Genomic DNA, 143511 nt, shown 5'->3' with positions numbered 1-143511 from the left:
TCTTGTAAACACATGCCTTATACTTGTTCTTCTTTCATTTTATGTGCCATTTTATTTATTGAGTTATTTACAAACTATGTACTTATGCACTATTTCCTCTACCATATTTGTCCCCAATATATTTAACATTTTTAATTTCTTTATCCAGTATGGTTCTTTTATAACTAAGCTATTAAATAATGATACAATCAGTAAATAACAAGGGAAGTTATATTGAAAAATACATAACAGGGGAATTTATAGAGATTGAATTAAATACAAAGAAAATCACAATATCCATGTTGATATCCATGGATATAATGACAATAATATATTTGTTGGGTTGAATTTTAGATTTTAGCAGTTTCAGTCCTTCATAGCATCATCAATTCAGAAAGCCACTGCATTCTTATGAGACCACAGTTTAAGGCAATGATGATGCTGTTCAGGGTTCCCACACTTGGCGTAAAGTTAAGTAACAAAGTAAATCAGTTTCATAGCACCCGTCAGACCTGCAAGCTTAAAATGCTTCACAGAGGAGGAAGAGCAATAAAAACCTGTTTCCTCCACACACACATGCTTGCACACAAACACAGCTGTGACCTGTTATGAAGATAAGCTCTGACAACGTCATTGCTGCTCAGCACCTCATTACAGTGTTTGCCAACTCCCGAGAGAAGCTCCAAACAGAGATGTGTGTGCATCTGCGTGCATTTATGCATGTTTGTGTGTTGACTGGGGCCCACAGCAGCAGAAGCCACAGGGAGCTAAGAAACCATGCACTATTTATCACCGTGACAACAGACAGGAAAGGGCCATGGCTCCTAACAGAGCACCGGGTCTGCGATTCCTGTGAGAGTGTGTGTGATAAAGAGAGAAACGCTGAATCATGTGACCTCCTGCGGTGCTGCCCTGTCAGAAAACAGTAACACTAGATTCATCTGTGCATGTGTCAGGATATTTTCAGTGCATGCCTGTGTGTATGGCTGGACACGCTGCACTAGTTGCACTAATTGACACCTCAGGTCACCCTAATGATCTTAATGTGGCTCTGCAGGTGAGAATGGGATACAGAATCAATGATCATCTCCTACCCCACGAGCTCCCTAACAGCATCCCTGCTAGGACTATCAGGGCCGAACTTGTAGATTACATAACAAAGGGCATCAGGTAACTTACGTAAGCATCATAACAGCTATATACAACAGCAAAGCTGCATGGTGTTCATTTTAATTTGCTAAAATTTTGTCATTTTGTCTAAAGTTAAAAGTGATGCTGGCAAATGTCTGAGCCTACTTCTGCAGGAGGTTTCTTCCTGTTAAAGAGGAGTTCTTCCTTCCCACTGCCGCCAGGTGTTTGCTCAAATGAAACACATTTATCTGTGGCTGCAGTTACTTTGCAGGGCTAAATTTTATTTATAAATTTAAAATGTGAAAATGAAATAGCCACTCAGAATAAGTTCACCATGTTACACAGGACATTCATTATTTAAACTAACAGACAGTTTGGCCACATGCAACATTTAAATCCATCAACATGTTATGCCAGGAAACATTAAAGCATTACTGCACGCAGACTAGCCATGTACAGCCATTAAGTCTGCAGTCGCTCATTTATAATCGTTAAAGAGTGTAAAAGTGTTTTGATGATGATTCAGTCTGTGCTCTGCAGACAAAAGGGGCAGTGAGTCATACAATTCTTCATATCTTCTAATGCTTTCAAGGATTTTACAATATTTCTGTGTCTAAAAAAACAATTAAACACAATACTTTTTGACAACCATTACTTAAAGATAGTGAATGGGACCTAAAATAAACTATTAAATAAGCTTGCAGTATGAAGTTTGTGGAGGGCGCTTCTCTTCTTCACCAGCAGGGGGCAACAATAACAAATGCTTTTAACAGCAGTTCAACAATCCGCAAAGCGGAAGTCACCTCTTGTTTGTCTTCCGGTCTTTCTACGCAGCATGGCGAATTTGGAGCATGGTGAGGACAATCCAAAACATGTGAGAATGTCCGGTGAAACTCCCGACGTGTCCGTCCCGGACCAGGCGGCCCAAGAGACCCCAGCACCGGTAAACACTGCTGCCGCTCTGCCGTTATCGATCCCGTCGTTCGCCGCTGCCTCCGAGCTGTTGTCAGCGCCTTACTCGTGTCTGGTCGTGAACACCCACCGGAGACACATCGCCCTGCCGCCCGTGTATCTAAACAAGAAGAAGACGGGGATTAAGGAGGAGCTGGAGGCCGAGCTGCTCAAGTTCTCTCAAAGGTGCTTCTTTTTTTCCCCCCGCCGACGTTTTTATCCAGTCAATGAAGCATTTTGAGCCGGACAGTGCACTTTCCCACGAACACAAACACGCACACGAGCTGTGATGTCCTCTAGCCGCTGAGTTTTCGTGTTGCTGTCTCCTGTGTTGTGAAAGAACCTAGTAGCTACTCATGAAACATCCTGTTAGGTCCTTTATCGGACACACACCTGCTGACGAGGTGGTGCTTTTAGGGGTTAAGAAGGTGGTGTTGGGAGGCTGTCACTGAAATGCAGACTTTTAGCTTTAATTCAGGGCATTGATTGTCCGGAAAATACAGCCAATGTGTTTTTAAATCCTTTACAGTCAATGAGTGCCTAAAGTCTAAAAGTCATGAACGTCACATCACCAACTGCTGTTTCTTCCTTTGAGAAGCTCTACCAGGTCTCTACTGCAGCCACCAGTTGCTGCTTATTTGTGGGCAATAACTGCATTCAGTTGTTTGTTCAGTAACTGAAAACTTGCTGTATTTAGTAGAGCTCAGGTGACTGACTTGGCCATTGACGATTATCTCTGCTCTTTGCCTCGGGAAACCCTTGGGTTTGTGTGCTTCGGGCCATTGTCCATTTGCACTGTGAAATCAGTTTTGCAGCATTTGTCTGAATCTGAGCAGAGACGATCGCCAGGTCGTCCTGCTGTCACATCATCTATAAACACCAGTGATCCGGCTCCACTGGCAGCCATGCATGCTCATGCTTTAACACTTCCTCCACCGGGATGACGGATGATTTTGCTCTCTCTTATAGCTTTACTTTGGTTTTTCAGCCTGATGAAGATCATCTTTGTATGCACTGATATCTCTATGGGCCACATAATGATAGTTCCAGTGAACAGCTACAAAATACAAGTTTAAAATTCTTTATCTGCTTAATTTATTGTTTAACACAGAGAGAGCAGGCCTCTCCTGGCTAAAAACAAACACCTGTTACTGTCCTGTTACTTGTGAGCCTCTGAAACTTGGATTAAACAGTTAATGTAATTATTTTGTTAAACCCCTTGAGTTAAAGTTTATAATCTGAACTTGAATCACATCTTAATTGTTTGTTTTAGAATCCACTGTGGTGCTCTGCGGAGGTAAAAGTACCAACAACGTGTGATTGTCTGCAAAATGTATTTTATGCATGAATCACTGCGTGCGGCCTTTTTAAATCCTTTCATACACCAGTCAGCTTTTAAAAGCATTAAAACCAGTAATGGTAACGCAAAAAGGTTTGGTCTTCTCCTTTAAGTAAAGCATTGTCAGTTTAAATAAACTGTTAATGGACGAGATGACCCTGTTACTGTTGTCTCTTTCAGTCTGAACGGAGTCCCCTTGGCCTACGACAACATCAGGATAGTGAGACACCTCGGAGACATTTACGACGACAGCGGCTACGTCCACGTGGACGTGGAAGCCAGCTTTATTGTTTTTCAGCCACAAAAAGGACAAAAACTACGGGTGAGATTTACATTCACATTATTTAGTAGAAGCAGAGAAGCTGACGGGACCTTACCTGACATAGTGTCTGTTAAGAGAGACCTGCACTTTTCAGTGTTTACTATTGTTATAATATACAAGTGACATATTAAAACCTGGGGCTTTGAGGCGTACCTGTACTTTGTGGGAGTGATAAATTGCCTCTGATAAAATACAATAACTAACAGCGTGTATCACGTATTCGTCTGTTTGTAGGGTAAGGTAAATAAACTGGGAATAAGCCACGTGGGCTGCTTGGTGCACGGCTGCTTCAACGCCAGCATTCCCAGACCGAATCTGGTTACTGTGGAAACATGGAGAGACGCGGGGCCGAGGATCGGATCGGAGGTGGAGTTTGATGTGACGGCGCTCGACGCCGACACTGCTGGGGTGCTGCTGATCAGAGGACGACTGGACAAGACCAGGCAAGTGTGCAGTATCAGTGATGATGATTTTAGTAGCTTCGGGGCAAAGCTAAAGGCCTCAGTATGCTCGCCGCTTTGTGGCTGCCGGTAGCATCATCACACCAGTAGTCACTGCAGTTTTTTCCTGAACAATAGGCGAGCAACTCAGACCTTCACATCAGCGCTGGTATGGCGCTGGCCTATATTGATTGTTTTTGTCTTTGTGTGCCTCAGGGTGCAGGAGCTGCTGGCCATGTGTGAGGGCACAGAAACCAGTGTGCCTGCAGGCGAGGAGGACCCAGAACCCACCCAGGATGCTTCTGAAGAAACCCCGAAGAAGAAAAAGAAAAAGAAGAAAGTCAAAGAAGAGGAGATAGAAGAAGAGATACCAACCATATCTGCATGCCAGCTGGACAACGGTGTAACACCAGAGCCGAATGGGATGAGGGATGAGGTAAACGGCAATGAAGCCGCAGAGAACAAAAAGAAGAAGAAAAAGAAGAAGGAAAAACGTATAAAAGAAGAGGAGGAGGAGATGGATGTCTCTCAGGTGGCGGTCCACGGGAGCGACTCCAACGGTTACATTAGTGACAAGCCAAGCAAGAAAAGGAAACGTGAATCAGGAAACGATGTGACATCATCTTTTAGTGAAGATCCCGACCCGGTGAAACCAAAGAAAAAGAGAAAAGTCAAAATAGAGCAGCATGCCTAAAAAATGGTATCTTTACAAATTAAGTGAAACATTTGGAATAATCAAGGACATACTGAGTGTGTTAGTGACAGCGACGGCCCTGGAGGAATATCCTGACGTGCCTTAATCATTATAGAGCCTGGCTGTCATCCCAAAGTTGGCTCCTCGCCTCATAAACATAATGTCGGACATGCAAGAGAACATGGAAATGAGAGATCAGGAGTGGGCTTGACAGATTTTCCTCACTTGTAGTTCCAGCCTTCGCCACATGGTGGAGCCAAACTGCTTCTTACAATCAGTCTGGCAGACAAAAATCCAGAGGCAAAAACTCACCAGCAGAGACAGTTTGATCATCTTTTGCTTTGCTGCTGTTTATATGTTTTCTCCTGTTCAGCATTTAAGAAACAAAAGCCAAACGACTAATGCTGCCCAGCTGACTTCTAGACTTTGGCTCATGCTTCCATACAGGTCTTTAACAAATTGTTCTGATTGTGACTGCAAAGCAAGGAGAACATGTTTTACTTAAATCCACAGTATTCAGTGAAAGGCCTGGAAATGAATCAGGCACAGTGACAGTGAAGCCATGGAATATTACTTTCGTGTCGCTCACTTCCTTTTGTCTTTAAATGGATTTTCTTTGACCGAGAGCAGAAATTAGCTGACAATAAAAAAATATATTATTCTCACCCTTTTAAAGAGTTCTTTATTTTGATATTTTGTCATGATGTCTACTTTTCAGTGATGATTTGACACACCTGTGCTTTGTAAACACACTCCTGAACAGCGCTTCGATTTCAGAGAGACAGAAATTCCTGTATTTTTGCAGTGTGCCGTGAAAAGGTTTGCAGCAAGCTCTTTTGCTTTGACCGATGGGAGTCGAGTGATAAAAAGCTGAGAGATAAGACTAAAGATCTAAGTGTTTTCTTTACTCTCTCTCTCGCTCTCTCTCTCTCACACACACACACACAGAGTGAGGGAGAGAAATCCTCCTGCTTTTCAGTGGGGAGTCTAATTAGCTGCTAGGTGCTAAGAGTTGGAGAGCTTATCGGAAGCTGCCTAAGAGGAGAGATAAGGGGATGCGATTAACTTGGCTCATTTTCATCAGTCACACCTGATCTTACTTTTCTGTCATCTGCATGAGCTGCACCATCTGTGTGTGCATCTTTTTTGGGTGGACAGATCGGAGAACACTGCAGAGAGCCATTCAAATAGGTCTTAAAAAAAAGGGCTGCTTGTATCCAAAGCATCCAGTCTGACAAGAAACAACAGCAAAACTTCATCGTGAACTTTTTTTAAACTGTTTATCAATCATAGACTAACAGGAAAAAAAACATTAATAAGAAAAACTTGCGAAATATTTCCATTCCATTTTTCTTTTAAATCTTCAGCTGTCTGTACACAGTGTTGCTTAATTTTATTGAGGCTTGCAGAGATGTTTTTAAGCACAGCTCTCTCACAGCATTTCAGTCAGGTTCGGGTTGGAGCTTTAGTTGGAGGAGGAGAATCAAGGGTTTGCAATGACCGGGTCCTTTCGTTGTAGATTCACTGCTGTGCTTGGGAACATTGTCCTGTTGCATGAATCAGACCGGCTCAAGTTTTAGCTGTCGGACAGATGGTCTCGCATTTGACTCTAGAATGTCCTGTCTCTGCAAAACAAGCCCAAATCAACACGTCTCCACCTCCGTGCTTGACAGCTGCTACTGTATTCGGCTTTTGGTTCACCAAATGTGGCGCTGTGCATTATGGCCAAACAGCTCCAAATGGAGATATCTCAAAATCTCAAACGTTTTGTTGTAGGCTCTGGACTTTTACTTTTACTTTGATTCTTTTCTTTTTCAGCCATTGCTGTACTTTTAATCATCGTCCTGTTGCTTTACTAGTCAGACAGATGGTCTCAAGTTTGCTTCTTGAATACTTTGGTCCACAGAGGAGTTCATGGTCGACTGAGTGACTGCCAGGTTTATTTGGTCTTGTCTGACCAAAAGGACTGCTCCACTATTCCTGTAGTTTGTTCAGATCCAACTTTATAAACCCAAACCATGATGTCATGTTCTTCTTATAGAGAAGTTTCTTCTGGCAAGCCTTCCAAACAAACTGTGCTGTCATAAACTTTAAATTTTAATTTGCAAACTGAGATTTGTAGAGTCTGAGATGTAGCTCTACCTTTTGGTTTTTTGTAATTTTTCTGAGCATTGCATGGTCTGATGCTGGGATGAATTTGCTGGGATTAGCAATTGTCTTCAATGTTTTCCACTTGCTAGTGATCAGTAAACTAGGTGCACTTGATTAGCTGCACTCGCTGCTTCTTACCTTCTTAATTCCTATGCTAGCAGTAAGGACAGACCTACTTGTTGACAGAACTGCACAAAGTCACGTGAAAACTTTCTGTCTCACAAGACTGTACCTCACTAATGGTTAACAAGAAAAAAGAAAAACAAACATTTCAGCATAAAAATGTCAGTTACCAACATAAACCATCATCTCCTCAACAGACACAATAAAAACATTAACTCAAACTGTTTGAGGTGTATATGTTGGCTTCCTAAACTGGCACTCAGTCATTAAAACTGTGAGAAACCCTGCAGGTTAAGATAGCATGTCTAAAAGTTACAGATAAAGACATTATATCATCTTTGTTTAACCTGTGCAAGAACCAAAGTCTAGGAGAAAAGGAAAAAAAAACTGGCATTTTACAGAGAATTATGAGTATCAGACTATTTCTTGGCTGGGATCAGCTACTTCCTGGAGTCTCTGCTGGTTCCCTAGCATTTAATGTAAGCCCAGAAATAGTTCACATTTTTAAATACTTAATCGCGGCATTAACCCTTTACATCCAAACCTCAGCGAAAGGGTAAAGGGGGATATTTCACAACATTTCAAGCTGTTCCTTGAACGAATTGTCAGAATTCCTATTTTTTATGACTTGGCTTGAAAAGAAAATCTTTGATAAAGACATTTTTTACAACTTATCAAGTGTGAGTAAGTAGATAGCGTTGACCCAAAATAACCCGAGTGTTTCGTATATTGAAACACGGGCACACAAAATGCACACATATAAATGCTCACATTACACATATTTCATTCCTCTGCAGAAAAAAAAAAAACAACTACTCCATTTAAGTTTTCACCATCTTGCGTTCTTGTAATCACACAGTCATTACAGCGTTCCCAGAATGCCGTGGATGACCTCAAATTGCACAACTGTGAAAATACGCAAAACACTTGTAATCTTAAAGACATTTAGAAACAATTATGTGAGAAGTTCAAGTAATTGTTCGCTGCAATCCGTCCCCCCGTGACCTCCTTCGTGCGTCTTCACTTTCATTCGCCCAGTTCCAACCCCAGCCCGGGTGCACTTCTTTTGCACCTGTACCCTCCCCTCCCTCCATCTTCGCTCATTCCTCTTGTCATTCCTCCTATCACTCCCTAAAGCTGACTGCCCCCCTTTCCTGCTTTACCTCTCCTTCTTGGCCTCCTCCTCCTTCTCCTACTTGTCTCCCTGATTTATACGAGGCAGTGTGCAGTTCACACACATTCCACTTCTGACACCCCTCAGCCCACCACCACCACCACCTCCCCCTCCTGCAACTGGACTCTCATATCTGTGCACAGTCATTTATCTTTGTGATCCTCGGATGGGAAGAAGAAGAGGGAGGGTGGGAGAGATGAGACAATAGGAGGAGTGTTGTTTTTGCTGAGGAGGCCAGACTGTCTTTTCATATACTTCATAGACTTCTGTCAGCCTTGATAGGAGTACTATCTGAGTATGTGTGTGTGCTTGTGTGTAAGTGTTAATGAGTGTGTAGGCTGGCTGCCGGCCTCTATCTCCTGTGTCAAAGTTTCCAGGCCTGGCGGCTCCTCACCTACATGAAAGGCCCAGTAGAGTCTTTATGGAGAACAAACGGCGCTCTGACGCAATTCTCCAGGTTCGGGACATATGCACACACGCGTGCATGCATGCACACACACACACAACCTGTGCCATACATTCACTGGCTCGCTAGCTAATTCAGTCATGCAGACACACCACATCCACAACCCACAATCCACAAATCCCCATCCTTACACACCTCTGTTGGCCAAGTCTAATTAGTTATGTGGTCGGCACTCTGCTCTATCCCAGAGCCCCAAATGGCAGCAGGTCATAAAACCTTAAGTGTTCCACCAGTCAGAGCCGTGCAACTGTGGTCATATATCCTCCCAACACGACTCAGGCAGGGCCGACTTGTATCAAAGCCCATCTCTCACAGGCCTACTGACATCCATGAAATCTCTTTATGGCATTTTCAAAGGCATTTCTGGGAGATTTTTTGTGGCACTTCTGCTTTGCGTCTCTGCTTTTCGTGCTCGCTCAGGTAGGCGAATAGCCCGCGCTCGCGCCACAGTCGCACCGGATCAAGTGTTCAGATCTTCCTCGAGGGATCTGCACACAAACATATTCAAGCATACGCGCACACACTACTAACACCCAAAGTAAACATCACATATGGTTGGTGACCAGTTTCACTGCCATGCTTAGTTTGTTTTCTTTGGCGCAATCCTGTCCTTAGTAACCTTCACAACTACAGATGTCTACAACTACATTTTGCTCAAGGGAGTGGTTTTGTGTGAGAAGCTGTCTAAAATGAAAATAAAAAAAAAAACAATGTATTTTATTTTACAATAAAACAGAAAACAAAATATTTAAACTGAGAAAATGTGCCAATTTAATAAAAAAAAAAAAAGCTAATTTGATGGCAGCAACATGAGGGGGTAACAAGAGGCTGAAAAAGTACTAAAAAAGGAACAGCTGGAGGAAATCGTATTATGTTTATTGGCACCTGATCAGTAACAAGATTAAGTATAAAAAGAGCATCTTAGAGAGGCAATTATAGAATAATGTTACCCTGGTGTCTCATTGTGTACCATTCATAATATCATACCAAGGTTATGAGAATCTGGAGAAATCTCTGTGCTCAAGGGACAAGCCCAAAAATCAGTATTGGAAGCCTTTGATTTTTGGGTCCTCACACTGCACTGTGTTAAAAATGAAAAACACTGCGCGGGCTCAGAAACACTTCCAAAAATGACTGTCATGGAAAAAATGGACACCACATCCTCTGGATTAAAGAAAACAGGGACCATCCCGCTTCTTATCAGGGCTAACTTTCGTAACTTTTGGTAACTAACTTTGACTAACTTTGGTCTTTCTGATGGTATTGGGGTTCATTACTGCCTTTGGATTTGGCAGCTTGCACATCTGGAAAGGAACCATCAATGCTCAAAGGTTTTAGAGAAACATATAGTCACATACAGATGCTGTCTTTTTCAGTCAAGGCCTTGCAAACATTTAGAGCATCATTAAATAAAAATAGGATAAAGAAGACTCAGGACTGCTGAGCGTTAGCTGATTTTCTTGCTTCAGTGTTTAATGAAGGATGTTCAGTTTTAGAATTCACAGAAAGTATAAAAATGTGTAAGCTTGTTTCTTTTAACCCAAAAAGAACGCAATGACTTGCAAATGATTTGAAGCCATATTTAACTGAAAATGGTTGAGACGCATCACATGTTGCAACCTATATGAACTGAATTTTATGCAACACCTTCCAAAAAGGGTTGGAAAGGGCAAGAAAAGATTTTATTTGAGTGTCTTAGAGCCTGCACAGGGCTCAGTATAATCAGGAGGTAATGGGAGGCTCATAGGCGTCTAGACAGTGTCCAGAGCAGACAGACTATAACTCCTACACCCAAAACAGTGAGGAAAAAAAAGCAGGGAAAGGACAACGGGTACATACTGGGAGTTACAGTTAAGATTAAAATGAAGTATGCTGCTATTATGGTGATCTGCAGATACAAAGATAATTAAAAGAAAGAGGCTATAACATATGAGCAGATGAGAATTACAAAACAAGCTGAATTTTAAAATAAATCTTTATCACTCCTTATACCTTTTGTATATAGATTTAAAGAAAAGCAAACATGGAGAGGAGTTATAAGGGGAGGGGTAAGGAGAGGAACACACACAGCATATCATCAGACATTCAGCCCAACCTCCCGAAACCACAGAAAAATAAATAAGCCAAGAGGGGGAAAAAAATTTAGGACTGGAAAAAATGATCTCATGTTTAGTCACGTAGCTTTTCAGGACAATACCCAGGACGCAACTAAATGTTTTATTATTGTATTTTAATGACGACCTTGTCAAACTGCAGATGAGACTGAAGGCACTGCTGGGCAACACTGAGATGGGAGTAAGATGAAAAGAAAGTGAAACCTGGGTGGCCTGTACTGCTGGTGATGCGTGCATTTAGAGCCGGATTCTGGAAAAGCACTTACAGGAAAAGTATGTCCCCTGATCAGTGAGCCATCTTCTGACTCTAATGTGCAAACAAATTTTGATTACAGAAAACTAAAAAATACTGCAGAAAGATAATATAGCTATTAAATCATTGCCACTATGATTATGGTGCGAAAAGAGCAAGGATCAACGCATGCGACAGGTGCAACAGCAACTACCGAACATCTCTTTAATAACAGGATGAAGTCGTGTACATACAGGCTGGAGAGGAGTTTTTCTTTTTTCCCCAAAAACAACAACATAATTATTTGTCTTCTTTCACTTTTATTTTAAGTCTGCATCATGGTGCAAGCACATTTTCAGAAGATGATGTATATTCCCAAGAACTGAGGTAAAACTGGAAATTACCAGCCTTTCCAGTGTGTGTTCTCTCAACTTCCAAGAAATCCCAGGCACTCATATTATTCATACTGAGTAAAAGCATTTCCATCTTTTGAATTTTGCCCAGAGCAGCAAAGTGGTGCATCAGGACCATTCTGTTCAGAGTTTGAATGTTCTCCCTGTGTCTGCCTGGGCTCTCTCTGAGTCCCTCGGCTCCTTCCTGCAGTCCAAAGACAGGCGTGTTAGCTTAATGGGTGATTGTAAACCGGCTCTAGGTGTGAATTTAGTGTGAATGGTTGTCTGTCTTTCTGTGTTAGCACTGTGATAGACTGTCCAGGGCGTATCCTGGAAGAGGCTCCAATCCCTGCCACCCAGATGGATGGATGGATGGATGGATGGATGGATGGATGGATGGATGGATGGACAGATGGAGGGATGGATGATGGATGGATGGACGGACGGACGGACGGACGGATAGACGGATGGATGGATGGATGAATGGATGGACGGATGGATGGATGGACAGACGGACAGATGGATGATGGATGGATGGACAGATGGATGGATGGATAGACGGATGGATGGACGGATGGACGGACGGACGGACGGACGGACGGACGGACGGACGGACGGACGGACGGACGGATGGATGGATGGATGGATGGATGAATGGATGGACGGACGGACGGACGGACGGACGGATGGATGGATGGATGGATGAATGGATGGATGAATGGATGGATGGATGGATGGACGGACGGACGGACGGACGGACGGATGGACGGACGGAAGGATGAATGGATGGATGGATGGATGAATGGACTGACGGACGGACGGACGGACGGACGGACGGATGGATGGATGGATGGATTGATGGATGGATTGATGGATGGATGGAAGGACGGACAGACGGACGGACGGACGGATGGCCGGATGGATGGCGGGACGGACGGACGGACGGACGGACGGACGGACGGGTGGACGGATGGACGGACGGATGGATGGATGGATGGATGGATGGATGGATGGATGGATGGATGGATGGATGGACGGACGGACGGATGGATGGATGGATGGATGGATGGATGGATGGATTGATGGATGGATGGAAGGACGGACAGACGGACGGACGGACGGATGGCCGGATGGATGGCGGGACGGACGGACGGACGGACGGGTGGACGGATGGACGGATGGACGGACGGATGGATGGATGGATGGATGGATGGATGGATGGATGGATGGATGGACGGACGGACGGATGGATGGATGGATGATATATACTTGCACAAACACATCTTTTAGTGAACTGTCATCATTTGTGATAGACTAGTGACACTGAAAACTTTCCATGCTTTCTTTTATATGCATACATATACTCTTGTAGCAGATGTTCCTTTGAAACACAGACAACATTTCCACTAATGAGGTCAGTGCATGTGCAAATAATCCCCGCGAGTCAAAAGCTCCGGCTAAGTTTCAGACAGTTTTTGTTATTTTTGTACCCACGTGATGGCTTAGAGAGGGGATATCCTTAATATGGTCATTTCAGACACACAGCTTTGCCTGTGAGAACAGCAGTCCCACCAACTCACTGTTCAAACCTTCTGTTTGCTAGGAGCAGCAAATCCACGTGAAGCTGTGCTTCTCAAACGTCTCATCTAATCACTAATAGAAACACTTCAGATAGGATGCAGATGACCAGGAAAACAAATATGGAGTAAAAAACAGTTTAGTGAATATAATATTTTTGAATGGAAAACAAAGAAAAACAAATCTGCAGATATTTTTGTGTTGAGCAAAAGTGCACTTAGAGATAAGCAAAAGGTGGCCTGAACCCCTGCTCCTCCAGTCCACGTGCTGGAAGACCGAACCCCAAATTGGATACATCTCTGTGTGAAAGTTATGTAATGCATCAACAACACAGGAAAAGTAGAGCAGTATCAGAGAAGAGCTATCTGACACTGCATAAAAACACTGAAAAGACTGATGCTGTGTTCCTTGCTAAATGTTAAGGTAGAGTCCTGTGGAAAAAGAAATCACAGGACTGGTCTGCAAACCTCAATGGTGTGAAGTAATGTTGTAAAAAAGAGTGGGCAACAATTCCTTTACAACAATGTGAGAGACTGATAGTCCTACAAAAAATGATTACTTCAAGTTATTGCTTGACATTTTTTCTGCATGATTGTATCTGATGAAACTGGCTGGAAGCCCAGAAGTGCTAACAGAGGTGTAGCTCATGCAGGTCTGCCTATTATCAATAGTTCCCCTGGGAGATTAAAAATGTTATTTATTTGTGTGAGAGTTACTGGCATTTCTCTTTGGTGCTGTGCATATTTTCAAGCTTGTTCGTCCTACAAAAAAAATCCTAATCTGTGAAACACTCAGAAGTTTTTCTACTAACCTGTTCCTGTTCCACATAAATAAAAGAGGAGAAAACAATGTCTCGAGCTACATACAAACAAACCCAGACAAGGGCAAACCCAGAGTGCCGAAGCACATACTCGTTCTGCTACTATCTACGTTGTCATCATCATCATCATCATCAAAGAATAACATCTGTTGCCTAGGAAACTCAGACATCTGAGCACACGGGCTGAAGGTTGAGAATATGACTCTTAAAACAAATGAAACACGGCACCCTAAAAATACACAGTAAAGAGTGGGTGAGAGTAAACACAGACATTACTCAGACAGAACGGGTGTGGGGAGGGCTGGGGAGGGCGAGGGGGGGAGGGGAAAGGTGCTGACATGGGTGAGGGTGGATAGAGGAGTCACGTGGTGAGTGAGCTTGGATTAAAAGAAGGAGGGTTTTTCAGAACAGAGTAACTGAAGGCATGCAGCGGTTTGGCGAATGGAAGGTGTAGATCTGGAGGAGGAGGGGGAGGTATGGGAGGGTGGGGTTAAGAAGATATATTATGTGGTATCAGGGTTTGTCCACGGCATGAGCCCTATCTTTCACATGGCCACCCAGCTGTCTAAACAGCCCGTGACTGGTTGCTGGCTAAAGGGTCCGGCCAATGGGAGGGGGGAGATGTAGCAGAAGGTGGAGCGAGTGAACAGTTGAGTCAGCTTCAGGATGTGCAGAGAGCCAGAGTGACACAATGAAGACTAGGCACACAGGTCAGGAGTTAAACTCATCTTCCTCACTCCCTCCCTTTCACTTTGACTCTCCTCCCTCTCAGATTTTCAAATTTGAAAATTTGCTTTATTAGTATGTTATGAAATGTTTGGCAGAAACACGATTTGCAGGGTGGGTGAAATTATTCTTTCACACACATGAGTGTAATCCGCACACAAACTGAATAACAACTTTGTGCCTCTGTAAGTAAGAAACGGTGAGTGTCTCAGCATGGATGTGTATTAAATCACCGTTGTGAAAACAAGCAATGAAACAGTTCAGCACAAAAAAACCTGAGAAAGAGACACGGAGAGAGACAGAAAGAAACAGAGCGAGAGAGAGAGAGGTGTCTAGTTTCAGATTTACAGTGGTGGTGGTGGGCGAGATTTGGCCATGCTCTTACAGCACACAGAGGACACAGCCAGAGGAGGAGGAGGACAGATTTACATGGTGAGGACAGCTATGGCTGCTCTGGAGCGGCCATAGCTCCAGAGCAGCTCCAGAGCAGCTTAAAAACTAATATATGGAAGCCATCACCGTGTAAAAATACAACCAAGAAATGTCACCCTCAGAAGTGTGACTTGATGAAATGTGTGATTTCTTAACTGACATGAAACAAAGTATGTTCCTTTCAGGGTTCCCTCTTACATTTACTGCAGTATTATGTTGATTTGCGGACCCCTAATCCGTTAGGATTAAGTGTCGAGATGCTCTTTCTGTGGGGGCCGAGCGACTGTTCATTTACTCAGCACAAACTCCGCATTGATTTCACAAATACTTCAAAATGCGTTAATGAAATTCACGGCACAGTTATACAATCGCTGAAAAACCACCTTCTTCGACTGAGCATCCAGACTTTGTGGAAAGGATTTGGTTTAACACTCAGTTTGTATCTACTAAAACGCCGACTATTTACTTCCATAAACATTTAGTCACACCACAAACTATCATTAATTTCACCCTGTGTAACCAGTAATAACAGAGCAGAGCAGGAAATGAACCATTATGAGTGTCTGTGTGAAGGTCTGTCCTGTCTCACACAAAGTTGGGATAAACCCTTGTAGGTGTGTGTGTGTGTGTGTGTGTGTGTGTGTGTGTGTGTGTGTGTGTGTGTGTGTGTGTGTGTGTGTGTGTGTGTGTGTGTGTGTGTGTGTGTGTGTGTGTGTGTGTGCCTCTTTTGGGGTTTTACTCCTTATTTAAGACCAATATTTACAAAGTAGCCCCAGGGTGAGATTACCTCATATTCTCCCGCCCAGCTGTGCTTTCTCAGCGTTTCCACCACAACCAGAGGAATGTCCCATCATGTTTATCTGCGTGCCAGGAAAACACAGAAAGAGAGGAAGAAGAGGCAGCAGAGGGAGATGGAGAAGTATGCTTAGGTTGGAGTGTGTATACATGACAGACACTTGTACATTCACACTCTTGGGTATGGAATAATCACACAAGAATGCATAAAAAACTTTAAATAAAAAAAAACTTGTGAGCATGCTCTTGATGTCAGTGTTAACTCAACCAGGAGGACATTCAACATCCTACTGGAGGATTAGCTGTGTTAATCACACTCTTGGTGTTCTACTTTCATGAGAAAAGTCTAAATGCCCACTATGGATTCAAGGTGGGTAAGGTTAAAGTGAACTTAAAATCTATGACAAATATTTATTTTTTATATTCTGCTAGTAAGATGGGAAATATGTGTAGCAATTTTTTTATAAACATTTTATAAATTTTATAAACAAAATTGGAGTTGCTACAATTCTAACAAGCTTAGAAGTCCATATTTGATACGAACACCTTTATTCTTCAACACAGTCTGAACTCTCTTAGGAAAGCGTCCCTTTAAGTAGTCTTCAGGAATAGTTTTCCAGGCTCCTTGAAGGACCTTCAAAGCTCTTCTTTGGATGTTTGATGCCTTTTTTTATGTTCTCTGTCAAGATGATCGCACACCATCAGTAATGTTGAGGTCTGAGCTGTGGGGAGCCTAATCCATGACTAATAGTGTTCCAGTGGGTGTTTTTATTTCCAGGTATGCTTTTACTGTCAGTGTGTCAGTGTGTTTAGGATCATTGTCATGATGAAAAATGAAACTATAGCTAGTCAGATGCTTTTGATATGGTATTGCATGGTGGATCAAACCTGATCTCTAAGTGCAACCCCAAACCATGACAGAGCCTCCACTGTGGTTTACAGATGGCTGTAGACACTCCCGTTTGTACCTCTCTCACGACCTCCTCCTGACTTACTGACAAGGATTTGTATAAATAATTTCAAGTTTGTAATCATCACTCCATGAGACCTGTTGTCACTGATTGATAACGTGTCTAATGAGGCTTCAGCAAACAATACTTTCTTAACTGTATGAATTTCAGAAACTGTTCATCTGCTGCTGAAGAAGTTTTAAGCCTGCCACATCTTCTTGTGTTCTTCTTTTGCTCTTTGGGAATCAACTTGTTGCTCAAAAAATACAAATTGTGTTATCTTTGGCATTTCTATGTAGATTCAACTAACGAAATTGGAACAAAGTATGTGTTTTTGCAAGAGACTGCTAGTGACAAAGGATACAATTTAAAATTGGCTCTCTGCTATGTTGTCTGTTATGTACAGACACAACACGGATTCTTCCTTGAGTTAGATGCCTTTTATGCTTCAGTGACTCTTAAATCAGTGTTAAATAGTTAAAACAATAAAACACGCAAACAAACATTCATCAGAAAAAGTGGACAGAAGAGAAAATTAGTGGGAATAAAATAGTGAATGTCCAAAGAAAAACTTTGAAAGTCCACTTTAAGAAATCAGAAGAAAGTCTGGCTTCTTGGAAGAAAAATATAAAAAAAAGAGGGGCAGCTTGAGGTCTTTCAGACATAATCAGTGCTCAGCGATACTCCTGAGATGCAATTCTGGGATCCAGAATAAAACCAAACTTTCCAAGATGGAAAAAGAAAAGAAAACTAATTAAAGATTAGCTCATTTTCAGATGATTCATAAAACATCTTATGAATGTTAGGCACACTCATATGCTTGTCAGCATATGAGTGTGCTGCAAAAACACCGGCAAAGCTGAATTCAGCAACTTTCAGACCAGCGCATTCACTTCCCGACACCACAATAATTCCTGTTGCTAAATATGCACATGCAGGTGACCCTTTCTGCTGGCAATTCATTTATGAGGTAAAAGGTAAAACAGCAAATGGACTGTACTTATATAGCACTTTTCTACTCAGCTGGATCTGAATTTATGCTCTTGGTCTTTGTGGCTGGTTAAGGTAATATCACATTAAGCTGGAAAATTTTAAATGATCAAGAAAAATAAAATAAGGGATTGATGCGCCGTTCAAGTGAACGCTCAGATAATGTCAGTGAAAAACACTCTAAACTCACAGAAGTAGGAGTAGAGTAAAATAATGATTTTACTCTTGGAATTTGGGTTATTGCTGTGAATTTATTTAGGTTAGCTGAATACAGTCTGACAAAAATCATTATTTTTAGATCATAAACACAGCAAGGAGCCTCTGGCTTTAAAGCCTCCATCCTTTTGTCCACCCTTATACCTCCATATCTCCAGGGTTTCTCCTATAACCCTGAGATATTCAAGATATGCTAAGGTAACGTGAATGAGTAAGTATAAAACTGATCTGCAACTTTTAAAATGCCAAAAATGCTGTGATTAAATCAAAGTCATAATGTTATCAATACAGGCATAAAAGGTGTCTGTATAAGTTACAAACCACAAGTGTGCAGTAACCTGATGAGTTTATTGGAATTACCTTGCCTTAAAGTGCATTATTTTCTGAGAGTGCAGTGTTTTAGGCTGAGCAGTGGCTCTCTTGTTGGTCCCTGCAGTGTGGACACTGTCCTGCCATGGGAACGGACAGTTATTTGCTTTAATTTGCAACAGAAAAGCTTGTGGTGTGTAGTGACTGTTAGAGAATGTTCTGTTTGGCCTTCTCCTGGCTGGTTTAAGTGATAAAAGTGTCATTATTTAGCCTCTGAGGCAGAGGAGAGAGTGCAAACAAGACTGCATGACCCTCTGTTAAGAGCCCTCGTTCTTCAGATGCTCATTAAAGGCCTCCAGGAGGACAGTGCATCAACTGGCAGGGCCGTCGAGCTTGCCTTTTTTTTAAAAAATAAAAGTCTTTCTCATCCCAGTCACCGGTCGACTGACGGCAAAAATGGGCTCAATTAAGAGCAAGAGGGACATGAAAGATGTCGCGCTGTGAGGTGGTATAGGCGACTTATTAAAACAGCAGGAAGAAGCTCTTGGACTTGGGCCCAATAGGATCTAACCCCGTAGCGCACTGACCGGATTTGGAGAAAGTTGGATTTATCTGATTGGGCGCTTTGGATTCTGTGTCTGGTGAACGACTTTAGTCCGTCTGAGCGCTCTGATTGGAGTCAGTTTCTTAACAGAAAAACAAAAGAGAGACTTTCTCTCAAACTGCAGCGCATTGAAGATGGAAATGCAGGGCCGATTTATTGACTCCACGGTGATGAACATTAATGTTATGGAGTATCCCCACAAATATGCTTTAGCACCAAAGCAGCAGGTGGATGCTGCTCCATCCTGTCCAATCAGCCAAAGGCAGTTAAACGAACCTTCCTGGAGCCGGGAAGCGGAGGACGGTGTGCGCACTGCTCAGGTGGCGATGTGCTCGCCGAGATACTACAGCCGCGGGGCCCGGGGGAACACGAAGGCCAAGCGGAGGAGGATCATCACGGTGGTCCAGCGGCAGGCGGCCAATGTGCGGGAGAGAAAGCGAATGTTCAGTCTGAATGAGGCGTTTGACGAACTAAGGAGAAAAGTTCCTACATTCGCATACGAGAAGAGGCTGTCCCGTATCGAGACGCTGCGTCTGGCCATCGTCTACATCTCCTTCATGATGGACCTGCTGGAGAACACCTGAGACACAACAGCTCAGCTTTATCTATGGCAGACTGAACTAGACTGAAGGCGCCACTCAACCCACCAATGACACGGACATAAATGAGCAGCTGACTTTCCGTGTATGGACCAACAAGAGGGATTCTATTAAGAAATGTCAGATTTTTTGTGGCTGTAAAAACACATACATCGTTGGAGAAAGCTCACTAGGTCAGTGAGAACCGAGATTTCATTAGTTGCATGTGAATCGATGTTGCTTGAAAATAAAAGTACCGCTATGGTCATGTTTGTGTTCTTTGCCTGGACTGCCACGACAAAGAAAGCAAAGTGAAATTTAATTTTGACTAACCTTACTAAAATTAATAAGACCATAATGTCTGCTTAAATGGACAGTTTACAGCCAGTGTTGGATCAAAACATATTTACACTGTCGCATTTAATAAATCCGTTAAGAGGAGATACACATGAATGTCAGCATCTTATGGTTGTTGTTATACAGCTCTGAAGTGGTGTGGTTTTCAGCACCGTGGAGAGCTACAGAGGCACGCGCCTCACCTGGCCACTTGAAGGGTGTGGCAAAAAAAAAAAAAGCAACTCGAGGTTTTCCTCACTCAGAAAGCGAGAGCACATGAATCATGATTGTTTTCTCCTTGATGGCCAAATATCCTCAAAAGAGTTTAAAAGTGGATCTAAATCACAAATCAAGGGCTCACGGCATGAAGCTGCAGATTATCTTTGTCACTAAGGTGTAAATTGAGTTATTCACGGAGGTGAGATGACGGTAAACTGAGTGACAAAAACACCACCCACACCAGATGCCCTCTTTCAGTCCTGGATTGATGGTAGAGGCAAAGCTGTTTAGCGCTGGGGGACCGTGTCTCCACAAGAGAGCGGGGCTGGGCCCTCTGTGGTCCTCTTGTGTCATCTTTCCTCATCAGAAGTGAGGCTTCTCGGTGGGCCATTCACACCACAGACTACCTCCAAGAAGTTTCCAGGTCTAGTTTCAACCACATGAAGACGTATTTTTAGTTTTTGGACTAGGATATTAGATCACAGCAGAGCAGGCCACGGAGCTGGGTGGTCATGTGTAGGTGTTTCGACTCTGTGTGAGCCAGTGAAGTGCTTTTTTCCTCTCTCCTCGGTCCATCTTTATCACGTCCGGTATTTGCGTTGTGCTCCAGCCGAACACCGCCTTTCAGCGTCCCTGCTGTGAGCACGGATCCGCCCTGAGAGCTCCCTGTGACGGGCCGTCTTTTAAACCTGAGCCGCGGTGCCGAGATCCCTGCGGGAGTCAAACCCTTTAAGTGCATACCTCAACCGCGAGGCCGTTGACGGCAAAATAAACACACAGGTCTACTAGAGCAGCGACCTCCTGCTGTGACAGCCTCATGTGTTTTTCAGTGGGCCTGATCGCTGCTCCCTTGTCAAACGCCTGCACAGAAACACTTTAATGTTTAAAACTAGAGGAAGAGTTCTGTTCTGTGTCATTGGCTTTGAATTGTTTTCAGCAAGAGGGGGAAAGCATGAAATTTCCACACACGATGACACAGCGGTAAAACTGCTGGGCGATTTCCATTTGTAAGTTTTATTGTCAGTGACGCAAACAGTGGATAGTCTGTGCAGCAAATTTGGAAAAACAACAAAACCTGCTATTCACACTTTAAAAAATCGAGCCTGAAACTAAATAATAAATAACACAAGAAAACAACAACAACAGGTCTTTATTTAACACTGAGCAAAAAAAAAGAGCCTGGACATTTAATGAGGTCTGCTCTAATTCAATGTAAAAAATAAAAAATAAAAAGTAAATTAAAAAAAAAAAAATAATAATTATTATTATTCTTATAACTCCGCATCTGTAATAAATGCGGTGTGTGTGTGTGGGGGGGGTGGGGGGTGGCATTGTGCTTTTGGGGAAGAAATAATTTGGGGTGGAGCAGAGACAAATAATTTATCTCTATGACAGGTCTTACAGTGCTTGCACAATGATCCAATAGCAAACACTGCCCCCACTACATCCTTCCAGTCTCGAATAAAAAACACTCCATCTCTTAATTCCTAATATTATAGCAAGAACTCTCTTTTTCTGCGGTATTATGTTACAGCCCTCCCCACCCAATCACAGCAAGCCCCAAAATCCTCCTGCCTGCTCCCCGTTATAAGAACTCGGGTCGTCCCAGTCTGGCAGACACCTCTCCCATTCTGTGGCGCACGAGATTTACCGTAATACCAGCTCACACACGCTCCTGTTACCTCTCGTGTTTGTTGATGTTGTGACCGCTTCAGTGGATTTGAGTCAGGGATTCGTGACTCTCTGACAGGACACAGAAAACCTTTCTGAAAAGACAATGCGGGAAGACGACTCCTCCCCAATGGATAGCGCTGGTAACAGTGAGGAGGAGACCGACCGACAGCTGCCGCGGAGAGGCGCGAGGAAGAGGCGGACGGCGCGGAGGAGCACGGACGAAGAGGAGGAAGCGGACGTGGAGAGCCCCGGTCCGGTGAAAAAGAAATGCAGGAAGAGCGGAGACGGAGGAGGAGGCAGCACCGGGAGCGGCGGCAGCGAGGCCAGCAGTAGCCCAGCGCGCTCATTTGACGACCTGCAGACGCAGCGCGTGATGGCCAACATCCGCGAGCGCCAAAGGACGCAGTCCCTCAACGAGGCATTCACGTCGTTACGTACGATCATTCCCACCCTGCCGTCGGACAAACTCAGCAAGATCCAGACCCTGAAGCTGGCAGCGCGGTACATCGACTTCCTTTGCCAAGTTCTACAAAGCGACGAGCTGGACGCGCGAGGGACCAGCTGCAACTACGTGGCGCACGAGCGCCTGAGCTATGCGTTCTCAGTCTGGAGGATGGGGGGCGCGTGGTCCTTGTCGACTACGTCCCACTAGAAGGGCTGCTCTTGGTGGCACAGTACGGTAGGTTGAGCTCCTTTCACTTTTCATCCAGCAGGAACTCGAGCCGTGCCAAAATGTTCCGGTTATGCGCATTTTACGCACAGGCCCAAGATAAACAAACTAATGTATAATCCTCCAGTAGGTCGCTGTAGTTTTTCTGTCTCACTCTTTTAAACTTCCTCTAATATTAATTAGGCTTGATTAATTTCATTATGAAAGAGATGTCAACTACAACTTTATGCGCCAACAGACCAGAGTTATCGCTGTAAACATGGCATTCTCATATCATATTATAGCTACAAAGAAATAGACATAGCATTTCTTCCACGAAATCCAAGCTTCATGTTTATTTTCTTCACCTAAGCCCACAACCAGGTTTTGTCATTTACATACATGGCCAACACGCACCAACATCTTGTTTTCACTTGTTTTAACCAGAGTATTTCTTTCACAGATTACTCAGACTGAGGAACCAGTGGATCAGACAGACTAAAATAGGCCAAACACACCTGGGCCCCAGTCTCGGCTGCTGTGCTTCAGGCCTCAGAGGAAAGCAGCTTTTTTCATATTTCCCTTTGCACGGACTGAAATGTTTGCAAGGGAGCACTTAGGACAGACAGGACGGATATGAAGAAAGAAAGACCACTGCGACTATGAATGTTGTAAAGAAAAAAAACTGACAAACGGCTCCGTTTTGAAACACGAGAGAAAGATGACAGACCATTCCACATTCCCTGTGACACCGCATCACAGAAAATGAAGTATTTTGTATTTATTTTTCTACACAGGTCGGAAACTTCTTCCTCCCCCTATTTCAAATAACGGTTATTTATTTTTGCAGTATCACAGAATTCCAAATGGACCTAGAGTCTTTGCATTTTGAGTGTTGTAAATATTTGGTAATATCTTAAATAAAATTATGAAAGTATTGTACATTCTTCTGGTCTGGATATTCCTTGAAGGTCTAACTAGAGGCTGCGTCAAATAAATTTCATGCCCATCAGCTGAATTTAGAAGCCTCTGTTTTTACACAGAAGAATAAATGTCACTTTTTTAAAGAAATGTTTTTTATTTATTTATTTTTTTGTTAGGGGAAACATATTCAATTTTCATGGTCTTTGTACTTTGAGTCTTTGTAGAGAGCTTATTTTCTTGCTTGATGTTGAATCCCCATGTAACCAAACTACAGTGGAGCGGGGCAAAAGAAAACATCTCATTCCAGTGGCTTATTTCGTAGTGATTTCTTGAGCTTGGGGATCTGGGAAAGCCATAATTAGCCAATGGTCTGTTTGAACAAGGTGAATCTGGAGCTGTGGGGGGCATGCATGATATTCCCAGATGTCCACTGAGCTGCAGGTCAGCATGGGAGTCTCCTGCAGGTGCTGCAGCAGTTATACCCAGAGAGGCTTGACAGATTGATGGGGTGGAGAGAAGTGAAAATGCAAACAGAATAGGCTGGATGGAATTTACAAATACCAACAAGTTATAGTCCACATAAAACACATTGGATTATCAGAGTATTTCTTCTTAACAACAAAACAGCTGATAAAATTGGCCCAAACTGTAAACGGGATTAATTAATAAAACTCCATGTAGCTGTTAAATAACAAAAGCCAAAAAACAAACAAACAAATTGCAAATTATGTGAAAAGGAATAATCGTGGGTTTTTTAAATTATTTTTATTATATTTTTTGGATGGTTTACCACAAGTTTGGACAGAAATAATCTTTCCACCTAAATGCTGAATGTGATATGTCCAAATACCAAATCAGCATCTGGGCTGTTACACACCATTAAAGTCAAGAAGGGAAGGACTAGATTATATTAAGACAAGAAGACTACATGGGAAGTATCTCATTGGCTGATGCTATATCTACCAAATATAAGTCCTGACTGAATGCTTCAAGGCTACAATTTCCCATAAAATAAAGTAGGATTAGGCTATTTTATGAGTGCAACAGGAATATCACTTTGAGATGAAACACACCGATGTCATTCATGACTCACTTAAGGGAGTTCTCTATCTCTCTGTAGGGTTGTTAAGAGATGATGATGGGAGCATCGCTGTGTTTTTGTATCACGGGTTGCGTGCGGAAGGTAAAGCCATCTGCGCTGACCCAAAGCCCTCGCCAGCCACCGGGGGGAATCGATTCCCACCCTTAGATCACCGTGGACGTGTTATCTTAAACTTGAGGCTGTTGCTCTGACACAGAGGAATGTCACCTCTGAGGCTTCAAAACACACACGTGCACACAAACACATATAGGTTAATACACACACACAGGGAGATTTCTCACGCCTACCAAACAGGGAAATACATTTCACACAGAGAAGGAGAGAGAGGGAGAAACTAATCGGGAGGGGGGGGGGGGCTCCTGAACCTCAGCTCCTGCTCGACTTTGATGTTTGAAAGTAATGGGATGACCGCTTGTTATCAGTGTGAAGGCATCTGGCTCTCTAGTTTTAAGTGTGCTATGATTTATAGGCTCTTTGAATACTGACACACACACGCACTCGCTCTCTCTCTCTCTCATTAATCACCGTTTATATCTCCTCGCTTTGAGCTTGCAGTCCTTAAACTGATCTAAAAGCCAAAGGTGCAGGCCTGTGTGTATTTTAGTAACGCCAGGAGCTGTAAATCTTTCCAAACATGGATTTCTCACTGCTATACATGGAAAGCAAGACCAGGTAGTTTAACAGTGGTTTACTTGTCTCCTTTACTTCTTTTAGTGTTGTGTCTCCTTCACTTCCCATCTCTCTGTGAAGTTCCCCATTATGGGGTAACAAGCCCTGGTTTACATTAACCCTCAACACCACAAAAAGACAAGGTGGAGGGGGAGGAAGTTGGGTGAGACAGACGGAGGGGGGGCGACTCAATTTCTAAGTCTGGTTTCCATTAGAGCTAATTATCTGTGTTTCATCGCAACCTGAGGCAGTTAGCATGTGTGTGTGTGTGTGTGTGTGTGTAGGTGTATATATGTATTTGTGTGTATGCTGGAGTTTCTTTTTTACTTGTGCTCTGTTGCGTTTTCGTCATATATCTCAAATTAAGATCTGCATAGCATTCTCTGACTCTCTGAAGTGAAATTAAACAAATGGTGCTCTGCGTATCACTCCAACCCTCCATGTCTGCTGGTCAGTGATGTAATATATCAGTAAACTGGACAAAAATAGAGTCCATACACTTCTTTGGTTTTTGCTATATAAGAGTAGTAATGAGCATTTTTAGATTTATTATTGCTTTAGAGTTGCCCTCCTCCTCTGTGCCAGACTTTGTTGTAATCTTTAAAGTGGTCTTGAGCAGTAGGTCTTCAGGCTTTCTGAAGGTCTTTCAAAGTTTGTCTGTGGACATTGGCTGCTTTTTCACTCATTTTTAGTCCAGTTCCTGCATCTTACCATTTTCAGAGTAATGTTTATTTGTTTGTTAAGCCACTTAACACTGACTGATGAATCATTCAGACATGAAAAAAGCACCTAACTCAAGGGATGAGCCAGCGTTTTGTCTTCACACAACACACAGCTTAGCAAAGAAGCCTCATCAGAAATGGAGGACGTCCGCACAGAGGAACGACAGTGAGTGTCAGTCATCTGCAAAAAATGGCGGAGGCTGTGGCATGGTTTGTGGCTGCAATTCAGCTAGTGGTTTTGGAGATTTTGCCAAACTGATAGAATTATGATCACAGAAAAGTATTGACAGATTTCCACCATGCAAAATCATTTGGAAAGTGTTTGATTGGCTGGAAATTTTTCTGTTTGTGAATGATCCCAAACACAGATGCTAATGCAATAAAAGCATATAAAGCGTATAGATGTATTGGTATTCCCAGATCCTGGACCTCTACATTTTTAGAGCAGTGTGAGATCATCTTGACAAAGAACAGAACTAAAGGCAGAAACATCAAAAGAGAGAGCCTAGAGAAGTATTCCTGAAGACTATGACAAGAAACGACAAGAAAGGCTTCCTAAGAGAAGTCAGACTGTGTTGAAAAATAAAGGTGGTCATACCGATTATTGCCTTTCAAACTGTTTTTGCCTTATAAACTGTGTAGCTTCTATTCATGTTTTCACATATTTTAATAAACTGTTGCGTCTATTTTCCATTTTCATGGTAAAATATAAAGAAATAAAGGGTGGATCAAGAGTTTTGCACAATACTGTGCATCTTGTCGAGGAGCGCAGTCTGAAATTTACCAAAGAATAATAAAACCTTCTTAATATTTTAAACTTCCCATGTGTTTGTTATTAAAACAATGTATTCATCTAAGTCAAATAAGAATGCATTAAGTCAAAAATGGTACTCAGTTTTCTTCTGTTTATTTATTTATTTTGCAAAAGAATTTAAGTTTCCTTGTCATGACGTGACAATGTCTCTGAAGTCAGAAAAGAGAAAAATAACCAAATCCTATCTGGCAGGAGGACGAGATGATGTTGAGGTATATAATAAAATGGTTTGTTGTTTTAATGGTACAGGAACAGAGAGTGGCAGGAAGTCCGGGTAGAAACCGTTAATAGAATGAGCTCTAATTTGCACACGTTCCCTGAGGTCGGTGCCAACTGCACCCATCAGTGCTGACCTGTGACCTCTCAAACTGACCCTGTCCCCAGAATGCTGTGACCCCCAAGCTGGACCACGGGCCACCAATTCACCTCCACAAAATGCCCCACTCAGTTCTCTAATACTTGTCAAATGCAGCACAGAGTATGAGAACAGCAAGAAAGATGGAGTCTGGATTACAGTGGGAGGTGAAAAATGAACACGCTGATAAAGCAGTGAGAAAAAGCAAAAGAAGAAGAAAACTCAAGAGGGAAAAAAAAGTATACGCATCCTCTCAGCTCTCTTGCCTAAGGCTGTTTATCTTTCAGACTGAGTTAAACATAAGCCTCTTATAACTCTCCACATACCAGTATAAACATAGGCTCTTTATCAAAGGGCAGCACGACTCATTCAAACATATAGGCTCTTTGTCCTAACTTAATTTACTGCACCCTATACAAAGATCCTTTATTGGATTTAAGCTTTCCAAATGTTTAATGGGGAACTTTGGTGGTGGTGGCGGGGGGTGTCTGTTGATGAAGGTTAAAGGGGCTTCATATGTTTACGTTAGAAAACCACAGTGGTTTCTTATCATGCACAGATCTGTGGACTATCAGTACTGAAAAGGCCCAGTTCAAGCACAACACGTTGTGTGTTATTTCCACAGAGAGAGGGAATTGTCTGACACCACATAGGGCCATTCACACAGATGGGATTGTGGCTTTCTGCAGGGGAAATGCATGTTTCCTGGCTGCGTTAATAGCAGAGATGATAGTTTCAACTCTGTTCACAGTAACCAAGGCTTTTCTGATGCGCAACAGAGTGTTGCATCATCCCGTCTTATATAAAGTTTTCGAGCTTTTCCTCGTTGCAGGCAATAAGCAGAGCGCAGCCGTGGTTTACTAGCGTTCTGGGGGCCCTGTCATGAGTCAGTATGTGCGTGCACACATGCAGAAGGGCAGAGTGAGGGATGGCTTGGCAGTAAGATCGACTCCTGCTTCGGGTGTTGGTTTAAGGAGAGCTGTGCTGGGAGAGAAATAAGATTTTAAAATCTGCACGGCGTTCCCACTGGTGTTCACTGTGGGGTGGTCTCTCTTGGTTTCTTTCCCCACTTTTCAATATTTCTATCTCCTCGGTCCCTCTCTCATTACTTTGAGGTGGTCTGTTTCTGTCTTTCCAGCTCTCTCCAGTTCCCTCTTTCCTAGCCCAAATCCCCTCCACCCACCCCACTCCTCCCTCCTCTTGGTCATATTTGCTCCTTTGCTTACTCCTTTTATCATCAAATCATCTCTCTCTCTCTCTCTCTCTCTCTCTCTCTCTGTGCTCTCATTTCCTCGTCTTTCTCAAACTCCTTCCTTTTCTCCTGATTTTGTTTACTGGCATGCACAAAGACAAAAACATCCATCAGGCCTCTATATTTGCTGGCTAAAAATTTGCGTGTGTGTGAGTGTGTGCGCACAAAGCTGGAGAATGTAGGTGAAAGGAATAAAACCACAGCGAGATAAAGAGAACGATTCAGGGACTGCATGAAAACAAAGTCTTGCTGATGCAATGATTATTGTGGGCCAGCATTTTTTAGCCAATTGTGCTCTGAATCTGTGTGTGTGTGCTTTACTCTGTTCAGTATTAGTTTAGTATTGTAATTTTGCTCTTCTGACTGTTGTTTTTCTGTCTCTGCCTCTTCTCCCCCCCCCCCCCCCCTTCTGTGATTTTATAAGCCTGGAGGTTGGTGTCATATGACCTATTTGCATGTTTTTTCAAGTCCAGTAAAACTGGCCTGAATGCCCCATAATTCTGTTCCCCCGGCTGCCTGGTAAAGGTAAGTGCCAACTTTCAAACCCTCCCCACCCACCCACACTCTTTCTCCACACACACACACACACGCTTAGACACACATGGGTAAACTCTAGACATGGCATACCAACAGGAAAAGTGTAAAGTAACACCGCCTCTTAAAAAGGGGTGGCAAAAGGTCCTGAGACTAAAAGTAGAGTAAAATGCGAAGACAGACATATTAGAGAAACCGTGTGTGTGTGTTTGTATGTGCGTGTGTTTCGAACAAACTCATCTCAAGAAATGATGGCATAGTAAAAATCCAGGCAGTGGGATTACAACAGGCGAGAGTAGTAAAGTTTTGTGTGTGTGTGTGTGTGTGTGTGTGTGTGTGTGTGTGTGTGTGTGTGTGTGTGTGTGTGTGTGTGTGTGTGTGTGTGTGTGTGTGTGTGTGTGTGTGTGTGAGTTATAAATAGTTGGATCATCTGGAGTACATTAGAGGTACAGTGTTTAAGTGAACAGGTCCGCTACCTGCAGCCACAGAAACCTCAGAGGAGACGCTGCCAAGCCCTAAGCTGGACACACACGTGCACACAGCAAAGCATAAAGAGAAGAAGAGAGAAAAAGAAGGAAATTAATGAAGAGAGGCAAATTAATTTAACAAAATTAAAGGGATAAAGCAAAGAACTGATCAAAATAAAAAGGTGGGACATCTGAGAGGGAGAGTCTTACGCAATAACAGACCGTGACTGTTGTTAAATCTCGGCTCTGTAGCTTTAAGGTAAACACGGGTTATTAGGAAAGGCACCGCTGGGATATCAACTCTCCTATTAAAAGGTGGGCTGGTGTGAATGTACAGAGGGAGGAAAAACATCATGTCTGAACAAGGTTGTTTAGCTTAGAAGTGGCTAACACTTCCCAAGGCCACACACATGTAATCAGCACCTGCATGGACTAAGGTATACATCCTCATTTTTATCCCATACTTAATAAAATTGCAGGTAAAGAAGCTTAAATACTGATATAATATAGATCCACACTGTTAAAACTTTTTAATTTTTCATATGGTCTATATTTGGTATATGAAATGTAAATGTTTCCATTTGCACTTTATAACCTCTTTTTAAAAATAAATAAATAAATGCTGTCTCTCCAAAGCGTTTTTGGAAAGGGGGTGTAACTTCTCAGTTTATCCCCATTGCACTCCATTATAAATCTACAATAAAGTTTTTTTTGATCTTTAAGAAAATCCTCAACTTGCTGCATATTGTTCCCAACTGTTTCCATAACCCCTGCAAAAAGCTCAGGAAGCAGACCCTCCCCCCATAGCACATTTACACACTGAAACCTGAGCCACAGGAAGTGGTCCTGCACAGCATCATGTCAGGGCGTACAAATTATTCACCATTTAAAAAATGCACTTTTTCTCATCTCCTGTATTTTCCCTACCCTGCACCCAATACTCCTGCCTTGTCTCCTTCTCTCCGTTTACTGGATTTAATTTCTGGTCCTCTAGAGAGTCACAGTCAGGGAGACAAACAAGCTTTGCTACCTGTGATATCTCAAAATGAGCTGTGCTCTGACTCAAAACGAACCGCCGTTGCTGCTGTTGCTGTGGGTGTACAGGCCCCCAAAATTCCGGGAAATATTCTGCTCTGGTGTTCCCTGAAGACTTGTGGTATTCCTGCCCACAACGCTTTTGTGGAATTTCCTAAATGGATATAAAGGAGGTTTATTTGAACTCTTCTGAACAGTGAAACATTCACAGATCTACCTTATCGCCACAGACGTATTATTTTACTGTATAAACCAAACTGCAAAAAGGGTGAGGGGGAGACTAAAAAGAACTTTTTTGTACTGGTAGGATGAAAATAGAGTTGAAAAGACAATAAAACCACCCGGCTGAACACAAAGTGTGGGCGAATGACATTGTAAAAAATAAGCTCCTTTTAGTGACCTCACCGCTTTTCTTAGCACGTCCAGTCAAAACAGGATGAAAAATACCTTTTTTTCTTTCTTCCTTTTAAAAAAAATATTATTAAAATTAGATACAGAGAGTTTTTACACAAGCCTGATTTTGACTATAAACTGATGTGGGATGAAAATGGTAAAACTGAAACTAGCAAAAATGCTTGGTGGTTTAAATGCTGGTTTAAACTCTCCTGTTATTAAAAGGTGCTAACTACATTTTTGTGGTAAAAAAAAAGGGACCTTTTATTCTTATTTTCAGATGCATATAATCCTTGGACTCTGCTGCAGTCTGATTCACTCTTTACGTTAAACCTTATTTATCTGTCCCTCGGAGCCACTACTCACTGTTTGAAAAAAAGGTAACTTTCATGTGATATGCTGCCTTTTTGCAAACAGGAGGTTTGAATAGCAGGTGAGTGGGACTTGTACCCACATAGCAAAATCGGTATGGCCCCGATTTGGCCCACACAATGTGCTTACACATGGCCCACATACCACAAAGAATGACGGCCCTTTGGTGGCCCAGATCTGGTTTGCCAGAGGTGGCCCACACATGGGCCATCACAAGGTCAGTTGCAGACACACTGGTGGTCCTGTGCTGGCCCATGTGTGGATTACATCTGGCAAATCTGGGCCACCAAAGGGCTATCATCGTTTGCAGTATGTGGGCCATGCGTAAGTTGTGTGCAGCCACGGGCCAGTTGCAGACACACTGCTGGCCCTGTGCTGGGCCAGATGTCAGTCTGATGTGTACTTTAATCAAGTCATGTAATAAAAACATGTGCTGGAACATAATAGCAATAACATCATGAAACTCTGTTCAGACAGTGAATGGGACTGATTCTTTTATAGCATTTTTCTACCCTCCTGGATTATTTAAAGTGCTCTATACAATATGCCATATTCACCCAATCTCTCTAAACTGAGTGCTTCCTAACTACATTCATACTCTTGACATGCAGACAGGAGGAACCAGGGATTGAACCACTAACCTTCCGATTAATAGGGGACCTGCGCTACTGCCTGAGCTACAGCCACCCAGCGGTAAACATGAGTAAACCCTCACTAGGTTTGGATAAAGTGTACACTCACAAACCTGCTTTTGAAACATTGGCTACCATAGCAGTATAGTATTGCAATATGACATTTGGATCTTCTAACTAAAATAGGAAAATAGGAACATAAATAGTGCCATCCAGACCTGGCCCACATCTGGTTGACATACACTCTGCCATGACACCAGTCAGTCAGAAGTGCCAGCTTGATGCCAGATCTGGGCCAGACCTGTTTTCTATTAGCCTGGGCCACATAAACCAAACCACAATTGAGCCAGATGTGGCATACCATTACATAGACAGTGCTGTCTATGCCAGGCCTGGCCCATATCTGGATGACACACATCTTATCATGCCAGAAGTCAGCCAACAGTGCCAGCTTGATACCAGATCGGGGCTATACCTGCTTGCTATATGGGTAATTGCGTTTTAACATATCTGCAAAGTGCCTGTTACTAGACATCTTTAAAAAAATGCTCAATACATGTTAGCAAGAGTAATTTTTAAATGTGACCTCCTCCCAACCTGTAATGCCTTTTGGTGAGTATGTGGCATTCTCAAGACCTCTGTGCAGCTCTGTGATGTAATTTTGGAGCCTGCTCTCTGCGCTGAGGTGGCATGTGGCTTGTTATTCTGTCTTTGTGCAATATCAAACCAAATGTTATTCAGTGAGAAGTATATTTCCCACGAGGACAGTGAACTAGCCAGCTTATGTTGTGTATGCCTGCCATGGCTACTACTGGACCACGGGAATGTGCACACAGCATTAAAATGAATGCGTTGTTGGCCATTAGGAAGTCTCCACTCACCTCATCCTGCCAAGACTATGACAGTGTGGATTATTATGCTGAGGTTAGGGGGGAGGAGGTCGTGTTAAGTGAAGTTTAGAAGAGCACTGACCAAGCACACTTTTCCCTCAGGCATGTGGTCAAGGGACAATTGAGGGCATACACACGTACGCAAGTGTGCGCGCACACACAAACAGCTTCCTCATGCACACATTCATACCCACAATCTGATTCTGAAATAAACATCTTGCCCCATAATACCCCTGGGCTAGTTGGCCCATTGGCCCATCCTGGTGACCCTTGTTACCATGGTGATTAAATATTGGGAGCCCTCATCTGCAAACATTTAGCCAGTGTCACCCCTAATCTTCCTCATGTCACCCTGCCACTATAACCTACAGGAGATAGCAACACACTACCAAACCAACCAAAACATGCAACCAAAGATCAGCATTGTGCCGCAAAGTTCATCTTCCCCCATCACTATAGACAAGTGCAAAACATTTAAGAACAATATATGTAAAATGTATTTGGAGAGACAAAGTTAATATCAAACATATGGAGGGCCAGGACTGCCAAATTAATTCAATTAAATACATTACTAAATGGTTAAATGTGGCCTTGATTAATTAAAACTGGAAATCAATTATTTATAAAATGTTTTAAATGCAACTCTTTGAGCTTCAATTCATTATTTATAGATTTAATTAATTAATTACATATTTATTTAAATAGTTAATGATATATTTAGTTCGTTCATTTTGGCACTTGTGACCCTCCATACAAGGGTGTCTATGGACATTTTATAGTGTCATTTTTGACAGAAACAGTAATTAACAGTAATGTTTTTATTCAGCAACAAAGACATATATCACATATCTATATCAGATTATTTTTTTTAGTCATTACATTACCATTGGCTGTCACATTCCACCTCCTAACCTTTGAACTATGACTTCCTCTAGGCCAAACCATCATGAGTGCCATGGCTCGGGTCACTTGATGGCTTACAAAAAAGAGCAGGAGTGTACTATACTTATTAAGAAGTTAGCAAATCTTTTTTTTTTAAGTAATAATTGTCAAGTTGTATGTGACTACACAATAAGGTTAACTGATAAATGGTCCTTGGTCCTTTCTGCTCTTTTGTAGCTTTAGTGCAATTTTTTCCCTCAACCTGGAAAATCTAGTCTCTCAGAGTCAAAAGTATCTGAGCTATAGCAAGCTTTAGCTTTAGCTTTAGCTCATTTGGGTGTTGGTGATTCAGCTGTCTCATTAGCTTTTTAGTTATGAACATTTTTAGTGTGGTTCTTCTACACTTTAGTTTAGTGAACTTTGTATCTTCCTCACTCACAGTGAAAAACTGACTGATACCCACAGCCAAACGTAAGTGTGTGAGGCGCTGTTTATCTGCACCACTGTGCATGTGTATGTAAAGTACCAATTCATAATCTAACATATGTAAGAATGCCTGACTGGTGGATTTGTGCGTCTCTATTAGTGACACTGTGTATCATGTTTAAAGATGTAAACATAAAAAGGTTTAGATTAGTGTTACAGATTTGGGATAACCTCAGCACAGCTAGCAGCACCAGCTTTGATTTCTTCCATGTTTGTGTCCACATCCTGTTACAGAAACATGCTTGCAGGTGGCAGTTGCTTGCTTATATTCTAGCTTATTCAGACAAATCTGACCTACAGCCAATTCTTTTTTCTACATCAAAGTACCTCAGAACAGTGCTGGTGAGGATAGCTGTCATCTGTTTGCTTTCCCCCTTGCTGGTTTACAGCTTCCATTTACAGATAGAGCAGTGGCACAGCCATCTGTCAGGGCAACAGCCCCGGGTAGTGGGGTGGTGTTAGAACATCTTTGAATCACTAAATGCTGCATTATCATTAATGCAATAATAATAATTAGAAAAGAAGATTAATTTGAATAATAAAAACTATGAATAATACCTTGACTGACTAATATTTCTGTTGCAAACTAACACAGTTTCTCGCCTGTCTAGAAAAGATTGAACAAAACCACTGGAGGGAGGAGGACATAATGAAAATATTAAGGTATATTACACCTGATGCTACCCTTGCAAACAGTGCCACATGCCAAAAGCAACGTCACATCTGCTAGTGTGCTGTAGTGTTGTTTCAGCCAGACCTCTTGAATGGGCGATCATGAACATATACAGTAAAAGATGATCACTGTGATTCAGTGTAATCATATACTAGAACTCACTAGTCCATGATATGCCTGAATTCAGTGAGTCAAATGCTTTTGTTCAAATGCAGAGGAGATTTAAAAGGAAAGAGAATAACTAGGAAGAAGTATGTTGACTGTTAATGACAATAACTACCTTTTCATGGTATCTATTTATGGGATTGATTACCATTTTATTAAATGCGTCAATGTTGTTTTCTACAAACGATCAGCAGGTGATTTTTTTCCTGCAGTTTTCATTTGTTGTTCAAATTTTACAATGTGAATGAAATGATTTGTGTAGGTAACTCATGTGTACGGCAGAGGTGTTCCATCGGGGCAAGCAAGGAAAGCAGTGCTTGCCTGACACTTATAAACAGACGCCAACTAAAGATACCAAAGTAAAGTGACTGCTCTCCTTTTCTCTCAGTCTTCTGCCATGCCTGTTCCCATGCATCCTTTACATTACTCCCATCTTTTGGCTGGAGTTGGCTGTTGTCTCTGGAAGCAGGATTAACTCCTCTTGCATATAGAGTGACTAAAATCAGTGTGGGTAAGTGGTCTCAAAGTTAACAGCGGCTGGTGTTTGTCAAGCTAAAAGGCAGCAGCTTCTTCTATTTTTTGTAAATGCATATTGTGAATAAACCTCTGGTCTTTGATGGGAAACTGATGGTAGATTAACATGCTAGACAAGGTGCTGTTGACTGCTTCCACGTCTCTGAGATCAGTTACCATCTGCTTTGTGTGGAAACAGAAGAAGCATTAGCAAGAAAATAAGCACTCACATTTATCATTTTAACAGATAACTATTCTCTTAATAACCACCTTGGCCAACATTTGTGACTTTTAAAAGCTTGTTTAGCCTGTTAGTAATGAAACCTTTAATGACAGAGAGATGAGCTCCTAACATGTCGAGTTTAAAAAAAACAAGAAGTTAAAGAGATGCAGGCTCCACAAACAATTTCAAATTACCAGAAAAATTACTCAATTTCCCAAATGTACAACGCTGTTTTGATACAGCTAGTTATACGCCAACTTAATTTTCCAAAAATATTTGAAGCCTGCTGTTGATATAAACAGTTAACAACATCACACAGTCTATATTAAATATTTTTAATATACTTCTCAAAGATATTTCTGTGTTTCTGACCCAGTTAAAAGCTGTATTTGTTTATGGGTTTGTTTGTTTTTTAGAAACATGTGACTCTCACATTACAGCTACATGGTTTGGGACAGCTACATTACAAACATGTGATGTACTACTGTGGAATAAACAGAATAAAAGGTGTCTACAGCAGTAATAGAAATTATCCATATAACACTGATGTTCTGATTCTGTAGAATAAATACTTTTACTTTTGATACTTTATGTAAAATTTGCCAATAATACATATTTATGCATAGTGAGGTGTTTTCTTTATGCTTTATTGACACTTTTGCTAAAGTAAATGTTGTTCTTGTTCTTGTTCTTGTTTGTTTTTTAAATTTCACCACTCATCATTGTCAACTAATAGTAGATTTTTAGATTATAAACACATAAGTACATAAGCAATTCTTCCTCAGAAGTACATAAAGGAGTAGACATCCTGAAAATGCGCAGCAAGAGGCTGTCAGAATTGTATGTTTTAATGAGGTCCAGAGTGGAAGATTGAAGGAAAGTTTGTTTGCTTGTCTGCTTGTTTATATTGGAGGTGGGGGTCCTCACGGTTTGCCTTCGTGTAGAAGTCACGGCACACCCCTGGTGTACAGGATGATTTATTTGACACTGGAGTTTCCCCAATTGGAGTTTAACTTGGGTTGACGGTGACATCTAGTGGTAAAGATGCAACAACGTCAATTAGACGCTGCACATGCTGTAGTTTCTGAAGATGCCTCGGTTTTTATGTTTTTTGAGCAAGTGCATTTCATGTGTTTGATGCAAAATCATGAAACAAAGTTACTTTTTGTATTGGCCTTATTTTATTTTATTTTTTTAAAAGCCAAGCCCTATGATGCAAACATGAGCATACCTCCCAAACAGGTTGATCAACAAGTGATTGTTATTTTTGTTACTGCATATGATAAATAGCCTAATATTAACCTAGGTGTATCTACACCTTGCAAAGGCACCATTTAGTTCATTACCTGTTTTGATTACAACAGCGGTGTAACTCATAAACCAAGGGTATAAAGTCTACTGTTATTAACTTTCACTGTGCCCGTGTGAGACTGAGAGCAAGCAATCAGCTGACAGAAACAAGAAACAGTAAAGGGATTTAGAGACATAAGAAACATGAAAGGCTTAAGGAGCTCTCTCTTATGTGTTGCTGTGTATTAAAGAATGGATAGTCCGACGTGTGCTCTCTGCTCTCGTGGACCTGCAGGCACCTGTTTTGTCTTCTTTCACCCTTACCTGCTGTGTGACTCAGATGTGGCTGTCACTTCGGAGACAGGTACTGTGACCTAGAACAAAACATAGATCTCTGTTGCATCCATCTTTTTTATTCACTCTGAGATCCTTTGTCTCTGCCCCTTTGTACAACCTCCTCCAATGTCCTCTCTTTGCCAGGCAATGTAAGGTAGAGCACAGGTTAATGAAGATCGCAGTTGGGCAATGAATTATGCATTGGTACCATGTTTGCAGGTAGCCACTGCCAAACACGTGATCAAACTGCACACTGATCTTTCTTTGTTATCATGTATTTGATGAGGTTGACTGCCAGGCATATTATTAAACCATACATTTATTAGGGTTAACATACTGCAGTAAAAAATTCTTCTATTTATTAGAGCACTGGAGAATCAAATCAAAACTACTAAATACCACTGAGTGAAAGAAAGTCATGCTAGCATTTAATTATTGACGTTTCTTTAAAATTGTAGCTATTTTGACATGAAATATTATGTAAAACTTGTTACAAATAACATTAAGGAAGGTTTGGCTGTTTCAGGTGCAAAGCCTTAATTAACATTATTAGTGGCACCTCTGTTTACCTACCATTTTCATGTAGTGAAAGAGGTCTGTTTATGTAGGTGGAGCCATTGTTAACTGCTTTGTGTTTTACTGGGTGGTGCAAGCTATGACCTCTGTACAGAATCTTTTGCAGTAAATGAACTAATGCAGTGCCAAGAAACAGTATTTGCCAGCTTCCTGATGTTTTCCTGTTTTTTGCACATTTTTCACACTTACATTTTTCACGTTATTAAACAAATGTTTATACTGATAAAAAATAATCTTAGTAAACCAAACAAAATGCAGTTTTTCAACCAAGATTCTATTTATTAAGGGAAAAGCTATCTAAGCCATGAACTGACTGTGATAAACTAGATTTTCTGGAAAGCTGAGTTCAGTTTAAGTAGCCACATCCAGGCTTGATTACTGCCAGACCTGTTGGGTCAAGAAATCACTTAAATAGAGCAAGTCAAAGTGGAGTAGGCTAAAAGATTTAGAAATACAGCACTTACTGCCACAATCTTAAGAAGCAGGTGAGAAACAAATTCATTGACGTCCCTCAGTCTAGAAAGGTTTACAAAGCCGTTTTTAAAGCTTTGAGACTCCAGTGAACCACGACGAGAGCCATTATTTAAAAATGATAAAAACTTGGAACAGTAGTGAACCTTCCCAGGAGTGGTCAACCTACCAAAATTACCCCAAGAGTGCATCGATGACTCATCCAGATCACAAAGAACCCAGAAAAACATCTAAAGAGTTTATGATTCAACAATAAGAAAGAGCGTGGGAAAAAATGGCAACCATGGGAGAGATCCAAAGAGAAAACCACTGCTGACCAAAAAGAAGTCAAAGGCTTGACTCACATTAGCAAAAAATCATCTTCATGACTTTTGGGAAAATATTCTGTGGCATTACAAGAAAAAGAGCTGAACTTTTTGGAAGGTTTAGATTTGGTTTCATTTGGTGTAAAACTAACACCGCATTTCATAATAAGAACATAAAACAGTCAACAGTCAATCATAGGGCTGGTAGTGTGATGGTCTGCTGATGCTTTAGGCTTCAACGACTTGCTGTAATTGCATTTACTGGAAACTGTTAATGCTGTTGTTAACTTGATGATTATTTTCTCTATTTCATAAGGCCTGGTGCGAGATAACAAGAGATAAAAAAAAAAAAAAACATTGGCTGAAAATGACTTACAGTTTGGGTACAGTCTGTCAGAAATTTGTGAACTAATAATTTATTTAGGTCAGCCAATCGTGATTATCGCTGCATGTGGCGTCATCGCCTCCCAGCCAATGGCGTGACCACGTCCAGAAACGGGGCACCCACGACGTAAACCTTGCAAACATGGCGACGCTCCGAAGACAGTACGGAGATTGGAAATACGACCGATTTTAACCAAGAAAATCACCTCCTCTTCGCATGTTACAATGTGGTGGGGTTAGCCAGAGCCGCCGCAACTTACAGCCTTTTAGACGATGTTTGCAGAGGTAAGTTATCTCCCGTGAAAAAGTCTCGCGCGTGTTGGTACAGTAGTTTGTGGCTGACATAGCTAGTTAGCTTGGAGCAGCTAGCGCCTAGCCCCGCAGGTAAACACGGGAGCCGGGAGAGAGGACTGTTCGCTGCCGCTGTGTTTTCACAAAGCATGTCAGCTATAAGTGGCAGTCAGCGCGGGATTACACCGTTAACGCTAAGTTAATACGACGGGCTTAGGATATCCGCACTGTCAACACTGCGCTGGAATTAGCTCGACACAGGCAATGTCGGTAGTCTGCGTTTATATTATGAATGAAGATACTCACAAACGAATTTCTACATTACAACGAATACAGGTGAGCTGGGCGTTAGATTGGCTGACGGCTAGAGAGACTAACTAAGGAAAGTTACATTTTTGTATCGGCGCAGTTGCGGTCCACTGTTGATCAATCTGCATTGGATGCAAACATTTATGTCGATAATAAACGTGTTGCGCTGTTACACCTAGATGCAGACAGTGTGAATGGTGTGGGAAATCAATTTTCAGGCATTAATGACTGATGTCAAGTTGAGATGTAGTGGATAAGCTTGTCAGTCATACCGGCTTCTTCCCTCCTTTCATACACATCTAAACGGCCTAACGCAGGCTTGTCTTGAAATATTAATAAAGGCCATTGTTGTTGATCAGTGGTTGCAGAGATTTTTTTTTACATCTCACGGGATGCCCCCCAGTTTAGCGACCTGAAAGGACAGCTAAAAGAGCAGACTGCCCACCTCATCTGAGCTGCAGGTGAGGTGGGCAGTCACGTGTTACACTTAGTTGGCTTAGTTGCTATTTGGAAATGTTAGTCTCTGGTAACCTTAGTAAGAAATCAATGAAAGATATCGCTTTGTTTTATGTAGTCCTTTGTAGTTCAGTTGCTTCTGTGAGTGAGTGGCCTGTCTACACAACTTGATCAATTCACCTTTGTATATTGAGTTTGATGGGAGTGCACGTGTGCTCGTCCACAGCCACACAGCGTTATCTCTGTGCTTTTTAGCACTTGCTAAACCTCGTTAAGCTCCCTTAATCAAAGCTTGGTAGATATTAAGTCCAGCATGCTGTCACATCAGGCCTGCTAGTGTATCTCCTCTTCCTTCTACGTGCTGTTCAAGTTGTTTCCCTGCCAAAGAGGCTCACAGCTCTCATGAATTAAGCTCTGTTCAGACCTGTCTTTTCATCCAGATATATGTACAGTGTGTCTAGGTCATGCCGAGACACGACGCAGCTCACATGATTCATCAGATTTGGAGTTGTTAACAGTCATGATTACTGCAGCGCCTCGATAAGGCTTAAGTTCAGTTCCCACCGCATGCTCATTGGTTGTGTGTTACAGTTTCAGTTCTAGTTGGGTTACTGCCAACCTGATGATCGCTACTAGCTGAATACATAATGAGTATAAATAACCAGTTATTGCCTTCCTGGAGCTGCTTCTCACTGGAAGGTGAAAAGTAGCAGCTAGGGACACTGTTTGTGACAGAGGAGGGGTGTGGCTTACTTTACCCTCCCCAGGGTAATAACAGTATCAAACCACAACTCAGGGGAACTAGACAAAACAAGCTGGACCATTTGCTCATTCAGTTTTCAGGGTCATTAGTATGCTGTTATTAATTTGTAATAAAGTTCAAATCCTGGAGAGAAGTGAACTACAACATTTCTTGTCCTCTCTGGAAATTAACATCATTACTACTTCTGCCTTTTTGATCCTAAGGTTAATATAGCAGCTCTTTGCATTTCAGTGGTCCTGGTGGATTAGGCCAGCACGATCAGTCAGACCCATTTACTTTCTCTCTCTCTCAGGCATGATCTCCCACAGGAGAGCTTTAATGGGCCTAGTTAACCTTTCACCTAATGACTACACTACCCAGGGTTTGCAGCTAAGCACTTGAGGACTTACATTGATCACAAAAATAGAAATATCCACCCTTGAGTAGTTCTTCATGCGTGTGTGTGCACGTCCATGGTGGAAAGTTAGGGAAAAAATATTCTCAGACACACTGATAAGAGGCTACGTGTGAATATCTGAATGTGCCTGGAGTCAAGGGCATCCAGAGCGTTCTTCAAAACACACTGCCTCTGTGTGTTTTACTCCTTTTAAATTCTAGATTGTCTTCTACTTCTTTGTAAGTAAATTTGTAAGAAATATTAAAACACAAATATATAGATTCATTTCAAAATATTAAATTGGTTATATTAAAGTTTAGAAAATAAAAATATGTCTTTGTTTGAAGCCTAGTAAAGTCCACAATTATATTTTTGTATTTGATCCTTGGCCAGCATATTCACACAGGTAATGATTTTTATCCCTGAGCATCCTTTCAGGATGATGAAGCAGGTTTTGACAGATGTTTTTAAACATGTCTTCTGAAATTCTCTTTGAAGCCATGCTGTAACATCCAGCCACTAACAATTTGAAATGCATGAGAGCGGTACTTCAGTGCCCATCTGCATCTGTGATCTCGCCCAGTGCCTTTAATACTGTCACTTTTGTGTTAATGAGTGTCTGTTTAGTGTGTATTGCATAAGGAATTGCCTAGATATTCAGATGTGAGGATCCCTGATGGGCTTGGGTGTTAATCACTGGAACAGATGGTTCATGTTTTAAGCCCTGTGTAAGCTGTAATGACTCACGAGTGTCAGTTATCATCTCTTCTACAGAGCCAAGCCTCCACAGTCTCATCACACAGTCCTACTGATAGCGTGCACATTCACTGCTGCTTACTAGCACCACTGACGTCAAACATATACTTGCATTTCCCTTTTGAACTACATTCAGTCTCTTTCTCAGGAGTCACAGAATTTTAAAGGGTGTAATTGATCAGACTGTATATGCTTCAGTACGTCTAAAAACACTCTTTCTCATAAGTGTACACATTACTTACCTTTTGTGTTATTTATTAAAAAACATGTTTAAGATGATTAATAAGATGATTTGCCTAACTAACTGCTGGATGCTGCAGTAAGCACAGCATAGCTTGTGGTTTGCTCTGGTGAGTACAGTTACATATGTCCCTGTTTTGGTCCTATTTTAGTATAGACAAAGCACAACACTTTACACTCTGCACCAGCTGGAAGGAAAACACAAATAAATATTATATGTATCTAGGAGCTGAAATGCAAATGAAATGCTTCTAGCTAGCTTCAGTTACGTCTTATGTTGGCTCCGTGTTGACAAGCTGCTGTAGTTTAGTGAAGCCACTTGATAGGGAGGCACCTTCACCAAATACAAAGTCAGTGGAAAGTTGGTTGCCCCTCCACCGTGGGCTAAATTTAGTTGCACTCTGCCTTTATTCAGATGTTAGTCACAAGCATTAGCTTTGCTAACTTTGGACCCGGATCTTGTTTAGCAAAAATCTTTAACAAAATCCATAAGTTACTACTACACCATCACACTGTTAGCGTGTGTGATGGTGATGTATTATAATTGTTCTTTACTACCATCAGGCTGAGGATGTAGATTATGGTAGTAAATATGACTTTGTTGGTTTGGCAAAAAGTTTTCAAACTCTCCTGAAAATATACCTGCTTGGTTCCCTGTGATGTAAGTGTGGGAGGAAATTGAACAACAGTTCAGACTGTTTCTTTGTTTGCACGGCGGTTTAATTTGGATCGCCTTTAAATGATAAAAGGATTCTGGCTGATATGTTATAGTTCTCTTGGTTGTGTTAGATATCAGGACACGTGGATCTGTTTTTGATGGTCACATTTTGTGGCAACCTTTCTGAAAAGCATTCCTCTGTGTTGCTACACTCCTAGTTAAATTGTAATAATGGTTCTCTCTGCTGGCCAGCCCTATTTCTCCTCCCAACCCTACAATCAGTGACTTTGTTCTCGCCCTTTATGACTTAAGGAAGAGGGTTAGTCTAGCCAGTTTGAACACATTCTGCAGCCTGGACTTCAGTTTATTCATATAAGTTTGAGACATTTTATTATAGTCAATGTTCGCAGTAGTTGATTTCTTTACATCCATATAGATCAAAATTGTGCTTTTTATAATAGAGGCAAGAAATTGAGGAAAAGGTTGGAAATTGTCCTTCCTGTGTTTGTGTAGTCAGTTAAGGTGTTTCAACAATAAGAAAAACTGCAATGTCTTATGCAACCGAGATAGTGAAATTATGTCACCCTTGGTACAAGACAGGGTGAAATATAGGGTGGAGAACTGCATGTACCCAACAGGGTTATTACACTGCATATAAATTAGGGCTGAACGATATATCGCATTTGCGATAATATCGCGACATGATCAAGTGCAATTTTCTAACCGCAAAGGCTGCGATTATACTGCGATTATATTATACAATTCATGGGCTGCATCCTCCTGAGGCCGCATTTGTAGACCGATTACGTCACAGCGACGCGCCGAAGGCTGTCCAAATTACTACCATATCCCAGAATTCATAGCGCGGCCCAGCCAAACTCCAGTTTCCAGCAATGGCGGCCGCTACTAAGTTTTAAAATTACTCATACTAATCTTTCTGGGTCACAAAATAAACTTTTAACATATTTTCAGGCGAGAAAGTAGTTGTGTAAACATCAAATATCTGCTCGGTTTATCAAGATATCCCATATTTGCAAAAGTGCTTCGACGTTTTCAGAGGCGTCTGCTACCCACCAGCTCGACAGCTAGCCGGGAGCTCGAGGGTTACTGATGCGGCCGAGAACGGCACAACTCCCGGCACATCATTTTCAGATCACCGCGGAGTTTCGCTGCTCGGGTTAAACGTAATATATAAGTCACTTAGACAACCTAAAAATGTTATTGTTGGGCTTTTTTCAGTGTTTTGTTTGTTCGTGAGTAAATCGGTTTGGCTGAGATTAAAGTTATTAGATTAGATAAAATAAAACTTTATTAATCCCCCGGGTGGGTTCCTCCTTGGTTTTCACACAGCTGACTAAACGTCAAACAGAAAACTTATTAAACAGAAATATGAGACAGTCGAGAATTTACACCAGTGTCTGGTTATATTTTAGATAGCAAGAAGCAGACGGCCGAGTTTATTAAACTCCACCGAGACAGCGGTGACGCTAATCAGAAGGCTAGACCGTCCAATTTCACGCCTTTAAATTTTAAAGGCGTGTTTGTGTGTGTGTTTATACAATTGCTATTATGTTTGCACTTTATGTGTAATGTTACTGACTGCAGAGATCAGTAAGATGTGTGTATTTTTTATTTATTAGTTTTATTTATTTAATATTATTTTTTAATTGAATGACTGTCTAGTAGTTCACAGATGTCGAAAAACTGAGTGTGGTAAAGCCACTGATTTTTTTTTATGTATATTTCTGCAATCTGCACATTGTACTGACTTTCATTTTAATGTTTACACCAGGGTTCCTTGTCAGCACTTTATGCTCAGATGTTTGTAAGCTAAAAATAAACTATTGTGTATGTTCAAATATACTGTTGTGATTGAAGAAGTTAAATAAAAATGTCAGTCATCAATTCATGCATCACCTCATGTCATCATAACAGAGGTCTGTCTTCCAGGAAAGAACAGTTTAAAATTAATGTAATATAGTATTGGCCATACTATATGATGTATTGCTTGTCTTTGTTTAATAATACAGAAGACAAATACCTTAAAAAATAATCGCATATCGCATCGCAATCGCAATATTGGGGCAAAAAATCGCAATTAGATTATTTTCCATAATCGTTCAGCCCTAATATAAATGTCCTCTAATACTTCCTGCCTCTCCCATAACCACATTTGTAAACAAAGTGACAGGCAGGTATGCAGCATTTATTCCAAGGCACTCTCAAAGATCCTGCTGTTCTGTTAATGTGACCCATATGTCTTGGCCTGCACACTGTCAGTGCCTGTCTAGTTGACTCTGATGAGTAAGCAACATCAGGGTCAGAAGGTCCTCAGTGACAGCCATCAGCCTCAGGTTTTAATTTATCCTATTTACTGTGAAACTAGCCTCAGCTGATGTGGTGAGGAGGGACGTCACAAGTTCACCTCAAGTCAGATTTACTTATGTAACACTATTCGTTCACATATGCGGTCCAAAGTGCTTCAGAGTAAGACTTTAAAAATGCTTTGCTTTAAGATCTGAACCAGTACTAGTGAAGTTATTGTTTCAAATTGCCCGTTATCAGCTTTTTCAAACCTGATCCAACTGAGAGGCTGTGTTTGTTCTAGTTTTATCTGCTCCAGTTCTGGACCAGGACAAACAATTATGGCCAGTTTTAATAAAGACGTTCATGCTGACAAGGTCAAGTCAGCAAGCAAACCCATCTGAACAATAGCAACCAGTATTAGACTGCTTAAATTCATAATCTATAAATTCAGAGATATTGTATGAAGCAAGTGGGCATTGCATTCTAAAATGTACATATTTCACATTTTTTTAACATGAAAAACATTCATAAACATATTGGGCTCTGTAGTAGACAAAAAAGAGAGTTGTACATTGTACTCCTCACTGAGCATTCCTGCGTCTAGGAACTTTGCTTTGAATGAAAAGAAGCTTCATAGTTGTCTTTAAACCTATCATGACTCAGATGTTAGGATACCTGTCCCTTTCTTCTTCTTCTTCTTCTTCAGGCCTGTCCCTGTGGGGACACCACAGCAGATAATCTGCTTCCATCTCACCCTATCCTCAGCATCCTTTTTAGTCACACCAAACCTTTGCATGTCCTCCTTTACTGCATGCAGGAATCTTCTTCTTTTCCTCCCGCTTGGCAGCTCTGTATAAAATTTTAGCATGTTCAACTCTGCCACCTGCAGTTCGGTCTCCTGTCTTTTTTTTCAGTGCAGCCATCTCCAAGTCGTACATCATAGCAGGTTTTTATGACATCGCTGATGTCATAAAATTCACTGGCTCTTTCCTTTTTCTTTTTAATTTATTAATTTAATTTATTAACTTATTTTTAATTAGAGTTCTGCCATACAAACAAAAATGTCAGGCTGAAGTTTGAAATATCCTCCTGTTTCCTCTAATTACCTCGTAAGTGCACCTTGCAATAATGTGTGTACACTTACCTGTGTGCTCTGGGGCTGCATGTGCGACATCAAACTATAGCGAGACAGATTAAATTTATTATGAATGATATTGAGTAATGCATCAGTGGGGAAAAAATACCTCTCTATTGCCTATAGCTCTGACCATTGTTGGTCCTTAACGTCATAATCTGTCAATGCATCACAGCAGCTCCTCCACAGTAGCTTGAAGCTTGATTTATAGTCTTGAACTCCTCCATCGAGCCAATATTGCAGTGGGCAATGTGCTGGTGTTTGTGTATTCTTCTGCTATTACAATTGTCACAAACGTAATGAATATTGTGCGGTTTGTTTTGTTGTCGTTGTTTTAAAACTGAAATGCATAAAACCGGTGACACCAGTGCTAATTAAGTTAATAAACAGATTGGTGCCTCACGGTCTTCATGGGCGGTGGCTGTAGCTCAGGTGGTAGAGCAGGTCTTCTGCTAATCGGAAGGTTGGTGTTCATGCAGCCTGCATTTGTTTGCATGGCACAATATGCTTGGGCAAGATACTAACCCCAAGTTGCTCTCCAATGTGTCTGTCAGAGAATGAATGTGCGTGAATGAAAGCACTTACATAGAAAGAGCATAGAAAAAAGTGATTGTGTGAATTGGTAAATGAGTCAATTAGAAAAGTGCTATGATGAGTAGAATAGTGTAATATAAGAACCAGTCCATTTACCGTAGATATAGCATATTTTTACTCCTAAATTATAATGGTAACAAAATGTGTAACTGGATATTATTGAAAGACCTAACATAGCTTTCATATGTGTACTTTCCACATCAGGCTACAGTGTAGAGTGTACATTTAAGCCAGTACTGTAAATTGAGGTTCATTAATTCAAACATGTTCACTCCTCTTTTATCATCATTTATCTAGATCACCGATTCTGTTCATAGTTGTTATGGCGTAGTCAAGTGGCGGAGGATTTCCACTTGGGTGGTCTCAGAATCTCGTCTCTGCTTTTCGCAAATGATGTGATTCTGTTGGCTTTATCAAGTGGTGGCCTCCAGCTCGCACTGGAGCAATTTACAGCTGAGTGTGAAGCACCGGGAATGAGAATCGGCACCTCCAAGTCTGAGGCCCTGGGGCAGACCTAGAACACGCTGGAGAGATTATGTCTCTCGGGTGGCCCCCGAGCACTTTGGTGTTCCCCCAGATAAACTGAAGGTCTAGGCTTCTGTGCTTGGACTGCTGCCCCCAGAACCAGGCCTTGGATGAACTGAAGAAGATGGATGTTTGGATAGCTAAGTTATCTTTTAGCGTTAAGCAAGAAAACTGTGCATTTGCATGTCTGTGGAGCCACAGATTACTCTTCATTATTCTTTTCATTTGTCCATATGCCTTAATAGTATTTGGCACTAATTAGTAGGGCTGTGTGATATGACCAAAACTCATATCCCGATATAAGACATCTGTCGTCCGATAACAATATAAATCACAAAGTTTTAACATTTTTTGTAAATTCTGTGAATCTCGGGCAGCTCGTCTTGCGTGAAGTGTTTCCAGCTGGGCGTCGTGTACCTGGAGTCGAGTGTTTTAACCGATGCATTAAAGGATGCATTTTTAGACATAAGTTGTAACGGCTGCCGTTTTCTTTGTGAGTATTTATTACACAGCGTAAAAGCCTGTTCTAACGTTTGAATCTAAGGTTTATTTTTCAGCACCTGACGGCTCTTTTTTGCTTCTCATCCGTAAATACTCTGCATACTCTTTCACGTGATTCAGTTTATTTTGAAAAGTCTCATCAAGATCTTGAGCTTTATTGTGAAAGGTTTATGTGGAACATAAACAAGCAGACACGCGATGGTTTTACCGTCGTTGTTGCTAACGACAACACATAAAAACAGGCGCTTGTCTGTCCGTAGTGTGGTTATATGAAATATGAGCAAAAGAGAGAACTTTAAGAAATTAATATAGCCACTACAGTGACAATCAAAACAATGAAAAACATTGCGGTAAACAGTTTATTTTGCGACACCACAAAACAAACGATAGCATAAAATGAAACGATAGATGTTTTTATATCGTCATCCGATATATATCGTTATATCGAACAGCCCTACTAATTAGTCTAGCTCTGTATCTACACAGTAAACTGACTGGCCTCTGTTTATGGATGTGACACTGTTGGCAGCTAGTCTAATGTGTGTCATCCGACTGGTGGCAGTCGACTGTAACAGTGAGAACAATGTCTCAGTGTCCAAAGGAAGCTCTGTGTGCTCCTCTCTGGCTCCGTCACAGGATTTGTTTATCTAAGGAACTCTAACATGAACGTAAGGCAGCCGAAGATCATCACCACTGATCGTGATGCCTGTCAGTGACTCTATCTGATGGCTTCACAGTGAGAACATTTTTGAAGGCTTTTTTTTCCTTGAACATTTAAGGATCCTTGTATAAGCAGCTGTAACTCATAACAACACATTCACAGCTATTTTCTAAGGTGCCGCGGCCTGGTTTAATATGTGCAGCAGACCCCTCCTGAGGTTTCATACCTGCTATCATGACCTTAAGCATACACTTAGGGGACATAACTTATCAGTATAGCTTGTGTTTTCATTTGTTTTGTTTTTTAAAAAGCTTCTTCTGTACCTGTTAATATGATAAGGCTAAAAAAGGAGATACTCAAGTAACTATGGGCTAAAGTTGGAGCTGGAAAAGGGTTGAAACGAGCTCTGTTTCCTGTACTGACAACAACAGGAACACCATAGGATGTGATTGTACAGGATTATACACACACACAGTTTCTGTCTGACACTCTTTTATGTAATGTCTTCCTGCGCAGACATCTCCCTCCCCTCTGCTCTGTGGAGGACCATTAATGGTCATTATATGTGTTTATAGAATATTATCATCAGTCTAGCTGAGTATGGGGTGAATTGAATTGTGTATTGAGTATGTGTTTTTTTTGTCTTGTGTGTTTCAGGCCAGTCTGTCCATCTGGGGATGGGGGGGTCTTGGAGTTGTGCTGTTCCTCGTCACTTTTGGACCCTTTGCCATATTCTACCTGGCCTTTTATATCTTCTGCTTCATTGGAGGGTGAGCAGTGAGACGTTTGAAGCCAATCTAACCTCTTTAAGCTTCACAGTTAACCACAACACATCAGGAGCTTGGCTCATAAGTTTTTTGCTGATTTCTAAATTACATTTCTGTTTTGCAGGGGCTTTGCGGTCACTTTGCTTTATGGAAAGATTAACTCGGAGAAACACCTGGAAAAGTGCGAGCACTCGTACTTACCACCCACACAAATTGGTATACTGAAGGTAAAATACACGCACTTCGACCTCGCCTGTGCAAACAGATGACCCGGCCTGCCAGATGTCACGGAGGTCACTAAAGTTTTCTCTGATTACTTTACTCCTGTCTCACTGTGGGTTATGTTTTGTCTCTTTCAGACGTTGGATGAGATGAAGCTGGAGATGAAGCCTATAAAAATTGACAGAAGACTCACAGGCTCGAGTTTCATAGATGAACCACTACAGCAGGTGTGTGTTTATGTGCCTGTCTTTGTGATAGGTCTTGTGATTCCCTGTACATGTGTTTCATAGGTAGGGAAGCATAGATGACCAGTTTTATCGTATGGCATACAACACATGGCCAAAGCTCTGTGTCAGTACTAATTGTATTCATTTCTTTATAAGCACACCTTGCCCCTTTCATCATGTCACTACCACAGCAAGTGCATGTTTACATTTTATAAGATGATTAGCTAATAATTTGCAAGAAATTGGTTGAGTTTTGATAAGTATTATTTTCTAAATTCAAAATTTTATATTACTTGTAATGCCTTGATAGCACTGCCTTTTAAAGGAGCTGGGTCTAACTTCAGAAAATGACACTCATGATCATTAAAGCTTCTTTTCCACTAGCATCTACTCAACACTGCTGGACTTTGCTCTACTCAGTTTTGGTTATTTTCTATTAAATTTGAGTACCACCTCAATGTAGGTAGAGTTGTTACAGCAAGGTGGCCCAAACATCCTGCGATGTCATTTGATAATTACACAAAAACGGAATACATGAAGATGTTATACGTGCTGCTCGGTGTATGGCTTTTTGTCAGACTTCCTAAAATTAGAGAGCCAAGGAGGCGGCATGCATGTCCATATTCCTCAGTGCCAGGTTTGATTCTTGTGAAGGAGTCATGATTCATGCAGTGACACCACTCCATTCAGTCTGTTGATGTCACATTTTTGGCTCAGCTCATTACATTAATGTCTCCAGCCCACTAAAAAAAGGGCCTATTATTACCTGAGTGAGACTAAGTGTCAAAAATCATTATAAGGAATTACATACAAATTAGCCCAAAGGCAGTTACAGGAAACTGAAAGAATTATGGTAGAACACTTTTTTTTACTTGTTTAACATTCAGACATTTACAATAAAAAGTTTTAGCTAATGTGGGTTTAAGAGAGGTTTAATCAGTGCCCACCCAGCTAAGAGTGGGCAGTGCACTTGTGATAATGGGACAGCAGCTACAGGGAGAAGCTTAGAGAAGGTCCCTGCCTGACAAATGCTAATACTCCAGACTTTTTGGATTCCGGCTCCTTTAAATCTCTGTCTGACCCATCAGCTCAGCTGGCCCAGGTCAGTGACTTAATGGCATCAGAGAGAAGTACTGGCTGTCAAACACTGCATGACCCAGTAACGTCTGCATTTCAGGTGTTTTCTTCTGTGAGCTCTGTGTCTTTCTTGTGATGTATTGTTTTGTCAGAGCAAAATTCATTTTTCCAACATGCCAAAAGCAGGAAAATGTGACATGATTCAATTATAAAATGACTTAATTAAATTATTTTGTGTACCAGTGTCGTGCTTTGTAATAGAAACCATGTTGGTGGTACATGTTTCCAGCGGCATTCTTCACATTAAGCAGAATGAAGCTCCTCCGGTGTTGTTAAACGTTTATTTTCTGGCACAGCTTGCAATGTTTTGTCTTTATTTCCCCAGTTTTTATATAAAAATCCTTACATCTGTCACACAGTGACTTTTTCACAGTGAGATTCTTTTTATTGTTTTATTAGACAACTAGTCTGACATCATTGGAAACTCTGTACGATTACACCAAAGCTCTTTGTGTAATTTGTCCTTTGTAAACTGTGGACATTGCAGACTGTGACATGTGAGACATGTGATGCAACAGTGTTTGTACTGCTTTTTTTTTTTTTTTTAAACTCATCTTGACACATTTGCAAGTTGATCGTCTAACTGATGGTTCCTATGCAAGCATTGCAGAATGGAAAGAACGACTTTGTGGCTTGTGTTTATTAGTCAGTTTCTCTTTCCATGCCGCTCTGTGATTACCACACTTGCAGCAGAAAACTTTTTAGCACGTCCTCAGCAAAGCGGTGTGGCCGGCAGAGTTAAGTGCAGACACAGCAGTTAGTGCCGGTCAGATGACGCTAACGGCTCTAGCATGGTATCTCCTCTCCCCTTGCCCGTTTCTAGGAATTCTCATTTATCTTTTCAGTTCCATGTGAACCTTGAGATCTTGCACAGAGAAATGTAAAGTCGCACAATGCTGAATCTTGCGCCCTGAAATAAATGTGTGGTCACTATTTTCTGACACATTGTCTGGGCATTTTTTTCCCTCTTGTATGTGCTCACATAAGCACTTTTTTCATTAGTCACAGCTCCCTCTCATCCTGTATTACACTGATTCATATTGTAGCTTCAGCTGATGGGACTTGCACACCCTTTCGTTTTAAAACCTGTAACTTTTTACGTGGTTTATACTTGGCATCCACGGCTCCAGTCAGAAACATTGCTGGTGTAGTTTTAGTTAGAAAAGTCCTGGTTTGTGTTTTATTGCAGAATTGGTGTCCTTTTTTTTTTTTTTTTGGTAAATGATTTCGCAGACAATCGTGTCATCAAGGAATTTTAGTGTTTGATCTTATCGGTCAGGTTGAGGTTTGGACTTTCTCTGACTTTCTGTCCTGTTGCATGACCCAGTTTGATCCAGGCTTAAGTGGCTTAGTTGTTGGACAGATGACACCTTTAACCAGAATACTTGGGCATGCAGAGGAGTTCACGGTCGACTTAGTGGCTGCAAAACAAGCCAATATCATCACCCCTCCACCACTGTGCTGACACATGGTATGAAGTGTTTGTGCTGATTTGCTGTATTTGGTTTTCGGGGCCAAATGTCTCCACTTTGGTCTGGGCTGTTCAAAGCACATTGTTCCAGAAGTCTTGTGGTTTGTTCAGATCCAACTTTGCAAGCCTAAGCCTTGTTGCCTCACATGGCACTTGATTAGCAGCACCTGGGTGTTACTGACCCTCAATAGCTATGAAAGCAGTAAAGTTGTACTTAGTTTTTGGCAGCTGTGAAAATTACCTTTTGCACATGACTGCTTGTTCCCTTTACTGTAGCAATATATACAGTTATTCACATTGCAGTCTCTCCCAATCTCTTTTATACCACCAAAGCCCTGTTTTCTACCTGAGGGGGTAATGTGGTCTGTTTGAGTTCAAGTGGCATAGATATTGTCATCAAAGGGTGAATAAAACTGTATCTGTATCCATGTACTCCCATCTGTGCATCCTTAAGAGAGTATAATCCCGAGCCCTATACTTACAGTAACACTTTCATCTCATTTTTGAATTAAACAAAGAAGTCTTCAGTCTTCCATTAATGTTGTGTCTCTGTAATGTTTTGCACAAACAGCCAGCCCTCTGCTTCCTGTTTACTCAGCTCCTGTGTAATTGAGCTGTCATGAGATTTCTGCTTACCGGCAGTTTATCAGTGGAGATTATTTCAGAAAATGTGATTAAAATGGTCACCTTGGCATTTTGACTTTTAATCACTGTTCTTATCTACTTCCATGTTTGTTCGATGAATCAGAGGGTTATCCAGGTTTGTGTTGACAATTCAGTCAGATCCCTCTCTCTAGTTCTCACTTCACTCAGTCTGAATTGTCTTTACAGAATTTTGCCTAACTCCTCACTTTTTCCTTATGTCTCTTTAGGTGATCCAGTTTGCACTGAGAGACTACATCCAATACTGGTACTACACCCTGAGTGAAGATGAGTCCTTCTTACTAGAGATCAGACAGACGCTGCAAAATGCCCTTGTCCAGTTCTCCACACGGTAACACACACACACACACACACACACACACACACACACACACACACACACACTCAAACGCATTATATGTCTAATATATTTAGCAAAAAATCAAGCAATCTATATTTTGTGTATATTTGTATGCAAAGGTCCAAAGAGGTGGACTGGCAGCCTTACTTCACCACTCGCCTGGTGGACGACTTTGCCACACATTTACGTGTTTTCAGAAAAGCCCAGGATCGCCTCGGTGACAGAGAAGACAAACTAAGTACGTGCATACATCACACTCCCTGCACTTATTAACGTGTTTGCCATGTCTTGAGAGCTGTTTTAAGAATAGTGACGACTGTAACTAAATAGTGATTTCTGAACAGGGGACATAACAGATGATCTGATGGAGTCTTTCTTTGAGGCTGAGGTGGAGATGGAAAGGAAGATTTGTCGAGATGTTGTGTGCACCTCACACAAAGATGAAGAAGGTAAACACGCCTCTGTTTCTGGCCTTACATTTCACAGTTATGAGGAACTTTTTTGTTCTAGCTTGTAACCCTGTTCTGCATGTGTGTGTCAGGGTTTCTTCGGGACTTGTGTGAATTGCTTCTGTACCTGTTACTACCTCCTGGAGACTTCCACAATAAGAATATGAGATACTTCCTAAGGGTGAGTGCATGGAAAAAAAACTAGTGTGAGGTGCAAATAAGAGATAAAAAATGCATATGTATGCCATTAACCAGTGTTTGTGTGTTCATCACAAAAAAGCCACATGCCAAATGCTGCCATGTTGGTTGCCAGGCCGCCACGGCATCCCCCTGAATGTGCTGTACAGTGACATGTTTGTAGTGTAAATTACAGCGAGCATGCCTGGAAATACACTGTGGTGTGTTTTTTAGGAGGTGCTAGCGCGTGGTGTGCTGCTTCCTTTGATCAACCAGCTGAGTGACCCAGACTACATCAACCAGTTTGTCATATGGATGGTGAGGTTTAACACCACCCCAAACTGTCCAAGAAACAGTTTAATTTAAGGGTTGGGAGACCAAATGAGATTTGGTGCTGGTGTTTGTAGCTGTATGTCCTGTTTTATGTGTAGATCCGGGATAACAGCTGTAACTATGAAGCCTTCATGAACATCCTGAAGTTAACAGATAAGCCTGCTGAGCTGGAGGCCGTTAGAGACAAGGTGCTGGAGGAGCTGCAGTTTCTCCGCTCCCTGGACACTGCTGGAGACGGTGGGCGCTCGCTTTTTTCTTTCCATTTGCATCAGACACACACACTCAAAACTGATTGTTTTCATTCAGTAACTACAGAATGTTAATTGAAACAGCACACTGCTTTCCTCTTCTGCCCTGATGGCTTTTTGTTTCTCTGTCCTTCAGACATTAACGTGATCAAGAACCAGATCAACAGTCTTCTGTTTGTGAAGAAGGTGTGTGAGACCAGGATCCAGAGACTGCAGTCTGGCAAGGTGAGAAACTGCAGGGGAGTAAACATGCATCGCACAGCCTTGTCTGCACAGGTGTCAGCTGGTTTTGCTCAAAGTCCGCGTTGGTTATGTTAATGCTTTGCTCTCTTCTTCTTTACTTATTCGGTTCCTGTGTTGTGTAGGAGGTTGATGCCTTTAAGCTGGCAGCCAACTTTGGAAAGCTGTGTGTCATCCCGCTGGATCACATCCTCGTCCACAACATAGCCCTGCAGTTCTTCATGGGTAAGTGCATCAACACCTCACGTATCACATAGACGCCAAAGGTCACTGTAGTTATAACTCTGAACTTTTCTGTTAATCATATGTTTTTTTAAAGCCCTAACACATGAATGTTAGGGCTTTAGTGTAGGACTCCAGCCTCTGATTTTTTTTTTAGACATGCTCTTTTGCTGTCGCTTATGTCGGTGTGAGAATCTTTAAAGGTTGGAGAATTCCCATTAGCCTAAACATAATGACAAAAACAATACAATACAATACAACTTTATTTATAGAGCACATTTAAAAACCAACGATATACCAAAGTGCTTCACATAAAAGAAAATAAAACATAAATACTATAAGACCATAACAAAGTACCAAATGTGCTAACAGGTCAATGTCACTAACACACAAGAATAGCATAAAATGCATATCAAGTAAAAACATGTTAAAAGCACAAAGCCATAAAAGATATGTATAAAAGGGAAAATAGAGTAAGTGTAGGAATCAGATACAGGCATTAACGAGCAGGAAAGGCAAGGTTAAATAAAAAGGTTTTTAACCATGATTTCAATGATTGGATAGAATCGGATGCGTGGATGGCAATAGGAAGGTTATTCCACAAATCGGGTGCAGCCAAGGCAAATGCACGGTCACCTCGGTTCTGACATAAACGGCAGTAACCAGACCGAAAAGCAGCGCACATTTCAGTGCTTTATTTCGGTGCTTTTTTTTTTTCCTGAGATGCCATACACTTTGGATTCTAGCCAATCATTTTACCTTTCCGAGGATAGTAGGCGGGCCCAGGTACGTACGTTCTCTTAGAGCAGAGCTACAGATTAAAAATGCCCAAGGCGAAGCGGTCAAAAGTCTGGCTGTACTTCACAGCAAAAGATGCAAACTCAGCAGCCTGCAACAAGTGCTTTAAGATGTTACCTCCTTTGCACAGTATCACCTGGAATCTGATGAAACACCTGGCGACGCATAGCGTTTTTTTAAAAGTCGAGAAATGCACCGTATTTGATAGCTTGCTGCAAGACCTCACACCGAGTGCGGGTGTGGTGCCTGTTATCGGACCCGGAGTTAGCAACATCCCCCAAAAACCCGAAGAGGAGAGTCCTGGCCCCTAGCCCTGTCAGTGTAGCAGAAATGATGACGGATGATGATGGCAGCAGCAGCCGTTCTTCTCTGCGTGAGTAGCTTAATGTTGTTCGTGTGTAATTTACGTTGAGTAGGCTAACCACGTTATTAAATTAATGCACGTAAGGTGAACTAGCAAACACCGTCGTAGTTACATGCGGCTGTCTTCCTGTTTGATGGCAGATGCTCCCTTCACCCTGGCAAAAAAGGCTAAAATGACCAAAGAAAAAGTGGAAAACAGTTAAACATGAGAGGTTTTTGGACAAAGTTTGTGTTCTCCATTCTTTAAGCACCGGTTCGAGCACCGGTTTACGCACCGGCACCGTTTCAAAAGTAGCGGTTTGGCACCGGTATCGGATAAAACCTAAATGATACCCATCCCTACTCTAGACTTCAGCTGAGATCTTGGCTGCACCAAGAAACAAAAACAAAAGCATGCTAACGTTTATGCTGCCTAAAATGTTTTAATTTGTGACACAGCATAGGAAAAGTCAGAATGAAAATCCCACCTGTGCACAAAAACAGCCAAGCAATGCTGCAATTCTAAACAGTTGGACTCTCCAATATCTCCAATATCATAACTTCACCGTCTCCAAATGTCTCTTAGAACTGTCTGACAATTGATCAGTGTCCGATCCATAAACTGTCAATAAATCACTCGCCTTTTTTGCCCCAAATGCTCAATCAGCAAACACTCAGCTGTGAGTAATCTAGAAATTTTGAGGGAAAGACATTTTGTGCTATAGCTTGGTTTTCAAATGCCGTGTAACATTTTTGTACATAGATCAAAGCAAAACTCAAAACTAAACAAGTAGAAGTTTGATATCATAACTTGATCTTTAGAAACGAGGCTGCCAGAAACCAGAGGCTGCCAAAAATACTGAGTATAAAACTTACTGGCCGTGATTGCCGTGTATGTATGTGTAGCCAGAGTCTTAATCATAAGCAGACACCTGTGAGTATATCATATGCATCATATGATTTAGGAGACTAAATGCTGTCTGTCTGTTGACCCAGACTTCATGCAGGCAGCGGGGGCCCAGGCCGAGCTGTTCTTCTGGCTCACAGTGGAGGGATACAGGGTGACGGCGCAGCAGCAGCTGGAGGCCATGCAGAGCTGGCAGAAGGACGGCAAGAAGCAGCCTAGTGACACTAAAGGGCTGCTGAAGGCAGCTGCACTGGGTGTCTATGAACAATACCTCTCTGACAAGGTAGCTGAAAATGTCATGCATCCACAGCCTCCTCCGATATTTTAAGCCAGACTCATTTCAGCTATATTTTACACAGTGTCTGAACTTCTCTTTTAGAAACAGGGACGTTTATTTATAGATAAATTTAAAGAGCTGTCTTTCATTTCTGTAGTTATAAATGTGAAAAGTTAACCTCTTTGCTCTGTCTGCTCTAACAGGCGTCCCCCAGGGTGCAGGTGGACGAGGCATCACTAACAAGGCTTGGGGAGAAGCTACGGAAAGACGACCCCACGCCAGAGATATTTGATGAAATCCAGAGAAAGGGAGGGGGCCCTTTGTTTTTGTTTTTTTTTCCTGCTTGCGCTGCATTTTCCCTCCCAGTCTAACAAATACTACTGCTTGTACTTTACAACAGGTGTATGACATGATGCTACGCGATGAGCGGTATTACCCGTCCTTCAAGCAGAGCCCTCTCTATGTCCGCATGCTTGCAGAGCTGGACATGTTGAAAGAGCCAAGCTACCGAGGGTCTGACGATGGTGATGGAGAGTCCTTTAATGGTTCTCCAACAGGAAGCATAAACCTAGTGAGTCCTTTTCATTTAATATTTATGGGTTATCTGTCTGTGCTGTTTATTATTATTAGTTTATGATGATTTGTTTCCTGTGATTTCAGTCTTTGGATGACTTGCCCAATTCCTGCCATGATGAATCTATGCACCTTCATGCCTTCATCTCTGACACAGGTACGCCAACCGAGTGGTTTAGTTTTATATTCTTCTAACATGTTGAATTGTGTGTGTGTGATTTTTCTTTTGGATATTGGGTATCTGTTACTTCCTTTTAGTCCTTCCCTGCATGTTTTCTATCAGCATTTCACCTCTAAGCTCGTTTCATCTGCATGTGCCTGCTGTTTCGTGCCACATTGTTCCAGTATTCTTTATTTCTATCACTCCATTACCTTCACTACTTTTCTGTTTTTCCTTTTTCCCCTCCTCCCTCCCTCCCTCACCTTTCCTGCCATTCTGTTACACTTTTCCTCCCTTTTATCCCATTCATACACACTTTTCCCCTCTGCTTGCTCTTTTACTGCCCTATATTACACCTGCAACACTTCCCTTTTGCCCACTTCCTGTCTTTCCGCTGCTCTTTTCAACCCATCCCCCATTTTCCAATTCCCTATGTTGGATGTATTACCGGATCGGGTAGCTGATGCTTGTCTCCCCGGCTTCTGGGGTGCTGCAGGGGTGTGCAATGACCACGGTAAGACCTACGCACTGTACACCATCACTGTGGTTAGACGCAACCAAGATGGCAGTGAGGATGCCTGGAAGACCTACCGCCGCTACTCAGACTTCCATGACTTCCATATGAGAATCACTGAACAGGTGTGTGTGGGACTTAACTCTATTACACCACTTTTACACGGTTTAAAGTAAAAAACAAAGGCCGGTGGTGCCTGGTGGCTGACGTGACCGTATCGCCATATTGACGGCACAAGAGAAAAAAAATGTTGGAGGCAAGTTTGTGAGCCTAAACGTCAGACTCACTGGAATTACTTATAGACACACTGACCTCATTATTTCTATCATAGAAACTTTGGCCTGGCATCCAACATTGTTACGATAAATGTAAACGTGACAGAAAATAAGGGAAAGTCATCAGCTGCATTTTCTTCTTCTGAGTCTCAGTTTGTAATCTTGCTCTGCTTTAGTTTGAGAACCTGGCATCAATCCTCAAGCTGCCAGGAAAGAAGACCTTCAATAACATGGACAGAGACTTCTTGGAGAAGAGAAAAAAAGACCTCAATGCTTACCTACAGGTAATGTTGTTATGTGATAGTTTATATATGTTATTCTTTTTTATTGTCATGCATTTTTCCTTCCATTAATAGTTCTTGGTGCGCATTTGTTGCAGTTGCTGCTGAACCCAGAGATGGTGAAGGCCTGCCCAACTCTGATCCCTTACGTGTATGACTTCCTAGAGAACAAGGCCTATAGCAAGGGCAAAGGAGAGTTTGCACGGAAGGTATTTCCTTTTCTCAAATGCAAATACCTGTTTAACTGTTGTGCAGTTTTTTTTGTTTTTTTATTTTAATTACTACATATATTATAGTAGATGTTATATGTAGATATTGTGTTATAACGTTTTAGTATGTTGGAGAATCATTCATTACTGATCAGCTGTTTATTCACCATGTGACTGGCATTTTGTCTATAAAGTACATTTTCTGCTTTTGTTTTATTCCCCCATCAGATAGACACATTTGTGAACCCTCTGCGGAGCTCCATGAGAAACGTGTCCAATGCAGTAAAAGCCTTCCCAGACAGTTTAGCAGAGGGAGTGACCAAAGTCTCCGATAACATGGGCCGCATGTCAGAAAAACTGGGTCAGGATATCAAACAATCCATACTGAAGGTAGAACCGTTTAATACTGCAAGTGTTTTGAGTTAACGTTGTGAAGCACGGGCTTCGCTTGATCCTCTGTAGTCGTTAATCTAACCTCTGATTTTCCCAGGTGCCTCCAATCCTCCCCAAGTCTGAAATCGACCCTGAGCACTGTCGAGTCTCTGCTCAGCTCGATGACAATGTGAGCAAAGTCCTTCCAAAGTTTTCTTGAAATGCCTCAGAGTACAAACATCGGCTCATCAGTTAAATGTGATGAGAAACTGCTTAAAAAGTTCCCACTAAAATGAGGATTTGAAAAGCTTTTATCCTTCTGCCATTATCTTTGCTGTTAGGAATAACCCTGTAGATTTTAATTCAGCATTCTTTGCGTTGACATGTCTCTGCAAAAGTCTCTGATGTGAGTCAGTGTGCTGCTGTTTCATTCCTTTAACCGTGCTTTAAATTAAACTGCTTCCAGGTGGATGATAATATCCCACTCCGGGTAATGCTGCTGCTGATGGACGAGGTGTTTGATCTCAAAGAGAAGAACCAGTGGCTGCGCAGGAATATTAAGAACCTTCTGCAGCAACTCATCAGGGCCACATATGGGGACACAATCAACAGGTGAGTGTCACATTAAACCTGCAAAAAAGACTGACATACAGTTAAAGGTGGGAAAATGTTATCACTTATACAAATAGTAGTTTGAAATATTTAAAGTTTGCTTCTTTCTGTAGGAAAATCGTAGATCATGTGGACTACCTGACGTCACCAGAGCAGGTGGCAGATTACGTCAAGAGGTTCAGGTAACTCATCGCCTTTTGTTTTAAAGACCTCTGATTAGTCAGAGGAGTACTGTATAACTTTTAGTGCTCCGCCTCCGAACAGGGATTCCTACTGGCCCAATGGTATTCTAGCTGAGACCCCGCCCCGCCGGGACAAGAACATCCGCATGAGGACACGAGTAGCTGCCAAAACCAGCCTTCTGGGAATCATGCCAGGTGAAAACACACACACACTCACACTTTATAAAGCTAGCACCTAGCCATAAATAGAGACAACCACATCTACTTACTCATTATCTTTGAAGCATTCATACTTAAAATGAAAAGCAGTTCTCAGTCCCTGCTTGTCCCACTGAATATGGAAGTAAAAGCTGTGAGGAGGGAGGAATCTGTGACATCTTTCTGGGTGTCACCAACAGCTTTTTAATAAAGGGGTTTAATCCACTGCTCTTCTGTGTACTACCACTCCAAACTATGACAAACAATTTCGATGTAAGACGATATCTGGTATGTGTGAAGAAACGATTGAAGTACAGCACAATAGTATTCTAGTTTAGGAGTGAATCTGGAGTAAGTTAGTGAGAACCACCCAGAGACTGACCTCTGTATGATTTGTCCAAGTCTGCTTTTAAGAAATGACTGAAATGAACTCACTGCCCCCCTCTTGTGTCCAGGCGGTATAAATGCTGTTTAACCATCATTTGTTCAATAAGCTAATTATGAGTCAGCGCACTAGAATGAGGCAGAGAAAGCATATTGGAAAACTGAAAGGGTGACATCAAACTAGACCATTTTTGCCAGTTACACACTTTCCTTGATGGTTTGCACCTCTGATAAAGCACAGAGCTAGAAATATATTTGTACACAGAAAATACAAGAATTGAGAGGCTGTATTATCAGGTGTCTATGTGAAGGTAGCCAAGCCCTAATGCGGTGCAGTGAGGACATCTGTATGACTCATGCTCACTTTTCTTTAGTGCCATATCTTTACTTTGTTTCTGCTGTCAGACTAAAAATTCCAGTAATATTAATGCGAACCAAAGGAAAGGTGGAATTCTTTGCAGTGCTGTAAACTCATACAAAAAATCAATTTCATTCAGTTTTAATTATTAAGCGCCAAATACCTGTCGCCTTAAAAGTAAAGATGCTGAAGCGTTAGAGAGAACAATAAAAAACAACAGAAAACTCCCCCTGAGCAAGCATTTGGTGACAGTGGGAAGGAAAGACACAGTTTTAACAGGAAGTAACCTCTGACAGAACCAAACTTGTTCACGCTGCTGATATCTACGTCTCCCTCCCCCTTCTTCCTCAGATGAGCTGAAGCACATCATCGGAGCCGATACCACGAGGAAGGGCATCCTCCGCGTCTTTGACATGTTTCAGTACCAACCCATGAACCGTCGCCTAGTCTACGTTTTCCTGGAGGGCTTCCTGGAGACCATGTTCCCTCAGTACAAATTCCCCGAGCTCTTTGTCAAGCTGCACTCCCGTTCGCCACGCATCCATAGATACAACCAGAAACTGAAATCCACCTCCCTCAAGAGGTGACAGGAGAGGACAGAGGCAGCAGGACAAGGGCCGATAAGATACACAGACTTGAGAGCTGAGGATGTGAGTGGCAGTGGTGGGGATTGATATGACTGTTGTTGAGGGGGGTGTGTGTGTGTGAGAGAGAGAGAGAGAGAGAATTCTGCCCTTCCTCTTCCCTCACACATTGCTGAAGGTGAAATCACTCTATTTTATCTGGCTGATTATTTCTGTCAAGACAGAAACGAAGGATGTGTAACACTTGGACACACGCGCAAACACAAATCTCATAATTTGCACCAAGACTGAACTTGGCTGTGTTTTCTTTTTAGTTCCCCTGCTCCATTTGAGACTTTTTTTGTTGTTGTTGTGTTGAGCGTCATTCTGGGCCAGCTGATGCTGCTTTATCATGGTCCAGAGAGCCCAACCACAGGTATCGTTGTTTTTAAACTGCAGGACTCAATAGCATTAGACCCACACCTTGCCTTACCTTCCTCCTTCTATCTGTTGGCCAGTGCGGTCCTCCTCCACGTCAGCGAAGTGGCCGCACAGCTGTAATCAAACCCACCCTCATGCTGTAGACATCTAAGCTGCAAAAATCACTTGCAAACTGTGTTTTCGCAACCAAAAAACGTCGATTGCACTGGGTTTAAGAGCCGCTGTTTTTAAAATGTGACAAATATCCTTTTTTTTTCTCTCCTCAGCCTCAGTGCTTGTCTTGACTTTCTTCCACCCTTTCTCTCTCTCTCTCTCAAGTCTTAGATCACCTGTACTTCCCTCGATCATCCAATCAAAGAACCCTTTCTAATGCTACTCTCATATCCTGCAGCAACCAAAGCTCATGCTGTTCGTATGTGTGTGTACTGTTCTGACATTGGGGAAACATTACTGTGTTTCATATCACGCAAAGAAAAAGAATGCAACGTTGACCTTTAATGACCCTTAAGGTGAGGCTGTGACGACACACTGAGGTGTGTTATTGTCAGGAACTATTCAAGAATGTACTCTCTGGTCTGTTCTGTATCTGGCTTGAGCAGAAGTCTGTGTGTGTGTGTGTGTGTGTGTGTGCGTGCGTGCGTGCGTGCGTGCGTGCGTGGTTAGCACAAAGATGCAACCCTCTTCTGTCAGAAACTGTGCCAGTGTGAGCTAGGGGAACCAGCCTTAAGTCTATATACAGTGTACACTGATCAAGAGATGCACGCTAGAGGTAGCTCTCCTTCACATGACTGAACATAACAAGGAAATCAGGACAGAGATATGGAGATGTGTCCCTAACCACCTTTGGTCAGAGGAAAAACGACTTGGATTTGGTGCAATATTTTTTTCTTTTCTTTAAGGCATGTGCATTTTTGAATCATTGTATTACTGAAAATTATTTTAATAGTAGAAAAAGCGAGAGCTCTTTTCCCAGAGATGTCCTCTTACCCCCGACAACTTAACATTCCGTTGTTATAAAAGTACAATGTTTAATTTTACAGACTTGTTTTATAAGTCTGATTTTTCTTTTTTAGATTTGTTTCTTTTTTTTCTTTTCGGTGTGCAGGGGGTTATTTTCCCATTTATCCCCAGCTGACTCTTGCAGAAATAATCAGAGATGATTATTAGACTGTGGCGGGGGGACAACTACTTCAGAGGTGGCCTTGAACAACTGCTCTTTCTTTCATGCATTGAAGCCTGTGAAGTGTGAAAAGAGGTTTGTTATTATGAACTGACCGCTGAAAAGACCCCCCCCCCCCACCCAAAAATTGGGTGAGACAGGTTCACAGAAGAGCTGTGTCTTGTGACCACTAGAATCACTACTAATAAGCACTTACTGTAGCAAGTGTGGGAGTCCCACTCCCCCATTGACTAAACGGCGCCCCATTCTGCTGCAGTCATTGGACGGAAACTTCCTCGTCTGCTGTGATTTGCTTGCACCGAGCTGCCCCGATGGACTCTGATTGGCTGAGCAGGACAACATGGCTTGGACTGGACTGGAGCCTCGCTTACTGGGAGGTGAATAATGTGTCCCTTATGATGGCGAAGGCGGTATCACCTTTAACTTTCTGCACACCTCTCCATACAGGAAGGCTCATGTTTTTTTTAACCCCAGTATATATGAATATGATAATGAAAATTGTGCATATCTGTGTACAGTATGTGTTAATAGTGTGCCTAAATGTACTGTCAACTCTATTTTCATATTTTTCTTTAACCTAAAAAAAAAGAAAACATCAGGATGTCATGATCATTTTAAGCAACTGAAAAATGACTTTAGGGTGTTTTGGTTTATTTTGGCATCATGCTTATCAAAATTTTCCTTGTGAGCATTGTGCTCAGAACAGTACAACACTAATAAAAAGGTAACTCCGACTAACTGAACAACAGTGTGTAAGTATTTGCTTGCAGCATTTCTTTTTTTGTAAAGACTCCATTCAATTGGAAACGGTATGTAACTGCTATTTTTTTTTTTTTCACACTGCTGAAGGGTTTCCTAACAGCTTCTGGAAGATCAGTCACATGAGGCGGACTTATTGGTGCTCTGGAAATTGGAAAGTCCTGCAACAGGTGTGAAGAGCTTCTGTGTGAGCTGCTATAGTGTGATAAGTAGAGATGGACCGATCCGATATTACGTATCGGTATCGGGTCCGATACTGACCTAAATTACTGGATCGGATATCGGAGAAAAATAAAAAATGTAATCCGATCCATTAAATATCACGAAAGCACCTCACAAAACTTGCAACACGCCGTAACTCACCTCAGAACGTTAGCACGTCGGAGCAGTATGCATCACGTGATAGAGCAGCTGTGGCATGCGGGACCTGTCGGTGGTCTGGATAGCATGTGGAGCTTCGCTAGCAACCCGGCATTTCATCTCCGACAAAGTTATCCCGAGAGAAGTAAAGCAAGTGTGTAAGTCCATCTCTGAATGTAAAGCATTCCTGCGTTAAGCTTAACAAGCGACTGCCTCTCCTGCTGCTACTTCAATCATGAAACTGCTTAATGATCAGCTGATCGGCTTTTCTGTCGCGAGTCCGTGTCTCTTGTTTGTTTTTGTCCCACTTTGCACCAGAAAGAGGAAACCAGTGGCTGAACAACAGCAGCACGTTTAAGCTTGATAAGCTGTTGTTAGAAGTTATTTAATATTACTTTCTACTCGAGGATCTTTTTCTACGTAGCTGACGGCTGGTAACTGTGCAGGGGCGGATCTAGCAAAGTTTAGCCAGGGGGGCCGATAGGGCATTAACAGGGAAAAGGGGGCACAAAGACATACTTTTCTTTCTTATTCTCATTTAAAATGTCTAGCTTTTAATAAATAATTATCTGACACCCAAAGTTTTAATTTGATGTAAAATGAATAGAAGTCAATTAATGTATATAGTAACTATTAAGTCTAATATATATACCCTAGTAAGCTATAGTACTTTTTCCTTTGGGAAGGTACCATCTGTGCAGTCTGCAATTTTGATGAAGAAAGATGTTGAATCTATTTAATATTTCTTGAAAAATAATTGATTTCTGTGCATTTTTTTCCACACTGCATCAAATTAAGGTTGATTACGTCGATTAAGCATCATGAGGTGGAGCGTGAGGGGTGGTTCCCTATTTTTTATTTATTTATTTTTGTTGTTGCTGGGAGTTGGAACCCTATTAGTTAGGTTGCTTAATATTTACGCTAAGTACTCTTTAAAATACCAGAATAGGGAGGATGGTGTAGGTTTAAGTTTATTAGATTGATCAGTATTGCTGAACTATGAAATATTTTTTTTTTGCATACAGGTATAACAGAATAGCTTTAGTGTAGTTGTTGTTTTAAACTTGAGTATGAACTTATACAAAATGCAGCAAGATATTTAAAAAAAACAAACAGTTTTGTTGATTAAAACACACTATATCGGATTCATATCGGTATCAGCAGATATCCAAATTTATGATATCGTATCGGACATAAAAAAGTGGTATCGTGCCATCTCTAGTGATAAGTGCAGTCCTGACACTTTTGGGCACTGTTTCTTTATCATAGAGCTGGGCGATATGAGATTTTTTCATATCACGATATGTTTTTTTCATTTCAGGCGATAACGATATCTATCACGATATAAGCCAAATAACTATATTTGTAAGATTTAAATGTGCTGTTGCTCACAAGTAAAATGTGAAATAATCAGCAGCTTGTTTTTATTTAAATATTTATTTCCCATAATAAGTTCAACAGGGTAGATGTACTTAAGGAACATGAGACTTTTTCAGATAAATAAGGGCAAGTATTGCAAACTACACAAAAGGCAGCCGCTAAAGCGTTTAACCTTCCTGCCTTCTTGGGACCTTTTTGTGCCACTGCTATGTGTTAAATGGCTGCCATTTCCACTGTGTTCAGTGGAATATAACCAAACTTGCCACAGGATAGTTTTTACCTGTCAATGTTAATATTCCAGTGTGAATTCCTTAAATCAGCCTAAAATGGCTGAGCAGCAGAAATCCCCACACCCATCACCCTGGGGACCATTTTCTGCCCATTGACTTCCATTATAAACGCTATTTTTCAACCCCAAATTATCATCATATGATTTTATTTTTTCTTCTTTTCTTGGATGTCAATGAAGACTCAGGGCCTTGAAGTTTTAATTTTTAAATTGCAAAAAAAATGCAAAAAAAATAATGGCAGGTCAAAATGTATGTTGGTGCCAATCTTTGGTCCATCTAAAGGCCTACTTATAATGACAATCACATATTACTTCAACTGGTTTTTTGTGGAAATATTTAGTTTCGTTTTTTGGTTTTTGGGGCTTATAACACAGGGCGCTCATGTAATAACACTGGGATTTGAAGGGTTAAAACAACGAAAATATAATTAAAACTTTACATGAATATTTCAGGGAGAAGTAGTTTTACAAGGTTGGCTAATTTAAAGTGGAATAAAATATGGATATATGGTCTTTTTATGGCGTGGCTGAGAATGGTCCCTAGGGTGATGGGTGTGAGTTTTTTAAAGGATGGCAGGAGGGTTAAGTTTCAAAATAGAACAAACGAAACAGACTAAATTGTCAATTCCACTTAGAAACAAAATATTAATTCTAAAAATAAATCTTAGTTTGTTTTACAGAAGAACAGACAAAACTGACTAACTTTTGTCAATATCAAATAAACTGAGAACTAAAAGGAAATTCTCAATCTCTCCTTGTTGTATAGCTGAGCTTTTCAAACAGTTTTAACAGTTACTTTAGTCTGACAAAAGCCGAATGACGAATTAGCGCTTCCAGTCAGAGACTGAGGCTACATCCACACGTACACGGGTATTTTTGAAAACGGAGATTTTCCGTTTTCGTTTTAAAAAATAATCCCGTCCACACTTAAAGGGAGAAATGAAGGAAAACGCTGCTATGAACATGCCAAAGCAGCAGGTGGCGCTAGATTCCTAACCGTGCAGAAATATTGGCCAATCAGAAGTCTAGAAGCCTCGGTCGGAAAAAGTAAACAAAGCTGGGGCATAGAAGCAGAACCGAGTCGTATGTGTGGACGGACAGTAACTGTGTGTATATGTAAGCATTTAAACACTGCAGAGAGTAGAATTAACAGTATTGTAGAAATTCATTTCACCGAAACAATAACGTGGCGCACAGTGTGACGCATGCACCAGTTTATTGTATTTCCAGACTTGCTTTCGGCACAATTTACAGTGCACGCTACTCTGTTTTTTGTCAGACTTGAAATAGCCGAAATACCTTCACACTACGGAACTTCTATGGCTCTTCCGTTCGACAATCTCTCCGGCGTTGGAACCATTATCTGTTTTCTTTTCGGTCACGCTCGGTTGATTTTTCTAGTCGGCACACTCATTTCCTCCATTACCCGCTGGCTGCTTCCCAAACAAACACACGTGCGGCTTGGCACTTGTGCCGTACGTTACAAGTCACGCGACGTGACGCTGCGGCTGTGATTGGTTCGGCTCTGCGCTACTTAATTTGGATTGGCTGATTTTTTTTATTTTTTAAGAGGACAAGAGCGGCGAGGTCTATCGCGATAGCTTAATTTCTCTATCGAGTAAAAGTTATATCGCGATACATATCGTTATCGTTCTATCGCCCAGCTCTACTTTATCAGTAACACAGATGGCTGCCACATGCAGCAAAAAACACAAATGCAAAGTATGGAAAAACAAACACAGGAGCAGCAACTGACAAGAAAGCTACAGAAGTTAAAGTTAAATCAGGGTCATGTGCTTTATTAAACAGAGTTAATTCAGTAATCTTTTTGATAATCACCATGTCGACTCAAGACTTGAACTGTTTTTAATACTTGGGAGGTTGTCCTGAGACATCAAGGCAGTTTGACCTAATTCACTGTTTTTATAGTAACTATTTAGTCACAAACTGTGTACTACCTGCAGAGGTTTTGAACTGTAATCTCCAGGTAGTGTTCCAGTGATATACTAGTGAACCAAGATGCAAAATGGCACGGTTTCATGCACCCACTGTCAGTTTAACCGTGCTTTTTCTGTTTTGACATTTTAAAAAGAGTGAAAAAGGTCAGTCAGTGACAACATAATGATGAGAGCTGAGTATACATACGAGTAGTGTGCATCACCATTGGTTTCACATTTTTGTACTACAATAAATAGTCTTTAATGCAGGTAATAAAACGAGTCAACATTATTTACCACCAGAGATGGGCAGACTGTAATCTGATTACTTTTTTTAAGTAACAAGTAAGGGATTACTATCGCAAAAACGGTAATTAGAGACAGAGAATGGTGCATATAATTTAATTTTACTTGATGCATGAAGTTAAGATTAAAACTGATAACAGTTTTTAATTGTAATTTAAAAAAAATAAATAAAAATAAAGTAATTAATTACTTTTGAAAATAAGTAATCAGTAAAGTAACGGGATTACTTTTGGGGGAAGTAATTAGTTACTGATTACTTTTTTCTAGTAACTTTAACAACACGGTTTACCAAACACGTCTGATGCTGACAAAGAGACTTAAACTCACACATATAGACAAATAGTTGTTTTAATTTAAGAAGTCAGCAGCTTCCAGCAGTAGAGTACATAGTCCAGCCATACAACGTCAGCACACATCCACTGTCATTACAGGTCTCTGCAGGCTGTCCAGAGCAGTGTCTTTGCCTCGGTGTCCGGTGAATGACCCCACGCAGTCCTGAGCTCATTTACACGCACGCTTTCTAAAGAGTCCTCAAGTCTTCCTCTGCGCTTTTCCTACAGGATCCGTGATGACTACTATCCCCCAGGCAGCCAAACCTTGAACACAAGTGCGCATTTGTTCATTAAAAGACTCCTAATGCAGCAAACAGTCAGAAAACTGATTGACTTACTTGCAGCGAAAGTGATCTGTGCCACTGTCCCCATTGAGGTGGGTCCTCCCTGCCGCATCACCTTCCGCGCTGCGTGAAACACATAAGCTCCGGACAGAATCAGCCCACCTCCGGAGATAAGCCTGCAGCTCCAGCAGCTCTTAAACATCTGGCTGGGTTTGGACACGGGGGCATCTGCTCCTCCTGTTGGCGGCTCTAGCCCTGTTGACATTGTACCACAGGGTGCTGCTAATGCTAATGCTAATGCCCTTGGTTATAAACTCCTAGAAACGTCAAACATGAAAAATAAACCGGAAACTGTTCCGGTTTTGTTTGAATGACTCGCCCAAATGAAGAACAAAGTTAGAGACTTAACACAAATGCTATTTTCACTGGCTGAAGAAAGGTCGGATTTAGCAAAGTGGGTCCAGGTCATGGCCCTAATGTTTCCTATCTGGTATTTTCAAAATAAAAGTTGTACTTTACCATTCGGAACAAACGCTGGTCTTTGGGGGGAGGGACAAAGATCGACAGAAAACATAAAAACATTGTGATAAATATTTAACAATTTTCCATTAATAAAAACATATTGTCTTATTTCATCTATTTCTATGAGGAAATTTCTTTCCAAAAGAAGTTGCAATTTCATTTTAAATGTAAACTTACCGATCTAAATAATAATAATAATAATAATGGATTGGATTTATATAGCGCTTTTCAAGGCACCCAAAGGTATATTGAATTCATATTCCGTATTCAGTTTGGTGAAGTGCCAGATCTCATTATACAGGTGCATATGGTAATAAAAGGAAAAGCCTGACTCACAAAAAAATAACTGCCAGACTTATTGAACCTTCTGATAATTGAATCAGGTGCTGCTTACTTAAGAGACCTGCAGCCTTATGTCCATAGAGCTAGAGCTAATGTCCATAGTTTAAGGAATAGTTTGAAAACAACATTTTTTTTCAAACAGCATCGTGTGGTGTAGGTGGTCATCAAAATAGAGAACAGAACTGAACAATTTCCAATAACAAACCTTAGCATGCACTAACATTACACATCTCTAAACAGCAATATATATTTCAAAGTTTTTTATCAATGTATTGACTGTTGCAGTGAACAGGCATGCTGCTTTGAAAATCACGTGCAATGTGTGACCACGATTGGCACACTGTTCACTGAGACCATGAATGCCACTTCTTTGAAGCATTCTTCTTCTTCTTCCATCAAAATGGAAGCAAAAGCAACACGAGATGCTTTGATCTACCGAAAGGAAAAAGCAGAATATCTGAACTCAAACCAGCCAGGTGGAGTCATTAAGATAGAAACAATAATTCAGTGCAGTGTCTCAGGTAGCTCTGTGCGTTATATATAGGCTCAGTACAATGAACAGTCAGTTTCAGGGAACTCCAGTGTCGGTACTAGCGGCTTTTATGATTTTATGTTTGTAGTCATTTAACTTCCATCCATTCATTGAACTTAAGAGGAAGAAATGTCAGGCTGGTTCGGTGCATTTGGTCCCATGCTGTCTTTAACTAAACAACTTAGTTCACTTTGTGGCTGAGCTGTATGTGAGGTTATGTCATGGCAGCTTTGGCTGGAATACCTGTCTCCTCCTAGGCTTAGCAAGTTTCTCCGTGAGTAGAGCTTCTAGCTCTTCTAGCTTCTAGCACATCTGTGGCCGTGCAGGCGGCCTCATTGGAACCTTTAAATAAAATCCCATAAACCTGATATCTAGTGTCAAATTATATCAAAGCTGCTTACTGTCAGAATTGTTTAAAACTGTGACTGCAAATAAATTCAAACAAGTGAGCTTTTCTCAGAGAGAACTGAAAAAGAGAACAAAGCAATCCAGAAGGCAAAGAAGGAAAGGGAAATAGCAAAGAAGACAACTGAAAAAGCAATACTGAAAATGACTGAAGTCCAGAGAGCACTGAAGCAGAAGATAAAAGAAATACAAAAAGTAAAGAAGGAAAGTGAAACAGTGAAGAAGGCAACGGACAAGGAAACGATGGAAATGAAGGAAGTTCACAGAGCCCTAGAAAAAAAACAAAAAGGAAATAAAGAAGGCAATGAAAGCAACTGAAGTAGCATAGCGGCAAGAACAGGTGGCAGAACTCAAGCCCAAGAGTCAAAGATTGAAATGCAAGAAGTACAAATAGAACTGAAAGAGGGGAGAAAGGAAATGGAAAGATAAACATGGACCATCAAACTAATGAAACTAATGGAACTAATGAAACTCCAGAGAGAGCAGAAATAAGTAAAAAATGAATTAGAAGAGGCAAACATGGAAAATCAAAAAGTAAACAATAACACAGACATTGTAAAACAGAAAACTGAAACAGCAAAGAAGTTCCTGGAAATCCAAGAGCCCTTGAAGAAATTTAAAAAGGAATAGAAGAGGAAAAGAGAGAAAATGAAATAACAAAAAAGAAAATGCAACGATTGAAAGAGAAATTGCAAAGATGGCAGCCACAAATGCAAAGAGGGAATAGGCCCAAGTATCCTCTCCATCATCAACAATTCTTTGTCTACTAGTGTTATGCCATCTGTCTTCAAGCAGGCAGGTGGTTGTTCAGCCTCTGCTAAAAATGATCAACATATCTCTAAACTTCAATTCCTTTCATACGTTTTGGAAAAAGTCATTCTTCATTAACTTTGTCCTCACTTACAACAAAACCTTTTTAGAAAGTTCCAGTCAGGTTTCATGGTCAATCACAGTACAGAGCCCGGCCTACTAAAGTTTCTAATCATCTGACCTTGAGTGCTGTTATTTATTTTTGCATGTACTTAAAGTCTTGATGGTACAAAATAATCTTCTGTTGTATGGTAATGTCCTAAATAAAGTTGTTTTGCTCTGTTTTTTTTTTCAATTTTCCAGCTAATGTAACAAATCCTTGGGTCTGTTTTTGGAAAATCACTCTGCTTGGCACGAGGAGTTTCTTATAACATCTTAACTAGAAAATTGAGCTGAGTCATCGTGCCTCGTGGACGACTTTTGCCCTCTTCTTATAGTGTGTGTTAGCGCACAGCCGGCATGCCTCGTGTGAAGCAAACTGGAAGAAATATGTTGTTCGTCATAGCTGTTGTCAGTGTTTATTTGGCATTGGTCATCAGTCCAACGGACTCCACTGCAGACTCATCATATGTTGCCGCTGTGTACGAGCACAAAGTAATCCTGAACCCAGGCCCCCGCACACCCGTGTCCCGCCACGAAGCTCTGCAGCACATGCAGAAAAACCTGGATATCTACGAGGAGCAGGCAGCCCGGGCAGCCCAGCAAGTATGCACACATTTAAATGTTGTGTTTCATGTTTTTAGTCACATGATAGCATTACTCAATGAATTGTAGCAACTTCTGTTGAGATGTTCTTCAAATGAATGAACTTGTAATGGACAAGAATTAATATAGTTAAGGCTACTGCAGAAGAAAATCAAGACAAACATGATTCAAAGCCTTACAGTAAGGCTTCCTTTATCTCTGACTTTTTACTGAACTGGTAATTGATGTTCATATGCCCTAATATGACAGCTGTCCACCCTTTAGTATCACTTTATAGCTGTTGGTCGACAGTTATTAATGCTTCACCCTGTATGAAGTTTACTGTCACTACCAGAGGTGTAGTCCTGCCATAACGCATAGGAGCAGACTATATCGTAAACTATATGTATATATGTCTGTATACACACAACTATATGTGTGTGTGTGTGTGTGTGTGTGTGTACATACATGCATGTAAAATGTTTGAATGTAAATGTGTTTATAAAACTCTGACTTTAACTTTAAGTTCACGAGAGAATACCTGAGTGAGAGAGATGGAATCAAACGTGGAGAGAGACAGGCAACTAAAAAGACATCCAGAGAGGAGAGCTGATGAACATCATCACACAGATCACTTTATGTTGTTAAATTCAGTGTGACATTTGAGCAAGTAGAAATAAGTAACTCAAAAGTTACTGCAACAGATCTCATATCTCTCTGTCATCTTCGTTTCACTCTCAGGGTGCCCAGATCCTGGTGTTTCCAGAAGATGGTATTCATGGGTTTAACTTCACTCGGTCATCCATCATTGGCTACCTGGAAACCATTCCCAACCCTCAGGAGGAGAGCTGGAATCCGTGCACAGAGCCGGAAAGACACAACAACACTGAGGTTCACAATCATATATTTAGATTTTGTGATGGCAAGAAAACTCTACTCTCACAACATCTCACTGTGTCTGAATCTCATCATATTTGATTATGTTTGTGACTCAAAGGTTCTCCAGAGATTGAGCTGTATGGCTCGTCGTAACAACCTCTACCTGGTGGCCAACATGCCCGACCTGCAACCCTGTCCCCTGAAGACCAGCCCCTCCTCCACCTGTCCTCCTGATGGGCGCTGGCAGTTCAACACAAATGTGGCTTTCAGGTACATGTTAACTCTTAATATGGATTTCTAGAGAACGGACAAATAAAAGGTTTATTTTTCTATGACTTATTGTCCACAGATGCAGTGCTTGTGCCTAAATAAAAGAGCAGTTCTCCACATTTCCATCAAAAAATGTTGGCACGACTGCCAAAAATACCACAGAGTCAAAGTTGAAACTTCTCTTGTCAGTAGCTACTGGAGAAGCTACTGTAAGAAATACCAGCTACACTGAATACAACAACTACAGTGGTGGAAATAATTATTTGATCCCCTGCCGAATGTGTAATTCTGGTCACATCCAATCAAATGAATGGAAAGAGACAAACTATCAACCAAAAATCCAGAAAAAATATTTAGTAATAAATAAATAAATAAATATTTTATCCCCAAGCAAAACTTTATGATTGGCAAAGAAACCCTTTTTGGCAAGCAGTGGTACAACATTTGTTGTAGTTGGTTACCAAGTTTGCAGATTTCAGGCGGGGGCTTTGGCCCACTCTTCTATACAGAAACCTTTGAAATCCTTTAGGTTTCTTGGCTCCTGCTTGGCAATCTGCAGTTTCAGCTCCCTCCTCAGATTTTCTATAAGACTGAGGTCTGGAGCCTGGCTACGCCACTCCCTGACATTAATGTGCTTCTTCTTCAGCCACTCCTTTGTTGCATTGGTTGTGTGTTTTGGGTCATTGTCATGTCAGGACGACCCATCCACGACCCATCTTCAATGTTCTAGCTGAAGGAAGGAGGTTATCGTCCAAGGTTTTACAGTACATGACCCTGTTCATTGCCCCCTCAGTACAGTGAAGTTGTCCTGTACCCAGACAAACAGCCCCAAAGCAAGATGTTTCCACCTCTGTGCTTGACTGTAGCGATTGTGTTCTTTGGTTTAGAGTTAACATTTCTCTTTCTCCAAGCAAAGCGGGTTGATTTTGGTTTTACATGACCATAGTCATAATCCAGTGACAGTTGTCAGTATTTCCACTGCTGCACAGCAACGATAACGACTGATAATTAATTTGGCAAACTTTACTTTTCAAATTGTAAACAAATATGGCTTAAAACGACATTTCTGTCGTTGCCACAGTGTAACTCGGTTTAACGCAGCAGCCTGAAGTGTCCATCAAACTGAATAATCTCATTAGGAACCCATCCTCCTTTGGGCTCCGCCTTCAAACAAAGTTAAAAGTGAGTTGATTCGCACGAACAGGATTTCTCTCCGAGCGCAGAGAGCTGCCTGCCACAGATTGAAACAGCAGCAGAGCACGCAGAGCAGACATTCGTGTGTGTGATGGCTTCTTTGTGTGTGCAGCTGCAGAGTTCCACGCGCACAGTTGTCGAATTTACGCGCGAGGAATTTCATTGTGCCCGAAATGATTTGCTCGGATTATGTTTTTGCTCGCACTTTTGTTATGACATAAATATAATTCAGTAATATATCCTGAACTGACTGCATCAGTGAAAAAGAGCTGTTAGTGACCTGCGTAAAATATCCTCTTTCATACAGGTCAGACGGCCTTCTAATTGCACGCTACCACAAGCAAAACCTTTTCTTTGAGCAATCCTTTGACACACCTCCAGAAGTTGAAGTCATAACATTTGATACACCTTTTGCTGGGAAGTTTGGCCTCTTCATCTGCTTTGACATCCTCTTTCATGATCCTGCAGTGGTGCTGGTGGAGATGGTATAAAATATAATCACATACGCACTCAGAATATATATCCAACATTGTTGGGATTGACTTTGATATCCATCGTTTCTTCTTTGTGGCTTTTTAAGGGTGTGCGTCAGTTGATCTTTCCAACAGCGTGGATGAATGCGCTCCCCCTGCTGGATTCAGTTCAGTTTCACAGTGCATTCAGTCTGGGTGCCAACGTCACTCTACTATCTGCCAACATTCGCAATGATCAACGCATCATGAAAGGAAGCGGTATCTACACCCCCTTTTCTGCCACCTACCACCATGCCTGGAAGGGAGACCCAGAGGAGGGCAGGCTGCTGGTGGCCAGAGTGCCAGTTTTGGAGCCACTGGAGGTAAAACAAAGTGCAGCCAAAGAGGTGGAGGCTGGTGGTGTTGAGTCTGCATCATCAGTGGCTACAGACTCTGGACGCTGTCATCAAGACAGCTGTGATGATCACTCTCCTGATTCGGTCCATCCCTCTCACTCCACCTTCATCTCATTCATGTTCCACGACCCGTTTACGTTTGTCCTCTTAAACGAGACACAAGGTGACGTTAAAGTGTGCAACGGCACTTTCTGCTGCCGCCTGCAGTACAGGTGGTTACTGCAAGACCATAAAGAGCTCTATGCTCTCGGTGCATTTGCAGGACTGCACACCGTTGATGGACGTTATGCACTGCAGGTAGGAATGAAAGAATTTTTAATATTTATAAACTTTTAGAAACTGACCAGGACCCTGCTGACTTTTATTTGTTACATGTCAAATATCTACAGGTTTGTGCAGTAGTCCGTTGTGGAGGGTTGGATCAGAACTCTTGTGGACAAGTAGTAGAAGAAGCAGAGTCAAAAATGGACTTCCTGTTGGCGGGGAACTTTGACACCAAATACGTGTACCCATCTATTCTGACAAGTCGAATGTTCCTGGAGCAGCCCGAGAGTCTGCAGAAAGCTCCAGACGGGAAAGTGACCATGAAACATTCAAACATGAAGGGTGGCCTGGTCACCACCTGCCTGTATGGACGAATGTACCACCTGGACAATGAATAAAGTTTGGAGGGATCAGGAAAATAAAGTTCAGTGTTATGGATAAGAGCTGTTCTGTGTTCTCCATCTGTATCCATTCCCTTCTACTTATGCTTATCAGGGTAGGCTGGAGTCTGTCCCAGCTAAAGGAAAACAAATGTCTTTAGTCATCTGTTACTTGATCTTTTCTGGGTGTTCCTTTCTCAAGGCACAAATTATAATGAAGAGAATATTCAAATGAATCATTCAAATTGATTAAACAATGTTTGTCTCATGCAACTTAATGCTAATTGTGCATTTTTATTTAATTTCCCCCCCAAAATCTTTTTTTTTTTGCACTTTATTTTAAAATGACCTGTGTTAATAACAAAAGCCTATATATGAATTACCCATAAAACTAACCATACCTATGAGCACCATTTCAGGATTGCTCTCACTCTCTATTACACTCCATTTAGTAAATGAGACCCACACCTTACAATACCCGACATCTAAAATTTATAGGCTGAACATCTTTTAAAGTTACATTATTAGACGCAACTACAGTAATGTGGTCACAAAGAAGACTGCTTCGTGTTAAGAGACAGATGGTTAATAGAATTGGTTTTATGGATACTATTTGATTCCGTGCATTAAAATAGATTTTGTTGTTTTGTCCTTATTAGTGGAAACATATTAGTAGTCCTGCACATATTTGTGTAGTTTTTAGTCAAAAGATGACTCGTGTATTTCCATGGACCTGTGAGTTATGAAGGAAAATGTTAAAAGTGTTAAAACTGCCCCTGGTCTGAAACTAACTCATTCACTTCACTGTCTGCAGAGACAGCAGGTGCTCTTGCTTGCTGTAGGAGGTGTGGTCAGGCCCTCGGAGGGGCAAAGTATCATGAAGCTTTGTGCTTGTTGGAGATATGGTGGTGAGTGATGTACTAAGAGCCAGCCCATTCCAGTTACCACTGTTCATGCCAAGTATTACTAATGTGGTCCTTCTCTGCAGTTTGAAATACAGTATATAAAGCAATTCTGCAGGGTTTGAAAGCCACTAATTAGCATGACCACCTTTATTCTTCAATGCGCCTGATATTCTTGTACAAGTTTTCTTGTCATTTCTTTCAGGAATAGTTCTCTCGTTAGCACCATCAAGCAAATGCAAAAAACTTCCAAATCAGACAGTCAGTCCCTGAAACTCCATGGCTCAGATGTAAACATGGCAAATAAATAGTCTCATAACACAACAGTAAGAAATATAATGAAGCTTTTTTTAAATTAATGTCACATAATATATCATGAAATTCTGTCATGGGACCATTCTGTTACCACGATCCCTCACACTCAAGCGATCTTGCTACACAAAGAGGTGATGTTTTTTAGTGTGGACACTGAGACTGGACCCTAGTCTTGTTTTATAGCTGCTGATTGGCCTTTGTCACAGCAGCTGTTTGAATGTGTCCTTGCAGTGTAAACACAAAGTCAATTATTAACGTTTATCAATGCTCTGCTCCACTGAGATAAACTGGTTCACTGGTATGTCCGATACACTTATCAACAATTTATCGTACCTGTGTTTAAAATGCCTTTTGCTAAAAGAAAAATATATTATCATGAGAGCCGTGCATTTTATTAAATGTTCCTGTTTGTGTAGACAATGATTATTTACCAAATTAGTTGACCAAATGAACCCTTATTGTCTACATTTACATGTATTTTGACAGTTACATAACTGTCTCATTATTATAGCCACACTACACATTTACAACAGGAAATTCTTTTATAGATGTTGTCAATTTATTTTACATTTAAACACATCTGTCTAGGCATATTTATTTTAAAAAATCCCAGATTATTATTATTATTATTATTATTATTATTATTATTATTATTATCTCTAGTAAATGCTAATCAAAATCTCTAAAAATACTCAAAACAGAAGGAGCTTAATTTAAAAATGAAAACATTACTTTACCCTGTGATTTATTTGCTTGTTGTTGTTTTTTTTCTTCTAAAAACGGGATAGTAATTTTGTCACTGGTACATTATACCTGTGCTTACCCCTCTGGGATAAGAGTAAATGGCTGTTGTGAAATGGCCTTTTTAATATAACCAGTCATTTAAGAAGTTACAAATTACAGTGTTGTAGTTGAGGTGTCGAACGGATGGATGATAAAAGCTGTTTTTGAGTCTTGTAGTCCGAGCATACAGACTCCTGTAACATCTGCCAGATGGTAACAAGGAGAACAGCTGACGTGCTGGGTGGCTGTGGTCCTTGATGATGCTGTGTGCTTTCCGGAGGCACCGTTGAAGATGTCCTGAATGGTAGGAAGCCTCATGCCAGTTATGTGCTCTGCTGCTTTCACGACCCTCTGTAGTGATTTACGGCTGCTGGCAGAGCATTCCGTACCAAACTGTAATTATTGTGCTACAATAAATTACCTGATAATAAATGAGTCTGATAATAAAATGAGTAATAAGATGTTTTGATTTAAGAACTGGGTTTAGCTGAATTATCATAAGTTTGGTCTAAACTTTAACATAACTCCTCCTTTCACTGGCTGAATTTATCGGTTATGTGCAGACGTTTCCGATGGGATATTTTCAAAATAAAAGCTGGGTGTTTATGTATTTTTTCCACTGAAGTCATGTTTCAGTAAAAAAAAAAAAAACAGTCCTAACGAATTCAGTTAAAATGTAAATGTTTATTATTATTATTTTAGCCACACTTTAAATTTATAAAAGGAACCCCATCCCCGCAAAAGAAAAAGAAAGTTAAAATTTTTACACATAAACAAACATCTAAGCATACATTTCAAACATTTCTATATTCTAAAAGTAAACGATAAATATATGTAATATTTAGTATTATTGGATGGTTACTTGGTTATTTAAACCACTATAGTTATATATTTCATAGATGAACTTTTCTTTTTCGGTACTAAAATTTTTGTTATTTATTATCATTGAGATTTTAACTGCACTTTAGTCTTAAAGTTACATGTTACATAAATGTTTAATATTTCTTTAACGTTTTTCTGTCCGGTTACATGCCAATAAAGTTATTTGGGAAAAAAATTGGGGGGGAAGAGGTCACGAGATAAACCGCAGCGTAACAGGGGCTATTTGTGGGGATATAACACTGTTTGGCACGAGGAGCTTCTTATCACTTTTTAACTAGAAAATTATCGTCTGAGTCATCATGCCTCGTGGAAGACTTCTGACCGCTTATTTATGGTCTGTGTTAGCACATAGGTGTCGTGCCTGACGGTGGAGAAACGATGTTGTTCGTTATAGCTGTTGTCTATGTTTATTTAGCGTCTGTTGTCGGTGTAACTGACTCCACTCCAGACTCGTGGTATGTTGCCGCTGTGTACGAGCACAAAGTAATCCTGAACCCAGATCCGCGCGTGCCCGTGTCCCGCCACGATGCCCTGCAGCACATGCAGAAAAACCTGGATATCTACGAGGAGCAGGCAGCCCGGGCAGCCCAGCAGGTATGCACATATTTAAAACAGTATTACTCATTGACCTTTATAGAATTCTGTTGGCATGTCCTTCAAATTAACGAATGAATTAAATTAAGTCGACTGCAGAAGAAAGTGAAGACGAACAGTGTTCAGAAGCCTTACAGGACCAACCTCTTTTAACCTTGTCACATTTTTCTGTTTTTTATGAAAACTGTCAAACTGTGATCTGTCATAGTCAATTTTTAACAGACTTTTTACTGAAGCAGTCATTGCTGCTTCAGAATAGGTATAAAAGCTGTCCACCCTTTAGTACTACTTAAAACAAGAAATTCTTTATATTGTATCAGCATTATGTTTCTAAGTAAACAACCACTGATTCTTCCCCTGTATAAAGGTGTTTACTTTCACTGCAACAGATTACTGAATCTTCCTCTCTCTCACTGTCGTCTCTCTCAGGGGGCCCAGATCCTGGTGTTTCCAGAAGATGGTATTCATGGATTTAACTTCACTCGATTATCCATCACTAGCTACCTGGAAACCATTCCTGACCCTCAGGAGGAGAGCTGGAATCCATGCATGGAGCCAGAAAGACACAACAACACTGAGGTTCACAGTCATATATTTCAATCTTGGTGATGGCAAGCACCACAGGCTTAACACTGCTGTGATGTTTTTTTTTCTTGATCAGCACCATGGACTACTGAGCCAATGTTTGAAGTGGTAAAAGCTAAAGAAAACATCCATCGATCCATTCTTTTCCACTTATCCTTTTCAGGGTCACAGGGGGGCTGGAGCCTATCCCAGCTGTCTTAGGGCAAGAGGCAGGCACAGGTCCCCAGTCTGTCACCGGGCTAACACATAGACACAGACAGCCATTCGCACTCACACCTATAGGCAATTTTGGGTTTCCAATTAACCCAACCCCACTAACTGCATGTCGTTGGACTGTGCGAGGAAACCGGTGTACCCAGAGAAAAGCCACGCAAACACGGGGAGAAAATGCAAACTCCACATAGAAAGACCCCGGCCTGATGGTGGAACTCAGGATTTTTTCTTTTTTGAGGCAACAGTGCTAACCACCATGCCACCGTGCTGCCCTAAAGAAAACATATACAGGATAAATAAAGTTAGACTTACGTTCACAAGATAGAGTGCTGACTTAAACATATAGTGGAACTAATAATTTGTCCACTTTACTGTAATACTCTGAATATGAGAATCCAGTTTAAAGTACAGGAAGAGCACTTTTGATAGTCTTTGACTGGGCACTCTTATCTTCAGGGCCCCAGGGGAGCTGACCCATCTACTCTGTTGGATGTAACATCTCACTGTGTCTGAATCTCATCATATTTGATTATGTTTGTGACTCAAAGGTTCTCCAGAGATTGAGCTGTATGGCTCGTCGTAACAACCTCTACCTGGTGGCCAACATGCCCGACCTGCAACCCTGTCCCCTGAAGACCAGCCCCTCCTCCACCTGTCCTCCTGATGGGCGCTGGCAGTTCAACACAAATGTGGCTTTCAGGTACATGTTAACTCTTAAAATGAAAATGAAGGGAGCGGACAAATAAACACTTCTTTTCTATGGCCTCCTCTCCACAGATGGAGTGCATGTGTTTGTGCCTAAATAAAGACCAGTTCTCCACAATTCCCACAAAAATGATTGACCCTAGTGCCAAAAACACCAAACATTTCCTGGAGTCAAAGTTAACACTTCTTGTTTCAATAGCTATAACAGAAACTACTACAAGAACTACCAAGTATAGTAATTATTACAACTCTGAATCAAATATGTCTTCTTTCATACAGGTCAGATGGTCTTCTGGTGGCACGCTACCACAAACACAACCTATACTTTGAGGCCTCCTGTGACACACCTCCAGAACCGGAAATCATAACATTTGACACTCCTTTTGCTGGGAAGTTTGGCCTCTTCATCTGCTTCGACATCCTCTTTCACGATCCTACAGTGCTCCTAGTGCAGAGGGTATAAAATATAACCACATATGCACTCAGAGTATATATGTAACATTTTAAAATCTTCTCTGAAATTCAACACTTCTTGTTTATGCCTTTTTTTTAGGGTGTGCGTCAGTTGATCTTTCCAACAGCCTGGATGAACCAGCTCCCCCTGCTGGATTCAATCCAGTTTCAGCAGGCATTCAGCGTGGGTGCCAATGTCACCCTACTAGCTGTCAACATTCGTAATGACAGGCTCATCATGACAGGAAGTGGCATCTACACCCCTTTTTCTGCCACCTACCACCACGCCAGGAAAGGAGACCCAGAGGAGGGCAGGCTGCTGGTGGCCAGAGTGCCAGTTTTGGAGCCACCTGAGGTTGAGGCTGGTGGTGGTGAGTCAACAATATCAGTGGCTACAGACTCTGGATACTGCTACCAAGACAACTGTGATGACCCTCCTCCTCCCTCCTACCCCACCTTCATCTCCTCTATGATGTATGACACATTTACATTTGTCCTCTTAAATGAGACACAAGGTGACGTTAAAGTGTGCAACGGCACTTTCTGCTGCCACCTGCAGTACAGGTGGTTACTGCAAGACCATAAAGAGCTCTATGCTCTCGGCGCATTTGCAGGAATACACACAGTCAACGGACGTTACGCACTGCAGGCAAGAATCACATGAATTTTAATATTTCTAAAAAGGTTAAAACTGACAACTCACTATTTTTATTTGCCACATGTTAAATATCTACAGGTTTGTGCAGTAGTCCGTTGTGGAGGGTTGGATCAGAGCTCTTGTGGACAGGAAGTGGAAGAAGCAGAGTCTAAAATGGACTTCCTGTTGGAGGGGAACTTTGACACCAAATACGTGTACCCATCTATTCTGACAAGCCGACTGGTCCTGGAGCAGCCCGAGAGTCTGGAGAAAGCTGCAGACATGAGAGTGACCATAAAACATTCAAACACGAAGGGTGGCCTGGTCACTGCCTGCCTGTATGGACGAATGTACCACCTGGATAATGAATGAAATTTGGAGGGATCAGGAAAATAAAGTTCAGTGTTATGGTTAAGAACTGCTCCAAACTTCAGCTGTTACACATTTGTTTTATGTCTTATAAAATAAACCAAAACAAATGTCTTTAATCATCTGTTACTTAATCTTTACAATACAAACATTTCACCATGTAGCATTCATCCTCTGTTTGAATGTTGCATATTCCTCAAAAGGCAATATTTGATAGTTTCTCTCTCACACACACTCACACACACTCACACACACACACAGTGACAGCCACCTTCTCTTGTCTCTTGTACACAACACAAACATTAAGAAAGTACAGCATTGCAAGTTATCCATTCCTTGGGCTGCTCATTCAGTTCATCAGTTGTACAGTACATTGGTCTTACATCCACCTGCTGTCACAATCCGCTCTCAACGATTCAATCTCCACCTGGAATAAATACGTAGGTTTCAATATTGACTTTCTCTCCTAGGAATCAAGAAGTCGATCCTAATCATGAATGCAGCATTATAAGTGTCCCAGAGTGACAGTCAGTGGCTGCTGTGAAAGCTCAAAGAACTCTGAATAAAATCTCAAGTACAGTAGGGAAAACGCTTCTTCAGCTGGTCCCATAAGATTGTCCCTCAGTTTCTGTCTTAACAAAGAAAAAAAAAGCAGTCCTCTGAGCTTTTCTTCACCAGATGCTCCATTAGTAAATGTGAATGAAAAATCTTTAAAACCACTCCAGAAAGTATCCTCAAACAGAAAGAGTTCAACATAAAAATAAAAACACTGCTTTAAATTGAAAAGGACGCTGGGCATGTTACTGGTCGTACAGTGATGCCGTGGGGAAAAAAAGTGGCAAATTATTCTTTATTTTACCAAATTATTACATTAGTGCATCTTTTCCACTGTGTATGCACCTGAAGGAAGCAAGCATGTGGTTCAGACGAGGATTATTTTTAGATTTGAAGAGACTTACCTAAGAATACTCTGCTTGTATTTACTGCCCTGTCAAGCTTTTGTCAGTAATCTATTAAGGCTCCTGAGTGGCTGGCTAACCTGCCAGTATTGAGGTTCCACTAGTCCTCAGTACGTTTCTGAATCTGAGTCGTTCATTTCATCATCTCCAGAAACAGAGGACAGCGGACGTTCTGGCCTGCAGTAGGAGGCGTGGTCAGGCCTCAGTGGGGCTGGAGTATCAAAGGCCACACCTTTGGAAATGTGGTTTGAAATAGGGTGGTGGTTGATGACTGTTTGAGTAAGCGAGAGAGTGGGCAAAGCTGCTATGGTGACCATGGGCGAGGTGGGCATCATTGAGTTAAGGATGAGGGCCAAGCAGTCAGCTACATCCCGATTGGGAGCACAAGCCAAAGCTGGAGTGTAACCTGGGAATAAAAGGAGAAAAGGGGTTCATAGTACACATTAGAATTACACCTGAAGAGTACGTGTGAGTGCAGTGAGATGAAAGCTGACCATTCTCATCCACAGCTAACACACTGGCTCCTTTCACCAGCAGCTCCTGGACCACCACTGTCAATCCCTTCCTGGCTGCTACATGCAAGGGCCTGCAGGTAGAAGAGTGCTACAGTAAGTTCACACTGGGTTTTGGCGGTTATCCTGCTGCTTACAGTAGGTGCAACCTTCAGGTTCTACATACGTCTGCAGAGCAGCGTTGGTGCAGTTAATGAGATTCCTGTCGCTGATTTTCTCCAGAATCAACAAGGCACTTGTCTCGTGACCCTGAGAAGAGCAGAGAGTACCAAAGTCATCTGCAGTGACCACGTGAGATGTGCAACAATCCTGCCTTTGTCAATATGTTAAAGAGATGACGTTCTGAGCTTCACATAAATGTTAATCTCGCGCAAAGCTTTAAAAAGCTCTTTGTGTGACAGTTACAGACCAGTGCTCGTGTGTGTGGCAAATATTATTGTTCACAATAATATGACATTCTCCAAATTGTGCCTTTTAGTGATGCAAGTGAAACATGTGATGATGTGGTTAAATGTGTCTGCCAGATGTGTCCAAAGTGATACATAAATGTTCCAAGAGCCAGGGCCAAAACATACACGTCCCACACATTGCAAAAATATAAAATCTGAATGGTAACTACTTTCAACTTAAAATCTGAGACACTGAGACCACAAGAAAATCGCAACATTTTTAATACTGAATGACTAAATAACATTTCCTGTCTCTGAAATGCCTTTACCTTGCTGCAAGCCAAATGCAATGCTGTGTTCCTGTCTGCATCTTGCAGTGCCAAGTCTGCCTTAGCAACGCTCGCCATCACCTCTGTAACACAACACAACAGTGGAGATTAATACAAGTGAAAGGTTAACAAATCAGGGACCATTATTTCCACAAGTTTATCCCTGTATCAGTTAGTGTACTGACCCACAGCATTGGTCTGTCCATTTAGAGCTGCCATCATCAGTGGTGTTCTGTGCATGTGGGTGTCAACAACATTTGCCTGAGCTCCATGGCTCAGAAGAAGGGAAACGCACTCCACATGGTCAGAAAAAGCTGCAGCATGAAGAGGAGTCCTGCATCAACATCAATACAGTTATTGTAAATACGTTCCTGCTCACTAAGAACAAATACAAAAAAACAACAACAAAAAAATCCCTCCACGCATGATTTTAAGTCTGCATCTCTCACCTGCCCTTGGAGTCAGTTGCATTCACAATATTTGCACCCAGGGAGTCAATTAACATCTCTGCCACTCCCTCATTATCGTTTATCCTAAAACACACAACGCAGCCTGTCACACACCCTCAGAGCAAATCGATCCTCATAAACATTCGTGGATATAAACAGACAGAGCCTTACACAGCACAGTGCAGTGGGCTGAATGAGTTCCCTGTAATCTTCCTGAACACCTCCTGATCTAACAACACCTCCACACATGCGTCATACCCTGGAAAACAGAGAAAGACAGATGTAAAAACAGAAGAAAGTACAGTGCTGTGTCTTAAAAAAACCCAGATTGACATGGTTCTCAAACATTTCACGTTGTGTCCCAATACCGTTATAGCAGGCCCAGTGCAGTGGTGTGTAGCCCTTGCTGTCAGTGAGGTTTGTGTGACTGTGTGAAGTGTTGGTGGCCTGCAGCAGGGCACCCAGGGCACCCACACGGCCAGAAGCAGATGCCAGGTGCAGGGGGGAGCGGCCCCGGATGTCCTTTACACTCACGCTGGCTCCCCGCTGGAGAAGGGCCTCTACACATTCCTCCTGGCCTGTCACAGCCTATGTGAAACATACAGAAAACACTAGAGAGTATAAATACCAAAAGAAATTTTTAAAAAGCATATATTAAAATTTAATATGCGATCTCAGTAGACACGTGTGCCTATCTCACCCCTCGGTGTAGTGCTGTCCTGCCCCAGCGGTCCTGATTCTCCACACTGGCTCCTTGACTGAGCAGAGAGTACACACAGTCTGTATGTCCGCTCAGCACTGCCAACATCAGAGGAGTCCTGAACACAGTGTGGAGATCAGGCACAACTCAGTAAGAATATTTAAGTGATCAGTTGAATCGCACAAAACAGTAGCCTAAGATTTATATATTTTTTTATTTATGTATTTAAACACACATGCACACACTCACTGTCCGTTGCTGTCTTGTGCATCCACATCAATGTGTTGGTCATTGTTGTTCAACAGCAGGCGCAGGCACTCTGGGTGGCCATTCATAGCTACAGCAAAATGAAATTTTAACTTTAAAAGCCAGAAAATTCACCCTTTTCACGCGATGGGAAGGCGACTGCCTGCTTATATACCTGCAGTATGTATGGCTGTCTGTTTGTGAATGTAATCCCGAGTCATGGGTGACGCGCCGTGGTGCAGCAGCAGAGACACACACTCCTGATGACCTCTTGAGCAGGCCAGAATGAGGGGGGTGCATCCCTCTGGGCTCCGAACATCCACATCAAGCAGGGATGACAAGAGCACCTCTAAGGCTCCACAGTGTCCATGATAAGCCTGGACAAAGTGAAAAAGCACACACACACACACATTATGTTAAATGGGGTGGCTGTGGCTTACTAATCTGAAGGTTGGTGGTTCAATACCCAGCTCCTCTATCTAACTGTCAAAAGGATGAGTGTGTGACATTAAAACTGCTTGAGCATAGGAGAAAGTGCTTGTATGAGTGGGTGAGTGTTCAGATAGAATAGAAAAGCCCTAAATAAGTACTAATACTTCTTTAATGAATGCAGAGTCAAAGATAGATAGAAAAGAAAACATGCTTTAAAGAAAAAAATCTTAAAACTCACTGCCAGATGGAGTGGACTAATGGGAGCGTGGCTCTCTGAATCACTCAGCATGTCTGTTCCTGATGTCTCCATTAGCTGAAACAGCAATATTACTCATTTCAGATCCAGGTTTGCACAAATGCCAGTATGTGCAATACATATACTGATGGATGAAAATTGGTTGAAAACTGAAAGACTATAAAAGGTAGGAGGGCATAAGATTAGGTAAGGTAAAAGGTAAAACAACATAACATGAGAAAAAAGGGCTTTATTTACATAGAAATGTGTCATGATTTCAAAAAGTACATCAATATATATATATATATATATATATATATATATATATATATATATATATATATATATATATATATATATATATAACAGATTTTAGTTTTGTACAAAATACAGATAAAAACAGCCTTTTTAATTTGATGCCATAATAAGCCAGAGGAGGGTTCACAGCTTTATCTGTTTAGCAGTTGTCGTAGCCACTACACTACAACAGAGGGAGCTCCTCGCAAAGCTCAATGGTGCTACAGTGAGAGACTGAAATTCCTCTTACCACATCAAGGGGCGTCTCAGTTGCCATCTAAAAGAAACAAAGAGACTTTTTGATATAGTGTCAGAAAACAGATTTATCAGCCTTTATGGCCAATTTTTCCCCATTCAGTGCAGCAGCTGTACACACCAGCTCCAGGCAGAGTGTGCGTCCGTAGGCCGAGGCATAGTGCACAGCACTATAACCCTGTTTGTCTCTCACACCTGGATCTGCGTCATTCCTCAGAAGGTATTCCACACATCTGGGAAAGACAATAGACAGGGTAAGTTTAAAGTGTTTCTTTTATCTCTTTTAAAGAAACACTTTAAACTTGGCATTAGGGATTCTCTGAAACATAATATTTACACTTTGAACACAGAGCAGAACTTACTTCCCATCAATATCAGCAGCAGCAGCGTAGTGCAAGGGGCTACAGCCTCTCTTGTCCAGCTCATTGATGCTTGCCCCAGAGCCCACCAAGGCAAACACACACTGGTAGTTACAGTTGGCTGATGCATAGTGTAGCGGAGCTCTGTGAAGATCAATAAATTAAGTTAGCCACTATTCGCAGATTTAATGTGGTCAAAACTTTACCATTGTCTCCATCTCTTATTTTACTCCATTTCTAGCATCCACCTTTGTGACACCAGCACTGTACTCTTAATCCAATTTTCACATTTTATCTTACCTGCCAAAGTTGTCTTTCCTGTTAAAGTCTGCTCCGATGTTTAACAGCAGGTTCAGACACTCCAGGTTCCTGTGTGGAGAGGGGGACAGCTGTGTTAATGTACCACTCACTGGTACAACAGTCAACTGCATGACATTTACAAAGTACATACACAAACTTTCAGTTCAACCAAAACGTGTATCAGATTGTTGAAAAGAGAAAGAAAGAGTACAATGACAGGAGAATAAGTAAACTAATAATACTGAAGCAGTAAGCAAAAACAATCACCCTCCAGCTGCAGCAGCATGTAGACAGGTCCTTCCAAAGTCGTCGGGAGTGTCTATGACAAACCCTGCACAAATATGCAAGCTGCATTAATTTGGATGTCAACTGGGTGATTCCACAGGCCTGAATGGTGTCAGCATTAATGTACCTGAGGACAGCAGCTTCCTGCAGCAATCTGAGAAGCCGCTGAGAGCTGCCAGGTGTAGGGGGAACATCCCGTGAATGCCTCTCCTTAAAAGACAAGCCATTGCATGCAAGCATTTTTATGACAGAAAAAAAAGATTTTATTTATCCTGACTTAACCGTTTCCAGGCTTAGAGCTGCTCACTTGCATCTGATCCTTTAACACTACTGCACAGATAACATGAAGCAAGAAGACAGACAGATGGTGAATGTCAGTTGTTACTAACTTGGCTGTGTTGGCTCCGTGTTTGATGAGCGCTGTAATAATTAGCTCGTGGCCATAGCGGGCAGAAATGTGAAGGGCAGTGTTTCTGCTCTTGTCCTCACAATCAATTTCAGCTCCTACACCCACATAAATCAGATAGAATTATATTTTCCATTAAAAAAGCCGGAGCAATCTCAAGAAAAAAAAAGAGCATATTGTGCAACATATGCGACATACAGCACACTCTGAGATCCAAACTAATTTGAATCCATGCATGAGACAGACAGCACTGGGCGAGGGCTCTCACCATTTTGAATAAGAGCCTGAGAGCAGGAGAACCTTCCATGTGTAGCTGCCATGTGCAGGGGAGTCTTCCCATCTTTACTCTGAAGAGAGAGAAGGCAGAGAAAGAGACATTTATTATTGCAAAATGTACATATTACAAATATGAAATCATTAAAACATCAGCTATTCAACTATGAGTCTAACTCAGAAGTGTTAGAAAGATAAAATGAACAGAAGCTATCACAGACGCCACTGTGGACCACCCACACACACAAAATGCTTGAGCAGCTTGCTGCCTTAGGGAGTCTCCCTCCCCCTCCATCATCCATATGGCCTTGCACCTTGTTGCTGTAGGGACCCAATATCAGTTTCCATCACTGCTACCAAAGTGCTAAAAACACAGTCCCTCTAGCTTTCAACTAAATTCTGAGCAGGATGCATACTAGTAAACACTGAGGACATACAAGATAAAATTTATCCTTTTTTAATACATAGACATAGGAGCATTATGCACATACTTCCTTCTTTGGAAAGCAAATACTCTCCCTTGGATGAATTTCTAGTTTCAGCTTTTTTAACTGCATGTTAACATTACCTGCAAGTTGATGTGAGCCCCATGGGCCAACAGCAGCTCCTGGCACAGCGCCCCCTGGCGTGAGGAGGAAGCAAAGTGGAGGGCAGAGAAGCCCCTCTCGTTCACCTGAAGCCAGGGGACCAAGTAACAGGATTAAACACACAATTACTATGCACATGCAACGTGGCAGAGAGTGATGCGCACACACCTGGTTAACACTGGCTCCTGCCTTGATCAGCTCACCGACAACCACATCCTGTCCATTGTAACAAGCCAAATGGAGTGGTGTGTTGCCATAGGCATTAGCCTCATTTACCTATGCACAGAGGAACAACATTTTCAATTTAACCATTACTAACTACAGTAAGAAATTTTGGTGACACAGACGGCATTTTAAGGACACTGTCAGTATGTCTGTACTGACGTTAACCCCGAGGCTCAGCAGGTAGTGCACTGTGCTGCTCATGCCACTGGAGGCAGCTGCATGCAGTGGGGTATAAGCCTTCTTGTCCTTACAGTCCACCTCAGCTCCACTGGCAACCAAGAACTTCACTACCTCCAGGTGACCTAATACAGAGAAGTGAGAAGGAGATGAGTCAAATTCACTTCTGTCAAGAACTACATGCCAGCATCTCCCATTCACATCAACACTATGACCACTATGAACACTCTTACCCATGTAGGCTGCCCAGTGGATGGCTCTCCTGTCCTTCTTATCAAACGCATTAATGTTGGCTCCTCTTGACAGCAGCAACTTCACCATCTGACACACAGAATCAGATTGACAAGGAGCTGATGTGTAGTCACCTCTGTATCTGTGTGTGTGGGAGTGAAGAAAGACTGACCTCTACATGTCCACTGAAGGCAGCGTGGTGCAGGGCAGTGCGTCCCGCCCGATCAGATACGTTGACATTGCTTAGCAACGGGACCAAAGCCTCAGCACAGCGTACCGCCTTATTGCTAGCTGCTACATGGAGCGGCGTCTGCCAGTTCTTGTCACGAGCATTCACATCCGCACTGTGCTTTAGTAACACTGCCACAGCATCCTGAATAAAGAGTGAGCAAACATAAGGTCTACTGGAAAACAGTCTCAGTGCTCTAAGAATGTAAGCACCAAGGTTTACAGGTGGCTGTGTGGGTGTTTAGAAAGTTCATATTCTATTCATAGAGGGCTTTCATCCTGAAATCAAAATGCTGGAAAGTAGAAACTACACAAGGGACTATGTTAGTTTGGGCATGTCGCCCAGGACTAAGAAGAATAGGCAGACATTTTGACGTTTATCAAACACAAAGCCATAACACAGGGGTTATTTCCATTTGCCCCTTTAAGGCCAGATTCTGGGAAAGATTCTCTTAACTTTATCACGACAGACCTTTCTCGAAACCTTGTCAGTAAAGCAGCTAAAAGATATTCTAAGCAGAAAGTGTTTGCGAAATCTCCCTTAAAAAAGGATTTGTTTACCATTACTTGTGACAGGGTCAAAGTTGTAGCGGATTCCCCAGAGGTCACATTTGCATGTGTGTTTGTGTAATGTGTTACCTCACTACAAGAAGCCACAGCTCGGTGAAGAGGAGTTAACCACTTGTTATCTTTGGCATTAACTCGGGCTCCTTGAGTGAGAAGAAGAGAGTGAGACAGGGTAAGAAAAAGGAGATGTCAGAGCAGTCACATAGTGGCATACGCAGAATCGCAGAATGTACAAAAAGGAGGGGAAGAGCTAAATATCTTAAAAAATATCTTGTAAAAAAAATAAATAAAAAAGGATTTTATGAGAAGGAGGATGAGCCAACAGTGGCTGGAAGATATAAAATGCCCATGATCCCCTTTTGGCACGACCCGTGTGTTAAAATAGCCCTGCAGCTGCACCTGTTACTTGCTCTTCATTGAGAAACACTGAATGCACACACAGTCTCACATTTATTCGCGCACTACAGCACCCTACTCACTCGTGTTACACGTATGCTTACACTCAGGCGTTTAAGTGTAAGCTCCTCCCACTGATGTGCTCAGCTTACTTCACAGAAAATGAAGCCAAAAAAACACTCGTATCAGATTGTTGACAGATCACAAGAGCGGTCACTAGTCACCATGAGACGGTAACTGAGCAGTGAGCACAGCATGGAAATTACTGAGAAACTGCATGTTATGATAAAAGAGATGACAAACAGTCAGGCTTTTATTCCAGTTTAAAATGCACTGAGCTGTATGGAAGTAGGGAACTACAGGGGGGAAAAGAGTAACATGGCATTAATGAAATACAAAAAAAAAAGTTGTCTGTGAAGGTTCTCAGTCATCCAGGTCATCATAGTCTAAGAAGCTTGGAAAGAAAAGCGTCCCTCTTGGGAGGACACTCCCACGAGGCTCTTACAAATTGCACATTTTAATAAGGAGAGAACAGCTAATTATTCAGTATTGCTTTGAGTATCTTACCGAGCAATCAGCATGATGTAAATAACGCTTTTAAGACTTGTGCCTAAAAAATACTACAGTTTGAGTGAAGGGATATAAACATACAGAAGAGGTAATGAGGATACAGACATAACTGTATTTCTCCATCCACCCAGGCATTATAACTAGAGGTCCATAATTAGGTAGAAATGAAATCAAATGATTGGCTTAACAGCAGCACGGTGGCACGGTGGTTAGCACTGTTGCCGCACAGCAAGAAGGTCCTGAGTTCAATTCCACCATCAGGCCGGTCTTTCTGTGTGGAGTTTGCATGTTCTCCCCGTGTTTGCGTGGGTTCCCTCCGGGTACTCCGGCTTCCTCTCACCGCCCAAAGACATGCAGCTTCTGGGGATAGGTTAATTGGTGTGAATGTGAGTGCGAATGGTTGTCTGTCCCTGTGTGTTGGCCCTGCGACAGACTGGCGACCTGTCCAGGGTGTACCCCGCCTCTCGCCCTATGACAGCTGGGATAGGCTCCAGCGCCCCCCGCGACCCTGAAAAGGATAAGCGAATGGATGGATGATTAGCTTAACAGGTGAGCTGGGGTGTAATGTTTACCTGAGAGGATGAGAAGTTCAATGATCTCAGCATCTCCCAGGTAAGCTGCAGCATGCAGCGGGGTCCGCTTCTCGTTGTCCTGGGAGGACGTTACGAAACAAAAACAATCAGTAAAAAATAGGTTTCACTTCTCGTTCAGGACACACATCCTGAGCTGTGACATCATTTGCTGCATGCCAGAACAGAATCAATAGACCTTACAGTGTTGCAGACCACAGGAAGTGCCATTCAGTAAAAATATCTATCATCGTTTCCCTTTTATTCTTCACTTCACTTCATCACTTCAACACACATCTCGCCCTTTCAGTACAACTGAGACCAATCAGTGAGGTGGGGCTATAAACAAATCTCATGTGACTGGAATAGGCCTGGGCTAGTGTAGCTGGCTCCAGGGAGAGCTGGTGTTATGACCCCACCATTATAGAACCACAGAAATCACACTGGAAAAACACGCTCAGGAAGACTGGGACACAGACTGAATGAAATTGGGGAAAAAGGAGAGAGCCAGTGAAGGTCGTGTCCTTTCTCATCTGAAAGGTTAGAGTGTTACAAACAGTTCATATGTCCTGTCTGGCTGGCAGCTACATAGGATGCAGAATACAGAAAGCTGCCAAAAAAGCACTCCGCCAATCGATAAACCCAGATCAGCTGTGGGCTGCCGGCTGCCTGCTGCTCCCCTCGCTGTTGTTTATGTGCCCTGTGGCAGTGAAAGGCAATGCTAATGTGTTTGTGTAAATTATTCTAAAACTAAACGACCTGAAGCAACAAAAGTGTGTGATTTACCTGAATGTTGACATCCTCTTTCTTGAATATGAGGGCGCGAACTTCATCTGGGTCCACATTGAAGATGGCTCTCAACAGAGATGGCTATAGAGATTAAAAAAAGAAAGAATGATGAGAAATGCCAGCGTATAGCACTATTGGAAAGGCAGTAATTTTCTATGCTGACAAGTGTGTTATCAGAGAGAGTTATGAGTGTTTCAGACGGAAGAGTCTTGCACACACACAGAGTATAATCCCAGGCTGGGACAGAGCCATAGGTCACATATGGCTGTATATCACCTATTTGTTTATGAGTGGCTGTTTTGGCACAAAACTGTTCAAATCTGAGTTAATCCTGAGCATTCTTGCCACGTTGTGCTGCAACAGAAAGTAAATAAAATGTAAATATAGAATAAAATAAAAATGAATAAAATACATTTATGAATAAAGAAGAATTTTGAGTACATTTCCTAAATTTAAACAAGTTATACAAGGTCCTCCTCAAGAAAGAAACTGTGAATGAATGACAGGCACATGGTTTATCTTTAGCCTCCGTTTAATCTATGCTCACGGTCATAAATGTAAACAGCTGCCATGAGGTTGACAGCATACTGAGCAGGATTTGTAGCCAGCGATGCCCTGCAGTCATGATAAAAGTAAGATTAAGACAAAAACAGCATCCTCCTTTTCCTTGCATCAGCCTTTATTTTAAAACTGCTTTCGGCTTTCAGAAGTGATGAATTCATAATAAAAGGGTAATTTGTCATCTCTGAGATTTAACTGTTTCTGTGTTTGATAGAGAAAAATAACAAAACTCATGCAGCACAGCAGACATTTGGTATTATAATAAATCGCCTTAAAGACTCCCCTAGTGAGCCTCATCTTTGTTACCAAGATTTGAGCAATGTAGAAATTTTAAATTAATGCTACTGTTCTCTAATTGCAGCTTCCTTCTTTCAAAACCTATAAATAAAAAAGTGTTTTTCATTTGCTGCAACAGTAGTGAAAGTGCCTAACGCTAATATGATGGTGCTGATTTTGGCGAGGCTCTAATCTTCAAATGCTGCCGTTCGCTCTTTTGCAACCTATCAAGTATGTCTACTGAGGCTCCATGTCTCTTACTGACAAACCTTTTTTGCTAGAGTGGCTCGTCATGGTCAAACACTGCTGTTCAGTCTATACTTAGTACGATCTAGTGTTAATAAGCACTACAACAAACACTTCAGCCTTCTTCTGTTTTCCCCAACCTGCTCTCATTACCTCCAAACTAAAAATAAGTAGGGCTGTCTAGCATGCCGGCATCCATCTCTTGCCTATTACAATGATGACCACTAAGCTAATGTAAGTGACTGAAGGAGGTCCCCATGCATAAACCCTGTCATCACAGCCGGCACATCTTCTTTGGCTTCACCCTCTTCAGTGCATGCTTCAAAGAGCAGTCATCATAAGTTGAAAAGACTTATTAGCATGTTCCAGCAGAAAGCTTGCCCTTTATACATCCAACAGCGGAGACTACAAAGACCAGGGCTTGCTTTTAATCTATACAAACCAGAGCAGTTCTCATGTGGCAGGACAATACTAGCGCTATATTTAGTGGCACAAACCATGTGCTGAAAGTGCACTGTATTTTTATAGAATGGCACATGAAACAGTACAGGTATAAACATCAGACCAGAACTAAAAAGTGCAGTGGTCTACCTTAAATCCTAGTTAATGCTGTCATTTACACACAAAACTGTAGATGGTACCCTCATTAAAACCAGCAATTTAGAGATTCAGCAAACAGTCCCATCTCACCTTGTCATCCTCAGCGACTACCTTTCGAGAGGCATGATGGGATCTGCGGTCTGGGGATGATTTGGGCCGTGGAGGTGGGGATGAAGAGCAGGACTCATCCTCCTCTACCTCCTCCAGTACCACAATACACACACGGCTAGCCCGCTCAGACCGCATCGGGAACAAACATTCACACGCCACACAATCACTCACTCACTCACACACACGCTCTGTCACTCACGCACATGAATACAGAGTGTTCCTTCTCACATATGTGCACAATTCAGCGGCACAAAGGTCAGCAGTAAATCCCGCACACATAGTGTTTTCCTCGTAAACAAGCGCTGCACATCTTCGCAGAAAAAAAACCACTCTGAAATCCGGCTCTGTCCTCTATCTGTCAGTGTTGCTTTGCGGCATGTCTTCTTATCCTCCTCCTCCTCCTCTCTCGTCTCCACACTCACACTCTGTGAGCGGCAGTAGCGGAGACGGCAGGGAATTCCTTTGCGTAATGGTGGCAGTAAGAGGCATGCGGCAGAATGAGCTGCGCACAGGAAGCTACATATCCTCGCTGCTGTGCTGCAGCCAGGAGCACATACGCAACTGATGCAAACACACACGCGTGCGCACACACACAGATTAGCATAAACGTGGGAGGGGGCAGCAGCACCTAATGTATGTGTGGGTATGCATCGCTCATTTCAGGCAGACTGCTGAAGCCAGCTCTTTCAAAAGAAGAGAGGGATAGGAGAGGGAAAGGAGGGGGAGGGGAGAGGAGAGAGAAAAAGAGAGCCAGGGAAGAGAAAGAGAAGGGAGGGAAAGGGGAGTAGAGATAAAAGGGGTGAGAGACAGAGAGAAATAAAAAGAAAAGGAGTGGGAATGGGAGGGGATGATTGTAGGCAGGTACCTGGAGCACTACAGAACAGCTGTGTAAGTTGACAGTGGAAAAAAAGAAGAGCAGATAAAAGAGAATCAAGTTATAAAAAGAGTGACGAGAGAAGTAAGATTTACTGGGACAAAGGACAGCTATTTGATGCGTCACTGTAACCAGGTCACTTCCTGGTCAGGGCTTATCCTGACTGTCCAGCTAACGAGTATGACAATACTTCCACTGTTTTAACTGTAAGAACAAAAGCGAAAGTCTAATAATGCTTTTAGAGTAAAAGCTTCCCTCTCAAGGAACAGAAACCATGCTGTTTGTTGGACGTTTGAGCTCGGTCCAGATCCCTGCTTGTTTACAACTCTACCTGACTCAGTCTACCCTTTGCCTTATCATTAAGTACCGATGTAATAAAACTCCTGTGTCTGTTATTGCACATTAAAGTAATAATGTCAAAGGCTGCTCATATTTTGTTAACTGGCCAGGCATCTTCAGGCATCTTAAAAGCTATATTCAACATAGATTGTTAAAAGCAACAACAACAACAACAAATACACATACACACTTAAATGTAGTGCTGTTTTTAGCTAAATGGGGTGTAAATTATCTGCATTTTATAAAACTGGTGCTACAATAGAAGTCCCCTTTCATTTTGTATGCTGAAGAATCAAAGAAAATGAATACCACATTGTTGTTGTTTTAGTTTGTGTGTGTGCCCCTGTCCTCTTTGGTGTACTGGTGGTATAGCTTTAGAAGTTCCCATCTCCTCATTATAAAACTGGAACCAAATGGCTTTGCCAGAGAATGTGAGGGTAGCTAACAAGACCAGTCTGTGCGTGCAATACTGTGTGTGTGTGTGTGTGTGTGTGTGTGTGTGTGTGTGTGTGTGTGTGTGTGTGTGTGTGTGTGTGTGTGTGTGTGTGTCTCCTTCATATTCAACGCAGATCCTAAAAAGAGCAATCTTGCCAAGCCACACATCCCTATTAACTCAGTGGGAGGGACGGCGCAAGGCAAATGAGAGAGAGCGATTCATTTAGAAAGAGCCTTTGTGCAGGCCTAAATTTTAAGTCTAATGGTTTTAGCATTTAGAAACATAATATGAAACACAACATACAATTTCTTTTTTCCTACAGTAATCACTCTGCCATTACAGATTTGCATCAAAAGCACAAACAAAGAATGATTTTCACGAAGCAAAGCATGTAAACAACCAGCGTTTTGTCTATCCCACTTGCTAGCACTGGGGAAACTCTAAGCAGAGCAGCCCGAAGATATTTACAAAGCAAATTTGTTGTAATCCGCTAAACAGAAGTGAGTATTTCTGTCTGTATCCACCCAAACTCAAAAGCAAAGCCAAAGCAGTGGATGTGGAACAGGCTGGAAAACTCCAGATACAGTAAAATGAATGATCAACATCATGTGAAAAAACAATCTAACAAATAAATAAACATTTTGTTAGGTTGGTCTTGTGTGGTATGAAAAGTCCAGTGTGACTGCAGCTACTTCATGAGAGACCTGGCGTGACAGTGTGCATGTGTAAGAGAAAGTATGCAGGCCTGCACTGACCTCTGCTCTGACCCAGCAATAGGATGCACGGTGTGTGTAACATAATCCCAGAAACACAAAGGGCAGTGTGTGAGTGTGTGTGCTGGCACAGACAGCAGTAATAAACCTGCTGATATCAGCTGATACCGTGAGATATATTAAAAGGTTTCAACGATCATCATGAGATCATCTGTAGTATAACTTTGCTGTTTTGATGTGTAGCCAGAGCCATCTAGAGCTATTATATCTCTAGAAAAACTACAAACAGAGCAGCAAAAACTACAAGTGGAAGATGGCGATTAGTGCAGCTGCTGCGATAGCTCTCCCCTGACTCATTATGTATGAAAGTACTGTGCGTTGCTATCCTAAAATACAGGTTACCATTTTGCTCAAGAAAGCTGATATTACCGTTATGAAATCATCTGTATGATAGGCTGAAATGTTTGTAATGGCTAATGTTGTAAATTGCTTAAGCTAAGATAATCTAACTAACTTTATACCTCATAGTATCGTTAACCACCTACTCTGCATCCATTCAACACTTTAATCTGTCTCCCATCAACAAATTATTTAAACATTTTAAATAAATGGTCTGCTACCATCACGTCAGTGTTTTAATACAACTTTTGAACTAGTACGCGGGATAGACTTTTTTAATTATCCGGTTGTTCAGTCTGACGTCACTAGCCGTGTCTGGGCCTAAACTCCGCTGCAGGTCCATATATCAAACGATCACTATGGCATTACTGAGAGTAGAAAAACTGCCTAAAGTCTTTCATCTTTAATAAAATGATCAGCGTTCTGCTCTACCAGGTGTAACAATTGAGTTTAACATCCAGGCATCCATGAAAACGGAATTTATGACATTTAACGAGTTAGAAGTTAGCAGGGAGTTAGCTCGCTAGCTTCTATCTAAATACAATATAGCATGTCCTGACTGCGGGGTTTTGGAAACAAATTACAGCTCTGTTATCACTTCCAGCATAAATGAAGACAGAAAACTAAACAGCAGTGACGTTTGTAGGGTTACTGAAGTTGGGCTAGCTGGTATATAATGATGTGCTACGTGACCGCTAGCGACACAGCTATGTTAGCATAATATAAACAAGCTAACTTTTTTTCCACTCGATAAAAGTTAACGTGAGTGTTCACGGTGGTCAGGAACAAATGTAATCGCATGGCAGGATGCTGTAAAAGGACCAAACTTCAGCCAGGAGAACAACTGAGATAATCCATCCACAATACGAGGTTAGTCATTCATATACTGCTGCATGGGCTGGGCTGTAGTTACATCCTAAGGTTTTAAAAACTGAGCTTAAATAAATGATTAGCGGTAATAAAAGCCGAGGGAGGTCAACAGTGATCACTGACTGTTTTAGGAGCTTTTTGAGATTAAATAGAAGAAAATACATAACATTAAACATGTTAACAACACAAAAGCCATATTAAACGCAGACTACTACCGGAAGTAGGATTCGTCGTGTCATCACTGAACAACCGGATTATTATTACTGTGATATTGAACTGGCCTCAAGATATTGATAACGATTACTAACTTACTGGTAATGCGACACAACTGGTATGATGTGTACTAGGTATGTCACAATGACTGCGCTGACAATAACTGTGATATTTAAAAATGAAATATCAATATTGTATCAGTGACATTCATATGAATCTAAATAACTCTGATTTGGCTTTGGGCTTTTTTTAAATGTAAGGTCACAGATTCTCACCATCTCTTTGACTTTAATTCATTTTCCAAAAAATACTAAACAAAAATAAACAGAGTTAAAGAATTTGACTGATTCAGTTATTGCTTTTTAAAATATTTTTGGCAGATTTTCTATAGCACTGGCAATTATATTGTTCTGATTAATTTAGTTTTAAATGGATAATTGGTTAATTGTTTAGTGAAAATCTGATGTGATGTGAAGTTCTACCTTTTTCTTTTAAAATCCTTTATTTGAACTGTAAGAAGAACTCTGCAGATTTATTTTAACACCATCTAACCTTGAGCCAAGATCATCTTTAATGTATTGTTAATGCGGGAGAAACAGGAACGCCGATAAAGAACAAGAACACAGAACAGTCAGTTTTAACCACTGGGTCAGCTTACGCTTTGATTATACTCAGACACAGACACGGACAGCTGGAGACCCAACAGACTAGGAGTTATTCCCGTTATAATTCTATGAACTATGCCTAAATTCCACTTCCTTGGGCGCACGTGTAGTTGATGTCACTCAGACACAAGCGGCCTCAAGCGGACCCCAGCTGACTCGCAGATCTGCAAATTCTGATCAAACTTACACTAACTATGACTAAATAAACTAAAACAAACTGTGACTCCTAATGGTTTTTCTTGTATAAGTCACTACTTTTAGCCAGATTAACCTAGAATAGACTACATACTCTCCAGGACTATAAAACTGAAAACTAAAGCAATAAAGCAATTAAGCTGTATAAATTCTGCACACACTGCACTTATCCAAACAACTTGGTGCATGATGGTCAGAAGCTCTCTGGTGACCGGCTATTGCATCGCACGATTCTGCTGAATAGAGACAGTTCTTTTGAGAAGTCGCAGGCCAGTAAACACATAGAAGGAGAAACATTTGAAATACTAATGATAGTATATTTAAAAAAAAAAAAAAAAAAAAAGGAGAAGAAGAAATGATTCAATCACTTCTTAGTAGGGCTGCTCAATTAATCGAATTTTAATCACGATTACGATCTGGGCTTTCAACGATCATTAAAAATGACTGAGCCGATTATTAGCCCCTCCCTCCCTCGTGCTTTACTCTCGCGCTGCTCCGTGTGGTAAATCGAGCGCACCTCTCTGCATTTCGAACACGCATCACAACAATTAAGAGGACCCGAGGAAAGCTCGGAAAGCTAAGCAGAAGTTATTTGGACAGGAGAGTGACTGCCGTTGGTTGAAAAGAGAGGTAAAAAAAAAAACTTCAGTGGTGTGGAAACATTATGGGTTCGCGGAGTCAGACGTGGATCAAGTAGACACAGTGTGTAAACTTTGCTATGGTGTAGTAGCTGCACCACAGAGCAACACTGCAAAGTTCACTAAACATAGATGTTTACATTTTTCATTTATTTCTTATATTGCAAACATTTGCACTGTTATCAGTATTTGCACACTATTTTATATTATTTTTTAAAGTCATTATTCAATACATTGTTATTATTAACCCTTTAAAGCCAGTCAGAGCAGCATGCTCTGTTTTGTGTAACTATTTTTAAATCCCTGTAGAACCTGAACCATGTAAGCTAGCGCAATAATTTGTTTTGCATATGAAACCAGAGGAGTTGTACTTACATCTTATGCCATCAGCTTGTCCTAAGTCACGGTTTGCTTCCACATAAAGCTTTGCAAAAATTGCATAAAAAGCACTTGCAGGAACAAAAACATAATATTCCAGAAACACTTTGCCGATCTGATCAGCTGTTCTTAACACTTCCCACATTGAAAAAGACGTCAACGTGAACTGTCGCATTTCCTGCCCGAAACCGGAAGTGACGTCATTTTCGCGGAAAATGTAGTTTTTTACTTGTAGGCCTTAAAAGCCTATACTGGTGTTTTTATAAGTCATGTTTGACTTTTCTGAATAGATTCCGTGATGCTTAGAACTCGAATTGCACTGCTAGAAATAGTTTATTTTGATGCACATGCTGTTTTCTTTGCAAATTTGCATCATAGGATTGTTTTTTTTTGTTTTTCCTGCAGTATATATAAAAATTGGTGTATCTCCAAAATAAAACTATGAAGACACTCAAAATAAATTTCCTGTTGTTGTAAACTATTTTTTGCAACTTTTTTGTATTTAAAGTTTTGAGGGATAAACCTCTTAAATTTCTCCAAGTAGAAATATATGTAAAAAAAAACAAAAACGATTTTCAATTTTTTTTGTAGTTTATTGCGCTTTTTTGCAATTAATGTAATTACTATGGACTTAATGCAGACATATTATTAAAATTTGGGCTATAACAGTTGTATTGATGTATAGCAACTTGAAATGCTCCCACAAATGGCACTACAACATGTAAAAAAATAATATAAGCTCTGGCGGACTTGGTTCTATGGTAGGTCTTAAAGGGTTAAATAAATATCGTCAAATAATCGTGATCTCAATTTCAGTGAAAATAATCGTGATTATCATTTTTGCCATAATCGAGCAGCCCTACTTCTTAGCTGGGTCAAACAGCCTGGTTTCTAAGCAACAGGACGCCCTCTGCAGGACAAACATACGCCGTTGCCAAGAAAAATGACATTCTCGTCTCCACTTTGGCCCTCTGAGCACTCTAAGTGTGACTATTTTTGTCCCTTTGTCAACTTGTCAGCAAACAGCACAGAGAACAATAGAGAATAGAGAGGGAGATCTGACCACACACACTCTTCCGCTCGTTGCGTGCTTGATGTAAGACTGGAAGACTGTTCAGGCCAGGACAGGACACTGAGCCCCACAATACCTGACCCACTTTTTCTTGACCAAACTCATCAGAGCTTCAATCAAAGCCAATTGTGACTCAACATATAACTGAATTTCTAAGCAGTCAGTGTCACTATACTGAACCCCTGATAAGTCATTAAGAGCATAAAACATAAATTTAAAAAATGAAAGAGTTAAATCGATAATTTTAGCCTTATGCAGTTTCATCATCTTTATTATAAAATGTATTATTTAAGAAGTTTAGCACCAGCACTCGAACAGAAACACAGTACTTTGACTCACGGTGTAAAAGTCTGAGTCTAAGTTAACCTGTTCTTTATGTATGTTGACAAATCAACAAATTCCATGCCAAAAAATATTCTGTCTTTTAAATAGATTGCTCCACAATACTATTTTCTTTTTAAATATACATATATATAATTCTATTTTTATTTCTGTTAAGTAAAATGCATACATGTATATGAGCTTACACACTTGATTTCCTAATTTATTACATCTATCTATCAACCAATCAACCAACCAATTTTCCTTTCAAATGTTATATAACATACAAACTGCTGTTAATGTGGCTGGCTTCCCAGTGGGCCAAACGTGGAATATAAATAAATAAATAGTGTGTGGCAAAAACATTAATCCGACCTTTGGCTAATGATCAACCCGCCCACTTGCTATCACCACCCTGAAGACAGGAGCGTTTCCAGCAGCTGATCTGAGGATAATGTCTGACCGGTGAACACAGCTGAGCAGACTTGAGGGCCAGCACCAGCTGCTACTTCCTGTGACAGCCTTTCTTATCTCCAGCAACAGGTGACTGCCCGAAGCTGCCCTCGGGGGCTGAGACGGACAGCTGACAAACCTACTGGGCAACAAATTCGATCTGCAGTCTTTTAATTTGGAAGGTGCAATCCAATCCACGATATCGGCTAACTTTTACGTTATTAACCTGGCAAGGTGTACCGCGCGTTAAGGATTGCGGTTGCTTATTCACATTTAACAGGGCGCAGGAGTTAGCTAGCCACCCAGATAACCTCGTAGCTATCCAGCTGTGTTCATCGGTCCATCACCACCAGCAACACACACACAAACAGTCAAAAGCACCGAGCCTTTGGCATGAAACTACTTTAACTGGACAAAGTTAATGTAAGGCAACAGATGGCCACACGTTAGCATACTTCTTGCTCTTTTTTTCTTTTTTTCTGTTTACGGCTATAGCTAGTTAGCTAACATGTTAGTTGACTTAATGATAAGAATGATGCAACATTAGCCTAGCATTTAGACTTTTATTTCAAAAATAACATTTGCACGGCAGGCTTAAGTCACTATCGACAAATCTAATAGTTTTATGTTACACAAGTTTAAGGAAAAATAAGCAGTCGACGTGACACGCCGCTCCTTATCTCCATACTGTAAAAACTCGAGCAAACTGGCGTTAATCAGTTTTCCTCAAAAGTGTCGAGCTGACTACACCCCAACTAACTGAATTCATAGGTGAGCATTACCTGGTCTTGTATCTTCAACACAGCCATATTCCTTGAGTTAAGACCAAAGGAGGCAGCAACTCGCACGGGAGTTACTGTAAATTACCCGGGGTAGACTGAAAGGGAAAAGACGCTCCGCGGCGGCTTCTCCCTCTTCCTGTCACGGACGCACTCACTGGGAATACACAGCATCAACTTCCCCATATTTTCACTGTTATGTATCCCACTTATCAGGGAAATCATCATCTTGTTTCCCATAAACACAAAACGCAGACTCCAGCGCCCTCGCCATATGTCAATATGAATTGTATACTGATTGAAAATAAAGTAGTTTTGTATTAACTACGCTGAGATAAATTCAAAATCACATTTTTTCCTGTTTGTACAGAGTAAAAACAATCATTGTGCCACATAGTGTGAAGGCATGAAGCAACTATAGACAAACATATGAAGTAAAATATTTTTTTATTTAATTTTCAGCGTTCAGTATTATAAAAACATATAGTTAGGTCAATATATAATTAACAGAAACACAACACCATTTTTAAATTTAATTGGTAACAGAAGCTTATTATTATTATTATAAAATGAATTTGAGAACGGAACACCGGCTTTAGTTTAAGGGTAATCACATCATTGTATGTGTTGCATTTGTTTTCTTGAAGGTGAGGAAGTGGAATATTTTGGAATGACTCGTTCTCAACTCAGTGGGGTGAAGGTGAGTCAAGTGGAAGAACGGAAGTTGTCTTAGATAGTGCCAGTGAATTTCTGGCCTAACTGCTTTATTTCAAAATTTTAAAGTCTTAAAATCATCTTTAATTACTTTCAGAAATAAGAATTGAGTGCACAAGTTTGAATTTAGTTTTGGATTTTGTCACACAGGCTCAAATATGTACATACACCCCCACAAATATTTGGTTCTTCAAGGGGACATTGCTTTTAGTAGTCATCAAAAAACCTCTCGGCATAATTCTGTTTGGACCACTCTTATTTGCAAATTTAGTAGAATTCATTAAGATTGGTTTCTTTCCTTGCACAGACCCGAATTTCAAGCATAGTCCATAAATTTTCAATATGGTTGAATCCATTCCAGAAGCTTAATGTTAGCCTGCTTTATCCATCCAAATATGCGATGTGTTTCAGATCACTGTCCAGTTAGAACAGCCAATTGTATCCAAGTTTCAGTCGTCTTGTTGTTAATTTGAGGTGACGTTGAAGAAGTTTGAGGTATCCCTTCTTCTTCTTTACTATTCCAACCACTTTTTTTTTTACTGACATGATGCATGTGAGGCATGATGCTACCACTAGCTGGCACAGTGTTCTTAGTTTTAAAGCCCCACCTTTAGTCCTCCAAACATACCACTTATCATTGAGGCATCTCAAATTCTGTGTCATCTGAGCATAAAACCTTCTCCCAGAAGGCATTTGGCTTGGCTATGTGGGCAGCTGCAAATTTCAGTACATCTTGAAGGTGTTGATTTTGAAGCAGGGGCGTCTTTCTTGGTCAGCACCCTCTCCGTCCCTGGCAATATAAAACTCACTTTATTGTGGACAGTCATGCTGTTTCAGCAGTTTCCAGTTTCTTGCAGGCTTGAGCCTTGGTGGTTCCTGGGTTATTCCTGAAAGTCCTAACCAAATTCTTCTCATCTGAGGGTGAGAGTTTGGGTCTTCTCACAGACCTTGGGAGAACATCTGAATAATAACTGATGATCTAAACAGTTTCTTAGAAATTTCTCCAAAAGTTTCTACAATTTTCCTTCTTAGGTATTCACCAAGTTCACTGGACTTTTCTGTTTGGTCAATCCACCGAGTGCTGTCAAGCAAACCCTTATTATGCTGGCAAAGAGAAGCTACCAGTTGTAGTCAATCATGATCACTAAGAAGTGAATAGAGCTCATCAAGTTGGATGAACAATATGTATACATATATCTGAGCCTGTATGTATACTTTTAACTCTGTGTGGATTAGAGAAAATCCAAAATAAATTCAAACTCATGCATTAAATTCTTGATCTTTTAAAGTCACTAAATATGTATGCTTTACGGTTCAAATAAATTAAAAATACAAAACGACCATTACCTTTATGTCCTTGATAAGTCCATGTAAACTTCTGAATACAACTGTACATATCATTACAATTCTGCACAATCTTTTAAAACATATAAATGTGTCCACTGCTTCATCTCTGCAAACGTGCAAAAAGTTTACTGGCACCCACCGAGGCAATCAGCGTCTGGTTGCTGGGCATAACACAAGCATATCTCGGCTATGAGTCGATTACAACTTGTAAAACAAACTACCGCTACCAGATATTTACAATAAACAATGCATGCAATGATGTTGATGACAGCTTTTATTTTGAACACATAAAACAAACAAACCAATAAATATGCACATATTGTTTCTATCAAACTGGATGTTTTCCAGTCAGTAAATGTCCCTATAGTGATCCATATACCAAGACACGACAGGTTTTCGTGCATTAACAGAATTCCATCCAGCTATAACATTCACGGTGATCACATGGGATTGAGACCCTTTGGTCTGTAAAACCTCCTGCGCCGTTCTAGATGGGAATTACTGGAAAACTGTTTGCCGCAAGTACTGCACTTGTTACTCTTGGTCTGGCTTTGCAGGTGTTGAACTAAACTCTGCAGACGGTAAATGTCTCCCACAGATTCCACAAACATGGTTTTTATCCCTTATACAGTATGTGTTTGCACATGGGCTTTCAGTCTGTACATGTAATGGAAAATCTTCCCACACAGGAATAGGAAACTGGAGCTTTGATTGGTCGATATCTGGCTTCACAGGAGGTAACAATCTTTTCACACACAGCTTTGTCTTTGATCTGAGCGCATCTGAACTTGAGCAAAGTGTTTTTGTGTCCTTTGACTTCTCAGTCTTGCTGCATCTTCCATCTTTGGAACCTGCACTGATTCCAGTAGAGTGCAGAGTTTCCCAAGTCAGTGCCGATATATCACACACCATGCATTTGGGAAGAGATTCCATTGCCTGAGCTGAAGGTGCAAAAAGAGAGAATCCCTTGCTGCTTTCACTCATATTTCAAATAAAACTGTTCACATAGTCAATGACGACAGAGTCCTGGGGGCGGCTTGGCTCTAGACTTTGTTCTCTCATTTGATTGCTACCTTTTTCCTCGTCTTTGATCTGCAGTTGTGAGCACTGCGTCTGATGTGTGTCTGTCACTCAAAGGTTTAACAGCTGAATTAAAAGCCTTCACCTTTTCAAAGCTATTTAAAGTCCAGTTTAAAACATTAAAAGCACAACACAATAAGACCCAGACATACTTTCCCCTTGTTCATGAGTGAGGGGAGAGTGACAGACAGATTGGTGTGATGTCAGCAGTGATAAATGAGGTCACATGAGGAGAAGACACACAACAAGTCTGGAAAATAAATGTGAATTTGAGGATTTAGTTACTAAAGAAGACACTGCAACAGTAGTCAAATGTTGATGGAAGGTGTAACCGGACAAACATTAACACAGCAAGTGCTGGATGATCTGCTTGCGGGCAGTTCATAATCATTTCTGGTCAGAGATTTGTTGCATGTGTTGAGTTTTACTTGAATTTGTTTCACTGAGGAGAATAATTTAGGTGACCAGTACAACAAGGGAATATAATCTGGAGATAGGGGTATTATTCTGGTATAGCAGCAAAGTATTGCCTAAACCTCAGTGACATATAAATGTGAAATCTTACACAACCAAATACAATAGCGCCACATTCAATGAAAAATTACATATAATTTTTAAAAAAAAAGCAAAGCTTTTACATTTTTTTGCTCTGGACTTTGGAGTCTGAGACATGATTACCCAGCGATGTACTGGTCTGCATCACATTTAAAGGCACTACTAACACAAACAATGTCTTTTTACATAAGGGCAAAACACACACTCATTATTGTACTAAACAAATAGTTTCATAAAATATTTTGCTGGTACATTAATTATGGCTACATTGTGGCATTATTTTCTGAGCTGTCATTGTAGGAAAAGCACAGAAAGCTACAAATGAGAATCAGCAGCTTGACCGGTATGTTAAAATCATACACCAGTCACGTGAAAGCCTTTTTTCTACTCCAATGTGTTCTCTATATAGTTTCTGTCAACCATAACCTTAACTCTTAGTGAAACAGTGAAACTGAGAGTTGAGGAAGGGTAAAAAAAAACAAAAAAAAACTAAACTAATAAACAACAACAAACAAACCCAAAATCATATATTGGATATAAAATTTGTTTTTGTGATATTAAAATCAAATTCAATAAAACAAACCAACACAAAGATGTATGCCCAGACCTAAATCCTACAGAAAATCTGTGGGGTGCCCTGAAGAGGGCTGCGCACAAGAGATGTCCTTGCAATCTGAGCTGACACCAAAAAACACTGTCACACTGAGCCGAAACAGTGCAAATACAAAAATTTGTGCATCCCCCCCATTAAATACATCTTGATCGTGTTACATATTATTTTACCAATCCGGTAAACTGATATTCTCACAGTTGGTGATGTGCTTTGAAAGTGAGGAAAGTAAAGCCTCCTCACAGTGAGGATAAATACAGCTGCTTAGTTTAACACTGGTGTCAGATACATGGAGCAGTAAAACAAACAAACAAACAGCTGGACTGGTGCACATTCCCTTTAAGTGTTTATTTTCTGGCGCATTTATCATCTGCTAGTTCAATGAACCAATCTGAAGCCCCGGCTAAGTTGGATTTGATGATATTGTCCAGCGGCAGTGTTGGTCAAGTTACTTGAAAAAAGTAATCAGTAACTAATTACTGATTACTTCCCCAAAAAGTAATCCCATTACTTTACTGATTACTTATTTTCAAAAGTAATTAATTACTTAGTTACTTAGTTACTTTTTAAAAACACGATTTACAACCTGAAGAGGTGATAAAGCGATAGATCTTTCAGCCCAATTCTACTTTTTCTACATAATCCATCATACAAAATGTAATCAAATGGAAAAGTCTCTTTTTTTTAACTTGTTTTATCAGTTTTAATCTTTTAACTTTATGCATCAAGCAAAAATTTAATTATATGCAACATTCTCTGACTTGAATAAATTAGTTTAACATTTAAAGCTATTTTCTACACATTCCAGCACATGAAATAAAATATTTTTTGTGTTTACACTTACTCTTTCAAATAGATGCAAGTAAAACACAGCAGAAAATAAATAAAGTCAAAGACTCAGCGGTCCTTTTGCTCTATTTTCACCTGTAAAGCAGGACTGCGGTAGGCGGAGGTTTACCCTGGTGCAGGTGTGCCGCAGCGGTCAGTGGAAGAATCCGCGAGTTTCTCTGTGAATTTCTCATTACGTCGTTGCGCACTCGGTGCTTACTTGGAAGTTTAGGGGTTTTTTTCGCTGTAAAAAGAAGAAGTTTTCTTCCCACGCACAACGGACACTAATGTTTTTGTCACTTTTTATGGAATCAAACTCAAAGTAAGGTCAGTACTTCCACGCTTTAAACGCTGCACCTCATACTCTCTCCCACAATTGATATATGATCCATTGTTGATCTGCACACAGCTGTTGTCACTAACGGCGCACTCGCTTACGTCACTGTCGTGAGACATTCTCGCAAAAAAATCACGGTTTTAGTAACGCAGTAACGCAGCGTTCCTACGGGAAAGTAACGGTAATCTAATTACCGTTTTTGCAATAGTAATCCCTTACTTTACTCGTTACTTGAAAAAAGTAATCAGATTACGCGTTACTGCCCATCTCTGTCCAGCGGTTATGCTCGTTTTCTTCGTTTGGATGGGTCGCCTGCTTCTTGTAACTTGTATTTTTTCACCAAGCACTTCAGAAGCAGGAGCCTGGAGCCGTCTGAAGACAACTTCCGTTCTTCCACTTGACTCACCTTCACCCCACAGGGCGAATCCGCTGCCTCTGTTTCTTCTTCCGACTCCGATGGAAACTGCGGGACAAGCGGTGCTGCTGCTCCCAAAGGTTACATAGTGTCAGTGTAACAGTTTCATCCTAACGTGCGTCAAGCCTGATGAGGAGACACAACTGCTTCTATTGTGTTATTTTGTTGTACTTTATTTGAACTATTTAAAATTGTACGCACATACTTTATTATTCTTTGTTTTATCAAGCTCTTATACTCCGTCTTTCAGTACTGCCAGATATACGTTTGGTAACAAATTTGTTAGACCACTAAATAATTTAAGGTTTATGCCACATCTGCCCTGAATGAACAGTACTTTTAATTATTAAAATCGCAAGCGGAAGAGAAGGGATTTTTTTTAGGTTTCTGTAATGGTTAATCCACCTATAAGGGTAAGCTCTTTAATCAAATTGGCATTTTTACTGCTAAAATTCTATTTACTGTGGTTTTCAGTGACAGAGAAAAAAAACAAACTAATGAAAAAAAATGAAAGCACATTATTATTATTTTTTCTTTTTCAAAATTACAGTCATTTACTTCAATTTTTGAGCCTTTTTTTTTTTTTTTGCCTGTCCCGTTTGGCTCTTTTGCCATCAGAATTGTTGTCTAAAGGCAAAGAAAGATGCCCAACGGATTTACTTTACCAAATGGACCATCCCAGCCTTGCCGTATTGGTCTATTTGATTCACCTTTGTTTATTTTATTTTCATTTGCTGAACATGGGACAGACTTGACTGGGGAAAGAAACAGGAGAAAGAAAGAGGGAAAGAAAAAGAGCGGGGAAGAGGAACATTGATAAAGGGCAAAAAACAAAAACCCACAAAACAAACAGACAAAAAATACATATATCAATCACCTGGATCACCTGTTGAGAAAGAAAAAAGAGAAAACAAGCAAAGAAAAAGAGAGCAATATAATAAACAACATCACCGCCATGATCTATGTGAATATAACAGTAAATACTAAATATTAAACATTATTGTGCAGCACAAGAGATCGACAGCGCACAGTGTGCTTTGAGGTAGCAGCCAAAAAGGGTGTAGTTTGTGTGTGTGAGCACCCGTGTGTACACCTGTGAGCGTGAGCGCGCTTGTATTTAAAAGGTTCCTTCATGTAATGATCTGCTAGAGGGTGGGGAGCCACGGCCCCGTCCTCCTGGGCATGAAGCAGGTATGGAGGAGATCAAGGCTCCAGACCCCAACAAGCAGCCACCAGGAGTGAGCCAGCGGGTACCTGGACGCCCATCCCCGGACACAAAGAACCACCAATGCACTGATGTCTGAGGGCGTCTGCCACTGGCAGGGGGAGTGGTGGAGGGAGATAGGCCTCCATACCATGGAGGGCCTGAGATGTCCCTAGAGAGGTGGCGTCTGATACCCAACCTTTTTTTTTTTTTTCTTTTTCCTGCCTGTCCCATTTGGTTCTTTAGCCATCAGAATTGTTGTCTGAAGACCAACAAGGATACCCAATGGATTTACTTTGCCAAATGGATCATCGTGGCATTGCCGTATTGGTCCATTTGGTCGATCTTTGTTTTTATTATTTATTATATTTTATTTTCAGATGTTACAGACGGGACAGACATGAGTGAGGGATAGGAAAGGGAGAAAGAAAGAGGAAGGAAAGGAAAAACAGAAGGGGAGAGGGACAGTGAGAAAGGGGGGGAGAAAAAAAATAAAAATCTCCTGGATCACCTGTTGAGAGAAGAATAGAAAACAAGCAGAAAAAAAAAACAAAGCAACATACTAAACACAACACCATCGCATTAATCTAGCTAAGTGTAAACAGCAGTAAATACTAAATATTCAATGTTGTTGTGCAGCACGCAGGACAGATGTGCTTCGAAGTAGCAGCCAAGAAAGGTGTAATTTGGGTCTACGAGCAGTGAACACCCGTGTGCATACCTGTGTGGATCTGCGCGCTTGCATTCCAAAGGTTTCTCCATGTAATGATCTGCTAGGGAGTGTGTGGGGGGGCCACAGCCCCGTCCTCCGGGGTGTGAAGCGGGTATGGAGGAGATCAAAACTCCAGACATCCAGAGGCCCCCTGATACCCAACCTGACATATAGACACAAACAAACAGGCACACACAGATACAAACACACAGATACAAACAGCCATTCCCACCCTCATGCTCTCATATGCAATTACTCAGCAGGTTGAATTTTTGAACCTGAATAAATGAATAATTAAAAAGTTTGTTTGCGGTTGAACATTTGAAGGTCCATCAGCTTCAAATTTTGTGAATACAAATGTGAATTCAGCCATTAAAAAAAGTAAAATTACTTTTACAGATTTTTTAAAATATTTGTGTTGTCTTGTTCTTACAACTTAAATTTATTAAGCACTGTAATTCCTTTTTGTTGAAGGCACTTTTTTTGGTCCATCAGCTTCTGCGTTTCCCCATAATTATACTGTGGCTCAGCAGCAGGGGAGGCTGACACTCCATCAGCTCATCACGCCTCCCCTGCATAAAAGAGTATGCCAGGACCTGAGGTGTTGTTGTTGTGTGTGTGGCTGGCAGCTGAAAAGCTGCAGCAGAGAGAAGAGGAAATAGCAACCGAAATAAAGTGTTAAAAGAACGAACTATGTGGTCGGGTCCGACATTTATGCCACATATACAGGTAAACACAGAAAATCTGCTCTGTCCCCCAACTTACAAAGGTCACAACAGGTCTTTATTGGTGAGGCAAAATAGAAAACATTCAAACAGACAAAGACACAATAAAGACAATTACAATTAAAAATCATTCAGTCTTATATTTTATTTTCTAGTCTAAAGACAAACAGACAATCTTGTGCACATGTCAGATCATTTGTCCAGCAACTGTCTTTTTCCAAGATTGATCTGTTTATATATCAAATTTGATGCAAAATGCATTTCAACAGATTTCTGACCATAATAATAGTAAAAGGAAACTCTTATAAAAGAAAAAACTATTTAAAAAAAAAATAGCCACAGGACATTTTAGGCATGTTTCTGTGATCCTAGGATGTCCCAAGGGTAGGCTCGAGTTTTCTGCATGAGAAGGAGGAGGGCCGTGGCTACATTCATGCTCACAGAGATCGTTCATCTACGCGGCATCGGCCCTGAAATTGTTTTTACCCCTGTTAGACCAAAAGGAAATAAATATTAAACACTTTTTCTTTTTTACATTTTTGTTCACACATGGTGATACTGATCACTGTTTTGTTGACCCTTATGGGTGGTAAAACCTGACTCTTGCCTACCTATCCATAAAGTCACCTTTTGTACTGCTGTACTGCTGACAATGATATGAACTACTGAGTTACTTGTTGCTTCTTTGAGTTTCTTTCCACACGAGGAACCTAAGTGAAATATTCATTCATCTGTGGAAAGTTTAAAATATCTGAACGGTGAGTTGTGCAGAGACGTTATCCTAGAATATTCTTCAAAACGAAGGTTAGAGTGTGGCACTTCCTACCTCCTACTGCTTTCCTTTGTCTGTGGGATGGGAGAAGCAGGTGCTGATGGCAGCGCTGGCTTATAGAGGAAGGAATATGCGAGTTTGTCTCTCACACAGTACGTGTAGGTGTGATCACAGTCCAGTCCCAATGGACAGCAGTGGTATCCATCGAGACAACATTTCCCCTACAAGAAACACTTTTAGTCTCTCGAACAATAATAATGGAGCACTTTTTAATTAAAAGCTGCAGACGTTCAGATGAAAGCTGATTTCATGTTAGTGGAAGATAAAAGGAATTTCATTACATTCATGTGTTGTATTGCACAAGAGTATTTAGGCTGACTCACGGGAGAGTAGGGACAACAGAACCAGCCTCCTTTTGGGTGTCTGCAGCAGGTAGTGCCATCGGGACAGTAGGTGTAACTGTCACAGTAGACCATTGAACTCTTTATTTGATCTGGGACGTGGCTCTCTTTAAGCTCCTGGAGTGGAGTTCCAGACAGTTCAGGGGGGGCTGGTTTCTCTGCAGCTTCCTTCTTCACCATGGGTATGGTCAGCCACGGCTGGTCTAATTTCTCACAATTCATGGTAACCAGGTTACAGCGATATCCCGAAGGGCAGCAGTGCAGCAGGTCGGCGCAGCACATGGCCTGCAGAGCAAATAAAACAAATTTCTACAAGACTTCCAACTACCACAAATTAAGGTACTACACTGGTGTGTGAATACACCTGACTTACATTTGGATATAGACAGCAGCTATATCCATGGGCAGTCTTGCAGCAGGTACAGTCATCTGGACAAAGACTCTCATCAGGACATGTGATGGAGCATGAAGCAAATCCCCACACAAACATACCAACTGACAGCCACAGAGTGATCCCCGACATCTGCAAGGAAGAGTGTCACCATGACTTTTTATTCTTTGGTTACTTAAACTTCAGATTTTTCTGTTGCCGGCTGCGGTAATGTCAAGTTTCAGTTCAAGACTTTAAAGAAACTTTACCTTTTTTCAGTCACTTACCTTCAGCAAGTGAAGAGCTTCAGCAGCTTCTTGTCACACGTTCCCCTCTGCTGAATCAAGCATGCAGGTTACACATTTTATAATGCAGGTTAGACACTCCCACTGACGTAAACTGTAACATCCCTCTGTCACGTGATGCTCGTATTAAGGCAGACAGGTTTTCAGAACTGCAGAAGGTCAAATCCACAACTACTGTTCTGCTTGGCTTAATAAACAAACTATTAACTACATGTGCACAAGCAGTATAGTTAGGAACAAATGCATTTTTCATTATGGCTTACCATGCACTTCTTTTAATCATACTTTATTTCACTAAAATGCACTAAAATCCAAAAACACAATAGATAAGAACAAGAGGGACAATAACAATAAGGCCATTCTGCATAATGAGCAGTTAAGCCTGTTATGATGATTGTAGGGAAGAATTTTCACTGGGGAAGTGTGTTAAAAAGGGAAGCCTTTAACTGGATTTTAGTAATGTGATGAAGCACATTTCCCCGTTATTAGACTAAACCGTTAATAACAGAAAGCAGAATAAATTTTTAAGTAAAAATAAACCCATGTATAAATGGGAATATATAAAACAGTACCCAGATGAACACTTTGACAAAAACATTTATGTTTACTGAAGAGGAAATATGGGGCAGCATGGTGGCGTGGTGGTTAGAGTTGTTTCCTCACAGCAAGAGGGTTTTGGGTTTGAATCCACCATCTGGATGTTTGCGTGTTCTTTATGGTTTCTCTCCTGGTATTCTGGCTTCCTCCCACAGTCCAAAGATATGAATATTGTGGGGGTTTATTAATTGGTGATTCTAAATTGTCCTGAGGGGTAAATGTGAGTGCAGATGGTTGCCTGTCTGTCTGTGTTAGCCCGACAACAAACTGATGACCTCTTTGTACCCTACAACTCACTCTATGCCACCACTCCTTGCAAATGTGTTTGCAAACCTCACCTACTTTTTCCACCTCTACATCCCTTCAGTGACAGATCTCATTTGTTTTAATCTGCAGCAAAACAGCGACTCCAAACATACACTAAAGATCTCAATATGCTCCAAGAGATGGTTTGCCTTTTATTGCTAAACTCTCTACTGAGAAAAAATGATACTGTTTGAATGGATCTAATTGATATAAAATGTTTGCATTGTTAACAAAAGTATATTTGAACACATCCTCAATGCATGCCTTCTCCCCAGTGCTAAAAAATTTGTTTTGTCCTATTCCTGCAGGAGTTGTGTGATTTGTAGCGGTTTCAGTTGTTCACTGATGAACACTGAAATGTTAGTGAGGTTCACCTGCTGTATTTGTTGTGCTTTATAATAAGCATAAACCACTGATCACGTGTGACAGGGTCAAAGCCATCAGCGCACTGTGAAACAGAATTTCCATTAAATTACAGTAAAACACTAACAACACGACCCAACATTCACTGTGATCACTCCAGTGTGCTGTATCAGCAGTAGGTTTTACAGTTTAAAAATAATGATCTCAACTGGCTCATTTCTACTTTTTTGTTTTACTGTAACATATAGTTGTATGACCTGATGCACATTTCATCACAAGTACTGAGAACTTCCTGCAGGATTCTTGCTACTGCTAGCTAAACCTGAAACACGGGATTTGCCCACACAGTCACTGGAAACCACTTCACACAACAAAGTCTAAATGTCAAATAACTGTAACAACCATCAAAATAATGATAATGATAAACATCCATGAGTAGATGTATGTAGGTGCAGGCTCAGTACTTTTGTCCATGTAAGTATGAGCTTCACTGTCACCACTTTAGGTTGCTTCCAACTGAGCTGTACTGGAATTTAATTCCATAACTGCCAAGCATGCAGGAAGGTAGCACCAAAGGAGGAATTCAGAGGTATTTTAAGCTTGCAACACAAACAGGTTTCTTTGTTTTTTCTTACTAAACAACAAGCTGTGGTGGAGTGAGTTGAATGTATTGTCCAAAAAGAATACTTCCCTATCAACTCCTCTCTCTCTCTTACTATGATTGTGTGTGTTTTTCTTTCTTCTTTTTTTAAATTATGTATTGTTAATTGTAAGAGTTTTTGGAAAGCTTTTATTTCACTGGGTATTTTCTCACCCCACTAATCTGCTTACCTGTTTAGGTGTGAAAACTAGAGGTGTAACAATACTCCAAAACTTCTGTTTTGATATAGGAAAATATATCAATTTTACAACACTGATATGATTTAATAAAGGATTTACTTCTCGATGTGGGTATAAATGTATGGGGAGGAGGGAACTTCCGGATACGAATTGTGGGTGATGCATTTTCTGATTTTTATACATGCTAGACATGTGGTAGAGCTCTAATATGCATCTTTTAATTAGTTTGTGTGAGATAGCGTGGCCAAAGTGGCTGAAGAAGAGCAGAAAACAGATGCTGTCCATTGTAGCAGGTGATGTTTTTTTAACAAACAATGTGACTAAAATTATTTTTGCAAAAACCTCCCCAAATCAAAGGCTCAAATGTTAAGCTTGGGCAAATAAATATAACTGAATTTAAAACAACCAAAATTAATATTGAGTGCACCAAGCTACGCTGACCTGGTCTTCTCCTCCTGAACAACTGAGTTCTTCTGTTTAAATACTCTCAATCGTTCCAAACAAATAGTCTCTAAAGGAATTTTTTATATGATGGGTAAGACTGAATATTATAATCATCCATTTATTGATGCTGCTTTTTACCACCAACAAAACACACTATTAAAGTGTAGCCATTACATTTTACAATAATGCATACATAACTGAAGCAAACAAATCCCTAGTTTTCTTCCCCCTCTGTACCTGGTTCCATCCATCAAAAATAAACAGGAAGATATGAATACACAAAGTGAAGCAGCACGTCCGTAAGTAAGGTAAGTTCACACACAATAATTTATTTCATTTGGATTTTTTTTTTGTCTTGTTTCCGGTTGATTCTGAGTGAGGTTCCAGTGTGTTCTTGCTTGTTTCAGTTTAGTTTTACTGTCTGTGTCCTTGGGCAAGATTCTGACATCCAAGTTGTCTCTCGCACATCCATCAGTCTGTGTGTGAAACTTCGGTGTAAAAAGTGCTTAGACATAGAAAAAAAATCACTTGTATTGTGTACTTGTGTGTGTGACTGGATGGCTGCAGCATGGAGAGGTGAAGCACTTTGAAAGTGCGTAGAAAAGCTCTCTAGAAATGCTAAGTTAAATGTTTATGTTTTAGCTGAACTTTTATTTGTCTTAATGATTATAATATAGGGGATTACAAATTCAATAACCACTCATCGTCACAGAAAATACAATATAAATGCATAAATATATGAATAGTTTTTAAATATTTCTTTTAAAAATGTACACTAGTGTCAGACAAAGCCAAGCTATCCACTGCACACAGCTAGAGGGACCCTTCAGTTATTTAACATGCCCTTCAGTGTTTCTATGTGACTGAAAAAAGGTAGCCTATAATCTCCATCACTTTGCTCCGTGCTGTGAATTTAACTGAACGTGGCCTTAAATGTAAAACATGGCATAAACAGTGTTACACCTAATGATAAAGTGTAAAGAATTAACAATGCACTTCTGTCAAACAACATATTTAAGTGATTTAATGAAGCAATTTAAAATGAAGCGACAAAGCAAGGATGACTCATTTAGTTAAACAACTTCTCGTCTCCTGATCACTCTCCGGTGGGAGGGAGGAGAGGAGTCAAGGAGAGGAACTGAGAATGTGCAATTTGAGAAATGAGAAGAGGGCGGGTCTTACCCATCTATCCATCCTTCCATCCATCCATCCTTCAAATGGCCACTAAGGGTCAGCAGAAGCAAGCTGTAAACAACCTGTCTGTAAACATTCTGATATTTCAGCAGTTCAGTAGCCTGATGGCTTTTGTGTAAAAGCTATCCCTGAATCTGCTGGTGCAGGTGTGGATGCTCATGTACACTCCTACCTGACTACAGGAGCTTGAAGAGTGTGTGGCTGGATTAAAGAGGATCCTCTGGGCTGTCCTCCTACAGTGCTGTCTGTAGAGGTCCTGGATGGCTGGCAGTTCAGACTTGGTGATACAATGTGCATATCTGGCCATCCTCCACACAGCTTTGTGGTCCAGAGCATTACAAGTGCTATACCAGGTTGTGATACAGCCTCTCAATGGTGCCGTTGTTGAGTATTCTGGGGTTTATTCCAAACCCTCCTCATGATATGCATGTTCATGTGGATAACCTGTCTAGCAACACCAGGCTCCACTCGTAGTTTCTGACCACGTGAGGAATCTAAGATAAATATTTGCTCCAACTCAAATATCTATGTTGCAAATGGGGGACAGATTTATTCCATTTGCTGTGATGTTGTTCTGTGTTTTCAACACTAGGTGTCAGCAGCAAACAGCCCGTTTCCAAAAGAGTGACCAAAACATGGAATAAGTTAACAGTAATGGATCTGCAGTTTGGAAGCTTTTTAGGCTGGCAAGACCAACAAGGGTTTGTTTTGTTTGTTTTTTCAGTTTGTTCATCAACTTCAAAGTCTTATCTTAATGAAGTATTGCGATAAAGTTGTAATTCATTATGTTGGACTGGTGTAGAGCAGGCTGTGGTGTTCATGGGCACTCAGACTGTGATGTGAAAAGAAGATAAATGAATGACTCCATGACCCAGTTTGGAAGAAGATGTTATTTTTATTGGTTAAGTGTGAAAAGTACACAAAGGAAGGAAGAAACCATAAAACAAATCAGAAGCCTTTCACCTTACTACCTTAAATTCAACATGCTGGTCTATACTCACTGACACTCAGTCACAGGGGCAATATAAGACAATGGAATAGATAAAAACCACATTTCCATTACTAAAGCAATAATTGGTGACTCTCCATTATAAAATATGCAGTAACATTAGCTTAAGCCTGTAAAGCTTCATCCATGAAATAATTGCCAGAAAATTAAAATTTTCTGAAAGTGGAGGATTTATTGAACCTTCTGACAAATTAAAACAAAAAGAAATTAAATGTTCATTTGAAAGTATAAGATTTAATTTTCACAATTTTTTACACCTGTGTACTATTCTTCAGCATGGCAAAAAGAATTTTAGGGCAATTTTTAACAAAAATAACCAAAAAAATCTATCACAGTGGACTTTAAAGCCATCTCAGCATGTGTTACCATAACGCAAGAGGGGTTGCAGGTACATCTATAGTCACAGCAGCTGAAAATCTGCTTCCTGTGTCCCTGAAATGATTACAAATTGTTCAGTTAGAACAAAATATTTTGGTCAGAATGTTTTGTGTACTCTAAAACAGCATCTATTTAAGTTGCCCCTTCAGATCACAGTGTGGGATGTTTAGAGAAGGAGAAACTTAAACCTGGCGGGCTGCAAAAAGCAATTTTTGCTGCTCTACGATCGAGCCAGCTTGTAACTCTCTGCCTCATTTGATCACTAAGGGGCAGCAGAAATAAGCTCTACTGCTGACACTGAACTGGAATCAACACAAAATATTAATTTCTCTGTGGGAGATTTGTGGTTATTTAGCTGCTACATGCTCTTTGCATGTTTGAAGCCAGTGTACTTCGGATTTATTAAAATCTTTCAAGGCTGCAAAACTATGAAGAAAAAATACTCAGAGCTGAAGAAAGCCAATGAGTCAGTAATAACTCTCTGTGATATCATCACCACAGGGTTCATCATGTGACAGTATGTCAACATCAGTGACCAAGCCCACGACTATCACGACATTTAGCTTAAATCCTGGTTGGTGCTCAGGTATGCATTGGTATCACATGACTTGATAAAACACCAGTAAACAAAAAAAGGTCTGTAGCCTTTAAAATTGATCTGAACAGTGAGTCATGCAGTGAAATTATCCCAGGATGTTCTCCACATGTGAAGGTGGTTAGAATGTGGTGTTTCCTACCTTCTTCTAGTTTTCTTTGTCCTCTGAAGTTGGGATGAAGGACGCAGGTCCTGAAGGTAGTGCTGGCTTGCGGAGGAAAGGATATGTGAGTTTTTCCCTCACACAGTGCTGGTAGGTTCGGTCACAGTCAAATCCAATTGGACAGCAGTGGTAGCCATCCAGACAACATTTGCCCTGCAAGAAACACTTTTAGTCTCTCAAAAGAATAATTATCATAGCTGCAAACTTGCTTCATGTCAGTGGAAGATAAAGGGAATTTTATTAAAATCATGTGTCTTATTGCACAAGAGTGTTTAGGCTGACTCACAGGAGAGTAGGGACAACAGGTCCAGCCTCCTTGTGGGTGTCTGCAGCAAGTAGTGCCATCAGGACAGTAGGTGTAACTGTCACAGTAGACCACTGATTTCTTTATTTGATCTGGGACGTGGCTCTCTTTAAGCTCCTGGAGTGGAGTTCCAGGCAGTTCAGGGGGGGCTGGTTTCTCTGCAGCTTCCTTCTTCACCATGGGTATGGTCAGCCACGGCTGGTCTAATTTCTCACAAGTCATGGTAACCAGGTTACAGCGATATCCTGACGGGCAGCAGTGGAGCAGGTCGGCGCAGCACATGGCCTGCAAAGTAAGTAAGACGAGCAGAGCTTTTTAACAACCAACAATCAAGTTACTGCACTGGCAGAAAGTTTCTGACTTACATTTGGATATGAGCAGCAGCCATATCCAATATAAGCCTTGCAGCAGGTTGTGGTGTCTGGACAAGTACTCCCATCAGGACATATTATATAGCATGAAGCATATCCCCACAGAAACACACCGAATGACAAACACAGACTGATCCTCAACATCTGGAAGACAGAATCAACATGACTTTGCAGATTTTTTTCTTTCTGAACTAAAAAGGTCAGAGTTTGTAACTTTAATGTGACACACTGAAGTCCAATTTTAGTAGCAACAACTAAACCATAAAACACTTTACAAATAAGTTCACTTCTTTTAATCACTTACCTTTAGGCAGTGAAGAAATTCAGCAGCTTCCTGTGATGCCTTTCACACTTTCCCCTCTGCTGTATCACACACAGCTCTATATAGTACAGGTCAGACACTCCCACTGAGTAAGAATGAAAGATTAACTTCACGTAACACCCCTCTATCTCGTGACTCTCATATTAAGACAGACAGGTTTTGAAAATTTCTGGAACTGCAGAAGTTCAAATCTGCAGTTCCAGATTAACTGCTGTAATTACTCAGCTTAATATACAGTCTTCACACGTCCTCATATGACATGACTGTGTATGCACAATAAAGAAGGAGTGGGTCTGTAAGCCTCACCTATCAATCAAAGTACTACACAGCTGGCAAAAGTACAGACATTTTTCAATACAGATTGAACTACTGAGTACTATTTATGAGCAGTCCTTACGTTCGTACATAACCTGTTCTTCCCCTCCTGTCCTGTCTTTCTCACATCGTTCTCTATCTCTGAAGTTATTAACTTTTTTTCCCTCCCTCAAATGTGTAACCCGTACCTTTAGCTAGCAGACACACTTTTGTGACAAAGTGCACACAAACAGTTTGTGTGTTTGCAAATATTTGTTGACCTGTCAGAAATGCTGGATTTTATAAAGCACTGCTCCCATTATGCTCGCTTCTCTTCTGTAGTGCTAGCTAGAAGCAACTTGCAAACATCTGGTCCAAAAAGTGTTGTTTTGGATCATTTTGGCCTGCTTTAAGGGCTGAATATAGTACTTTAAATAACATATAAATTATACATTTCTGCCTATTTTGTGCCATTGTGTGCAATAAGCACCAGTGGTGGATGCACCAACAGGATTGTCTTTGTTATTTTCCCTCCATTTATGTTCAAGTCGGTTTGACATCTGTTATGTTAAACAATAGATGGTACGACAACAACAAGAAGACACACCACCTTTGTCACAATTATTGTATCTTCTTGCACAACATGGCTATGTGAATGCTGCTGTCTTGAACATGCTTAGAACCCTGAAGATAACCATCTGCGGGAGCTGACTTCTTCTCCACTTCTTGCCATTGCTAGCTAAACTTGCAACACTGGTCTTGATTACAGAAAATCTCAAATCAAATCACATATCTACAACAATTACAGCAAGGGATGAGTTTCAAGTATGCCTTAACTATACCAAGTGTTTTGATAGCAGTTCATGACAAAGTCATCGCACAGCCGAAGCACAACAGCCTCATGTATATTATTGGAAGACCTTGGGTAATTAGCACAGCGGCTAACTTGTAGAGGGCTAGCATGGTGGTGAGTGCAGGACACTGGGGAGGAAAAAACAAAACTAAAAAAGTGTGAACTTCAGTCCATGGTGACCATTAATCTACTGCGTTGAAAAAAGAGAACGATATGTATTGGGAGCCTGTTGTTGCTCCAAAAGATTAACTAGCTAAGGATAGTACCCTCCAATGAAAATAGGTGCAGCCAATTATTGAATGGACTACCACATGAGAACATTTTGAGAACAGATTGAAGCACCCAAGACTACGCATTAAAGGTCCAAACTCATGCTAAAGATGCAAAATGTTTATCTCCGACTCTCCATAATGTTTTCATTTAAATATAAAAATACCTCACTGGAGCCGCCCAGAGTGAAATGAGCAGTGTGGGAAATAATGTCACACTGGTGTGTGTTTTGTTGCGACATTAGCAGTTCCCATTGTTTCCGCTCCACACTCCACGCAGCTGATGCAGAGGCCGGGCCAGGCGAAGCTGAATCTGAAGCTGAAGTTGAGGCCAGGCCAGGCGAAGCTGAAGCTGAAGCTGGACCGGGCGAAGGCGAAGCTGAAGGCTCTGAAGCTGGACCAGACGCGAATGTCCCTGCAGGCTGCGGAGTGGAAGCCGGAGAGAAAGGCGCTGCAGGCTGGGGCGTGGAAGCCGGGGACAAAGGCGCTGCAGGTGGCGGTGTGGAAGAATATATAGAACAGTACCCAGATGAACACTTTGACAAAAACATTTATGTTTACTGAAGAGGAAATGTGGGGCAGCATGGTGGCGTGTTGGTTAGAGTTGTTGCCTCACAGCAAGAGGGTCTTGGGTTTGAATCCACCATCTGGATGTTTGTGTGTTCTTTATGGTTTCTCTCCTGGCATTCTGGCTTCCTCCCACAGTCCAACGATATGAATATAGTGGGGGTTTATTAATTGGTGATTCTAAATTGTCCTGAGGGGTAAATGTGAGTGCAGATGGTTGCCTCTCTGTCTGTGTTAGCCCTACAACAAACTGATGACCTCTTTGTACCCTACAACTCACTCTATGCCACCACTCCTTGCAAATGTGTTTGCAAACCTCACCTACTTTTTCCACCTCTACATCCCTTCAGTGACAGATCTCATTTGTTTCAATCTGCAGAAAAACAGCGACTCCAAACATACACTAAAGATCTCAATATGCTCCAAGAGATGGTTTGCCTTTTATTGCTAAACTCTCTACTGAGAAAAAATGATGCTGTTTGAATGGATCTAATTGATATAAAATGTTTGCATTGTTAACAAAAGTATATTTGAACACATCGTCATTGCATGCCGTCTCCCCAATGCTAAAAAATGTGTTCGTCCTATTCCTGCAGGAGTTGTGTGATTTGTAGCGGTTTCAGTTTTTCACTGATGAACACTGAAATGTTAGTGAGGTTCACCTGCTGTATTTGTTGTGCTTTATAATAAGCATAAACCACTGATCACATGTGACAGGGTCAAAGCCATCAGCGCACTGTGAAACAGAAATGGAATTTCCATTAAATTACATTAAAACACTAACAACACGACCCAACATTCACTGTGATCACTCCAGTGTGCTGTATCAGCAGTAGGTTTTACAGTTTAAAAATAATGATCTCAACTGGCTCATTTCTACTTTTTTGTTTTACTGTAACATATAGTTGTATGACCTGATGCACATTTCATCACAAGTACTGAGAACTTCCTGCAGGATTCTTGCTACTGCTAGCTAAACCTGAAACACGGGATTTGCCCACACAGTCACTGGAAACCACTTCACACAACAAAGTCTAAATGTCAAATAACTGTAACAACCATTAAAATAATGATAATGATAAACATCCATGAGTAGATGTATGTAGGTGCAGGCTCAGTACTTTTGTCCACGTAAGTATGAGCTTCACTGTCACCACTTTAGGTTGCTTCTAACTGAGCTGTACTGGAATTTAATTCCATAACTGCCAAGCATGCAGGAAGGTAGCACCAAAGGAGGAATTCAGAGCTATTTTAAGCTTGCAACACCAACAGGTTTCTTTGTTTTTCTTACTAAACAACAACTGTGGTGGAGTGAGTTGAATGTATTGTCCAAAAAGAATACTTCCCTATCAACTCTTCTCTCTCTCTCTCTCTCACTGTGATTGTGTCTGTTTTTCTTTCTTCTTTTTTTAAATTATGTGTTGTTAATTGTAAGAGTTTTTGGAAAGCTTTTATTTCACTGGGTATTTTCTCACCCCAATAATCTGCTTACCTGTTTAGGTGTGAAAACTAGAGGTGTAACAATACTCCAAAACTTCTGTTTTGATATAGGAAAATATATCAATTTTACAACATGCTTTTACAACATGCTTTATGCTTTAATAAAGGATTTACTTCTCGATGTGGGTATAAATGTATGGGGAAGAGGGACCTTCCGGATACAAATTGTGGGTGATGCATTTTCTGATTTTTATACATGCTATACATGTGGTAGAGCTCTAATATGCATGTTACATCCCCCGGGAGGATGTTTTCATGTTCAGACTGCTTGTAGGGGAAAGCTGCCTTTTGTTTTGACACCCTGTTTTCTCCTGTTTATGTGTTGTTAGGTAGATTATGGTTGTAGGTTGTATATTTTGTTTCTTTGGAGTTAGGTAAGTTTCTTTTATTTCTACATCAGGGATGTTTTGTTTGTTATGTTGGCCTTGGCTCTCCCTGACGTTATACCTCAGTCTGAACCCAAATCCCATCACCAGCATTAAATAAACCTTCTAAAATTACCATCTTGGCTCCTCCTTCTCTATCCACCTTTATGTTCGTCCCTTCAACCCCCTAGACTAGCCAGGGGACGTAACATAAATTGGGGGCTCATCCGGGAGTATATCCTGTTTAATCCATTTTTAGATGGTGAAGGTTTGGAGTTGTTTGTTTCTGCTGGTGTATTTGGCAGAGGTAGTTAGTATGGTGTTTTCAATTTGAGTCCATTTTTGAGTAGTCCTTCTTGGGAGGAGCTAAATGTGTGTAGAAAACATGATTTGTTTGCTATAGCAGCACACTTTGAGTTAAATGTATCTAGGCAATTGGTGCAAGAGGACGTGAAAACTGCTGTTTCAAACAAACTTGTGGAAGAAGGCCTGCTTCCTGTTTCTAAATCACCTCGTTTGCCAGTTCCTCTTGACAGGACCCCTAATGAAGGAGTGAAGCCTGCTGTGTTAAAGGAAGAAGGGCAAAACCCTGCTGCTGTGGAGCAACAAACGGTGGAAAATTTAAGCACTAATGGCTCACCTTCTTTTGCTACTCCATCTTTCAAGACGAGAAGTATTACTCAAGGTACGTTTGGCTAAATTACAATTGGAGGCTCAGGATAAAGCCCAAGCTCGTCAGGCAGAGTTGGAACTTCGCAGGTTGGAGTTGGAAGCAGAGACAGAAAAGGTGTTAAAGCTGAAAAGGTTGGAGCTGGAGTTGCAGACTGAAAGGGAGGTCAGACTGCGTCAGTTGGAGTTCCAGGCACAGACTTCAAGTAGCACTACTACTCAACCTAGTTCTGCAAATTCATCTGTTGGTGAAACTACCCCCTCCCATGTAAACCCAGGTGGTTTTAATGTGAGTAAAAACATTGTGTTGGTACCTCCATTTCGTGAATCAGAAGTTGATACATATTTCAATGTGTTTGAACGTGTTGCTGCCTCATTGCTGTCATGGTCCTGGGCCATGTGGGCCCAGTATTCTTAGTTTCTTGTATTTTTGTATTCCGTTCCTTATTTAGGTCATGTTTCCTGAGTTGTCCTGTTATGTTGTTCCTTATTTGACTTCCCCTTGTGACTTTTATCCCCTGTGTGCCCCTCTATGTATCTGTGAGCCCTCATCTCCCCTCGTGTTTCATTCCATGTTTCCCCAGCCCACTATGCCCGTGCTCTCTCTCTCCTCCTGTTTGCACCTCTGTGTACTTCCTGTTTTACTTTGACAGTCTCCCGTCAGTGTTGTTTACTCCTGCCATGTCTTGTTATGTTTATCTGTGTCAGCTGTGTTCCCATGTGTGGCCACTTCCCCTGATCATCCCTCTTGTGTATTTAGTCTCTGTGTTTCATGTAGTCTGTGTCGCGTCGTCTGTGTTCTCACCTCCATGTTTTCCCGGTCAGTCGTTGCAGCGAACATCATAGTCTCTGAGTTTCCTTAGTTTGTCACAGTATTAGTTTTCCCAGTTTAGTTATAGCCTAGCCACGCTATCCTTGCTTTGTTTGTACACCTTGTCTCCAGCCATAATAAAGGCTCGCTTTTTGTTAAGTTCACTCCCGTCTACTCACTTGTGTACGCACCTGGGTCCATTACACACACCACCGCACGGACTGTCTCTGCAGACCGTGACAATTGCACTGGCTGAGAGAAGTTTGGCCATTGCTTCTTCATTGCAAATTGGTAGGCAAAGCACAAGAAGTCTGTTCTGCTTTATCTTTGGAAGAAAGTTTGAAATATGATGTAGTGAAGTCTGCGATCCTTGCTGCTTATGAACTTGTTCCCGAAGCGTATAGGCAACGCTTTTGCAATCACAAAAGAACAGCAAATCAGACTTTTGTAGAGTTTGCTCGTGAAAAAGCTACTCTTTTTGATAAATGGATAACAGCGAGTAAAGTTCCTGACTACAACTCCTTACGTGACCTGATACTGCTGGAAGAGTTCAAAAATGGCCTGCCAGAACACATTGTTGTACACCTTAATGAACAGAAGGTTTCCACTTTGAAAGAAGCAGCTGTGATAGCTGATGAATTTGTGCTGACTCATAAAACTGCTTTTTGTGCAGAAACGTGAAGTTATCACCAGAAAACCTCCCCCACGAAAGGATCCTTCAAGCCCATGACAGACTTTTGCTTCAAGGACTGAAAGGGAATGTTTCTATTGTCATAAACTTGGTCATGTTGTTGTTGAATGTCCCACTTTGAAGTGCAAGAACCAGTCACCAAAAGGAGTAGGTTTAATTAAAACCATTCATGCTGAGAGAGGGGACCAAAGTGAAGGAGTTGATCCCTGCTTCAAACCCTTCCTCTTAGATGGCACTGTGTCATTGACTGGGAAGCCTGAGGATGAAAAACCCATTCGAATACTCAGAGATACGGGAGGGTCACGATCTGTGATTTTATCTGATGTATTACCCTTGAGTGACCATTCCTCTTGTCATGGTAGCATTCTGATTCAAGGAGTTGAAATGGGCTATGTTGAAGCTCCTTTGCATTATGTACACATCAAGTCAAAGTTGGTTAATGGCATCTTCTCTGTGGCAGTACGCCCCTCACTTCCCATAAAAGGGGTGCAGTTCATTTTGGGAAATGATATTGCTGGTGGAAAAGTGCAACCTGTTCCCGAAGTAACAAATGATCCAGAATTAAACTTGAAGAGCAACGACCTAGCAACATGTTTCCCATCTGTTTTTCCTGCTTGTGTTCTCACCAGGGCTCAAACAAGATGTAAAGCTGCAGAAATTGATTTGTCAGACTCTTCGTTGGCTCAGGCTCAGGCTACAGATGATTTGCAAACCCTGATTGATCTTAAAAGTGGCTCAAAGGATACTACTGAGAAGTGGAAGGATCTCCATCTCTCACAGTTAGACTTGCCAGTCACACGTGAAAGCCTTATTGCTGCTCAGAAGTCTGATCCCTCATTGACTAAATGCTTTACTTCTCTTTCTGAAACAGGAAATAAAAAGGCTTCTTATTTCTTGGAAGATGGGGTCTTGATGCGCAAGTGTACTGCACACCCAAGTTTAACTGCAGACGTAGAGGGAAGCTGTTCTGATGACTGTGACTGGAGCACTACTTATCAGATTGTTGTGCCTCTTGAGTATCGTCACTACGTAGTCTCCCTTGCACATGAGCACCCCCTGTCTGGTCATTTGGGAATTACAAAAACATACAAAAAGATACTCAACCATTTCTTTTGGCCAGGATTGAAGGTTGATGTAGTTGAGTTTTGCCGCACTTGTAAAACATGTCAGATTGCAGGAAAGCCAAACCAGACAGTTCCTATAGCTCCTCTTCATCCTATACCAGTACTTGGTGAACCTTTTGAACGTGTCATTGTGGACTGTGTTGGTCCATTGCCCAAGACAAAGAATGGTAATCAGTTTTTACTGACTGCAATGTGTACTTCGACTCGTTTTCCAGAAGCTGCCCCACTCAGAAGAATAACTGCACCTTTGGTGATTAAAGTTTTGACAAAGTTCTTCACTACTTTTGGTCTACCAAAAGACTTTTGGTCTACTTTTGGTCTACCAAAAGTAGTCCAGACAGACCAAGGAACTAACTTTCTGTCTAAACTTTTCAACCTGGTCATGCAGACTCTTGGGATTAAGCATGTTGTGTCAAGTGCATACCATCCTGAGTCTCAAGGAGCATTAGAGCGTTGGTATCAGACACTCAAGGCAACGTTGCAGAAATACTGCTTGGATACTGGAAAAGAGTGGGATGAGGGAGTACCCCTGATGGTGTTTGCCATGCGCGAAGCTAAGCAAGAATCCCTTGGGTTTAGCCCAAATGAACTAGTGTTTGGTCATTCTGTTCGGGGACCTTTGAAGTTGTTGAAAGAACAGTTCTTGTCAACAGACCATGTTGTGAAAACTAATGTTCTGGATTATGTTTCACAGTTCAGAGAGCGCCTCTGTAAGGCCAGGTTGGCAGTTGCAGAAGCCCTCTCCTCTGCTCAGGGGAAGATGAAGAGTTGGTATGATAAAAAAGCCGTTCCTCGATCTTTCAATCCAGGTGACAAGGTTTTGGTTCTTCTACCAACTGCTAGCTCTGCATTGTCTGCCCGCTTCTGTGGACCATACCAGGTGGATAAGAAAGTAAATGACACTGACTATGTGATTGAAACACCAGACAGGAAGCATAAAACACGCTTGTGCCATCTCAATATGCTCAAATATTTTCATTCTAGAGCTGACTCTTTCTGTGGCCCTGCAGATAAGTCTGTGGCATCTCCGTCAGAGCAAATCTCATCTCCAGAAACTCTCTTGTTGAACTCTTCCTCAGGATTGAGGTCGAGTTTAGATGAAGACGGGCTCAAACTTTGTGATGCCAGCTACCAGAATGCCAGAATGCTTAATTCTGAGGTACTGTCTCAGTTGTCTATATATCTTTCTCACTTGACCCGTGAGCAACAGCTAGACATTGAAAGGCTTGTCAACATGCATTTAAAACTCTTTGGGGACATGCGTTCCCGTACGACTGTAATAGAGTACGACATTGATGTTGGGAATGCAGTACCTATTAAGCAGCATGCTTACCGTGTGAATATGGCAAAAAGAGAAATGATAAAGAAAGAAGTAGACTACCTTCTGAAGCATGGATCGGCTATTCCAAGCTATAGTCCATGGGGTTCTCCGTGCCTGGTTACGCCAAAATCAGATGGAACACCTCACTTTTGCACAGATTTCCGCAAGGTAAATGCAATAACAGTACCTGATTCCTTCCCACTGCCCCATATTGAGGACTGGATTGACAGCGTCGGATCTGCTGCTTATGTGAGTAAGCTTGACCTTCTTAAAGGTTATTGGCAAGTTCCTTTGACAGAAAGAGCATCAGAAATCTCAGCTTTCATAACACCTGATCACTTTTTACAATATACAGTCATGGCATTTGGAATGAGAAATACTCCTGCTACCTTTCAGAGGTTAATGTCAACTGTATTATCTGGTGTGGCAAACTGTAATGTTTATCTTGATGATGTGGTCATCTATTCTTCCAACTGGTCAGAGCATGTTGACACTTTAGCCACTGTGTTCAAGCGTTTAGCTGATGCTTCCTTGACCCTCAACTTGGCTAAATGCAAGTTTGGTAAGGCTACAGTGACCTACCTTGGAAAGGAAGTTGGGCAGAGCAAGGTTCGCCCTATCAGTGCAAAGGTTAATGCCATTCTCAACTTTCCTGTGCCAACAACACGCTGTGAGCTGCGCAGATTTCTGGGGATGGTTGGTTACTACAGGTGTTTCTGTAGGGTTTTTTTCTGAAGTTGTAACACCACTGACAAACCTGTGCAGCCCGAAGATACCATTCATTTGGAGTCCTGAGTGTCAACATGCTTTTGAATGTGCAAAAGGTCTTCTGTCGAGTTCACCTGTTCTCGTTGCTCCAGACTTTTTCTAAACCTTTCAAGCTTGAAGTGGATGCCAGTGAGGTGGGGGCTGGAGCTGTTCTTCTTCAAAATGATGGACAAGGAGTGAGTCATCCTGTCTGCTTCTTTGGCAAGAAGTTCGATACTCATCAAAGACGGTACTCGACAATCGAAAAGAAGACTCTGGCCACACTAACACCAGGGACCAACAGAGGGAGCACAAACCCAGAAACCCAGTATCTAAAACACAAAACACAAACCATCCCAAAACAGCCCACAAATATTAATGAAAAATAATAACAATAAATACACCAAACACAAAATCACTGAGTCACGGATGACAGTAGGTTTTACAGTGTAAAAATAATGATCTCAACTGGTTCATTTCTACTTTTTTTTTTTACTGTAACATATAGTTGTATGACCTGATGCACATTTCATCACAAGTACTGAGAACTTCCTGCAGGATTCTTGCTACTGCTAACTAAACCTGAAACACGAGTTTTGCCCACACAGTCACTGGAAACCACTTCGAACAACAAAGTCTAAATGTCAAATAACTGTAACAACCATCAAAATAATGATAATGATAAACTTCCATGAGTAGATGTGTCATGGTCCTGGGCCATGTGGGCCCAGTATTCTTAGTTTCTTGTATTTTTGTATTTCGTTCCTTATTTAGGTCATGTTTCCTGAGTTGTCCTGTTGTGTTGTTCCTTATTTGACTTCCCCTTGTGACTTTTATCCCCTGTGTGCCCCTCTATGTATCTGTGAGCCCTCATCTCCCCTCCTTGTGTTTCATTCCATGTTTCCCCAGCCCACTATGCCCGTGCTCTCTCTCTCCTCCTGTTTGCACCTGTGTACTTCCTGTTTTACTTTGACAGTCTCCCGTCAGTGTTGTTTACTCCTGCCATGTCTTGTTATGTTCATCTGTGTTCCCATGTGTGGCCACTTCCCCTGATCATCCCTCTTGTGTATTTAGTCTCTGTGTTTCATGTAGTCTGTGTCGCGTCGTCTGTGTTACCACCCCCTGTGTTCCATATCTCCAGCCATAGCTTTTCCTTAGTTTATGTCCAGTTTAGGTTTCTGTTTGAACTATTACTCTTATGCTGCCCTCACTCTGTTTTGTTCCTTTCATCAGCCAGAATAAAAGGCTCGCTTTTGTTTAACTCCACTCCTGCATCCTCGCTTGTGTTCGCTCCTGGGTCCACCACACACATTTCCGCACGGTCTGCGGACAAGATGTATGTAGGTGCAGGCTCAGTACTTTTGTCTACGTACGTATGAGCTTCACTGTCACCACTTTAGGTTGCTTCTAACTGAGCTGTACTGGAATTTAATTCCATAACTGCCAAGCATGCAGGAAGGTAGCACCAAAGGAGGAATTCAGAGCTATTTTAAGCTTGCAACACCAACAGGTTTCTTTGTTTTTTCTTACTAAACAACAAGCTGTGGTGGAGTGAGTTTAATGTATTGTCCAAAAAGAATACTTCCCTATCAACTCCTCTCTCTCTCTCGCTCTTACTATGATTGTGTGTGTTTTTCTTTCTTCTTTTTTTAAATTATGTGTTGTTAATTGTAAGAGTTTTTGGAAAGCTTTTATTTCACTGGGTATTTTCTCACCCCATGTTCTGTCCTTATTGTGCATCCCTTTGCCCAACTTGACAGACAGCTAACGGTTTCAATGAACATTGGAGGCGGAAGTAAGTTTAAGGCTTTTTACTTCGTCAGTAGTTCAATGATTGACATCCTTTTCTTCCCGTAAAACTAAAAACAAACACAAAGTAAATGTCACAAGATGTCTTTTCCTTTTTACACACACTTCTAGGATATGAACTATACTGTTATATAGTATGTGTAATCAACAGTGACTCAGTGGTGATCACAATACAACTTAGCGAGTTTAGCTTCCTAGAAGATAAACATAGCAGAGGAAATAACTGCTTTCTAAACAAATCTATGTAATAGAAATGCACCAAATAAACTTGTAAACATGTTGTACATTAATACTCACAAGCAATAACTCTCCAAGTCAGAAACGTTTTAAAGAGCAACAACATATTCTGCAGGCTAACAAGCGACCAGCTTCCTGTTTCCTCTACCCACAGGAACACAGAAAAACCCCACCAAAATAAAAGCTGGTGAGTATTCCCATTATGACCAGCAGAGGGTGCTGAAGAGAAAGAACCTATGCATGTCATAACACCCCACTAATCTGCTTACCTGTTTAGGTGTGAAAACTAGAGGTGTAACAATACTCCAAAACTTCTGTTTTGATATAGGAAAATATATCAATTTTACAACACTGATATGCTTTAATAAAGGATTTACTTCTCGATGTGGGTATAAATGTATGGGGAAGAGGGAACTTCCAGAAACGAATTGTGGGTGATGAATTTTCTGATTTTTATACATGCTAGACATGTGGTAGAGCTCTAATATGCATCTTTTAATTAGTTTGTGTGAGATAGCGTGGCCAAAGTGGCTGAAGAAGAGCAGAAAACAGATGCTGTCCATTGTAGCAGGTGATGTTTTTTTAACAAACAATGTGACTAAAATTATTTTTGCAAAAACCTCCACAAATCAAATGCTCAAATGTTAAGCTTGGGCAAATAAATATAACTGAATTTAAAACAACCAAAATTAATATTGAGTGCACCAAGCTACACTGACCTGGTCTTCTCCTCCTGAACAACTGAGTTCTTCTGTTTAAATACTCTCAATCGTTCCAAACAAATAGTCTCTAAAGGAATTTTTTATATGATGGGTAAGACTGAATATTATACTCATCAATTTATTGATGCTGCTTTTTACCACCAACAAAACACACTATTAAAGTGTAGCCATTACATTTTACAATAATGCATACATAACTGAAGCAAACAAATCCCTAGTTTTCTTCCCCCTCTGTACCTGGTTCCATCCATCAAAAATAAACAGGAAGATATGAATACACAAAGTGAAGCAGCACGTCCGTAAGTAAGGTAAGTTCACACACAATAATTTATATCATTTGGATTTTTTTTTTCTTTGTCTTGTTTCCAGTTGATTCTGAGTGAGGTTCCAGTGTGTTCTTGCTTATTTCAGTTTAGTTTTACTGTCTGTGTCCTTGGGCAAGATTCTGACATCCAAGTTGTCTCTCGCACATCCATCAGTCTGTGTGTGAAACTTCGGTGTAAAAAGTGCTTAGACATAGAAAAAAAAATCACTTGTATTGTGTACTTGTGTGTGTGACTGGATGGCTGCAGCATGGAGAGGTGAAGCACTTTGAAAGTGCGTAGAAAAGCTCTCTAGAAATGCTAATTTAAATGTTTATGTTTTAGCTGAACTTTTATTTGTCTTAATGATTATAATATAGGGGATTACAAATTCAATAACCACTCATCGTCACAGAAAATACAATATAAATGCATAAATATATGAATAGTTTTTAAATATTTCTTTTAAAAATGTACACTAGTGTCAGACAAAGCCAAGCTATCCACTGCACACAGCTAGAGGGACCCTTCAGTTATTTAACATGCCCTTCGGTGTTTCTATGTGACTGAAAAAAGGTAGCCTATAATCTCCATCACTTCGCTCCGTGCTGTGAATTTAACTGAACGTGGCCTTAAATGTAAAACATGGCATAAACAGTGTTACACCTAATGATAAAGTGTAAAGAATTAACAATGCACTTCTGTCAAACAACATATTTAAGTGATTTAATGAAACAATTTAAAATGAAGCGACAAAGCAAGGATGACTCATTTAGTTAAACACCTTCTCGTCTCCTGATCACTCTCCGGTGGGAGGGAGGAGAGGAGTCAAGGAGAGGAACTGAGAATGTGCAATTTGAGAAATGAGAAGAGGGCGGGTCTTACCCATCTATCCATCCTTCCATCCATCCATCCTTCAAAATGGCCACTAAGGGTCAGCAGAAGCAAGCTGTAAACAACCTGTCTGTAAACATTCTGATATTTCAGCAGTTCAGTAGCCTGATGGCTTTTGTGTAAAAGCTATCCCTGAATCTGCTGGTGCAGGTGTGGATGCTCATGTACACTCCTACCTGACTACAGGAGCTTGAAGAGTGTGTGGCTGGATTAAAGAGGATCCTCTGGGCTGTCCTCCTACAGTGCTGTCTGTAGAGGTCCTGGATGGCTGGCAGTTCAGACTTGGTGATACAATGTGCATATCTGGCCATCCTCCACACAGCTTTGTGGTCCAGAGCATTACAAGTGCTATACCAGGTTGTGATACAGCCTCTCAATGGTGCCGTTGTTGAGTATTCTGGGGTTTATTCCAAACCCTCCTCATGATATGCATGTTCATGTGGATAACCTGTCTAGCAACACCAGGCTCCACTCATAGTTTCTGACCACGTGAGGAATCTAAGATAAATATTTGCTCCAACTCAAATATCTATGTTGCAAATGGGGGACAGATTTATTCCATTTGCTGTGATGTTGTTCTGTGTTTTCAACACTAGGTGTCAGCAGCAAACAGCCCGTTTCCAAAAGAGTGACCAAAACATGGAATAAGTTAGCAGTAATGGATCTGCAGTTTGGAAGCTTTTTAGGCTGGCAAGACCAACAAGGGTTTGTTTTGTTTGTTTTTTCAGTTTGTTCATCAACTTCAAAGTCTTATCTTAATGAAGTATTGCGATAAAGTTGTAATTCATTATGTTGGACTGGTGTAGAGCAGGCTGTGGTGTTCATGGGCACTCAGACTGCGATGTGAAAAGAAGATAAATGAATGACTCCATGACCCAGTTTGGAAGAAGATGTTATTTTTATTGGTTAAGTGTGAAAAGTACACAAAGGAAGGAAGAAACCATAAAACAAATCAGAAGCCTTTCACCTTACTACCTTAAATTCAACATGCTGGTCTATACTCACTGACACTCAGTCACAGGGGCAATATAAGACAATGGAATAGATAAAAAACCACATTTCCATTACTAAAGCAATAATTGGTGACTCTCCATTATAAAATATGCAGTAACATTAGCTTAAGCCTGTAAAGCTTCATCCATGAAATAATTGCCAGAAAATTAAAATTTTCTGAAAGTGGAGGATTTATTGAACCTTCTGACAAATTAAAACAAAAAGAAATTAAATGTTCATTTGAAAGTATAAGATTTAATTTTCACAATTTTTTACACCTGTGTACTATTCTTCAGCATGGCAAAAAGAATTTTAGGGCAATTTTTAACAAAAATAACCAAAAAAATCTATCACAGAGGACTTTAAAGCCATCTCAGCATGTGTTACCATAACGCAAGAGGGGTTGCAGGTACATCTATAGTCACAGCAGCTGAAAATCTGCTTCCTGTGTCCCTGAAATGATTACAAATTGTTCAGTTAGAACAAAATATTTTGGTCAGAATGTTTTGTGTACTCTAAAACAGCATCTATTTAAGTTGCCCCTTCAGATCACAGTGTGGGATGTTTAGAGAAGGAGAAACTTAAACCTGGCGGGCTGCAAAAAGCAATATTTGCTGCTCTACGATCGAGCCAGCTTGTAACTCTCTGCCTCATTTGATCACTAAGGGGCAGCAGAAATAAGCTCTACTGCTGACACTGAACTGGAATCAACGCAAAATATTAATTTCTCTGTGGGAGATTTGTGGTTATTTAGCTGCTACATGCTCTTTGCATGTTTGAAGCCAGTGTACTTCGGATTTATTAAAATCTTTCAAGGCTGCAAAACTATGAAGAAAAAATACTCAGAGCTGAAGAAAGCCAATGAGTCAGTAATAACTCTCTGTGATATCATCACCACAGGGTTCATCATGTGACAGTATGTCAACATCAGTGACCAAGCCCACGACTATCACGACATTTAGCTTAAATCCTGGTTGGTGCTCAGGTATGCATTGGTATCACATGACTTGATAAAACACCAGTAAACAAAAAAAGGTCTGTAGCCTTTAAAATTGATCTGAACAGTGAGTCATGCAGTGAAATTATCCCAGGATGTTCTCCACATGTGAAGGTGGTTAGAATGTGGTGTTTCCTACCTTCTTCTAGTTTTCTTTGTCCTCTGAAGTTGGGATGAAGGACGCAGGTCCTGAAGGTAGTGCTGGCTTGCGGAGGAAAGGATATGTGAGTTTTTCCCTCACACAGTGCTGGTAGGTTCGGTCACAGTCAAATCCAATTGGACAGCAGTGGTAGCCATCCAGACAACATTTGCCCTGCAAGAAACACTTTTAGTCTCTCAAAAGAATAATTATCATAGCTGCAAACTTGCTTCATGTCAGTGGAAGATAAAGGGAATTTTATTAAAATCATGTGTCTTATTGCACAAGAGTGTTTAGGCTGACTCACAGGAGAGTAGGGACAACAGGTCCAGCCTCCTTGTGGGTGTCTGCAGCAAGTAGTGCCATCAGGACAGTAGGTGTAACTGTCACAGTAGACCACTGAAGTCTTTATTTGATCTGGGACGTGGCTCTCTTTAAGCTCCTGGAGTGGAGTTCCAGGCAGTTCAGGGGGGGCTGGTTTCTCTGCAGCTTCCTTCTTCACCATGGGTATGGTCAGCCACGGCTGGTCTAATTTCTCACAATTCATGGTAACCAGGTTACAGCGATATCCTGACGGGCAGCAGTGGAGCAGGTCGCTACAGCACATGGCCTGCAAAGTAAGTAAGACGAGCAGAGCTTTTTAACAACCAACAATCAAGTTACTGCACTGACAGAAAGTTTCTGACTTACATTTGGATATGGGCAGCAGGCATATCCGATATTAGTCTTGCAGCAGGTGGCAGTGTCTGAACAAGTACTCCCATCAGGACACATAGAGCATGAAGCAAATCCCCACAGAAACACACCGAATGACAAACACAGACTGATCCTCAACATCTGGAAGACAGAATCAACATGACTTTGCAGATTTTTTTCTTTCTGAACTAAAAAGGTCAGACTTTGTAACTTTAATGTGACACACTGAAGTCCAATTTTAGTAGCAACAACTAAACCATAAAACACTTTACAAATAAGTTCACTTCTTTTAATCACTTACCTTTAGGCAGTGAAGAAATTCAGCAGCTTCCTGTGATGCCTTTCACACTTTCCCCTCTGCTGTATCACACACAGCTCTATATAGTACAGGTCAGACACTCCCACTGAGTAAGAATGAAAGATTAACTTCACGTAACACCCCTCTATCTCGTGACTCTCATATTAAGACAGACAGGTTTTGAAAATTTCTGGAACTGCAGAAGTTCAAATCCACTACTTAACTGCTGTAATTACTCAGCTTAACATACAGTCACCACACGTCCTCATATGACATGATTGTATATGCACAATAAAGAAGGAGTGGGTCTGTAAGCCTCACCTATCGATCAAAGTACAACAGAGCTGGCAAAAGTACAGACATTCTTCAATATGTAGGAGCAGAGATTGAACTACTGAGTACTATTTATCACAGTTGCTGAGCAGTCCTTACGTTCGTACATAACCTGTTCTTCCCCTCCTGTCCTGTCTTTCTCACATCGTTCTCTATCTCTGAAGTTATTAACTTTTTTTCCCTCCCTCAAATGTGTAACCCGTACCTTTAGCAAGCAGACACACTTTTGTGAGAAAGTGCACACAAACAGTTTGTGTGTTTGCAAATATTTGTTGACCTGTCAGAAATGCTGGATTTTATAAAGCACTGCTCCCATTATGCTCGCTTCTCTTCTGTAGTGCTAGCTAGAAGCAACTTGCAAACATCTGGTCCAAAAAGTGTTGTTTTGGATCATTTTGGCCTGCTTTAAGGGCTGAATATAGTACTTTAAATAACATATAAATTATACATTTCTGCCTATTTTGTGCCATTGTGTGCAATAAGCACCAGTGGTGGATGCACCAACAGGATTGTCTTTGTTATTTTCCCTCCATTTATGTTCAAGTCGGTTTGACATCTGTTATGTTAAACAATAGATGGTACGACAACAACAAGAAGACACACCACCTTTGTCACAATTATTGTATCTTCTTGCACAACATGGCTATGTGAATGCTGCTGTCTTGAACATGCTTAGAACCCTGAAGATAACCATCTGCGGGAGCTGACTTCTTCTCCACTTCTTGCCATTGCTAGCTAAACTTGCAACACTGGTCTTGATTACAGAAAATCTCAAATCAAATCACATATCTACAACAATTACAGCAAGGGATGAGTTTCAAGTATGCCTTAACTATACCAAGTGTTTTGATAGCAGTTCATGACAAAGTCATCGCACAGCCCAACAGCCTCATGTATATCAATGGAAGACCTTAGGTAATTAGCACAGTGGCTAACTTGTAGAGGGCTAGCATGGTGGTGAGTGCAGGACACTGGGGAGGAAAAAACAAAACTAAAAAAGTGTGAACTTAAGTCCATGGTGACCATTAATCTACTGTGTTGAAAAAAGAGAACGATATGTATTGGTAGCCTGTTGTTGCTCCAAAAGATAGCTAAGGATAGTACCCTCCAATGAAAATGGTGCAGCCAATTATTGAATGGACTACCACATGAGAACATTTTGAGAACAGATTGAAGCACCCAAGACTACGCATTAAAGGTCCAAACTCATGCTAAAGATGCAAAATGTTTATCTCCGACTCTCCATAATGTTTTCATTTAAATATAAAAATACCTCACTGGAGCCGCCCAGAGTGAAATGAGCAGTGTGGGAAATAATGTCACACTGGTGTGTGTTTTGTTGCGACATTAGCAGTTCCCATTGTTTCGGCTCCACACTTGGGGAAAAAAAGTCATAAAATTAAAAATAAATGTATCTCTACTTTCAGCAAAATATTATTGTATATAAAGGCGTTACTAGAATTATGAGGCACTACGACAAATTTTTTTTAGTTACATCAAAATTGGTGCTCATCCAGCTCACATATTACTAAATGACGAAATGTAGGTGAAGAGCCGTTAGTTGATAGGCAGCAGATGGTTTATTGCTTAATTTTGTTACTGCAGAGAAAAGAGCAGAAAACTACAGGTCTTGTGAGTATTGTTTTTTTTCCTTTTGTTCTATGCTTACAGGTTTACAAACGCTTGTGTTTACAACTATCACTAGATGTTTATATAGACTGAAAACCACAGCACACATCCACAACAATCAAAGTTTACACATAAAAACAAACTGAAATAATCATTCAAATTGGTTATTTATTAATATAAATGATATTAAAAAAATCTATCCCTCGGAAGGGCTAGATATTCTGCATTTTAGCAATTGATTTGACTTTCAATTAATATACAAGATCGCTTTATCCAAGAAAACTGCTTTGTGAACTGTAACTTGAAATGGGAAATTATAAGGAACATTTCACAGTGAATTTCTTCTTTTTCTCACTGCTTCTCTTTTTGTTCTTGGAAAAGTTGAAATGTGACCACAGGGAAAACAAAGAGCACATGTCTCTGAAAACCATTTCACAATAATGGAATTTCTATAATCAGCTGCAACAGCAACCAGCAGTCAGGTCACAAGGTCAAAAATGTACTAAACTGGCTTTGAACATTGCCAAAATTAAATGTATTGTACTGGCCAACAGGAATGTTCTGGCTAACACCGCGACACAGAACCCATGTATCCATAGTTTCCACATTACGCTAAAGCTCCTGGGACACGCCAATGTGTCTCAAGTCTATGAACATCTTCAAGTTTAACTTAGCCAAAATGCCAGATAGTTGCTGTGCAGAAATCAACATTTATTTACACCTGCCGGAATGGTGCAGAGTATGTCAACAACATGTGAACACACCTCTCCTAACCCTGCCTTACAGTCCAAATCACACCAATCTGACAATTTAATGCTACGAGAACTTTTCTGGCCCTCCACTGTAAGTTCAAGTTGACAAAACACAAGATTATGTTTATTATTTACCCATAAAGATTGAAAATACATGTTGCTGTCTGTGTTACACCCTGAAAAGGGGCTGAAAAGGGGATAAGTCAATGACGACGCTCAGACACGATGCTTCTCTTTCAGCAGCTTCATTGCGAATGATTCAGAAATATAAACATACATACAAAAGTATTAAACATCTTAACAACGATGTACAGTCTCTGTTAGTTGTAAGACAATATATCTCAAGACTGTTTTCTTTCCTTTTCTATAAGTTACAGATTAAATTGAATGTAAGAATTTACAAAAACAGCTTATGAATCAATAAACAAACTTAGACCATTAAACTGAAATGTACAGAAAATAAACAAAATATTCATATAAAAACACTAATAGGCATTTGTCTCTTCATACAAAATAAACATGTTCTTCGTCCAGATCAAATGCAAAATGCACACAATGTATGTTTCATACACAGTCTGGCATGATAATGCTTCATGCTAGCCACCAACAGAGCGCTTAGCTTAGCTTGCTGCTTATAGCTTATCCTAACATCACAGTTAACACAGGTCATCTAAGTATTCCTAGTAACCTCTTGGTACATTTGGAAACACGGTCAGTACAACTCAACATACATATTTGTAAAGTCCAACAGCAGAATTGCACAATTATTACCTGAAAAGGGGATAAGTCAATGACGACGCTCAGACACGATGCTTCTCTTTCAGCAGCTTCATTGCGAATGAGGCATCGTGGCCAGAGCTCCCCCTTCCGGCAACAGCAGGCATAACTAATCAATCATGATCACTAAATCACATGGATTATTTCCCAGGCTCGACAAGTAGATCACAGATTGAATGTTACACAGGTTGTAGTCACATTAAGGATTATTATCCGGTTGAACATAGTCATGAACTCTTTTAACTATTTTAGCCTGTGTTACATTACGTCTCTTAATGGGACTTCTTTTACCCTTGTTTATACATTTACATATTTGAAATAAATTGAATAATATATTGGGTAACTTTTAATCACAACGTTTTACTCCATTATAAACTTCAACAAATAATCAATCTATCACACACTCCCCCACAAAATTAGATGTCGTCCCGACATTACAACTCTTATGAACTAAAACTTAACAAAATGTCACAAAATCCAGTTGTTTTTAATCTTAGTTTCCTCTTTTGTACTGAGTTTTAAGTCTGTTCTTTGTTCAGTATCCTTGCATGAATAGTGGCTGACAAATTTGGAATGAATTAGGCCACATGGTTATTGGTTGAATGTCTCTGTGTTGTATGGGCTGATACTGGTAGGGCATTTCGTTTGTACACACTGTACTGAAGCATGTTGGAGTACCCAGCTGATCATAGGTGAAAACCTTAGGGGCTCGTCTCTCCCTCCTTGGCAAACTATAGGTCCCTCCTTTGTTGCTTTCAGGCAAGCATGGGCGTGGAGATGCTAGAGTGTCATCCATTACCTCTCCAACTACTTGTCCATCTTCCTCTTGATGGTCTTCTTCCTGTGGCCTATTTCCGTCCTGTGTCGCAGGCTCCTCTGTGTACGACATGAGCCTTTCTTCACCCAGTGGTCCATTACCACCGGCCTCTGGTTTCTCCTGGTCATCACCATGCTCTGTGACCCTCTCTGTACTGGGCACTTGAGTCTGTGTTACGGGCCCATAATAATACCCCCATTCCTCCGCGTCATCTTCTACTTCCTGGTTCACCTGTTCTGCGTCTTTTTCCCTCACTCTTCTTTTCTTTTGTTTCGGTGATACTTCTGGTGGCCTTTCCAGGGGTAAGTAATCACATGGCAGCAGCAGGTTGCGGTGCATGATTCTTGACCTTCCCCTCCCTTGCTCTGGTTTCACCTCATACACGGGGAGGCCTTCTGCAACTTGACGGATGACAACATTGATGTCCTGTTCCCAGTGATTACGAAGCTTCCCCGTTCCTCCTCTAGGGGTCAGATTTCGGACAAGAACACGATCGCCAGGGTATAACACAGAGCTTCTCACTTTCCCATCATAATGTTTTTTACTCCTGTCTGCTGACTTCTTTGCATTCTCCCGTGCTATGTCATATGCCTCTTGCATTTCTCGTGTCCATTTCTCCATGTAGGTTCGGTGGTCTGTTTTCCCTGTCTCAGAGGTGAGACCAAACAGCAGCTCAATAGGTAACCTTGGGGACCTTCCAAAGAGAAGGTAGAAAGGAGAAAACCCAGTTACCTCACTTCGTGTGCAGTTATAGGCGTAGATAAGCTTGTTCAAGGACTCTTTCCAACTTGTCTTCTGCCTATCAGTAAGTGTCCTCAACATTTGTAGTAACGTCCGGTTGAACCGTTCAACTTGTCCATTCCCTTGTGGGTGGTATGGTGTAGTTCGGGATCCCAATATGCCACAGTTCTTTTTCAGCTGGGCAAAGAGCTGGTTCTCAAATTCGCCACCTTGGTCATGGTGTATCCGTGCTGGCAGTCCAAACTTCAAGGCGTAGTCATTAAAGATGCGATCAGCAACCGTTTTGCCAGACTTGGAGGTGGTGGCATAAGCCTGTGCAAAACGAGTAAAGTGGTCAACAATCACCAAAATATACTCGTAACCACCCTTACACTTGTCCAAGTGGAGAAAATCTATTGACACCAGTTCAAACGGCTGTGTGGTAACAATACTGGTGAGCGGTGCCCTCGCTTCTTTACATGGTATCTTTTGTTTCAGGCAAGTGCAGGTCTTTGTCACATAATGTTCAATGTCTCGTTGCATGTAAGGCCAAAAGAATCTATCTCTGATCAATGATGTTGTTCGATCAGTGCCCTGATGACCCATCTCATCATGCAATTCTCTCAGTACAGTTTCTTTGTACTTTTCAGGCAACACAAGCTGTCTCTTGGTTGTGGTTTTTCTGCAAAGAATACCATCTTCATCAATATGAAGTCTTTCCCATTCACGCAGGAGACACTTGCTTTGGGCACTTAGTGTATTAAGTTCATGCCTTGTTGGCTTTTCATTCCTCATTTTGCACTGCATTATTGGGCCAATATTTCCATCATCTTGCTGTGCTTGTTTGACCTCTGTAACCGAAAATTGGTTGTGTGGTTCTTCACTCACTGATGTACACTGGAGACGGGTGAGTATGGGGCAGACCATTGGTGAGTTGAAATCTGGAGTCTCCACAACTTGGGTTATTGCTGCCACACAATCTGAACCCATTTCCTCTGTACACTGTTCCATCATTTCCTCTATCTCAAAAGGCATTCTTGAAAGACTGTCAGCATCCACATTCTCTCTACCTGGGCGATATCGGATGGTGAAATGGAAGTCTGCAAGCTCTGCCACCCATCTATATCCAGTTGCATTTAGCTTGGCACTTGAAAGGATGTAGGTGAGGGGGTTATTGTCAGTGAACACAGTGAAAGTAGGCGCATAATAAAGATAATCTCTGAATTTCTCTGTGACGGCCCA

The 143511-nt window shown here is 41.1% G+C and overlaps 9 protein-coding genes across 11 annotated transcripts; 6 read left to right on the top strand and 3 right to left on the bottom strand.

Moving 5' to 3' along the window:
- The first annotated feature begins 1914 nt into the window (after positions 1–1914).
- Positions 1915–5521, top strand: polr1f (RNA polymerase I subunit F). Its single transcript, XM_080863615.1, has 4 exons — positions 1915–2247; positions 3581–3722; positions 3957–4165; positions 4379–5521. The coding sequence occupies exons 1-4, from the start codon at positions 1946–1948 to the stop codon at positions 4854–4856; spliced, it is 1131 nt and encodes a 376-aa protein (XP_080719741.1). The 5' UTR covers positions 1915–1945; the 3' UTR covers positions 4857–5521.
- A 13084-nt stretch (positions 5522–18605) lies between these two features.
- Positions 18606–21365, top strand: LOC308384861 (protein Fer3-like). Its single transcript, XM_080863492.1, has one exon. The coding sequence runs from the start codon at positions 19063–19065 to the stop codon at positions 19510–19512; it is 450 nt and encodes a 149-aa protein (XP_080719618.1). The 5' UTR covers positions 18606–19062; the 3' UTR covers positions 19513–21365.
- A 237-nt stretch (positions 21366–21602) lies between these two features.
- On the top strand, positions 21603–23415 carry twist1a (twist family bHLH transcription factor 1a). The gene is made up of 2 exons (XM_080862878.1): positions 21603–22414; positions 22848–23415. The coding sequence occupies exon 1, from the start codon at positions 21839–21841 to the stop codon at positions 22385–22387; it is 549 nt and encodes a 182-aa protein (XP_080719004.1). The 5' UTR covers positions 21603–21838; the 3' UTR covers positions 22388–22414; positions 22848–23415.
- Positions 23416–38968: 15553 nt separating this feature from the next.
- Positions 38969–63421, top strand: snx13 (sorting nexin 13). Its single transcript, XM_080862621.1, has 25 exons — positions 38969–39134; positions 49079–49191; positions 49313–49415; positions 49548–49637; positions 53118–53239; positions 53368–53486; positions 53593–53697; positions 53790–53878; positions 54109–54192; positions 54306–54444; positions 54592–54680; positions 54821–54920; positions 57054–57247; positions 57445–57550; positions 57643–57812; positions 57902–57971; positions 58471–58613; positions 58940–59047; positions 59143–59253; positions 59482–59643; positions 59744–59815; positions 60092–60237; positions 60351–60419; positions 60502–60614; positions 61711–63421. Exons 1-25 carry the CDS (start codon positions 39123–39125, stop codon positions 61944–61946), a joined length of 2865 nt encoding a protein of 954 aa, XP_080718747.1. The 5' UTR covers positions 38969–39122; the 3' UTR covers positions 61947–63421.
- Positions 63422–72260: 8839 nt separating this feature from the next.
- On the top strand, positions 72261–76358 carry LOC308384038 (biotinidase-like; the record flags this gene model as incomplete). The annotated part of the gene is made up of 6 exons (XM_080862343.1): positions 72261–72506; positions 73227–73376; positions 73483–73634; positions 75136–75313; positions 75409–75993; positions 76086–76358. The coding sequence occupies 6 exons, from the start codon at positions 72261–72263 to the stop codon at positions 76356–76358; spliced, it is 1584 nt and encodes a 527-aa protein (XP_080718469.1).
- Positions 76359–79406: 3048 nt separating this feature from the next.
- LOC308384551 (biotinidase-like) lies at positions 79407–83876 on the top strand. The gene is made up of 6 exons (XM_080863078.1): positions 79407–79816; positions 80246–80395; positions 81163–81314; positions 81599–81776; positions 81873–82421; positions 82509–83876. The coding sequence occupies exons 1-6, from the start codon at positions 79601–79603 to the stop codon at positions 82779–82781; spliced, it is 1518 nt and encodes a 505-aa protein (XP_080719204.1). The 5' UTR covers positions 79407–79600; the 3' UTR covers positions 82782–83876.
- On the bottom strand, positions 83845–103826 carry ankrd28a (ankyrin repeat domain 28a; the record flags this gene model as incomplete). Of its 2 annotated transcripts, none has more annotated exons than XM_080863076.1 (29): positions 103686–103826; positions 93541–93624; positions 92758–92836; positions 91292–91362; positions 90597–90797; positions 90427–90514; positions 90176–90318; positions 89960–90067; positions 89773–89877; positions 89200–89278; positions 88915–89029; positions 88653–88735; positions 88508–88571; positions 88241–88309; positions 87944–88084; positions 87703–87814; positions 87577–87603; positions 87033–87107; positions 86538–86739; positions 86366–86453; positions 86117–86234; positions 85785–86004; positions 85588–85675; positions 85417–85500; positions 85153–85301; positions 84968–85050; positions 84416–84498; positions 84232–84323; positions 83845–84143 (listed from the first exon to the last, which is right to left on the bottom strand). In XM_080863076.1, the coding sequence occupies exons 1-29, from the start codon at positions 103710–103712 to the stop codon at positions 83845–83847; spliced, it is 3177 nt and encodes a 1058-aa protein (XP_080719202.1). In that variant the 5' UTR covers positions 103713–103826. The 2 variants fall into 2 exon arrangements, with proteins under 2 accessions (XP_080719202.1, XP_080719201.1); XM_080863075.1 differs by lacking the exon at positions 103686–103826 and adding an exon at positions 95317–95913.
- Positions 103827–112394: 8568 nt separating this feature from the next.
- LOC308384902 (progranulin-like) lies at positions 112395–114100 on the bottom strand. Its single transcript, XM_080863538.1, has 5 exons — positions 114040–114100; positions 113756–113905; positions 113365–113667; positions 113036–113202; positions 112395–112697 (listed from the first exon to the last, which is right to left on the bottom strand). The coding sequence occupies exons 2-5, from the start codon at positions 113903–113905 to the stop codon at positions 112664–112666; spliced, it is 654 nt and encodes a 217-aa protein (XP_080719664.1). The 5' UTR covers positions 114040–114100; the 3' UTR covers positions 112395–112663.
- A 4636-nt stretch (positions 114101–118736) lies between these two features.
- LOC308384131 (progranulin-like) lies at positions 118737–123842 on the bottom strand. 2 transcript variants are annotated; one of them, XM_080862501.1, is made up of 6 exons: positions 122527–123842; positions 120926–121028; positions 120616–120765; positions 120233–120535; positions 119926–120099; positions 118737–119242 (listed from the first exon to the last, which is right to left on the bottom strand). In XM_080862501.1, exons 3-5 carry the CDS (start codon positions 120763–120765, stop codon positions 119932–119934), a joined length of 621 nt encoding a protein of 206 aa, XP_080718627.1. In that variant the 5' UTR covers positions 120926–121028; positions 122527–123842; the 3' UTR covers positions 118737–119242; positions 119926–119931. The 2 variants fall into 2 exon arrangements, with proteins under 2 accessions (XP_080718627.1, XP_080718626.1); XM_080862500.1 differs by lacking the exon at positions 122527–123842 and having other exon boundaries at positions 120926–121173.
- Positions 123843–143511: the final 19669 nt, after the last annotated feature.

The sequence above is a fragment of the Rhamphochromis sp. 'chilingali' genome, assembly GCF_963969265.1.
Source record: "Rhamphochromis sp. 'chilingali' genome assembly, chromosome: 17".
Classification (NCBI taxonomy): domain Eukaryota; kingdom Metazoa; phylum Chordata; class Actinopteri; order Cichliformes; family Cichlidae; genus Rhamphochromis; species Rhamphochromis sp. 'chilingali'.
This window is presented reverse-complemented; position numbering and strand designations above follow the sequence as displayed.

Excerpts from the sequence above, each read along its gene's own strand:
- polr1f (XM_080863615.1), top strand. The coding sequence starts at position 1,946 with ATGGCGAATTTGGAGCATGGTGAGGACAATCCAAAACATGTGAGAATG. Across the intron at positions 2,248-3,580 it reads CTGCTCAAGTTCTCTCAAAG|TCTGAACGGAGTCCCCTTGG; the intron begins GTGCTTCTTTTT and ends TGTCTCTTTCAG. Across the intron at positions 3,723-3,956 it reads AAAAAGGACAAAAACTACGG|GGTAAGGTAAATAAACTGGG; the intron begins GTGAGATTTACA and ends GTCTGTTTGTAG.
- LOC308384861 (XM_080863492.1), top strand. The coding sequence starts at position 19,063 with ATGGAAATGCAGGGCCGATTTATTGACTCCACGGTGATGAACATTAAT.
- twist1a (XM_080862878.1), top strand. The coding sequence starts at position 21,839 with ATGCGGGAAGACGACTCCTCCCCAATGGATAGCGCTGGTAACAGTGAG.
- snx13 (XM_080862621.1), top strand. Across the intron at positions 54,445-54,591 it reads CCTGGACACTGCTGGAGACG|ACATTAACGTGATCAAGAAC; the intron begins GTGGGCGCTCGC and ends TCTGTCCTTCAG. Across the intron at positions 59,644-59,743 it reads TCAAACAATCCATACTGAAG|GTGCCTCCAATCCTCCCCAA; the intron begins GTAGAACCGTTT and ends TGATTTTCCCAG.
- LOC308384551 (XM_080863078.1), top strand. The coding sequence starts at position 79,601 with ATGTTGTTCGTTATAGCTGTTGTCTATGTTTATTTAGCGTCTGTTGTC. Across the intron at positions 81,315-81,598 it reads AACACAAATGTGGCTTTCAG|GTCAGATGGTCTTCTGGTGG; the intron begins GTACATGTTAAC and ends TCTTTCATACAG. Across the intron at positions 82,422-82,508 it reads ACGGACGTTACGCACTGCAG|GTTTGTGCAGTAGTCCGTTG; the intron begins GCAAGAATCACA and ends AAATATCTACAG.
- LOC308384902 (XM_080863538.1), bottom strand. The coding sequence starts at position 113,905 with ATGTCGGGGATCACTCTGTGGCTGTCAGTTGGTATGTTTGTGTGGGGA. Across the intron at positions 113,668-113,755 it reads GCTGCTGTCTATATCCAAAT|GCCATGTGCTGCGCCGACCT; the intron begins GTAAGTCAGGTG and ends TTTGCTCTGCAG. Across the intron at positions 112,698-113,035 it reads ACAAAGGAAAGCAGTAGGAG|GGGTAAAAACAATTTCAGGG; the intron begins GTAGGAAGTGCC and ends TTGGTCTAACAG.
- LOC308384131 (XM_080862501.1), bottom strand. The coding sequence starts at position 120,765 with ATGTTGAGGATCAGTCTGTGTTTGTCATTCGGTGTGTTTCTGTGGGGA. Across the intron at positions 120,536-120,615 it reads GCTGCTGCTCATATCCAAAT|GCCATGTGCTGCGCCGACCT; the intron begins GTAAGTCAGAAA and ends CTTACTTTGCAG. Across the intron at positions 120,100-120,232 it reads CCTGTTGTCCCTACTCTCCT|GGCAAATGTTGTCTGGATGG; the intron begins GTGAGTCAGCCT and ends TGTTTCTTGCAG.